Raw genomic sequence first — 121,896 nt, 5'->3', positions numbered from 1 at the left:
GTTAAAGCTGTGACTAATTACCCTGCAGGTGCTAGAGGTTCTGTAAACAGAACAGCCTGTTGCAAGGGGTTAGAGGAAGGAAGACTCAATCTCTTCCTCCACTGCGGCCTTTTGTCTTAGTTGTGGCCAAAACAACTTTAAGCTTTAAATTCCTCACTCCTCAGCAGTCCCAGTATCTGAGCCCCCAGTTCGCCTAACAGGATGAGAGAAGTTGCTACTGTTCTCTTTAATATGAATGTATCAGACAGATCATTCTGCACCAGGTCAGCTCTTTTTGTAATGGTTTTAGCACTGTGGAAACTTGGCTGGCTAGCAGGAATGTCTTACCCACTGATCAGAGGAAGTAGAAGCAGGGTTGCTGGAGAATACTGGCAATGCTGTAACTTTCTCCTGCAGAGAGAATCCATTTAATTTTTCAACTGGAACACTAACACAGTATTTCTGTATGTCACACTGTATGATTTATGAACATTAACTCTTAATTTCAAACATTTTAAAATAAAAGTCTTATCGGCATTGTTTAGCTTCTTAATAAGCAGGGGAGTTTAAATAGATACTATAGTGATGGGCTCTATGAATACTTAGCTAAGGACTGTGATGAGTGCAGCTTTGAGCTGCACAGCCGTGTGTCCTGTTTCTTATCACAACTATGGTAAATAAATGAGGCAATGTCTCCCATATGCATGCAGCAAAAGGAAATATACATTTAATTGGTAGAGCGGTTTGGTTTACTTCCCTTCACAAAGTTAGAGATCATGTACGTTAGGTGTATGTCCTCTCTGACATCAAAAGCACATAATCAAAGATTGACCAGCCAGCCACCCCATTCTACCACTGAGCATGAACAACCATTCAGAGGTTTTAGACTTGTTACATATCCAAAGCAGTGCGAATGTCCTCCACACGGGTGATGTAGCTCTGCAGACAATGTCTCCCTTCTAGCAGCACTTTGGTGAGAGCGTTGATCTGCACCTCCAACTACAAGAGAAAATGAAGGGAAGAGGAACAGGCTAAATGATTAGTAAAGTCAGGAACGATTCATTCCAGCAAGTTGAGTCTGTAAGCGTTCTGACGCTGTTTGGTTGAACAGCTTTCACACTACCCCACTTGAATAGGAAAGTATCAAGTGACAGGACTGGGTTACTCCTTGGGCAGCTGTGGTGTGGTGAGAAAAATGTGAATAGCTTAATCGAATGTGTTCATTATCCCCGTTGGTAGCTAATTCTACTCTTTGTGCCCTGTTTCTCACTAGCCCCTTTGCTTGGAACAGTTTACCCATCCTGCTGTTACTAATCTCCCACAACTGCCTCCTCGTGCCTTCAGCCTTTGTTTCACAATCATCCAAATTAGACTAAATGCATTCAGGACAGGTTCCATGTCTCTTGGCGGTACCATATGTCATAATTTTTACTCAGTAACTGTGTGGAACTGGCCATCACACCACTACTTGTCCACATACCTGATCCAGCTCTTCTTTAACTTGCTGCGCAACATCTTGCTCCACTGCCCCAGTGCCCACGGTACTCATTTCTAGCCACTTGTGCAGAATGCGCGCCTGCCGCCGGCATGACCTGAGGGAACAGGTTAAATGGTGCCTGTTCTGAATGGGATCACAGCAAGCTAGGGTGAGACAAGGAAGGCTTATTGTGCATTTAACTCATTTGCATCAATAGTTGTAGATGTCCAGGACACTCACTACCAGCAAACATTGATGGGAAGGAGTTCAGTGTGTCTGCTCTTTCTAGATTTTTCTAAAGGAGATTGCGTTTACAGTGCCTTTTAGCAGTAACCATGCAATGCCTGGCTGAAACCCAAGCCACAGCATATTAGCTGGAAGCTGGGTTGTAAGAGCCAGTTTTAGAATAGTCCTGAAACTTATTTTAACATTAGGCACCATCAGACCCACCATAGGAAAAACTGGCTTCACCACTGCCATATAAAGGGACCCATTTTCCAGTCTTTGGGCTCTGGATGTTAGCAGGAAAATGGTGAGAAAGGGTCCCTGGAGAATACAAGAAAGGTTGGGTGTTCCACTGCTGCTGCTTTCCATACCAGTAGGTTCCCCCTTAAAGTCTTGTTCCACTCTGAAATGTGACTACAATCCCACTTAGGGTTACAGGTTTGTGTCTAACTACTCACATCAACGTTTTTCTAACTGCCTATTCTACAAAATCAGGCTGGGATCTGAGAGCCAAGCTGGGGTCTTTACTATGAGTCTGAATTTATGAGGAGGAGAGTCTGAAGACGACATTCTGACTCGGTTATACCAATTCAACTCACTGATTTCAGATTATGCCTTCAGTGACACCAGTATGGCTACACTTCCTTCAGTGGTTGCCACAGATAACAGTAAACAATTGCCAAGGATGCACAAAAAGGTAACTCCCTCCAAGCTGTATTGGCAGTACAGGTCTAATAGGAGTAAACAAAAAACCCACAACTCTTATTCTCTTAGGTCAGCAGATGTAACTGAACAGGCCTAGGAGACAGATCTACTGAATAAGGATGTTACTTTTCAGAGCAGAACTGCACTTCCATATAGAAATGCAACACTGGATTAAGAGCACTCAATGAGGCTGGCTAAAGGGGACTTCACTACGTACTTGAGCTCCTGCTTGCTATCGTGGTAATGCTGCATTTGCTGTCGGATGTGTTGGAGCTCTGCTTCCAGCTGTTTCTGCAGCTCTGTTCCCTCTGTGGAATAGCCTTGCCTCCTTTCAACTGAAACCAAGCACACACATGATGATGCGGTTGAGGTTCTGTCTATTTCCTGCTGCTTCCTCTCTGGGAAACAGACCGGCTTGTAGGCAAAAACTTACCACTGTGCCGTGCCTGTGGGTCCTCACTGCTATCATGTGATGTGCTGCCTCTGTTGTAATAACTGGGGCCTGAAAGACCTACCCCACTTGTGTGCTTAAAAATGGATAAAAGTTTATAAAATGATCCAATCACCTCTAACAGTAAGTGTTGACGGGAAAAGATAATGAAAGTCCAACTCAGCCTGTTACATAAAATTGCTTAAAAGAGTCAGCAAAAATTAAGACAGATGAATTAGTCGCTGATTTATAGCAGAAGGCCTTTTTGTTTGGACGATGTTGTTATGTCTGGTAAACAAAAAAGTGTAGGACTGGAAGTCAAACAGACAAACTTGTGTCAGAAATTAGGCCTAATTGGTGAGCAGAACAATGAAGATGGGCTAATTCGCTCATTTCTTGACTTTTGAGGTCCTTTAAAAAAAAAAAAAAAAGACTGGGGGAGGATTGAGATGGGTGAACTAAAGGGAGGGAACAAGCTTCATATCATGGCTTCCACTCGCTTCATCTCCCGGGACCTCAGGATCCTTCGGGACACCACTGGCCCTTCAATGTCCTGATTTTGAGATGAACACAGATGACATCACCACATCCACTAGCTTTGGCTAAATCCCAAATACCACCTGAGGTGTAAAACTTTGGTTCTGGCTTTCACCTATTCTCTCATGCATCGTTTTCCTCCCACACCTTATTTCTTCTGTTTCCTTTTGCTAAGAGTCTTTCTTAGCCTGCCAAGACTGCCACTTTTGCAACAGTGCTGTGAGCCTGCCACCAGAGAGGCAGCTAAAAGCAAAGCCTGATGCTGGTACAAGTTTGCCAGGCCTCGGAGTGGTGTGCCACGTAGTGGGCCTGTGTTTCTCCAGCAGCAGGGCTGTAAGTAAAATTCAGCACTAGAGACAGAAGCTGCATTTTCTCTCTGTACTGTTCTTTTCTCTCCCTTTTAGTGTGTATCTGTCTTGTTTGCAAGGAAACAGGATCAGACTTTAAAACTAACTGTAGCTCCAGCCCTTCTCAACTAATTTTCTCTATTCCCCCCAAAAGGACAAGTTATTACCATCTTTAAAACCATCTAAAAGACGGTCAAAAATGGGGGTGGGCAGAGTCCTTAGACAAACACTCTACAGCCAAAGGGAAAGAGTACAATGGATATTGTTAAAATGAAAGGCTTAATATATTACATACATTTCAAATTCTTTAACTGTTTTGACTTTTTCTGTATCTTTAATAAAAGGTTAAAAAGATTTTTAATGGTGTATTTGGCCTGGTACTAGGCAGGCTGAGGTCTCTGTATTAAAAATGCTGAGCCTAGTTTGACTGTTTAGTGTTGCACAGTGACAGGGTCAAGTAAATGCCTTTGACTCTCTGAGCCTATTTATTCTATCAAAATAGACACCCCACCACCTCTAGCCTCTCTTCCCGGGCTAACAGCAGAGCTGGAACATGACCCACAAGAGGTTAAAGGAGCATGGGCCAAGATTTCCAACATACAGTACCCTACAGAGCCTGTACTAGTTACTGTTGATTTGACTCCCTCCAAATTCAGCTTGCGTATGCATGAGTTGTGGGGTCCTTCAGCGTCTGGCTTAGCAACACTAAGGATCTGTGGTTTTGGACCTGTTATGCTTTAGACCAGGAAGAACAAGCAGCAGATACACATTGTACAATTTACATTAGGAGGAAGCACCTCATCCCAATCCTATGGAACATTTAGAACCTGCACTTCATGCTTCTAATTAAAGGAAGGCCCTGTCCGTAGTGCAGACAACCACTTTGAACTGCAGGCTGCTGTGTTCAGATCCTTCCTGCTCACTATGGTTCACGTAAAATTGGGCATTCAATCAAGCACTGCTGTGATGAGTGCTAGAATGTGTCACTTGCTCCCTTGACTATCCCTCTCCCTCCAGTGGGTTCTCTCCTTAAAACCCAAAGCTGTGGTTTTAGCTGCACACTTGACCTCTTTTCCCTAGCCTTACCCTTTTCGGAGCCCTCAGAGTGTTCTTAATGCCTTTGATGGTAAGCAGTACTCCAGAAACTGCTTGTATCAGTGAAATTGTTCCTTGCGTTATGGGACATCTTCTCTAGCAAGTTCTACCATTCTATGAGGCAGGGAGGAGTATGTATTTGGGTTATGCTGTATGAACTCCCCGGCATTAAAATAAGCTCTGCTCTTGGTCTCTCTGGCCAGGCTGGGCCCTAGAGGTTCCCACCCTTCACTTCTGGAGAACCTGTCTCTCTCCTCTGAACACCCTGGAGCACAGAAAATTGTATCACTTGTATCTTCCCTTTCAAAAAACAAATGGCTGACTTCTTCCTCCAACACACAGTCAGCCCCCACACACCGGCTCAATGAGCAGGTAGCTTTGCCTCTTCCCCAACCCAATCTTGCTCACCTTGGGGGAGGCTTTCAGTGCTGCCAGGTCAGGGATGGCTGCTGTAATTTAGAGCGGAGAACATACCTGCAGTTTTTGGCCTGCTCTCTTTTCCTGTGACAACTTCGGGCAGCAGCAGATGTGCCTGTGAGTTTGGCTGCTTCCTCTCCTTCCCCACAGTGGCCTGTTGAGGGTCTTGGAGAAAAGGTTCCAGGTGACCCTTCAGGGGCTGACCTTCATTCTACAAAGCCAGGTGTACAATAAGGTGATACAAATACAGCCATCTCACCTCTTAAATAGGATTCGGGTGAGCAGGGCCACAAAGGGCTTTAAAACAGGACTCTGTACATGGCCTAACATACTAAGCCCTCCTTCCACTGAGGGGGACCCTGCAGTTACTTGGTGCCTGCAGTCAGCCTTGCTCCTTACATGATATTTCATGAAGTCAGAGCTTTCCCATCTCTTCTGGAAGGGTAAACAACTCCTCCCCTCTGCAATAGAGCAGAGGAATTTAAATGCTGTTCAAATGTTTGCAGATTCCCATTCCTCCCTTCCCCTCCCTTTGTTTGCTAAAGAAACCTGCAGGCATAAGAGCTGCTGCTGAATTTAGTCAGTCTCAACTAGATTTCATCTGGCTGTAGCTACTCTGAACCCTTGGATAGAGCAGCACTCTCAGATGTCAGCAGCTAGTAATGACACCTTGCTGAGAAGGGGACAGGACCAGGAAAGACGTGAACTCTAGTGCAATACCACACACGAATTGGCCAAAAAGCAAATTGTTGCTTCAGATTGTCACTATAGTGACTGGGCAAGTGGAGGAGAAAGGCTCCAAATGCACATCAATCCTATCTAACTTGATCTATTAAAAAGGCAGGACCAGGTGTAAGGGGAGGCACAGGCCAGCTCAGGCAAGAAGGGGTGGGAGCCCTGGAAGAAAATCGGATAGTAAAGCTGCATCAGCCAACTCCAGTTGTCCGGTATTCTAGTTACTTCTGCATGAAACTCACCTTTTCTGATTCACATCTCAAACGTGACATGAAGGACGAGGGAGGCAACAGCACTGGCTTTGGACTAGTCTGAGCAGGATGGCATGTGCCTTGCGTCCAAGATGGTACACAGGTTAGAGGGGTAGGCACAGTAAGGGGGCATGAGGAGTAACTAGTGCTATCCATCTGGAACAGCTGATTACAGCCGCTTTGCTCTGTTTGAGTTGAGGCAAGTAAGGCCCCAGCCTGAGCAGGATGTTTGTTCATGGATGTTTGCGGCAAAGGCACCTCTGGTCCCTCCAGTCTAGAAGGGGAAGGAAAGGGAGAAGGGTTTGTTACTTTCCAGCCAGCCCCATATTCTTCTTTATATTCAATCCAGAATAGCCAGAGGGGGAACACATAGTTATAACCATTCACCCTAGTGGAGGTTAATCCACTGTAAAGAGTCAGACAGCCCGGTAAGCCACTGAAAAATACCATATACGTTGCTTAGCAACATTGTCTTCAATCTGTGGCACAGGATCATAAGAAACTGTGCTGCTCCTGCTATGAAAAGCACTGTTGCTAAGGGACAATAGCAACCTGGTTAGGACCCATGTTAAGTTCTTTAACAGGCAACAAGCCTGGAAGAACCAACACAATCACTAAAGATCAAAAAAGCCTCAGATAAGAGATGATGCCTGGCAGTATTTCCTTTAATTTTTTACGTCTGTGTGTGGAATGAATTTTGTTATGTGCACCAATATGGAGGTGATGTGTGACACATCACCTTCATATTGGTGCAAATAACAAAAGTCATGTGCAGGGGTGGGGCCGAGGGGCTCAGGGTGCAGGAGGGGACTCAGGACTGGGGCAGAGGGTTGAGTGCAGAGGGTGAGAGCTCCGGCTAGGGGTGAAGGCTCTGGGGTGGGGGCTCAGGGCTGGGGCAGAGGCTTGGGGTATGTGGGGGGGGGCCTCTGGGGTGGGGGCGGGGATAAGGGGTTTTGGGTGCGGGCTGTCCCAGGACTGCAGTGGGGAGAGAGGACTCCCTCCAGCCCGCTCTCGCTGCAGCAGCTCGGGGCCAGAGGAGAGGTGCCTCCTCCCCGGCTGCAGCAGCTCCGGTGGGGCTGGGCTGGGCCGAGGAAGGGGTTCCTCTCCCCGGCCGCGGCAAGTCCGGGGCAGGTCCATGCTGGGGCTGGCGGGGAGGGCCACCTCTTCCCGCTGCGGCAGGTCCATGCTGGGGGAGAGGCATCTCTCCCCGCCACAGCCCTGAGCCCCTGTGCGGGGCTTAATACTGGAAGCTGCACGGCCATGCAGCTTAGAGGGATCTTAGGGGCCTGGTATCTCCCCTCCTAGAGCATTTTAACCTGAACCTGTTGACAGCATCTTTAAAAAAAAAAAAAAGGTAAGTGGTAAAAAAAGGTAAGCTACATCATTTTGGTCCCAGCAGTGGGGACCTGATCCAGGTTTAGACAACACAGAGAATGGAGAGAGAGAGACTTCTCTGAACTGCAGTATCTTCCCTCTCTCTGAAGCTGTACCACTAGCTATAAAGGTGGGGTTTCTAAAGAGAGCGTGGAAAAGAGCCTACTAAATACTTTCAATAAGGTTTTCCTGTTGAAAAACTTTTGCTTCTACAGCCGGTGCAGCTTCAACCCATTCATTTCTGAGAGAAGGGATCTCATAGCTGGAACTAGCACGGATAGCGTCACAGGCAGCTCTTCGAGCATCCTCAGCACTGTGAATCACACGCAGAAGAGGGGCTGCAAAAATGGTAACTCCTTGCTCAGCAGCTCTGCAGCCTGTGGGGACTCAGGGTCAGCTCTGGTTTGTTTATTGACGAGCAAATACGTCTTACTCCTCTTAGCCCCGCAGAGCAAATTCAGCCAAGACCGGGGAGCAGGAGTCTATTCTAGCTCACACCTCATTAACAAAATTAGTAATGAGGTTCCAATGGCAATGCCAAAATTCAGTTCCAGGTTGTCTGGTGTCTCGGTGCAAATGAGGGCAGGGCTTAGGATCCATGAGCCAGAAAGTCACCAGTGGGACACTCAGATTCCATGTTAAGCTGCAGGGCAGGCAGTTAGAAAAAACACCTTTTGCTTGTAAATTGAGCCCACACATTCTGGAAATCATTGAGGCTCTAAATACAGACAGCTCCAAAGCCATTTTGCACAGACTCTTTGCAGAGAAGAACTTGCGCCTCTGTTTGGGGGCACACTATGTTTTAGATGAATTCAGTCTTTCCCTCAAATGTATGTACTGGTGAAACTAAGCCCTTAGCACATGGTAGGTTAACCCCTCTGACTGCTCTGTTATTCTTTTCCATTGTGTAAGCAATCTGAAGCTCTTCGGGTCACTGTGCTGCCCTTCATATTGCACAGAAGAGATGTCTATGCAAAGTAAGCTCTCAGCAGAACTTAATACATTTCACAGCTCACAAGGTGGTACATTCAGTTAGCGTGGCAGGAGCACAGCAAGAGGGTCATCGCAATCACCACTCCAGTTAGATTCTCCTCCCCTACTTTTAAAGATCAAGTGTTCTTACTCATTGAAAGGTATCCCCAACAAGCCCTCTCTCTCCAGAGACTGCAGCAGGAAGTCAGGTCTACGGGGCTGTAGTCTTGCCTGGCGGACTGCGTTTCTGGGGAAACAACAACAAAATCAGGCAATTGCTAAGATCCCAGGGACTCCTGTCCTTGTCTGAGGCAGCCTCCCCAGTCATCCCCCTGCCCACACAAAATGCACTCTCAGCATGAGATCACCAGCAAGGCTGGCAAGAGATTTTTAGGAAACAGCTTTCAGAAAGCACATAGTTCCCCTTTCCCATAAAGCCGGGGAGAGGACTGACCGATTTCAGCACAACTAAGACCTAGCACTGTGTGGCTTAGTGGCAGCTCTGGGACCTCACTGTGGTCAGATGAGTTTCGTGATGGTAATATTTCTATCCCTGCACCACTTTGCAGGCATTCCTGTGTGAGCTCCCACTTAGAGATCACCAGGACCCCAGTAATCCATTGCCATACAGTGAGGAAGTTCCATTGGGAAGTCATTAAGCTTGACTGGGCTAGTAATGGGCTGCCAAGGAAGAGTCACGAGTCCTTCCATTATTCATGGGCAGCTATATACATTATGCAGCAGTTCTATTATAACTCAGCATTAACAGACATACCGTGCAGCAGCAGGAGGGAAGGGGAAGTTGTGTGGAAAGTCACAGCAGGGATTTAAGAAATGAACTCAGAAATGCAATGCGAGCGTAATGCAGGATGTGCTGAAACTTTACACTCACAGCTCACTAAGAACCGAATCCCCAGCAGCAAGGAGGAACGGCAAATCGTCGCTCTTCATGGGCTGCGGCACAGAGCACAGAGTCACTGCCTTTGCTGCGTCTCCTCCTGCCCCAGGGTTGGCATCAGGTATGGGCATCTTAAATGTCACCCTCTTCTTCAGAGAAGGCAGAGAGGAGTGAGGCTTGTCCAGGTTCCTGCAGAGAGCCTTTCGTTTCCACAGCATGGCACAACGATACACTGTCTGGTGAAGGCTGTAGGCTGCCTGCCAAGCAGAAAGAGCAGCAGGTCGTTTGATGGATGAGAGTAGGGGGAAGCAGCAGCATGCCACCCAGGAAGGGATGTCCTTGGGAAGTAGCAATGGATAACAGGATGGTGTCTGGCTGCTGGGTTTGCCCACAAGCTCTGGGTCTAACTGATCGCCATATTTGGGGTCAGAAAGGAATTTTCCCCCAGGTCAGATTGGCAGAGACTCGGGGGGGGTTTCACTTTCCTCTGCAGCATGGGACACGGGTCACTTGCAGGTTTAAACTAGTGCCCATGGTGGATTCTCGTAACTTGAAGTCTTTAAATCATGATTTGAGGACTTGCGTAACTCAGCAAGAGGTTATGGATCTAATACCAGAGTGGGTGGGTGAGGGTCTGTGGCCTGCAATGTGCAAGAGGTCAGACTAGATCAGGGATGGCCAAGCTTACTGACCCTCCGTGCCACATATGACAATCTTCAGAAGTTCGAGAGCTGATGCGCATCTGCTGAGGCTCAGAGCTTCTGCCCCACGGGAGGCACCTGCCAGGGTTCGGGGCTTCTGCCCCACTCCTGCTGAAGCCCCAAGCCCGGGCAGGTGTGCCCTGCAGGGCTGAAGCCCCTAAACCCCTCTTCCCACTGGGCAGAAGCCCCTACCCCACCATCCCTCTGCAAGGCAGAGATCCTGAGCTTCCCCCCAAAGTCTGGTAGGTGGAGAATGGGGGGGGGGCTCCAAGAGCCACACTTCAACTGTAAAAGAGCTGCATGCAGCTCGCGAGCCAAGATTTGGCCACCCCTGGACTAGGTGATCATGAGGAGATCTTCTGGCCATACTGGGTCAGACCAAAGGTCCATCTAGCCTAGTATCCTGTCTTCTGACAGTGGCTAATGCCAGGTGCCCCAGAGGGAATGAACAGAACAGGTAATCATCAAATGATCCATCCCACCGCCCAGTCCCAGCTTCTGGCAAACAGAGGCTAAGGACACCATCCCTGCCCATCCTGACTAATAGCCATTGATGGACCTATCCTACATGAACTTATGTAGTTCTTTTTTGAACCCTGTTATAGTCTTGGCCTTCACATCCTCTGGCAAGGAGTTCCACAGGTTGACTGCGCGTTGTGTGAAAAAATACAACCTTTTGTTTGTTTTAAACCTGCTGCCTATTATTTTCATTTGGTGACCCTTAGTTCTTGTGTTATGAGAAGGACTAAATAGATTCATAGATTCCAAGGTCAGAAGGGACCACTGTGATCATCTAGTCTGACCTCCTGTATAACACAGGCCATAGAACTTCCTCAAAATAATTCCTAGAGTGTTTTGTTTTTTTTCCAGGAAAAACAAAAAAAAACAAAAAAAACAACCACGCCACCACCTAATCTTGAGTTCAAAATTGTCAGTGATGGAGAATTCATCATGACCCTTTGTAAATTATTCTAAGGGTTGATTATCCTTACTGTCAAAAATTTACACTTTATTTCCAGTCTGAATTTGTCTAGGTTGTGTTTCCAGCCTTGGATCGTGTTATATCTGTCTCTGCTACACTGAAGAGCTCATTATTAAATATTTGTTCCCTATGTAGCTAGCACTTCCTTATTTACTTTCTCCACACCAGTTATGATTTTATCTATCATATCCCTCCTTAGTCATCTCTTTTCCAAGCTGAAAAGTCCCCGTCTTATTAATCTCTCTTCATACGGAAGCTGTTCCATACCCCTAATCATTTTTGTTGCCCTTTTCTGAATCTTTTCCAATTCCAATATCTCTTTTTTGAGATGGGGCAACCACCTCTGCATGCAGTATTCAAGATGTGGGCGTACCACGGATTTATATAGAAGCAATAAGATATTTTCTGTCTTATTATCTATCCCTTTCTTAATGATGCCCAACATTCTGTTCGCTTTTTTGACTGCTGCTGCACACGGAGTGGATGTTTTCAGAGAACTATCCACAATGACTCTAAGATCTCTTTCTTGAGTGGTAACAGCTAGTTTATACCCCATCATTTTATATGTATAGTTGGGATTACGTTTTCCAGTGTGTACTACTTTGCATTTATCAGCATTGACTTTCATCTGCCATTTTGTTGCCCAGTCACCCAGTTTTGTGAAATCCTTTTGTAGCTCTTCGCAGTCTGCCTGGGACTTAACTATCTTCAGTAATTTTGTATCATCTGCAAATTTTGCCACCTCACTGTTTACCCCTTTTTCCAGATCATTTATGAATATGTTGAATAGGACTGGTCCCAGTACAGACCACTGGGGGACACCACCATTTACCTCTCTCTATTCTGAAAACTGACCATTTATTCCTACCCTTTGTTTCCTATCTTTTAACCAGTTCCCAATCCATGAGAGGACTTTCCCTCTTATCCCATGACAGCTTACTTTGCTTAAGAGCCTTTGGTGAGGGACCTTGTCAAAGGCTTTCTGAAAATCTAAGTACACTATATCCACTGGATATCCTTTGTCCACATGCTTGTTGAGCCCCTCAAAGAATTTTAGTAGATTGGTGAGGCATGATTTTCCTTTACAAAAACCATGTTGACTATTTCCCAACAAATTATGTTCATCTATGTGTCTGACAATTTTGTTGTTTACTATAGTTTCAACCAGTTTGCCTGGTATTGAAATCAGGCTTACCGTCCTGTAATTGCCGGGATCACCTCTGGAGTCCTTTTTAAAAAATTGGCATCACATTAGCTATCCTCCAGTCATCTGGTACAGAAGCTGATGTAAATGATAGGTTACAAGCTACAGTTAGTAGTTCTGCAATTTCACATTTGAGTTCCTTCAGAACTCTTGGGTGAATGCCATCTGGTCCTGATAACTTATTACTGCTTAATTTATCAGTTTGTTCCAAAACCTCCTCTAATGACACCTCAATCTGGGACAGTTCCTCAGATTTATCACCTAAAAAGAATGGCTCAGGTCTGGGAATCTCCCTCACATCCTCAGCCATGAAGACGGATGCAAATACATCTCTACCTCGATATAACGCGACCCGATATAACACGAATTCGGATATAACACGGTAAAGCAGTGCTCCAGGGGGTGGGGCTGTGCGCTCCGGCGGATCAAAGCAAGTTCGATATAACACTGTAAGATTTTTTGGCTCCCGAGGGCAGCGTTATATCAGGGTAGAAGTGTAATTCATTTAGTTTCTCTGCAATGGCCTTTTCGTCCTTGAGTGCTCCTTTAGCATCTCGATTGTCCAGTAGCCCCACAGGTTGGTTAGCAGGCTTCCTGCTTCTGATGTACTTAAAAAAAATGTTGCTATTACTTTGAGTCTTTGGCTAGCTGTTCTTCAAATTCTTTTTTGACCTTCCTAATTATATTTTTCACTTTGTTTGCCAGAGTTTATGCTCCTTTCTATTTTCCTCAATAGGATTTAACTTCCACTTTTTAAAGGATACCTTTTTGTCTCTCACTGCTTCTTTTACTTTGTTCGTTAGCCAAAGTGGCACTTTTTTGGTTCTCTATGTTTTTTAATTTGGGGTATGCATTTAAGTTGAGCCTCTATTATGGTGTCAATTTGCAAGGATTTCACTTTTGGCGTTGTACCTTTTAATTTCTGCTTAACTAATTTCCTCATTTTTGTATAGTCCCCCTTTCTGAAATTAAATGCTACAGTGTTGGGCTGCTGTGGTGTTTTCCCCAACACAGGGATGATAAATTTAATTATATTATAGTTGCTATTACCAAGCGGTCCAGCTATATTCACCTCTTGGACCAGATCCTGTGCTCCACTTAGGACTAAATTAAGAATTGCCTCTCCTCTTGTGGATTCCAAGACTAGCTGCTCCACGAAGTAGTCATTTAAGGTGTCAAGAAACTTTCTCTCTGCATCCCGTCGAGAGGTGACATGTACCCAGTCAATATGGGGATAGTTGAAATCCCCCATTATTATTGATTTTATTTTTATAGCCTCTCTAATCTCCCTGAGCATTTCACAGTCACTATCACCATCCTGGTCGGGTGGTCGGTAATATAGCCCTACTGCTATATTCTTATTATTAGAGCATGGAATTACTATCCATAGAGATTCTATGGTACAGTTTGGTTCATTTAAGATTTTTACTTCATTTGATTCTATGCTTTCTTTCACATATAGTGCCACTCCCCTGCCAACATGACCTGTTCTGTCCTTCCAATATATTTTGTATCCTGGTATTACTGAGTCCCACTGATTATCCTCATTCCACCAAGTTTCTGTGATGCCTATTATATCAATATCCTCATTTAATATGAGGCACTCTAGTTCACTCATCTTGTTATTTAGACTTTAGTATTTGTGTATAAGCACTTTAATAACTAGTCACTTTTTAGCTGTAATTGAATGGAACTCTTTTTCGTTTGACTTTTTCTCATCAGATCCTACCCGTATTTTATCATCTTCAATCCTCTACTCCTTACAGGACACAGAGAATCTCCATTGATAGATCCTCCTGCAAGGAATGTCTCTGTCCAAACCACATGCTCCTACGCACCTGCCAGCTTTCCCCCAGCCCTTAGTTTAAAAACTGCTCTATGACCTTTTTAATTTTAAGGGCCAGCAATCTGGTTCCATTTTGGTGTAGGTGGAGCCCATCCTTTCTGTATATGCTCCCCCTTTCCCAAAAGTTTCCCCAGTTCCTAATAAATCTAAATCCCTCCTCCCTACACCATTGTCTCATCCACACATTGAGACCCAGTAGTTCTGCCTAAGGGACCCTGCGCGTGGAACTGGAAGCATTTCAGAGAATGCTACCATAGAGGCCCTGGACTTCAATCTCCTACCTAGCAGCACCTGTCTGAAGTGTTACAGACCCCGCTGAGCAAAGGGACAATGAGGTCTGCTGGGAGATGAGGACAGAGTGGTATCTCCATATCAGAGAAGCAATTAACATAAAACCTGAAATCCCACCTCGCTTCAGGGCAGGTGTAGTGCCCAGGACAGAACAGTGATGTGAGTCTTGATTACCTTCAGCTGGTGCTGGGCTTGAAGCTGCCCCCGGAACTGTTTCATGCCAGCCATATACGTCAGGATCTGGGTCACACCCTCCTTCAACAGGGCAGCACGGTAAACCGCTACAGCTTTTTCAATGCGACCTTTCTTCCGCTGCCGCTCCCGGGCAAACCCCAGCCAGGCATCAAACACCTGCAGTAAAAAGAAGGAGCAGCAAGCTGCAAGAGCATTGCTACAAGAGTTACTGCCTCTCAGAGGAGACAGACCTAGGCACCAAAAACTCCCCCTGCAGACCATGAGTCCCTCCACAGGACAGTAACATCCAGAGATGTATCATGGCTAGTTTCTGTCCTAAAGGGGTGGGGGACAGGGTGAGGAAATCAGCTGGAGTTAGACAGAGGAGTCCCAGGCCAATGGTTTTTATCAGAGGAGAGTCAGGGACCAAAGATACCCAGCACCTCAGAGCAGCACAGGGAGCTCTGAAGATGAAACAAAGAGGAGAAGGTGCTCCCTGGCCCATCTGCCCAGGGGAGCTGACCCCACATGCATACACAGTGCAGACCCAAAGTGCACCATATGCACACCTTACCTTCCCCTGCAGCGAGAGTGACCAATGCCACAGTGCCCGCACTGTCTCCTGCCGTTCCCATTGCTTCTGCGCCAGCTGTTAGCAAAACAAATCACACAGCACCTGGTTCAGTGGTTAGGCATGTATGTGCTATACCCCAGAGATCCCAGCAGAAGATGAAGTGATGTGATTTACAGAGGTGATGGAGATTGCAGTGGGAGAATGCATCAGCTCCCTGTGCCTTCAACTCCTTCGTAAGGGTCACACACACTGCATATAAGCTCCGGGAAAGGCCCCGCCTATGGAGCGGCTGAAAGGCATTAACCTTTCAGTTTTGAAAGCAAAAGGATTAACTCTTTAGCCTGCAGGGCTGCCTCCCGTCACCCATGGGACATTTCCACTGGCCACAAGAAAGAGCTGCTGAATATCATTCATTGGGGGTGGCTTTTTCTTTAAACACTGCCAACCCTTGCACACTGCAGCCTGACACCGACACCCAGTGCAAGTGGGTGATGGGGATTTCAGTGAACTCCTCTTTTCTTCAGACTGAGAGGGTTACCCTAAGGCCACAGGGATGGGTGTACCTCATGCTAATGGAGCCACCAGCCCAGAAGATATTTGGACACAAGCTTCCTTACACTCCCCCCATATCTCTGTATTTCAGTGCCGCAGATGGAGTCTGAAGGAGAAAGTTGGACAGGACCAGCAGGAGGCTCAGTGCCTGTCTCTGTGGGATAGCGCCTCACCTGTCTCTTCCAGCAGGAAAAGCAGGCAGAGCAGAGTCTCTGAGCCATCAGCTGGTCTCCCCGTCTCTGCAGGAGCTGTCAGGGAATCAGCACAATAAGTCATACTGACAGACACACACCACGTATCTGGGCCAGCTGGCAGGAAAGCAGAACAGGGACCCACCCATAGTAACCTTTCATTAGCATTAATGACAGCCAGAGAACATCAGTATGACATCGCTCGACAGTCCATCCTTTGGCAAATATGCCTGAGCCCAGCATGGGTTTCCCTCACCAACAGCCCACACAGGGCAATCCCAGCCCTTCCCAATCTCCCCTCCCAAATGAGAATGCTCTCCACCCCCTTCTCCCGAGGGCTTTATGCTGTGACAGGTGATGCCAACTCCTCCATGTTGCACAAGGCTCCCACTGCTCTCCAGCTTAGACTGTGGAAATGAACTCTGTCTGTAAAAGTGCCCCTCTAAAGGGGCATGTGCTGTGGAAGGGCTTTCTCCCTCAGACTAGAGCTTTCACCTCCCACGATCCCTGCTCCTTCTTACCATCTTCCCTATGCACTGCAGATGATACTGCTTCCACTTTGCCAGGCACTCTCGCAGCAGTTGCCTCTGGTGGTGCTGAGCTGCAGTGTCTAGCTGGACTCTCAGCACCAAGGACCTCGTGGTGAATTCCTTCCAGTGAAGAAACGTGGCCCTTAAATGCACTGTTACAAGAAGAACACATGAATCAAGGAATCAGCAGGATGCCCATTTCTATCTCAGTCAGGAGCACCCAAGAAACCTGTTCTTTAATCTCCAGTTTTGTTTGACAATATTTCTCAGTTCCTACGATAGTATTTCCCCTGGAAGGAAGGATGGTCTTGTGGTTAAGGCATAGGATAGGGAGTCAGGAGACCTGCAATGTCTTTCCAGCTCTGCCAACAACTTTAGTTGTGACCTTAGACAAGTAACTTGACTTCTGTGCCTCAGTTTCCTCACCTGGAAAATGGGGATAATACCACCTCCTACCTGTAAGTGGGGGGGGCAGTAACATTAAGTCAAAAATGTATGAAGTATTTTGAGAGTCTTGGATGGAAAGCATTATTAATCCTAGTTACTTTTAATTAGGGCTGTCGCGCGTTTAATCGCACTGTTAAACAATAATAGAATACCATTTATTTACATATTTTTGGATGTTTTCTTCATTTTCAAATATACTGATTTCAATTACAACACAGAATACGAAGTGTACAGTGCTCACTTTATATTATTATTTTGATTACAAATATTTGTGCTATAAAAAACGAAAGAAACAGTGTTTTTCAATTCACCTTATACAAGGTTTGCCTGAACCTCTTGGTATTTGTTTGGCCCTCATCACTGTACTATTTGAGCTTCTCACAACCATTAATGGATTTTATCTTGACAACACCCCTGCGAGGAGGAAGTGTTATTCCTATTTTATAGATGAGGAACTGAGGCTCAGGGTAGATTTAGTGACTGGCCCAAGGTCACACAAGAAGCCTGTGGCAAATTGCTTGAATCCTGGGCCAATGTCCTATCCAGTAGACCATCCCTCGTACCCTAGGAACGATCTCTTAATTTGTACACAGCTAGTCAACCCATGAACACCCATTACATTGCAGGAAACCCTGTAGAACAATGTCACTACCACACAGTCATCATGACAGACCCAGTTCATCTCATCTATGCAGAGCAAATACATGGTTGCCTTACAGAGATGTGTGCTTCTCGGATTCACACACCAACAAATGAGTGTCAGAATTCATGCAACAGCCACACGCTGCTCTAACACAGTGACCAGGTCCTTTGGAGAGTGCTTTACATTCCTCGTCCCCGAGGCTCACCCATATCCAAACACCTCCTGGCCTGCCTCAGAGCTGCTGCCTCCTGCTGACGGCAGTACACCCGCAGACAGGTAGTGTCCCTCCACTGGAGTAGCACCTAGGGAGTTAGAGCAGAGGGACAGGATACAAACTAATACCGCAGTACTCTTTGGAGGTTAGAATTGAAGTCAAGTGCCCCACATCACCTGTACCACAAACACACCCTGTCACCCCATCGCTCAAGTGAACTGCAGCAGGTGTGGGAAAACCCTCCACTAATGGAAATTCTATGCCCCCAGAGCAGGGTTCCTAAGAGCAGCCATTCGACCCATATCCCCTTTGCATTTCTTGAAGGGGTTTTCCTCCACACACCCAAAGCTGCCATGCTATTCCCTTCCAGGAAATGGGATAGTGAAAAGCTGTGGACCCCCTCACAGCCAGTGCCGGCAAAGACTCCTGCTGAGATAGGCTGGGACTCAGAGCAGCAAGTTCCCCAGCTTCTGCATCCTTCTTTGTAGTGGCTCCTATGTGAAGCTGTAAGCTTCCCCCGACTAAGTACTACTGTACTATTCCCTGAAGTGACTCCTGTTGGACTAGCTCTACTTCCTGGCTAAAATGGCCTACAAGCTCCCTACGCAGATCCCACCTTTGAGAGAGTTGATCTCCTGTAGTGCAGTTCTGCCTGTACAGCTTTCTTAGCTTCACCCACAAGGGCAACAGTATTTTCTCTCCAGATACTCAGCACCTGTCTAAGGACAAAGTGGGAAACAGAAACCTAGAGATCAACAGTGATTTTCACCACATACTTTTCCCCCTCCTCTTGGAAGCTGGCTCGACCTTTGGCACCTTTCCATTCATGGAGAGGAACCCAAAAAATTGCTGTATCCACAAACCCACCTTTATTTCTAGTGTCTTAAACATAGCCAAGCACCTGACATCATGCCTGCAAGTGCAGCCAGGCACTGAAAAAACAGCAGCAAAACACAGTTCCCAGTTGATAAAAAAACCTAAAGTGACTGCAGATAATGCAGGGTGACCAATGCCCTTCCTGGTCCTGCCACCTGTAAGAAACAAGACAAACTATATCTGCTCCAAGTGCACCATCACTAAGATCATAGCAGAGTCCATCCACTGCAAGGACAGGATGTAGTTTACTAGCCAATATGTTTATCGGGGTCTGATCCTACATTTGTTCTGAGTTGTGGCTCCAGCAGGCACCACAAGAAAAGTTATGCCACAAGGAGAAGGCTTTGAAACGGGACAAAAAATGCTTTAAGAGACTGGTGCGTAATGGGCAAAGTCACCCAGGGATTTCTTGATGCCAACTGGCACAAAGAGGGATCTGCTGGGATATATGCACAATAGCTCACCAAATGGTAGCATGTGAAGTCTCTCCTGAGAGCCACTAGCACTCTGGTCGTCATCATTGCAAAATGCATGTAAGGATAATATTTAAGGAGTTATGTATCTCTACTGAAAATTATGTTCTTAAGGTCTTGGAGTTAAGGCAGGTCACCAGGAAGTGACATACGTCAGAGATGTTCCTTTCAGGCAGGAGGCAGCAGACACTTATCTCTCTGTCTGGTCATTTGTATACTGTATGCCTCACACTCTATGCCTACTTGCATACTGAGCCACAGGCAAAAGAAGAGATTATGAAATCTACAAGAAAGGAAATCTACAAGATGAAACAAACAGTGGGGGGAAGAGGGGGCCCTGTTTATGAATAAAGACAAAGGATGAGACTGGTATGTGTTTGGGGGTGGGGGGAATATACTGGGGCCTTCCCTAGGAGGCAAGTTGACAGTGTGTGTCATGAACTGAGGGTCACTGCCAATCTGGCTGTGAAGCACTGCAAGGATGAGCGTTCCTCTACAAGACTTGAGAGCATCTAGTTAATTAACTCTAAGATCTAGAATATGTTATGATTTTATTTCATACATAACCAAATGTTTCCAATACTTCTACTTCTATTATTTCAATCTCTATGCTTTGTTAAATAAACGTATACTTGATTTTACTATAAACATATCTAAGTGCTAGTGTGTTCAGAGGAGCGGTGATCTGAGGTGGAACTGATAAACTGAGGTTTACTGTTTCGTTGGAAGCAGCAAATCTGTGAATACTGTGAGTGTCCAGTGCACCAGGGGCTGGACACACCAGGGAGATACTTGGAGGGCTCGAGGGTTGGCGTGTGCCCATTGCTAGCCTGTAGAGAGACAGAGGGGCTGGTGAGGCCTAGAAGGGAGTGCTCATGTTGCCCGTGGAGCTGGGGAGCTGACCACTGAGAGGCACAGGCAAGGCTTACGCATGCTAAAAGCAGGTGGTAGCGAGGTGCCTCACAACCCTACGTATCCACAAGAAGGTCACAGCCAGCATCGAGTCCCATGAGAACGTTACCATTCCTTTTAATTTGGCTGAGATGCAGAAAAACAGTGAAGCAGGGGAGAGTTAGTTCTCAGTGTCAAAAGCTCAGGGATTAGTGAATGTGCCAGTCAAGGAGGTCTAGGGCAAGCTGCTTCTTTCGAGAGTTGCCTGGGGAGGGGCAGGCTTACCGCAACAGCGCCCTATTATGCTCCTCATCCTTTTCATCGACTTGGCGTAGAATGCACTGTATGTTCTGCTGGTAACTCTGCAAGGAAAGCAGTGTTGAAGTGAGACTTCCCCTAGCTGTTAGGAACACTATGGTGAGGAGTTCTCTGGGGAACTCTCAGCAGCAGCTGTCCAGGAGCAGATGCAGAAGCTGCAGCCACCAGAGTTTAGCACTCCTCTTGTTACTCTCAATAGCAATTATGCATTAGCAACATGGGATTTGCCATCCTGAGTGACTGGCAGCTATCTACATATCACATATATACAGCCACACAAGCCAGGAGAGACCTCAGAGCTCTGTACTCCAAAACCACAAGGCTCCACCAATGGAGCTCAAGGGAGACTCTCCGGTAGCGGTAGTAGCATTAGGCCTCATACTCTTTGTGTGGACCCTAAAGTCAAACACATACGCAGATCAGGCACTCCCTCCTCAGAGTGGCAGGTGCAGACACAGCAAGCTTCAGCAATGAAACAAACATAATCCTCCTACCTTCCAGGCAGCCAAAACCCTGGCCAGCAGTGAGTGATGATAATACATGTCTGCTCGCACCAACGTCTTCCACTTCTTAGACCGATGTCCCACATACTACAAGCAAAAAAGAAAATCAGACTGTGTGGGAAGAGAAAGAGAAGAGGAGTTACCCGCCTATGATCCCCAACCTCCAAGGAAGCATCACTCCCATAGAGCAGTGTAACAGGGTCTTACCTGAACTGGCACCAGACCTTGCTGCTGCCTCAGTTTCCCCCTTCAGGTTCTCAAACTGCCCCCTAGGCTCTTGTGCAAGTTAAACACCCCCCCCTTCTTGGGGGCTCATCTATTAAAACAGTTCCAATGTCACCTTAAACCAGAACCACTCTGTCCCCCATTCCACAGTTTCTTCAGCCCTTTGCTGGGCTCAACTGCTCATTCCAAAACCCAGGTTCTGCTGCATGGTATAGCCTCAAGTGTCTTCTTCTCAAGGCTGTTGTTCCCCTTACAGCTTCTGCTCCCACCTGTCACTGCAGGTCACTTCAGTCAGGCCTTTCCCTATGGCTGGTATGGAAAGTCCTTCCCCTGCTCCTCTTTGACCCTGGTCCCCTCTAGATCTGCTGAGAGCACTTCCCTGATGGTCTGTCTCCCAGGTACCCTTGTATTGTGGCTTCAGGCCCCAGTTAACTCTCAGCTCTCTCTGAGCAGGAGAGCTCTTCCAGGCCTACTCCAGACTCTGCTCATCTCTGGAGAAACTTCCCCATGGCCTTTCCTAGCCCCGACCTTCCTCTCTCTGACGGAGAAGGCTCTCTCTCACAGGAGGCCGCAGGCTACTGTCACATGATTCCTGGTCTCATCACCCAACCACCAAACCAAGCCTAAATCTAATACCTGGGATCTGATGACAAGTCATATATAGGGCAGAGCCCAAATAAATTAAAGGTCCAGTGCTCCCCCCATGGCTCATGAGATACACCTCACTAGCAGTAACAATGGAGCTGGAGAATACTCAGATGCCAGGATTTATTTAATAATATAAGGGTAATTTAGGGAAAAGGGACCCTGCAATCAGATTGTTCAAAAAAAGGGAAGTGCAGTGCTGACTTTGTTCCCCTCACATGAAGAGGACACAGATCTCGGATTTCCTTATGGCTTACTTTGGTGCCAGTTAACAAGACAACAGAAACCCCACTCCCGCCTATGACCCCCAGCAACACAGGTCTGACAGCCCTGCTTCTCCAACCACTAGATCAGCAAACCTTTATATTCTGGGAAAAGGCTATCATCCCTGAAGCTGATATGCCAAACAGCATATGACCCTCCTTGTGAAACGTGGGCCCCAAGAAAGGCTGAAGAACACAAGAGACTGAAATTTTCAATTCTTGCTGTCTCTGTCAGCTGCTCCATATCAAGTGGAGGGACAAGATCAGAAACTAGGATATTCAGTGCCGAACCCAGCAGCCACCTTCATCAGCACTGGTTTGGTTTTGGTGGCTTTCTTGCTTTGAACATATTATAGGAATGAAAAAGCAACAAATTTTGTAGTGTGTGTACCAAGGAATGTCGCTACAACGCCGACAATCATGTGGCACCAAAAGCTTTGGTGGCACTACATGATTGCTAGTGATGGACATAAATTGAATACGCAATCAGACCACCTTAAGCACCTGATCAGAGATTGATCCAGGTGGCACTCAATTTGCAAGGAGGCCATGAGCCTTTGGGATTTGCCATGGGGATGATGATATGACCCTTCTCCCACTCAAAGTATCTGGAGCATGCTAGCTGGGCTGCCACTTCCAGCCAGCAGTGTGTATTGTCCTAGAATGGTTGTAGCAGTGAAAGAGCACTAGGCTCCCATAAAGGGTGCACCAGGGTGCCCTTGGAGTAACAGTCTTTATTGAAGTCAGGCTGGTTGAAACAGCAGCGGACGTGCTTTTTGCGAATATCCCATTCACAAGAGACGGGAAGAACTGTTACAATCAGAAGATTGCCACAAGGTTCTATGAACTGGAGATAATGTTTCATGCAGGTACCAATCATCACAGAGCTAGAGATTGGTGTAATATTTAACTATCATCTTTCTCAAAAGGGTTATTTAATAAAAACCTTCCTGAGAACAGAAAGCACTGTGTGGTATTTCCCAGGAGTTCCCCTCAGGGACTGGAGCTCTTAAGTGATGCTCTGGGAAGTACAGAGTGCGCTAATGGTTGGGGAAGCCTTCACACGCAAATTCATATAATAGTCCCAAAAACACTGTCTGGGTAACACCACTGAGCCACAGCCCTGCCCTCCCTGCCTCTGCGAGCAGGGGAGCAATGCAGGACAAACAAAGAACTCCCTCTCATCTTCCCACACTATTCCTACTCCTCCCTTATTGCAGTGTTTTACCCCTCCTTGGAGAGAGCAGCCTTTGGTTAGGGTAGCCCAAGATTAACTAGTATTATGACTATACAATGCCTTTGATATGGTGTCTGTTAAGCAGCTAAATGATGAGCACAGGTAATCTATAAATAGAGGAGGATTCAGAACTCTCTACCTGCTCGAATTCTCACCTTTCTCCACTTGCTCCAAGACCACTGCAGGCACTTTGAATAGTGAAACCTAATAGCTTTCACCTCCTTGATCCTCCTAAAGGAAAAACAGACCAGACAGTTCTCTTACTGACCCAGACCTATTGTGCTTCTCTAGCACCAAGCCTGAATCCACATTTGCTATTGTGCTGGGAAAGTACATTTATTAAATATGTAAACATTTAGGATGTGCTAACAGCTTCTAAAACATGTGAGGGGTCAGTGTTGGTGTGAATCAGAAACTCCTTTGTGAAAAGTATCAGAGGGGTAGCCGTGTTAGTCTGAATCTGTAAAAAGCAACAGAGGGTCCTGTGGCACCTTTAAGACTAACAGAAGTATTGGGAGCATAAGCTTTCGTGGGTAAGAACCTCACTTCTTCAGATGCAAGACTTGCATCTGAAGAAGTGAGGTTCTTACCCACGAAAGCTTATGCTCCCAATACTTCTGTTAGTCTTAAAGGTGCCACAGGACCCTCTGTTCCTTTGTGAAAGGGGCCAATTTTGAGACTGAATCAGGATCAGTCTCCCTCTTACTCTGATTTGATCTCCTGAACGTTCTTCTTCCAGAAATGGAAAGTCTTCCGCAGCAACAGGTGGCAGTAATGATCATGGGCAAGAGCCGTGCTCTCTCGCTCCTCCAAACACACCGCTGTTCTCCTGCGCCAGGAGCACCAGAAACGAACCAACACCTGCTGCTTAGAGTGAAGAATGGCCTGCAACAGACAGGAGAAAATTGGTGAATTCATGATATAGGCTGTAATGAGCAGCAGGGCAAGCTTCCTCAGAGGTGGTGATGGACACAGGAAATCGTCTCATGTGGAATAGCAATGGGTGCAAGCCTATCTTGTGCTGCTCATGTTCACAGGAGGTGATCAGGAAACTGTTCCATCTATCCCCTTGGTGAAGTCCAAGGGAAAGTGCTGCATTTACCATTCTCTCTCTCGTATGGTTCTCTCGATGCTGACATGCACTCAGCCACCACGTGTCAAATACCTGTCTCATCAACAATTCCCTGCAAGCAAAAATGAAGAATGTCAGTGGAACCAATGAATCCTGTTCTAACATCTAAGGGACTTGCCTTATGGGCTCTGATGACAATGCCAGTCTGTCCAAATTGAAACCATTTGTTATGCAGTTGCTTTGATTTTATAGCATCAGGCAAGACTGTTTTAGAAGTCAATTACACCTCTTTATTCCATGGATTTTTAAAAAATAATTACATGCACACACAAGTATACAGTCCATTCCACTGCTCCTTGAAATCCCACTTAGACTACTGAATGTTAAGAAAACATTTATTGTTCTGCTGAATTTGCTAGAATTTCCTATTTCCACCCAGATTATTCTAATTTCCAGTTCCCTCATTGACAATATATCTGAAAGCAAATGATATAATATAACCTTGTGCTTCTTCTTCAAAAGCTATGAACGCAGCCCTGCTACCTCCACACACTGACAGACCTTAATCTATGATTTGTCATGTTTAAAGACAGGCACAACAACTTCTTTTTCTTTTCTTTTCTTTTTTTTTCTTTAAGTGACAGTGGTTTGAGTTACAAATTTAGCAAATGTTGTAAAATGGACTTGCAGAAAAATATCTTGACAAAAACGTATAGGAGGCAGAGTGGTCTAAGCACTGGACCAAATGGCCTCCTGTGTTCTATTCACTTCTCTGCCAATGCCTCACTGCGTAACCTTAGGCAAATCATTTAATCTTGCAGCCTCAGTTTCCTCCTCTATAAAATGGGATAATAGACTTGCCTGCCTGCCTGCCTTCCTACCTCCCTCGCAAGGGTATATGGGGATATGTTTGTAAAGTGTTTCAAAACGTAAAGGAGTGATTTCCAAATAGTGGGTCCTGACCCACTAGAGGATTGGGTTATCTGTACCCTAGAGATGTGCCCCCACCCCAGCACTCTCACTTCCCCTGGGCAGCAGGCAGCAGTGTGGGGAGCAGGATCCGGACAGCAGCAGCAATGCAGAGGAAGTCAACAGAGCCAGCAAGCGGACAGTCAGCAGCCTGTCCCAGCTCCGCGCGTGCCCTGGAAGTGCTTCCACCTGACCCCCACTCTCACTTAACATAGGCAGCAGCCTTGAGAACGGGGTCTTGGCAGCAGCATAGAGAAAGCATCCCAGGGCACACACAGGTTGAGGACTGGCTGAGGACTGTCCACTTGCTGGCTCCAGTCTCTTCCTCCACTCTGCTGCTGCCACCCAGACCCTGCTCTCACTTCCCCTGGACAGCAGGCAGCAATGTGGAGAGCGGAATATGGGCAGCAGCAGCGCAGAGGAAGTGGCTGGACCAAGCAAGTAGAAAGTCATCAGCATGATAATAATTGTGGCCTGGCTGCAGGGAGAGAGGGGCCAGCTGGGGTTGCGGGAGCAGGATGAGCTGAGCAGGGGACTTGGGGGCAGGATGGGACCTGGCCAGGCCAGGCCAGGGATGGGGGAGCAGGGATGCTCTCCTCACCTTGATACAAGGGAAGACTGGGATTGCGTGGCCCCCTTGCTGGGAGAGGAATCTGTTTTTTTGGAGTCTGTTTCAGTAAAGCCCCCAGATATGAGAGGATCTTGGAGAGGCTAATTGCTACCCAGCACAGAGACAGCCTGGAAGGCTCTTTTGTGTTTTCTATTGTAGCCTGTCTTCCACTCTTACTTGAAGGAGTAATGGGGTGTACCAGGAGCCCTATTAGAGTTCTCTAGCCACAAGAGGGGGACAGGGCTGGGAAAGTAAGAGCAAGGGGCTGGGGAGGTGATTTTGTTTTTCTTTTGTGTTTCAATTAATAAAAGATTTAAAAATAGTAAACAGTAACACACACGCACAGACACACACACACACACACCATTCGTAATGGTGGGTACCCAGAAACGACAAAATGCAGTTGGTGGATCCCCTTACTAAAAAGTTTGGGAACCACTGACGTAAAGCACAATATATATATATATGGAGGAGAGATCTAGGGAAGGGGTAATAACACTATACATTACACACACACGTTGCCCAACTGCTGTGAAAATTTACCAGCCCAGAAGCGTAGGCCACAGCCCAACTGGAACAGCACCAATCTCAGACTGCAGCAGCAGTTCCAAGGAGGAGCTGTTTCCAAAACTCTTTAACCTGGATATATTTCCTAACCTGCCAACAGGTCCCAGCCCTTCCCTAGCCTCAACACAACTGGAAGATGACTCAGGGCTGACCAGGTAACTTCTGAGCAGGAAGCTACTGCAGTTTATTAGATGTTTTCAAAGGTACAAACAGCAATTTAACAGGTTGAAAATCAATAGGGTTTAGGCGTGTTGTGATGGAGGGTGTTGGTGGCTGCCAGCAAGCGTGTTTGATTTAGAGGCAATCACAGACCTTGTTGAAGCTGATGGTCATGCTACCCATCTTTCATTCAGACTAAATGAAAGTAGTAATTAAGATCTTTAAGGAGTAAACAACAACAGAAGGTGCCACCCAAGGCCCTGGACAGCACGGGAACGCCACAGCAATAACTAACTCAGGGAGAATAAGACGGTATCCATAGACTGATTGCAAATGCAGGGGCTGGGGCACTGAGTGGTGGAGCTATGTGTGTCAGAAGGAGACAGGATCAGAAAGCGAGATAAGTACTGGTGAGTGTGGCCCTAGGAGGAAGCCAAGAGAGAGAACTTATTCTGCACACAGAACTGTTTGAAAAGCAGGCTTGGATTTTTGGATACGGAAACTGCCTCTTGTTTGTTCCTTGTTCCCTGCGTTCAGGGCAATGAGACTGTGTGTACTTTCTTTGTAAATAAACATAACTGCATCAAACAAATACCTGACTCAATAATTTTCTCCTCCTAACTCAAACAAATCAGGCAAGGCCCCAAATATTGGCTAACCATTCAGCTTAAGAGGCAACATTCACCTAACAGTAATTTGTGCCTTTAAAAATCTTTCCCCATTCCCTCATATGTTCAACCCCTTTTCTGGCTGAGGAGACACAAGCTACATAGCAGCAGCCAATTTTCCTTTAATCACCTCATTAAGCCTCCTGAGCTAGAAAAATATGGGCTTTGGGCCTGCTCTTTATTCTGATCTCCAGTGTGCCACAGCTGCACTCCGACTTAGCCAAAACAAACTCCTCTAATTGCTTTCAGAAGAGCAGCTGTCCTCATTACTCAAGCCACCCTCCAAACCTACATGTGTGTCTCCTAGAAAGCAAGGTATCTTCTAAAACAGTACCAAGGCGCTCTGTGGCTTGTTTTTAAGCTGTGCAGCCTGGCTTTTGATGGCAGAAATTCATCAGGACGTAATCATTTCTAGCCCATAAAAATAACTTAAAAGCCATCTGGGTAAAGGGCCCAGGCATGCTGAGAAGGAGGAGAGTCAGTGTTAAAAAAAATGTTTTTCTTCTGACTTAAAAGGAAAAATGCTTCCCAGGAGGGAGTCCATTGTAGGAATCTAGGTCTGGACACAGCCCCTCTTTAGAGAAGCTGTGCTTCGTCATGTGCTTTCTAATCAGAAAACTGAAGCGATGCTTAAGTTTAGTTGCATCACACCCCTGCCAGCTCAGAGTCAGGATTGAATTCATGCAAACAATAAGAGCCCACAAAAGTTCTTTTAAAATCTCTAAAGAGTAGTATTTTTCTCATTTCCCCCCCCATCATTACAGAAGTGAAAAGAAGATAACAATGTACTGAATAAATATAGCATTTTATATCCTCAACCCACTGTACAAACCATTAACTAACCACCACAACATCCCAGTGAAGTAGGCTAGTAATTTCATTATCCCTACTTTACAGGTGGGGAAACTGAGGGACAGGTTAGTGGCCTAACTTTCAGAGGTGATAAGCACCCCCGGCGTCTGTTTATTTCAGTGTGAGAGGGGGGTGCTGAGCTCCTCTGGAGAAGGAAAGCCATTAGTGACGTGCCAAGGCAACAATGCAAGGACTTATATATACAGAAACTGGAAGCAGAATAACTACATTGGTTGGAGGTTAGTTATTTTAGTGCAAGTCTGCAGCTGGATACTCATTTCACTGTGACCAACATTGATTTTTACTCACTTAAGTTATACATTTGGGGCTTGTCTATACACAGAAGTTGCTCCGGTTTAACTAAAGCTGTGATGTTGTGATTTAGTTAAAATGAGTACAAATTTGCATGGACACTGCACTAGTTTAAAGTTGGCTTATAGCAGTTTAGCTTGCTCATGGTAAATATTGTCACTGGTAAATAACAGGAGCCAACTGAAATGATGTAAACTAGCTTTAAACCAATGCAGAGTGCCCATGCACAAAGTTACATCAAAGTAAACAAAGGTGTGAATTGCAAACAATGTGATTCCAGTTGCAGCGGTTCCAGTTTATGTGCAGACAAGCTCCAAGTCAGTGTCAGAGCCAAAATGAGACATCACGGGTTCCTGCCTCTGTCTCATCTCAATTCACTAGACCACACTGCCTCTCAACAGCCCGATTCTTTCTGTTCTCCAAAGTAACATTACTATTTCTTCAAACCCTCTGAGCATTCCCACCTGTGAGATTCTGTAACCCTTGGTGTCAAGATGTAAGGGAACAACACGTGGGAAGGCGCAGGGGCAACTACGGAAGAACGACAGGTTCCAGTAAGTCACCTTTTCTTTTCATGGGGTGACCTAAGTGGATTGTACAACACATTTTAGTCTTAGTTACACATGTCACTGGTTGCTGCAGCCCAATGCACATACTCTTTAAAGTCAGTCCATAAGAACAATCCACTGTACCTATGAAAGCATGATGCGGTTTCCTTCATCTCTCTCCACCAGCGTTGATAGTTCTTAACCCTCTTCCAGGCCTGGAAGGTGACAGGCAAGATCACTCTTCCATAGTGACTGTCAGCTTTGGCATATTGCATCTAAAAAGCAAATGACAGGCTTGGTTTCATTTCAGAACAGTGCTCCCTTCCTAAGGGACTACCACAACAAGGCCATCTGAACTAAACTATCCTACTTAACATATAAGTGTTATGTGTACCTAGCTTTGGGGGTTTGTTTCTAGTCTTTATAAAACTCTACTCCACACTTCTCACAGGGAAGGAGGTGGAAAAGCAATTCCACCCAACTAGCTCAACAGTTCCAGCTGATTCTGGAGGCTGCACTCAGAACAAAGTAATATTTCAAAACAATATTTCACCGGGACCAGAGGGCATTCACCCAAGAGTTCTGAAAGAACTCAAATGTGAAGTTGCGGAACTGTTAACTAAGGTTTGTAACCTGTCCTTTAAATCGGCTTCTGTACCCAATGACTGGAAGTTAGCTAATGTAACGCCAATATTTAAAAAGGGCTCTAGAGGTGATCCCGGCAATTACAGACCGGTAAGTCTAACGTCTGTACCGGGCAAATTAGTCGAAACAATAGTTAAGAATAAAATTGTCCGACACATAGAAAAACATAAACTGTTGAGCAATAGTCAACATGGTTTCTGTAAAGGGAAATCGTGTCTTACTAATCTATTAGAATTCTTTGAAGGGGTCAACAAACATGTGGACAAGGGGGATCCAGTGGACATAGTGTACTTAGATTTCCAGAAAGCCTTTGACAAGGTCCCTCACCAAAGGCTCTTATGTAAATTAAGCTGCCATGGGATAAAAGGGAAGGTCCTTTCATGGATTGAGAACTGGTTAAAAGACAGGGAACAAAGGGTAGGAATTAATGGTAAATTCTCAGAACGGAAAGGGGTAACTAGTGGTGTTCCCCAAGGGTCAGTCCTCGGACCGATCCTATTCAACTTATTCATAAATGATCTGGAGAAAGGGGTAAACAGTGAGGTGGCAAAGTTTGCAGATGATACTAAACTGCTCAAGACAGTTAAGTCCAAAGCAGACTGTGAAGAACTTCAAAAAGATCTCACAAAACTAAGTGATTGGGCAACAAAATGGCAAATGAAATTTAATGTGGATAAATGTAAAGTAATGCACATTGGAAAAAATAACCCCAACTATACATACAATATGATGGGGGCTAATTTAGCTACAACGAGTCAGGAAAAAGATCTTGGAGTCATCGTGGATAGTTCTCTGAAAATGTCCACGCAGTGTGCAGAGGCGGTCAAAAAAGCAAACAGGATGTTAGGAATCATTAAAAAGGGGATAGAGAATAAGACTGAGAATATATTATTGCCCTTATATAAATCGATGGTACGCCCTCATCTCGAATACTGTGTACAGATGTGGTCTCCTCATCTCAAAAAAGATATACTGGCACTAGAAAAGGTTCAGAAAAGGGCAACTAAAATGATTAAGGGTTTGGAATGGGTCCCATATGAGGAGAGATTAAAGAGGCTAGGACTCTTCAGCTTGGAAAAGAGGAGACTAAGGGGGGATATGATAGAGGTATATAAAATCATGAGTGATGTGGAGAAAGTGGATAAGGAAAAGTTATTTACTTATTCCCATAATACAAGAACTAGGGGTCATCAAATGAAATTAATAGGCAGCAGGTTTAAAACAAATAAAAGGAAGTTCTTCTTCACGCAGCGCACAGTCAACTTGTGGAACTCCTTACCTGAGAAGGTTGTGAAGGCTAGGACTATAACAGAGTTTAAAAGAGAACTGGATAAATTCATGGTGGTTAAATCCATTAATGGCTATTAGCCAGGATGGGTAAGGAATGGTGTCCCTAGCCTCTGTCTGTCAGAGGGTGGAGATGGATGGCAGGAGAGAGATCACTTGATCATTGCCTGTTAGGTTCACTCCCTCTGGGGCACCTGGCATTGGCCACCGTCGGTAGACAGGATACTGGGCTAGATGGACCTTTGGTCTGACCCAGTACGGCCTTTCTTATGTTCTTAACAAGGCTTACAGTGTGGGCACTACTGGAAACTAAACAATAATAGTAATAATGATCATAAATCAACTTCCTGTCATAAATCAAGGCTTTCTGTTCTTCCTAGAAACTCCAACAACCAACATTAGCATGCTTTGATTCCCAGAGAAGTGCTCTGACTGGATGATGTACAATTCTTTCAACAAACTATTGATCAGAGAGGACATCATTTTATCCTATGAACCTGCTGCACCACAGAAATGACTGGCACATTCACCCATCCTTCATCCTCCCGCTTTTAGAATCATTTGGGTTGAATCTCGTGTAAGAGCTACTTAAACATGACAAATACTCCATACCTGCCTGTGTTTCCTCCACTTGGCATTCCTTAACCACAACCTGACAGACTTGTGCAGAAGCGTTACCCTGAAATAAAAAAACAAAACCCAACTATTCAGCAAACAGCCTCCCTCTATTTGAAAGAGCAGCTCGGGACCTGGACAGCTCCATATAACTTAAGTGTCCTGAAAAGTCAGTCTCAATCAGGAAATAATTGTGTTACCTTAAAGTGCTTTAAGTATGCCATATAGATTCGTCCCACCCCACCAAAAGAAAGGCAACAAAAGCAGAAGTTACATATTTATTTAAAAACACAATCTAGGCAGGTACAGTTCATAGAATCATAGAATATCAGGGTTGGAAGGGACCTCAGGAGGTCATCTAGTCCAACCCCCTGCTCAAAGCAGGACCAATTCCCAACTAAATCATCCCAGCCAGGGCTTTGTCAAGCCGGGCCTTAAAAACCTCCAAGGAAGGAGATTCCACCACCTCCCTAGGTAAAACAGTTGCAAAAGTTTCTTCTACTGCTTCATAATTATGCACTCAACCCTGGAATAAGTATCTTCACTGGGATGAAAGAGGAATTTAGCCTCTATGGTAGTTAACAACACCTACCCAAAAAATGATCTCTCCCACTCTAGGTTCCTATGGTGATAGCACTCATGTAGACAGGGAAGATGTTTTACCACCCTGTTTTCTAACCCTGCTCAGTGCAGGTCTATGCAACCTGGTGGCAAAACCGCCTATGCCGTGTCTACACTAGTACTCCACACACTGATGGGAGATTTTTTTTTTTTTTAAATAAGTGAACCTAGACAAGGCTTATGGCTTACCAATGTCAATTTCCCTCCCATGTTTCTCAAATGAGGTATGGTTCAGAACTAGACCACTCTTCATAATGTGCCAGGATGATCTCACGCATCAAAGTATTACCAGATTTAAAATCAGAACCAAGAGCTGATGAGTTCCAGCTCTTTAGTTGCATCTGAAAATATAGTTCCCTGAAGTACCTGTAGTGGTTGCGAGCTGCTAGTGTCAGGGACCGCTGACGCTCTTCCTCCTCCTGTTCTAACCGACACTTCCAGCGATTCCAGAAGCTCTGCAACAACTGGAGCAAAACAGCAGAGATAGAAAAACTCAGGTAACAAGAGCGGGAGAATCCAAAAGAATGACGATGCAGATGTTCTGCTAATACAGCATTCTGGAGGGAGAGTTCCTTAAAGAACACTGTGCTGCTATACAAAACAAAGAGGTCTAAAAAGCCTGATACAATTCTGTTTTCTTCCAGCTGCTCTGAATGTCTTTAATGCAGACCTGGAGTCCTCAAACAATTGAAAATAGAAATGTTGTACATCCAGGTGCTGCTATAATGCGAACTCTGCTGAGCTTAGTTGAACCACTTCTTGTCACAGGGTTACAGCCAATTGTTCCCTGCATACAGAGAGAGGCTATAAATCTTCTTGGCTACGAAGAGGTTCACAATGAGGCTGTATAACAACACATAACTAGGCCAACATGTCTGTGACTGACCCTAGACTTACACAGGAGATATTTTCTGAAACTGCTGGTAGCAAGGGACCAATGCAAGTGACTAGAGAACACTTTGTAGGAACAGGTGTGAGAAGGTGGGAAGGTTCAGGGAAAGGTCTCATATAAATACAGCATAACACAAATTAAACCCACCATTACTTGATGCTGCCGATGAGCCAAATTTCTTCTCATTTGCTGGAGACGAGCATTTATAATGTTCTTCCGCAAGGCATTAAACCCAAAGTGCTGAGAAAACAATCAGCAGAATTTTACTTACCATTCACTGTGTAGCCTGAATAACCAAGCAGCCAAGAGCCAATTTCCTTGGGACCAACTGCTCCTTACAGATAGCCAAAGCTGGGCATGTAGAATCCAGCTTTGTTGCTACTTGTAATGGTCAGTCTTACTGCCGTGTCATGGATACATAGCCGAGCCTCAGGCTCCCTCCCCCTGGTTGGAGAGTTTAGCTCTCCAGCTAAATTAAAAACCTCTCCCTTCCTCGGGTTTCTTCTCGAGTCATCCAGCTCTCTCCCTTGCTCTGTCAGCAATCACTGCCCAGGCCCCTTCCCACACCCTCTCTCAATGGAGAGATCAATAGGTCCTGCCCTTTCCCTGTCTGACTGGAGACCCACAACTTGCTCCTACCCTGAAGCAGGGGAGACTCACAACCTATCCCTTCCCAAGATCTCTCTGTACTGGGAAAGGGGATCTTAAATACTGCTCTCCCCTCTCCCAGCTCTTTACTGACCTCTAACTCTTATGGTCTCACTGAACTACAAATCCCAGAATGCCTCAATACTGGGCTGAACTGGGAAGAATTATGTGCCGAGAATGTACCCTGCCTTAAAAGGCCAGCACTTCCTGTTACACTACTACTGCTATTTCCAAAATATAATCTCACTGGCTTTAGGGTCATTTTTTTGATGATCAAAACTGCCTCACACTACAGAATAATATCTGCTCCAACAAGCCAGAGGTCCTATGAATACCAGAGATAAGGAATTTATTTATGTTGGGAAGTGGGGGTGCTTTTAAGGATAAAGGGGAAAAAAAGACTAACTCCTATCCCTCCCCAAGCAGAAGAGACATTTATAGGCTCTCACACAGGTGGCTGGTACATGATGGCATTATCACAGAGGGAAGATTTTCAATCTTCAAGAGGGGAGTACAGGAAGTACAGACATTGACTCCTGTAGCACAGCAGTGTAAACAGGAACAAAGCCATTTATCCTCATGGCACTGGGGCAGTAATCCTCCTGCATAAGTAGCAAAGGTGAGAAAAATCACTAGAATAAAAAGGGGAAGATGCTATTCCAGAATGAAGGGGTCAGGGTGCGCATGAGAGACCAACTGGTCTGAGTTAATTTGCTTCTTGATTGGAACAATAACTTGATTTGCTCTTGATTGGAAAGATATGTCTCAGATGAGATTTCCTATCAAGATATGAGTGTCAGTGCTCTATCTTATTAAAGTTAAGCGCCAATGTGGACACAAGAACAAATGGATATTACTGGCCATCAAGTTTAGGTTTGAAATTAGATCAAGGTTTCTAACCATCAGAGGAGTGATGTTCTGGAAAAGCCTTCCAAGGGAAGCAGTGGTGGCAAAAAACCTAACTGCCTTCAAGACTGAGCTTGATATGTTTATAGAAGGCATGGTATGATGAGACTGCCTACAATGGTATGTAGCCAATCTGCAACTGCTAGCAAAATATCTCTGATGGGAAGTGATGGGACACTAGATGGGGAGGGTTCGGAGTTACTACAGAGAATTATTTCCCAGGTGTCTGGCTGGTGGGCCTTGCCCATAAGCTCAGGGTCTCACTGATCACCATATTTGGGGTCGGGAAGGAATTTTCCCCTGGATCAGACTGGCAGAGACCCTGGGGGGTTTCGCCATCCTCTGCAGCATGGGACATGGGTCACTTTCAGGTGTAAACTAATGTAAGTGGGTGGATTCTCTGTTACTTGAAGTCTTTAAATTATGATCTGAGGACTTCAGTAAGTCAGCCAGAGGTTATGGGTCTATTACAGGAATGGGTGGTGAGGTCCTGTGGCCTGTGATGTGCAGGAGGTCAGACTAGATGATCATGATGGTCCCTTTCTGGCCTTAAAGTCTATGAATCTATCTTCTCTACACACAACACCCTGAGGTACAGAGAGTTTGGTGGATTCCATGACAGTTTGAATCTGTGCACCTAGTATCTGAGCTGAACATTTCATGGAAGGAAATGCTATACATAGCACCTAAAGCATGACACACTCACCATTGACATGAACACACATGTGGCTAGGTGCGGCTCTGGGAAATCATTCCAAATAGCCTAGATTCCCTCTCACCTGAGATATTACAAAGCTCTTACCAACAGATGGTGCCGGTGATGCTTTTCTGCAAGCTTGTGCTTCCAGGTCTCTTCCATGCACAGTACAACATCTGTCATCAAGTTAAAAATAAAGTATCTTTTATAGACACACACAACACACCCTCTTCTTCAGGGACAGGCACTAAATTCCAGCCCACAATTGCTTTAGCGTTGGGTTTTCTGCACTGGTATGCACACAGAGACATTTTGGTTGCAGCAAAGCTGTTAGAGGCTTCACTGGTTTAAAAAGACGCATCTCTTGTCTACTGTCAGCGATTCCCTGCTGCCATATCCTAGTCCCTACAGGTTTTTACTTAATGTGTTCCAAGTGCTAGTCTTGCTCCCTTCCAATGCCCATTCACTATGGACTATCCTGCACCTTTCTAATGAACAAGTGCTTCTCAGTCCAACCATGCCTGACCCAAATGCTGCTTCTTACATTATTGCTCATCTGCCCCGTCCACCTGCAGGAATATCTTGAACCTGGCACCTCTATGGCAGCATACACAAAGGATACAATGCTTCCAGTGTGTGAAGACTCTCCGTAAGGTAACCCTTGCTGCTAGCTCACCAATGCACTCCTGGTGGATTTGCATGCTTCTCCTGTGCTCCCAGGCCTGCCGCCAGCCAGAGAAAGACTGTTGGAGCACACAGACTTGGTGATGTTCCTGAGCCAGCTCTAGAAAAACAGACACGAATTACACATGACCAGCTTTCTCTGCTCCTGCATCATTTGTGTCAGGACAAGGCAATGACATGCAAACTCTAGGCTCTCAAGTGACAGAATCTCCAGTACCAGCAAGGGATGATGGGAATTTGACCAAGAATTTTACCACCACCTATTAGCTGACATTGTTCTGGTTATTCAGGATACCCTTGCAGGAACTGATACTAGTTCTGAAGTTGGCTTCATACTTCTTCCTGTCAGGTACCCCAATCAGAGTACACGCTACAATGTGTAAGCTTTGGTCAATACAGCAATTTCCTTTCTAAGACCATATCCATCCTCTTATCCATCCATCCACAATAAGGCAACAGCATTCTGGATGCATCTGTAGACAAACCACACAATCCTTGCTAGCCCAGGCCACAGCTCTTCAGCTGCTGAACCACCAAACAGAAGCATCTGTTGGGTCTCCTAAAAGGGAAAATATATCAACTTCTCCTATCGGTGGCAATGAGTTGTTTAGATAGTGAAGCCCTATTCTGTCCCATCTCTCCATTCAAATATAGTATCTATCTATAAAAAGTGGAATAAGGACAAGCCAGGGAATTATAGACCAGTCATCTTAACTTTAGTACCCAGAATGATAATGGAGCAAATAATCAAACAATCAAATTGTAAGCTCCTAGAAGAAAATAAGGTAATAAGTAACAGTCAACCTGGATTTGTCAAGAACAAATCACCAAGCTACTATCCTTCTTTGACAGGGTAACAAGCTTTGTGGATCACAGGGAAGCAGTAGATGTCATATATTTCGACTTTAGTAAGGCTTTTGATACTGTCTCACATGACCTTCTCATAAACAAACTAGGGAAATATAGGCTAGATGAATCTACTACAGGGTGGGTGGACAACTGGCTCATAAACCATACTCAGCGTAGTTATCAATGGCTCACAATTGAGCTGGAAGGGCATATTGAGTGGAGTCCTGAAGGGATCTGTCGTGGGTCTGGTTCTATTCAAATACACCTCTACCTCGATATAATGCTGCCCTCGGGAGCCAAAAAATCTTACCGCATTATAGGTGAAACCGCGTTATATCGAACTTGCTTTGATCCACCGGAGTGCGCAGCCCCACCCCCCTGGAGCACTGCTTTACCACGTTATATCCGAATTCGTGTTATATAGGGTCGCGTTATATCGGGGTAGAGGTGTATCTTCATAAATGATTTGGACTATGGAATAGAGAATACACTTGTAAAGTTTGCAGAAGATACCAAGCTGGGAGGGTTGCAAGCACTTTGGAGGACAGGATTAAAATTCAAAATGATCTTGACAAACTTGAGAAATGGTCTGAATTAAATAGAATGAAATTCAATAAGGACAAATGCAAAGTACTCCCCTTACTGAGGAATAATTGTACAAATACAAAATGGGAAATGACTGCCTAGGAAAGAGAACTGTAGAAACGGATCTGGGGGTGATAATGGCTCACAAACTAAATATGGGTCAACAATGTAATACTGTTTCAAAAAAAGTGAACATCATTCTGGAATGTACAGCAGGACTGTTGTAAGCAAGACACAAGAGGTAATTCTTCCACTCTATTCAGCACTGATAAGGCCTCAGCTAGAGTACTGTGTCCAGTTCTGGGCACCACAATTCAGGAAAGGTGTGGACAAACTGGAGAAAGTCCAGAGGAGAGCAACAAATGATTAAAGGTCTAGAAAAGACTGCCTACGAAGAAAGATTGAAAAAACTGGGCTTGTTTAGTCTGGAGAAGAGAAGACTTGGCAGGGGACACGATAACAGTCTTCAAGTACATAAAAGGTTGTTACAAGAAGGAGGGTGATAAACTGTTCTCCTTAACCATCAAGGACCGGAAAAGAAGTAATGGGTTTAAATTGCAACAAGGAAGATTTAGGTTAGACATTAGGAAAAACTTCCTAACCGTAAGGTTAAGCACTGAAACAAATTACCTAGGGATGTTGTGGAATCTCCGTCATTGGAGGTTTTTAAGAACAGGTTAGACAAACATCTGTCAGGGCTGGTCTAGATAATATTTAGTCCTGCTTCAGTGCAGCAGACTGGACTAGATAACCTATCTAGGTCCCTTCCAGTCTTATATTTCTATGATTCTCACTCACTGTCCTGATGCTTCTTTTCTCTTTGAAGCTGCAGGTGCCCCAGCCAGGCCTTCATGCATCTCCTCAGCTCCCAGTGCTGATGATGATTCACTGCCCGGGCCTCCTTCTGCTTGTCATGCTGGATGTGCAAATACAGCTCCATCCACTGTAGCCAGGCCTGACAATACGAATTAGAAAAAATGAGGAGGAGGGTCAGCCAAGAATAAGCAGAGGAGAGCAAGGGAACATTGAGGGAATGGGCAAGAGCAGAAGAAGGGGAAAAGGAAGCACAAAGGCAATGGAGAGGGAGAGCATATCAAATAGAGACCAGGAGACAGAAATAAAGGAGCTATGGGGAATGAGATTTTCATGAAGCAATAATGTATGTTCAATTCTGCTGGTCATTTCCAATCTATTTAGGCCTGGACTTTCATTAACCTCCTCCTCCTTCCCTCTCATTCCCACCCTGGCTTTCCCTACATGTACAACCAAACTCCTCTCACCTTGTCAACAACACTGAGCTGTTTCTATACCCAAATCATACTGCAGAGTGGAAGGTGAGAAGAAATAGGGAATTCCAGGGTCAGTCTTACAACAGCCTGAGAAATTTTAAGTTACACTACCATTTCTTCCTTTTAAAGGGCAGAATGCTACTTTCTGGGAATTAATAATGGGCTCCCAAGTACAATCTTTTCATATAAAAGAGATGAAGGAAGCTGGTATCTAAAGTCCTAACAGTGTTTCCCAAGTCATGGGACCAGCCTCCCTGGCAAAGTGCTGATCCCATGCAGGGTTGCCATCTGTCAGTCAGGCTAGAAGCAAAGACCACACCCTACCCAAGTGGGAAGAGAGCAAGTGCCTTGTTCTAAACCCATGACAGCAACCGCCACCCTTCCAGGGAAAGGCTGAACAATTCCAGGGCGCAGGAAATAAAATATATCGTCTTGACAAATTATTTTCACTTTGGATTTCACAAAAGATTAACTGTCCATTGAACAGTGAGTGTCCTACAGTCACTTCGCATCTGCTGGGTCGTGAGTGTAAATGACCCAGTGAGGAAGATAAGATGATTGACTCCTTTTGGCCGTTTGAAACATAATAAAAATCATTTTCCTCCACCTCTTATTTATCAATTTGTTTTAAAGTGGGGAGCACTTTGGGACAGAGACCACGTCTTGTCTTTTTAAATTACTCTATAAAGCAACTGCTATCTTCCTGGGCATGGTGTAAAGAATCATAATAATTCCCTTTGGCCACGCAGCTCCTTAGAAATACACTGAAATCTAGAAAAGCCTGGATTTTGCTTTTATACCTGCATTGTAGAGAAGAAGGGTGTTTGAGGACCCCATGTGGAGAGAACCCGGGGATGGTTCTATTTTACTTGCACCACTGAGAAGCAGTTCACAGGTAAGATCTTGCCTGGGGAACTCACACCTGCATGCACATCTGGAGGGGTAAGGCCAAACCTATACCTCGCATCACTCACTCTGTACATCCTTTCATTAGAGGTACCTCAGTGTACAAAGGATTATTGAGGGTGGAGAATTCTTTATTCATTTGCTAGCTATTACTCACAGCCATGTGTGATCTCAGGTATAAAGGGTTGGGGTTTGAAGGACTTACCCGAAACTGCAGGCTCTGGGCCCAGTGCTGCAGGGCCAGAGTATTCATCTCACGTCCAGTACACTTCTGGCGCAGTCGTCTTGTCCACACTCTCCATGACATGCTGCCAAAAGCATTTAAGACACATTAATTCTGCAGTCTGGGGTGAGGAACTAACCTCCTCTCATCAGGAAAGGCAGGGCTCTACATACACGTTACTGATGCACTGCCTTCTAGATGGAGTCATGTGGTCCTTTGAGGGGTAGGGGAGAAGGCAGTTGAGACAAAATCATAACTATGAACCAGGAACATTTAGTGTGGGAGCAGATCATGGGATAGAGAAGGTGTTTGTGGTTTCTCACCGCAGAGTGCTGGTTTCCCTGAACGCCAAAGCCTCGGATCGCATCCTATGCTTGGTCCTGCGAACATCAATGTAGATCAGCCAATGCTGCCATGTCCAGCGCAGCTTCTGCTTCTCCGCTGTGCACAGCAATGGTTATAACATTTTTTTTAAATGACATACAAGGATTTGGTATTTTAAAAATCATTATCAGCCTTACATTGCCACCTACTGGGAAAGGCTAAAACTGCAGCCATTCCAAGAGCTGGGGTTAGAGAGAGAGAGGCACAGATAAGCCTTGTCTGCACAAGGAAATTGTCCAGAATAGCTACTCCTCAATAGCTCCCTGCATGGACACTCTTATTCAGGAACAAGAGTGTCCACATGAAGACTTACTGCGAAATAGCTATTGCACTTTAAATTCATACACTTTAATTCCAGAATAATTTATGTAGACAAGCCCCTTAGAGGCTGGCAGAGCAATGGAGATGGGTTTAAGATAAGATCTGAAATATCAATAGCTTCACATAACCCGCAAGGTATAAATAAAACACTGTTGAATGACTTTGTTCAGGCTGCACGATTCCTGTGGGCACATACTGCAGCTTCAGATACAGTTACTGAGAATGCTGAGGAAATATTATTTGTATAGCAGTAGCTGCCTAGCTGCCCATCACTGACCCATTGTGCTGGACTCTGTACAAACATAGCACAAACCTGGGCTTGGCATCTTTTTAAATCTTCCAGATCTCCTAAGGGTATGAAATACTCAGCATACCTGGCTTATTGGACAAGATTAAAATATAATATCTAGCTCTTTATATAGCGCTTCATCGGTAGTTCTCAAAGCACTTTACAAGGGAGTATTATCCCCATTTTAATGGGGACATTGAAGCACAGAGAGGTGAGGATAAGAGCTTGCCCAAGTTCAGCAGCATAGCCAGGAACACAACATAGGTTTCCTAAATCACAGTCCAGTGGTCTATCCATTAGGACAAACTGCCTCTCTCTCAATCTCTTAGAACAAACCCATAGCCCAAGACTGATGGTGTTGATTTGGACTATTATTAATGAGAAATGACCCAAAGTGTATCTTCCCCCAAACACAAGCTGGTTAATTTTATGCTATTTAATATTTAAAATCAAATAGAAAACTTATATCTTTCTATGGCAACGTCCTCCAAAATCTAGTGAGCCAAGATCTAACATATCTTAAAAGGGATTACTTCTTTTTCACTTTTTTACTAATTAATGGGAGGTTTATTATTTTTCTTTAAAAAGAACAGGAGTACTTGTGGCACCTTAGAGACTAACAAATTTATTAGAGCATAAGCTTTCGTGGGCTACAGCCCACTTCTTCAGACTAACACGGCTGCTACTCTGAAACCTGTCATTATTTTTCTTTGTAAGCCAAATAATTTGTGTTAATTTGATATATGGTATTAACATTTAAAAGCATTGCTCAGAGCTACTGGCATAAGTATTTTCTCCTCTTCAATGTTGTAAATTCTAAGGTTTTATAATCAACACCTCGAGATGCAATTTGACTCCTTGTGAAAATGGGAGTAGGGCTGCATGTTAATGCCTGGCCTCCTTACTTGGAGACGGGAAAACAATAAATATTTTACAGGTATATTATTTCCCTCCATCCTGAAATATCCCCAAGTGCTTTACAAACTACAGCCAGGTCCTAGTCCCTGTACCTGACCAAATAAACTGGCTTGGAGTAGGCGCATCTGCAGCAGTCGGGAGGACAGAATCCTTCCTCACCCCTGCCCTCACTTTACAGTTGCCACTTGGCCTAAGGGACACATTTACTTCCACAACTGCTGGGACCTCCCTCCACAAGAAGGTGGATGAGTCTCTTTTGAGTTTACTATACCCGACATTAGGTGCCAGTCTGTAAATTTCCAGGGTTGCACACATATACAAACACCACAGTTGTCAGCTAACCTCACACTGGACATGCAGTATGGGACAGAAATCTTGACTTCAGCTTTAAAATTACAGTCATTTACCACTTGATCTCAAAGGAATCACTCTATCTTTGTCTGTAGTCACTGGAAGTTGAGACCATTACAGGCAAGTGAGTCAGTGGGACAGGCATTTGCAAAGAAAACTTTCTTTCTCCTCCAGTGCATCTAGAATATGTATCCCCTTTGCATGTGCGATTCCCCAGCTGGGTTTCATAGCCACGGTAGACCAGAGAACATGTGCACTAAAGCAGGGTGCACTTAGGAGCTACAGAATCTAGGACTCAACATAGCTCAAGTCAGAACTCTATTTCACTGTGAAAATGTTATGCGCTTCATTTCACTCGTAACATGTGTTCTGAAAAGAGAGGGGACTCAGGATAAGGTGGGTAAAAACCAACATATGCACAGAGAGGAAGCCAGAGCTGACTCCTACATCAGCTGAGGGGCTGGGGAACTCCACCAATAATTTGTTCTAGTGAAAATATCCATTCAAATACATACCATACCAATGATCAGACCCACACTGAAGTGCAGGTAGAGAGTCTGAAGAGCAGATAGAGAGTCCCTTAAGCTTTTTCACTGGCATCCCTAACTATCTGTATAGCTGCACAGTACAATGCATCAAGAGCAATCTCCCCTGCTAGCCTTAGGTAGACAACCATCTGCACATAAGATTCAGAGATTCCAAGGCCATTGTGATCATCTAGTCTGATCTCTTGTATTACACAGGCCACAGAACTTCCCCAAATAATTCCCAGAGTGTAACACCCAAGTTTGATTTAAAAATTACCAGTGATGGAGAACACATCACAAGCCTTGGTAAATTACACTTGCACACAGGAGTTGGGGAGGTAAATACACAAACACATGCAGGGAATAGAGATTTGTCCACACACATCCCTTGAAAAACTGACATCAATGTTTAAGAAAGCTGCTCCCCCTTCCCCTCTCACCATGAGCCTCTGCGACACGATACTTGCTCCTCTTTTCTCGCTGCTGGCATATAAAAGTCTTCCAGGCTTGGAATATCAGGTTGTATAGGAAATATCTGAATAACAGAAAAGATATTAGAATTGGATAAGATACAGAGAAGGGCAACAAAAATGATTCAAAGAAATTAAGGAGAGATTAAAAAGGCTGCCAGTGTTCATTTTAGAAAAGAGACTAAGGGAGGATATGATAGTCTATAAAATCATGAATGGTGTGGAGAAAGTGAATAAGAAAGTGTTATTTACCCCTTCACAGAAGACAAGAACCAGGGCTCACACAATTAAATTAATAGACATTATGTTTAAAACAAACATAAGGAAGTACTTCTTCACACAATACACAGTCAACCTTGGGAACTCATTGCCAGGAGATGTTGTGAAGGCCAAAAGAATAACTAGATTAAAAAAAGAATTAGATAAATTCATGGAGGATAGGTCCATCAAGGGTATTAGCCAAGATGGCCAGGTTGCAACCTGGGTGTCCCTAAACTCTGACTGGACTGGATGACAGAGAATGGATCACTTGATAAGTTGCCCTGTTCCATTCATTCCCTCTGAAGCATCTGGCGCTGGCACTGTCAGAAGACAGGATACTGAGCTAGATGGACCATTGAGCTGACCCACTATGGCCATTCTTATGTTCACATGTTAAAAACAAAACAAAAAAATGCATCATAAGCCTTGATCCAATCTAGCCAGTTCCTGTACAGCAGACCTGGTCTCAGTTGCTCTGGAATGGGCAGGAGAAATTCCTATCACACAGAGCAGCTTCTAGTGAGACTTTATAGTCAGATTCTGAAAGCGAACTGTCTTGCAGCACAGAATCTGGACTTTTTCTTCTGCCATTCAATGGAAAAGTCATGGTGGCACAAGGAAAGTGAGGCTTCCTAACATCCAAGGGGAAAAAGTTTTGGATCAACCTTTGGATAACCCATTCTGCAAAGGCAACATCTTCACAGAGATATTTTTAGTGAGTGTGTATGGCCTAGCCTCTCAATCACTCATCCATCTATGTTTCAGTCTACCTCTAAATAATTACACTGCCCCATACTGAGACATTAACGAGAGGATTCTGAAAGCTTTCTCAAACTGAAAAGGACTGCACAGAGAGAGCATGTAAAAAAGGGGACAGAACTCTTAGGGTATCCATTAACTCCTCACTCTCTGAGACAAGGTGAATAAAGAAGAAACCCCTTTGTTCCTATGAATAATAGCCAAAAAAGCCTTGTGAGAAAGAGAGAAGAGTACAAGAGGCTTTGATGTTACAGTAAGAGGTTGAGAGGAAGGTATAAAGGGATTATGAGGTTACTCAAGATATATAAAAGCCTCTTGAAAAGGAAACTTAATTTGTCCCATCATACAGCAATATAAGCAGAAGAGGATCTAGAATGCCTGTTTCACTGCTAATGGGCTCAGAGTTTGTGCCAACATGGAAGATAATCTGGGAGCAAGACAGAAATCAAGTTCCCAAATCTTAGTCAACATGTGAGCAGTAGACAAGCGGCATGGCAACTACTCTGCATTTTGACACAATAAAAAAAGAATACAAAAGACAAGTGTCCAGCTGCTCATTTGCTCCTTCCTTCAAGTCAAATAACAGCATACCTCAAGAGAACTTGGCCACTTAGAAGACGAGAGGAATATCAATATGAACATGTTCAGAGTGATCTAAATTAATTATTGATTCATGGAAATCAGGAAATTTGATTCATACAAGGTGAACAGTACTCCGAAGACACCTGAGCTGTGACATCTGATTTCATCTTAGGACAAAGAAAGAAAAATGTACTGTTTGTTGGATGAAGGGGGGCCATAAGGAAGGAAGAAAAAGTTGTACATAATAAGTGAGGAAAGCATTAATATTGGCCTTTCCTCACCTAACAGTGCTGCTGGGGTAGTTTGTTTACTGACATACACACCATCCTCCAAGACCCAGGGAGGATGTCTCACACAGCTGTGAACAACAATACAAGGTCATTTCACAGACCTGTAATGGCAGTCAGCTCTGACGCTAAGCTTCCACTCTCTGCAGACAATCCACCATTCCTCCTTCCACTCGCCAAAGGTTTTTTGCAGAATCTTCCGATCATAATGACATCTATACAGTTGAAAGATTTTGAGGATGGGAAGATTTGTAAAAATATCTTAGTCAATAGCAAATACATTTTAAAGGAGACTGAACCTCTCCTTTTTCCAGTATTAGCTGCTTAACCCAACCGTATCTAACTACATAACAAAACTTTGCCCTTCTATACCACATTTAATCTGAGAATCTAAGGGTAGGTCTATACTTACCTCCGGGTCCGGCAGTAAGCAATCGATCTTCTGGGATCGATCCCGGAAGTGCTCACCGTCGACGCCAGTACTCCAGCTCGGCGAGAGGAGTACGCGGCATCGACGGGGGAGCCTCCCTGCCGCGTCTGGACCCGCAGTAAGTTCGAACTAAGGTACTTCGACTTCAGCTATGTTATTAAGTTGCGTACCTTAGTTCGAAGTGGGGGGTTAGTGTGGACCAGGCCTAAAAGTGCTTTAAGATACAATTAACTGAGCCTCACACAACCCTTGTAAATAATTACCCCTCTTTTAAAATTGAGAAACAAAATACAGAGAGGTTAAGTGACTTGCCCAAGATCACAGTCAGTTGGTGGCAGATCTGGGAATAGAACTCCTCTCTTGAGCTATGCTTGAGCCTCGAACCATTAGACAACACTCTGCTACATTTACATCTCTAGTCAGTCTTGTTTGGTATTGGTTTGTGTGAATGTTTTTTCCAAAAGCTAACTTTTGTTTTAATTTTTAAAAGTATATTTGTAACTAATTTGGATTACAGGTTTATATTTCTCCAAAATATACCCACTGTGCTCCGTGAAACAAATTATTCTGAATTTAAAATTCCAAAAAGGGATGATTAAGAACCTTAGATAACATTCTTTCTACATGCACCATGTGCTATCAGTATGGCTGCTTGTCCGCCTTTAGTTGCCATGTATAAAGGTTTATGAATGAGCCACTGCCTCTAAGTTTATTAACCTAGTCCTTTAGCACAAGCCATAAAGGTCTTTGCTTTTAGATCCAGAGATCCTGGGTTCAATTCCCACAGATGACCAGGCCAGCGGATGGTGTTACATGAACATTCACGTTAATGTTAAACTAATAAAAACTCAGATGGGATGAGGTTTTGAACTAAGGAACTGGGACTCAGATGAGGGATTTCAAAGAATAAGATTCTCTATCATTAGAAATAACAATGACCAGTATATCTATTGTTCCTATCTGAGAAACCTCAATTCTGATTTCACTTAAACATTACTCCGAGGAAATGATCATTGGTCAAAATGACATCGCTAATATTCTGAAAAATTTAAAGTCACACTAGGTGCAAATGTGAATAATTTCCTCATGTTTCTCATCTACGTATATTTTTCATAGAGATTAGGAAAACGGAAGGATCAACCAAAGAATAGGCAACAAACAGAGAGAGATAAGCAAACAATGGGCCCAGTCTTGCAGCCCTTGTTCACGGGAAGAATCTCACCGAGTTAATGGGGCTGTTCAAATGTGTAAGGTCTGCAGGATCAGGCTCAAAATGACCACTCCCCCCGCCCCGCCCCCCAAAAAACCCACCCAAAAAACATATATTACAATTCAAAGCTACCTACCCTATCAAACCAAGCTGCTAAGCCATTCCAAGCACTCAAGCAGGAAAAAACGAAAGAGGCATAGGTTATTCTTTCAGATTGACTGAATTGTTAAAACAACAGGAGGGTGGTGAACCAGGGCAATGTGGGATTTGGGCAGACCTGGCACTATCAGTGGGGCAAAAGGGACATTTTGTTTCCCCAAATGATCTTCAAGGGGCCCCAAATTATTGTCAGAAAGGCCAAAATATGTACAGTATGTACAGCCTTCATCCTTTATTTAAATTATAAATCATAGCAAAATACTGACACAGTAGCCAAATTTCACTTTTTTAAACTCTTAAAATCCAAGACTTTCCAGGGATCTAACTACCTCCTTGGAAGGTTGTGCACTTTTAAAATAACATTCAAAGGCCCAAAAATACCCACTTGCCTCCCCCAATAATGTGACCCTAGATCTGGTCTTGGATCTGGGAACAATATTTTTAAATTTAAAATAAAGTTATTTTGGTTTAATTTAGCTGGCTGAGCTCTAGATTTCAAAAAGGGCATTTTCACTCATTCACCAGACTTCTTATACTGGATTTGCACATTGCCAAACCAAGTAATGCACACCCAATATGTGGGAGGAAGAGGGGAAGAGTTCTATTATGGCTCTCAGGACAATTCAGGTTCACCAGCTAATACAGTCTTGATAAGAATTTATATTCCTCATAGTGGAATGAAATGGGATGACTTAGGGCCTGATCTAACTCGTACTGAAGTCAATGCAGGTCTTACACTATCTTCAACAGGAACTGGATTATGCCCGTAGAGCAAGGACAAGCAAGAGTTGACACACAAATTAAAGCAAAATAGGAAGAAATTCCAAAGAGAGTGTTGCTTTTTCAGTAGTGATTTAAAACCAAATTGTAGAAGCTCTATTGCTGTAGCAGTTCAAAGATCAAATATGCAAAGCATTTGTGAATACACATTAAGAATAGCCTTGTATACTGCAGGATGAAGTGAACTAAATGATCTATTGGATCTTTCCCACCTTTACTGTCTATAATATTCTAATTTAAAAAAACGTATACAATGAAAATGAAAGGCCAAATTCTACTCTCAGTTTCATTGGTGTAAATCCCGCAAATCTGCACTGAAACCAGTGCAATTTCTCTGGATTTACAGTTAAAGTAAAATTTGGCCACAATTATTTAAGAATAATATTCAGAGACAGATCTCAAATAATTTCAAAAGGCATCTGCAAATATTTTCCTGCAAAGCAGGTATCCCTTTGCTTAACTATACAAATGCTCAGCCACGTCAAAGTAGAATCTTACTACTTGGAGCTTCAATTACCTGGCTTTGGAAGGAAGAACTTGTCCAAATGTCTTTTTCACCCACAAATAGAGGAACTTCCTGGCCAGATGCCTGGAAGACAAACACAGGTTAGTTGCCTTTCTGCATTTTTATACTCAATCTCTTCATTCCAGGCAATGTTTTTTGAGACTCAGAAGCTTGATACATAATAACTACAATACACAACACTAAGGTCCCAATCCTGCACAGACATAAACACACATTTAACTTTAACCATCTGAGTTGTCCCATTAACTTAGGCATGTGTACCATTGCAAGACCAGTGGCCTAATCAGGACACACTTAGCTGGGAAATCCATGTAGACAAGATGTCTCCTCTGGAACCTATTTATACCTAATGATACTAAATAACAATGATGGTTGCTTAATTGGGATGCTGTCAGGTGATTTAATGGAGCTTAGGCCCTTCTGTGTTTCATTTGCATGGTGACTATCTGATCCCATAACAGAATGGCTTTTTCTAAACAATTTGTAGAGTGGGTCTTAGATCACAGAACTAAGAGCTAAAATGCCTGGCTAGATTCCTATAATTATATTCTATTCATATGCATCTTGTTCACTACTAGTTATTTACATTTTCCTACAGGAGGAATAGCAAAAGATCTCAAACTCCTCATAAAGCAAACCATTCAAAATACAGAATCAGCCACAGTGAGAAGGACACTCATAGTACTACTTTGTATTTAGCGAGCACCTTTCCCCTGGAAATCAAAAACAGTGGGTATTATTAGTCCTGTTTAACAGATGGAGAAACTGAGCCACAAAAAGGATAAATGACTTTCTCAAGGTCACTTAGCAAATCAATAGCAAATATGAGAGTAAAACCCAGGTCTCATGACTTCCAGTCCCGTTCTAACCACTAGAAAATGCTGCCTTCCTTAGTAGGATTAAAAAAACAAAACATACAGAGCACAGCTTTCACTATCACCTGATACGGAGTTCTTTTAACCTCCCACCTCGGTTCCAGGTGTATGTGACCCGATACGGAACCAGATGACTCCCATTCCAACACTGATTCCCACCAGGCCGGGGAGTAACAGATCGTCCAAATGCACGGACTTTTGGAGTATGTAATTTCTGGGCTGCATCTGTCTTGAAAGATCTTAAACTTAAAAGGATAGAGAAAAAGAAATATCACTTGTAAGGTCAGATTCACAGTTAGCAGATGTTAGTGTCTATGTGACCTCATCCATACAAAAGTATCACACTAAAATCACATATTAAGTTAACACCTGCAGACAGTATTTTTAAAAGTTTCATTTGATTAATTTTCATGCTCAGTAAACTGTCTCCTGAAATTTCTCAGTCATTCCCCAAAAGTTACCGTAAAACATGGTGATGGGAGCACAGTGCTCCAAGTGCAATTATCCCATTAATATTTCCTCTTTGTTTTAAAGGTGACATGGAAAAGAAAGAACGTTGGTTTGTGTTCTCTTTCACTTCGTTAATATTTATAAAGACCTGAAACTTTTGTGCAGGTGGGTTTGAACTTGTTGTTCTGCTTATTTTTTACCTTCTGAATAAAATAATATTACCACCTAGTACTTTCTTACCTATTTTTGCTGAAAGATTCACTAGAGTACTGCAGTGGGAGCTTTCTCAACCTTCAGTTAAAGGGCAAGAAGCATTTAATCTTTCACATAAAGATCCTTTCTCCTAGCTGTGCGCAGACAAGTGAGCTAAATACGTTTTTCTTAAATAAATACTTCTACTACTACTAATAGTTTTAAGAAATCTGACTAAAAATCCCTTCCTGTCTCTTAGTACTTGTGATGTCACAGTCCTATTAATTCTCTAGTGTTCCATATAGTCTTACAGGAAAGATGGGGCAGATGAGACCTGAATTTCTGAATTGAAAAACAAGCAGGAAAAAAATGAACTTTTCTGGAAAAAAAAAAATTTTCAGACCTTTATTCATCATAAAGAAGCCAAACTAGGCAAAACATTTTTCCCCTTTGCGGGTCATCTTTAAACAGTCTGTCTTAGTCAAAGTGCAATTCCATGCTGAAAAGTGACTTTAAAAATGGTGTTATGGGATTCCATGTTTAACATTCCTGATTGAGTTTATGGTAACAACCACAATTTAAGACCAGCTACAACTTGTTGAACCAGTTGCATCCAATTTTCCTTCCCAGAAGCAAACACCGCCACCACCCTCCAGATTAGAACCATAAACACATTCCTGAGCTCCTCAATAGGCAACAGAGGCTTCATCTATACAAATAAAGTGGAACAACTTTTGAACAGATGTCTATAAAACATTGTTAATAGCATCTTCTGAGTGAAATACACAGGTAACAACTTTATTTAGATCCAATGGACTTGGATTGATAGAAAAACAAAATAATATAACTGCATCCTTTAACATGGGAGTGCCTATCCACCATTCCTCACCTGCCCTTGGATTTTTTCTCCATCTTTCCTCCAATCTTGGGTCCTCTATAATCAAATCCACTAATCTTTCTGCACTGGAATCTCATGTGTTAGCAGTCAAACACCTTTGGACAATATATAAGAATTATTTTGAGTTATTTTTGGTGAATCAGTGGTGCTCATATGACACATACATTTTGTATAATCTCTCAGGTGCACTCCAACCACTTCTCACGCAAACTCACCTGAATAAAATAGTAAACAAAACTTCTAGATGTTCAGTCAGTCAGAATGATGGCCTGCTGAACATTCACAACCCTCTGATTTTATAAAGTTGATCTCAGTGGGTCTATTCAGTGAATAAATGTCCAAATATCATGATGAGGTCCTATATATGCATTTCTAATGTGCCCATCTCCAGGACATCTATGTGCTCAACAGACTGGTTTAGTCAAATAATGCAATTGGACTGCTCAGAATTTTTAGTGACACCTGGTCCATATGTATCAATATCACAAACAATCTGATGTTTTTTGTTGATTGCCCCATATACAAAGGAACTGAAAAATATGAAGCATGAAAGAACTTGACAGCTGGATATAAACAGAGCAATCTGATTGGCTGATAGGGATGTCACACCATATTGATAATGCCCAGTAAGTACACAAGTCTAATTTGTTTTCCTTATAATAATAAGCTGCATTTCTTAAGACAGTGAATTTACAGAGGATTACTCTGTTTCTCAGAGTTATTAAAGTCAAGGAGCCTTTGGATTTGTGCTTTAAAGAACCATCAAATCATGCCAGACACATCATACTTACTGTGACTTATTGCACTTTAAAAAAACAACTTTCTTAAAGCTGAGCAAATTATCTTTGTTGTAGACTATTAGCTTGGAAAATGTAGCTTTTTTTTTTTTTTTTTTTTTTTTTTTGGCATCCTTAGAATGGGCTCTTTGTTTGCTGTTGCTTTTTTGCAATACAAATTTCAAGGCTAATTTTGTCCAGTTTTAACAGAAAAATACCTCCCAGATTGTGACCTTTTATTTCAAATTTTAACTCACAAGGAATAGTGCATGCTAAGTTTATAAACCCCATGGCAATCAACTGTTATGATGAAACACTGAGACACCCTAATGATAACATCAGTCAAGATTACTTAACTCTTGAGACAACAAGGGATGTCTAAATAGAACTGCTGCTGTATAACCAAATCCTGGTATTTATATGAACCTAGGTCCCAGTATCTAGACATACTAGTTATGAGCCAAGATACGAGAAAACAGATAACAGGTGAAACTGCCTCAAACACAAATGAAGAAAATGGAATACCAAATACAACCCCTGATCCTGTAATGAATTCTGTGCAAGTGGACCCCAGCACAGAGTCTGACTAAAATTAATTCGGCTCTGAAGATGCAGGGGTCTGTCTCCACAGAACATACTGTAGGATTAGGGTCTAAAAGAAAAGTTTCTCTGAGCAAGGCATGAAAGATTGGAATGAAAGGGACATTAAGGCCTCAATTCTGCAAAGTGATATGAGTGAAGTTGGACCCCTGTGCCAATGGAGAGAGTCACTGAAGTCAATGGGGCTCTACCCACAGTGAACTCCTTGTGGGATCAGGGCTGAAGAATCCAAATATACTCATTTTCAATCAAACTTTAATATTTTTTATATATATATATATATATATATATATATATATATATATATATATATATATATATATATATATATATATATAAACACACACATACTACAGAACTACACAGCGATGCTCCAAACCCTTGCAATAAACACAATGAAGATGTTATGTCTGGGGTCCTGGCTGTAACGTAATAATAGTAACCTATCTACTACAAAGATATTTGTATTGTACTGGTCTCTGTGGTGTTTGTACTTTCCCTATTTAAAGGGCTGTAAAACATTAATAACAAAACTAGTCTAATGCTTTATATTGATCAGACAGTTCTTGGGAAGGGCAACTTCTCACTTTGAATTCCAATCCCATTCCATTTGTGAGAGTTCACAAATCCCCTGGAATCTCTATTTCCCCTGGCACTACAGGGAAGTGTCATAGATTCAGAACAATCCTGTTAATATGGCAGACAGTCCCTGGGAGTCCGGGTTCCTCTGGCCCAGAGTCCAGCATCAGAACCCCCTCACTCTCATGTGCCTTTCTCTTTTCATACCCAGAAAAGGATCTGAAAGGTGGGAGAAGGGAAGGTTGTGGCTTCACAGCCCAAGCTCAGCCTTACTGTATTCCCTCAGCTGCTTTTATGAGTGACCAGGATTACTTGTGGGACCCCTACATTTTACAGGAGGCTGTGTGCAGACTCAGCAGTTCACAGGATGGCTAGACTCCCCAGTCACATGGCAGGAACAGGGAGGCAGAGTACAACTCACAGTCCCATGACCCACTCCTCCAGCAGCAGGACCAAGATTACCTTGACAGGGAACCAACTCACTGCTCAATCCACCAGTCTTCCAGCAGGAGACTGAGGTTGACTCACTGTCCTAGACCCACCCCCCACAACTGTGGGACGATGGGACGGGGGGGGGGAAGAAGAGGGGGGAACTCACTGCCCTAGAACCACACACAGCTGTAGGACCTGGGGGGGCAACTCACTGCCCTAGAGCCACACACACACACACCCCACACACACAACTGTAGGACGTGGGGGGACAACTCACTGCCCTAGAGCCACCCCCCCACACATACACAGCTGTAGGACCGGGGGGGGGGGGACTCACTGCCCTAGAGCCACCCCCCCCACACCCACACACAGCTGTAGGAGCTGGGGGGGGTGGGACAACTCACTGCCCTAGAGCCACCCCCACACACACAGCTGTAGGACCTGGGGGGGCAACTCACTGCCCTAGATCCACCCACACACACAGCTGTAGGACCTGGAGGGGGGGGCAACTCACTGCCCTAGAGCCCCCCTCAAAAAACTATGGGACTGGGAGGGGGTCAAACCACTGCCCTAGAGCTCCCCCCCCAGCTCTGTAACCAGGGGACAATTCACGGCCGAACCCCACACCCCCCACCAGTGGGACAACTCATATCTCTCACAGCAGATGCCGTGCGGAACCGGGACCAACCCGTGTCCTAGCGGCTCCTCCCGCGGAGTCCCCAGCGCAGCCTCCAGGCCCGCCCGCCCGCCCGGCGCACCGCCTCTATCACCATGGAGACGAGCAGCAGCAGGACCCCAGCCCGTATCTCTGAGCGATACGGTCCTGCAGCGGCCTCTAGCGCCTGGGAGGGGAATGGGGGAGAAGGAAACGCAGCCAAGGCCCATCATGTCCTCTTTGCCTCCTCAGTGCATGCCAGCTCCCACATGGCTATTTGGTATTGTGAATGATAAGGCCCAGCAGCCACGGGGCGAAGGACATGATCTTAAACACCCACGTCCTGCTCTGAGTAACCTCAAACAATCCCATGGCACATTCTCTGGGAGCACCACTCAGAGCATGTCCCCACTCCAGCAGCAGGTTAGGGGTGCTATATGTTAGGGTTACCATACGTCTGGGTTTCCCGGACATGTCCGGCTTTTGGGTCTTTAAATAGCCGTCAGGGGGAATTTGTCAAAAGCTAAAGATGTCGGGGATTTCCCCCTGACGGCTATTTAAAGACCCAAAAGCGCTGACAGGGCAGCCGCGCCGGCTGAAAGCGGTACTGGGAGCAGCATGGAGCAGCCGTGAGAGGCGGGTGCGGGCGGGGGGGTGGCTTGCGCCCCTCTGCTTCCTCCGCGGGGCAGGCAGCCCCAGGGGGTTGAGGCCGTGCCACCCCTTCCCCAGCTTCCCCCTCCAGCAGCCCCCGCACCGCCCTGCCGGGCCTGTTCAGCCCTCTGCCCCACCGGGTCCTGCCCTGCCTCATGCAACCCACCCCTATCGTGCGGCGGCCCGGCCCGGGGGGACTGGGGGAGCCGCAGCAAAGCCCCTCCCGGAGCTGGTGCAGGAGACGAGTCTGGCTCTCAGCCCAGGCTCCGGCATCAGCCTGCAGCGGGGAACGGAGCCACCCCCCCCCCCCCCGGCTCGGCTTGGCTCGGCTCAGCCCAGCCCAGCCCCGCTCTTAAAGGGACAGGGACCACACCATGGCTCAGCCCGGCCTGGGGCACGTGGGGGTGTCACCTCTTCCCCCACCTGGGGGGCCCAGCGAGGGGGGTGCTCGGCCCCATAGCAGCGCAGAGGGGAGGCCAGCGATGCACCTTACGCTCTCCTGCACTGCCAGCCACGGTCTTGCCTCCTTTCCCCAGCTCTGTGAGGCACTGTACACCTCAGAGCAGCAAATGGTAGCAGATTCTGCTGTCTCCAAGCAGAGTCTAGCCCTGAGTGTTTATTTCCACAGCAGTGAGTTTTCGGTTTGGTGCATTCACTCCTGATCTCCCTGGTAAAGTGTAACAAAAGCCCTTGGCATTCATTTTCTCAGTGTTTCTGGGAATACCTTTTTCAGTTTCATAGATTGATCTGGGGGATCTTTCTTTTGCTGTTTCCGGGGAGAACTGTTGACAGCAGGGAGATACGTCCCTGACTAGAGGGCAGGAAGCAAATTTGACTAGATCAGTTGTGACTTCCTTTTTATTTGTTACTATAAAATGTATTACACACAAATAGATTGCTAATGAACTTCCATCTTTGGGTTTCTGGAAAACAACTCACTCTAATACTTGGAAGATGCAGGGACCTTTGGTCTTAAAAAATGAAACATCAGACTCATTAATTTGGGGGAAGTGCAGTGGTCCATTTATGAAATTTCTTAAAAACATGATTCAAAAAATCCTTCTGAGACTGTATTTTAATGCTGAGATCCCAATAGCCTTACTATAGAAATAGAAAGTAAAACAAAGACATTCTTGATCCAGGTCAATTAGAACAGTGGTTGTCAATGCTTCCAGACTACTGTACCTCCTTCAGGAGGCTGATTTGTCTTGAGTACCCCTCACTTAAAAAACTACTTGCTTACAAAATCAGACATAAAAATACAAGTATCACAGCACAGTATTACTGAAAAATTGCTTATTTTCTCATTTTTACCATATAAATTATCAAATAAATCACGACTCCCAGATTGAGAAACACTGGTATAGTATATAGAGCAGTATAAACAAGTCACTGTCTACGATGATGGTTGCATATGCTTCGATAATTAGTTTGGCAAGGCCTTCTATATCAAAGTTACACACATTTTTACACAATATCAGGCAAACCAGCTTGGATCTCTCACTATTCATGTCTCTGTACTAATTGTGCTCTGCATCATTTCACAAAAAAGTTATTTAACTGAGCTTGAAATTTGTCATTATACTGAGATTTCTAAAAATACCCTTCTAGAAAAACTTCCATTTGGTTTCCCAGTAAAGAAAATGACTTTATATAGCTTGTTTGTTTGAACTTCAAGGCCCATACAGTCCCTCAAATGACACTGCCTTGGTTAGTGTTGTGCCCCATTTCTCACAGTACTCATGATGGGTTGGATTGTCACAGCCCAGCTCAGCCACACAAGGGAGTAAATATTATCTTTTCCAAGTAGACCCCGCTGATATGGGGATGCCCCTTTAAAGGAAGGCCCCGGGACAGGTATGGACAGGGGAGTCCCTCCAGTGGAGGGAGAGGTGAGTGTCAGAGGTAGGGTTACCATACGTCCGGATTTTCCCAGACATGTCCGGCTTTTTGGTCCTCAAATCCCCGTCCGGGAGGAATTTCCAAAAAGCCGAACATGTCCGGGAAAATAGGGAGGCATGGTAAGGGGACCGCCTCCTCCCCGGGCTCCAACTTTTCCGGCTCCCGCCGCTCTCCACCGCGTCAGGGGCCGAAGCAACTTCCCCAGCGCAGCAGCAGCCGGGGGGGCGGGAGGGAGGAGGGGGAATGTGGGGTGCTCAGGGGAGGTGGTGGAGTTGGGGTGGGGAAGGGGCGGAGTTGGGGCGGGGCCGGGGGCGGGGAAGGGGCAGAGTTGGGGCAGGGGCGGGGTCCCGTGGAGTGTCCTCTTTTTGCACTATTGAAATATGGTAACCCTACTATTTGGTATTGTGAATGATAAGGCCCAGCAGCCATGGGGCGAAGGACATGATCTTAAACACCCACGTCCTGCTCTGAGTAACCTCAAACAATCCCATGGCACATTCTCTGGGAGCACCACTCAGAGCATGTCCCCACTCCAGCAGCAGGTTAGGGGTGCTATATGTAGCCAGCTAATAGCACTTAGAACTCTTCACCTTCAGCACTAGATGAACTGATCCTTACAACACATCTGCAGACCTAACCATTATCCCTCTTTACCTCAGGTACAGAGAGACAAGATCATACAATCAGCCAATGGCAGAGTTGGGAAGAGAGCACACGTGACTAAGATGCTCTAGAGACTTTGGGGATGAAAACTGCTATACTAATGTAAGTAAGTTATATTATTATTTAGTTATTAGTTATTATTGGTTTTGAGGGGACAGGTAATTTTGAATGGCTTTCCTTGCTAATAATCTACTTCTTGTGACCAGTGTCTATTCTTCTAAGCTTGACAATGTCCCTCTCAGACCATTTGCTAAGCTTGATCCCCAAAATGTCAAGCTCGTTCATGAACCCAGAGATCTCCTGTACTTCAATACAGGCAAAATTCCCCAGGGTTTCTGCCAAGAGAGAAGCCATCTGTCAGTGTCCAAATAAAGAATTTTGTGGCCCTGTGCACAATGGCAATTGAGGGAACCCAACCTTCCCTGCCACCAGGTGGATGGGAGGACCCGGGAGGGTGTTGGAGAGCAAGCCTCCCCACACTCACCCTGCAGTGACTTCTGTCCTTTAGTGCTGGCACAGCTCCCCACTCCTGTTTTTTTGGCTCTCTCCACAGTACGTAGGTAGGGCCCTCCCCTGCCCCCTCATCCCCTTCCTGCCCCACTGTGTGTGTGAGAGAGAGAAAGTGCATGTGTGTGGTTTGTTTTGGTTTTCTGCCAGTGATCACAGGCCCTCCTGAGGTGGGGGCCCTGTGCAAGTGCACTGAGTGCCTTTGGTTAATCTGGGCTCACCTTCTATAGCCATCTTCATGACATTGCTTTGAAACTTGCTTTTTAAGCACAAGGCATATTAAAGAATGCAGTCCTTATGTAGACAAAATTCCCATTGAAATAAATTTATCTGCATGAGAACTGCAAAATCAAGTCTAAAATCAGCCTAAAAGGGAGTAGTGTATCTTGACACAGTATTGCATTGGATTAGTCATCTTTTGCCATAGCTGTAGAAAGAGGAAAATATAGTCCTTCTTATATATTGCTGCTTTATGAAGTGTGTGGCTATCTCCTGTTTTCTAAGGTGTTATAAGAAGTTACAAAATAGCATTTTAGCTTAGGATGCAGGGATATTTACAAAAGCTACAGTTAAACTAATCAAGTTTGCAATCATTTCAAAGTGTGTATCTAAAATATTTTACAAATACAAAGTAAAAAAAAATCCATGGATACCTGTTAGTTAGCTATTCTAATAGTGTATTTGTTCCAGTCCTTCTTCCTCCATTACACATTTTTTCTTACAGAAAGCTGACTTTAATAGAATTTCTGCTAAGAAATTCAGCAGGACTCCAGTTCCTGAATACATTGTACATTCACCATTATTTAAAAAAATCTATATGCATAATAATAAATAAATCTTTGTACATAGACAGTCATTAAAGAAAACCCTAGTTAAACTGTTCTTTTTAGATTAAATGCTTAGTTACTTTAGAGTTCACAAAAGGTGCCAGTCTATTTGACAGCCCTGGAGAATTGTATCAGACATAATATACCTGATGCAAACAGCTATAGTAGCAATAATGGCAAGTACCCTGATTATCCTGCCCTAATTTGTAAAATCTATCATGTCTCCCTTCTAACAAATATCCCTGATCGACTCAGTTTCAAACTTTCCTAACCCTACAAGTGCTATGTGGTTCCAGATATCTGCCTCAAACCTCACATGTATTAGGCTCTGATCCTGAACTGAGAACTGCACAGCAGGTGGACCCTGACAACTGAGTGGAATCCCACGAAAGACAATGGGTCTCTGTGCAGACACAGGGTCTACCTACATAGTTTCTCAAAAAGGCCTTATAGTGGGCCCTTCAAAACACTATACCCTATAGAGCTCTTGCTTAACCCTCAAGTATGACAGTTGGAGCAGTGCTGAAGAGGTCTTCATCCTGCAATAAACTAATTAAGGTGGACAAAGAGTGGATCAGCCTGACAAACTTGCTGTACCTGGAAGGTATCAAGTGAGGCCATTTTTAAATGTTTGTTTAAAGATATCACTGACTTGTAATGTAAGAAATCTTCATATAATATTGTTTCATTCTACAATAAAGGTTGATGTGAATGTATTATCTAATATAGAACTTCTGTTTAATTGGAAAATAGTTGAAGATAGTGACTTTTGCCCCAATCCTGCAAGTTGCTCCACATAGTCAGATCCCTGTACTTACGTAGAGTTGACTCAACAGGGCTCCTGTTGTGAAATTTTCACAACTGGGACCCTAAATGAAGTTCTGTGAACATAGGGGGTCCACTTACCTGGACCTCAATGCAAGATCAAGGCCTCAGATGCTGTTAATTGAATATAGTCTTAAAAAGTTCTATAAACAGGTGTTGGAAATATATTCTCTATTTCTTGCTAATAGCATAGGTGTACCAGGAGACTGAGAATAAGAAAGATTAAGTAATACAATTCCCTGTTCTTATTTTTCTTCTGTTATTATGTAGACATATCAAGTTTAACTGATTTGAGAAGGGAAATGCCTCATTTTGGATTGATTTAAAGGGTAGTTTTTAAAACATGTCTTTGATGAAGAATGATTTTGCAGTGTGTATATGGGTCCCTGGCAGGTGAGTATAGTGCACATGACCCTTTTCCCCCCAAAAAAAACACCCCACATACAAACAATAAAAATAACGCTGTGCGAGAACTAAGCATTCGCCCGGCCTAATAAGTCTCTATCAGCTTGTGTGCACATGGCCCTTAAACCATACCCCCTCCCCCGCAGCATGGGCTACATGGGCACCAGCTTCCATCGCAGGGCTGGCTGGTGATAGTGCCTGAGGAGTCCTCGCAATTCGTCAAACCATTCGTCTCCTATGGGTATGTCTATAAAAAAAATCGGTACTAGGCTGTGATTCACTTTTGAAGTTCGATATACGGAGGCGAGAAGTCGTCATACAGCGGGAGGCTGTGCTTTTCAGTCAGGCATTACAGCCGAGAGCCCCCGGGCCGGGCAAGCAGGCCGCGCCTGCGCGGTGGCTATTAAAGGGGTAAGGGGTGGGCTCTAGAAAGCCCCGGTTACGGCGGCTGAGAGGAGACAGAGTGCGAGAGTCGGGCAAATCGGGAGAGGGCGCGCGAGCGAACGAGCGAGCTGGAGAAGGGAACGGAGGGGTGGGGGAGTAGCGGCGGCGCGAGCCGGGGGCGGGCAAGCGGCCGGGTGGGGAGGGAGCTGTGTGTGTGGAGAGCGCGGCGCGGGGCGCTGCTGGGAGGGGGGGGGGAGAAGCCGGTCACTAGGGCTAAGTAACGCCGCGGGCGGCGGCAAGGCCTTGCGAGGAGCTGAGCGCTCTGGAGGGGACCGCGTCTTCCGCACAGTGAGTATCCTCTTTACCCGGGGCCGGGGACCCGCACTGCCAGGTGAGATGTTACCTGCGCCGGTGCCTCGGCGTCCCCGCTCGCCACCGGTGTGTTGGTGTCTGGGCCCAGTAAGATAGGGCGGCCCTGGGTCATCTTCTCCCCATCCCGGACGAGGGCCTCCACACAAGTCGCAAACCTATCGCTGTGTGCGTCAGGTCACCAATGTGGGGGGTGGCCTGTCTGGTCTTGCCAGCCATGAGGCTGGGGGCGCCTCTGCCTTGTCAGCTGTCTAGGCTTGCCAGCAGTCCCTTACTATGAGGGACAGCCCCTATTTTTTCCTCTCTGTACAAAAAGAGTGCTGCAGGAAATACCCCCGGTGAATATAAGTGCTGTTGTTAACAACGATATTGATTATGATAATATCAGGAAGAGCGGTGGGGCAGCGGTGCTAAGAAAAGTTCCTTATTTTTGAAATAGTGTTGGCAACCATACAGAAACAGTGGCACTGGCTCGCTGTGTAGGACTCCGTTTGCTCTGCAAGCCATGGCTTGGAGGCCCAGGCCCCTCCATGGTATTCATGTGGGTCCACTGTCCTGCATGCCCCAAAATGGGGTGCAAGTGGCTGTCATGGCAACTAGGTTGCATAGGCATCTAGGACTTCCCAGCCTGAGGGAGGGGGCTTTCTATCCAGTCTTTCTCTTTCATTTCATGAACTTCCCTTCTGTATTCTGTTTCTGTCCCTGTGATCATCTCTGTTGTGCTAAAGTTGCTTAAGAGCTGGGTCTCTGAACTACAAAGGTGTCTAGGCTCCTATGATTAATTAAAATATTTGTTCTAGAGCTGTTAATTAAGATATTTTACTGCCAGTTGTAGTTTGTGTGCACAAAACAGCCAACACATCAAACAGTAAAAATATATTTTGTGAAATGTACTTTCTTATGTTAAATGTAAGTTGATGACAGTTCCATGGGCAGTAAGGAAGGTGTACACCATAAAGCCTTCCGCTGTGTTGTGTATTTTATTAACATAATTCTTTTTTTTTTTTTTTTAAATCAGGTCCATAGTCAAAGGCTTTCAAATAGCCATGGATAAGAGAGGGGCTATAGCAGAAATTGAAAATGGTGACACTTTCCTTGACTTGAACAGAATAACAGTAAAATCTCATCGTTACACAAAAGTAAGCTAACTTTTTTTCTTTAAAAATAGTATGAATTCAGTGTTTATGAAACACTTAGATTGAAACTGAACAATTTTGGGGGGGGGGGGGGAAGTCCTACGTTCCTCCTAGGCCTTGTCTAGAGTAGGATTTGAAGGTGTGATATAGCTATATATTAGCTAGCATCTTTTAAAGGTCTAGTGTAAACAAGGAATGCTGTCTTAAATAGATACTACAGTGAGGTGATGGTGTCCATGTGCCTCACAACATGTGCTAAACTGATCAAGTTGAAGCCTATGCTTGCCCTCCACTATGCTTTAAAATGTGTTGGCAAACATGTGATGGCTAACACATGTGATAGATAAGGTCTTAAATTCTAGTCTGGTCAAGGTCCAAATGGACATCATACCAAACATGGAGGAGAGAGTCCTTCTAGGAGGAAGGCTAGTGTCTCCTTGGAATGTTTAGTTCTCATGTGTATAGCTGTATCAAATATGGCTTGTAAATACAAACTATACTCAGATGCCTTGTGCAGTGAATACAGTTTCAGAACTTATGAAGTAAGTTCAGCTGAGAAGCAGGGGAAAGCTGAGGCCATACATAAGACACTAACAGATATTTAAAGTTGGAAGAAACTTGTAAGTATTGACATCGTCTTAGTTATGATGGCTTAAGCTTTATAGTTCTCACCATACTCTTATTGGTTCATGCACTTGCAAACTATCCAATTCTTGTATATTAGAGAGAAACTGGTAGCCCACTTCTGTTAATGTTGGTATTCTGCATTGGCAGCACTGCTGAAACTGTTTGTTTTGCTGTGGGAAGACATGAGAAAACTATTTTGTTTGCTATGGTGATTAGGATTTAACTATGTTGGGTGTTGTGCAAACAAATTAAGAAGATGTTTCCTGCCCTGGAGAGCTTACAATCTGAATATAAAACAAATCCCAACAAGTGGGTTTAATAAATAAAAGGATGCAGTTACAGGAGAAAGGTCAAGGGTAACAGATAAGAATGCAGTTATATAGGCTAGGTAGTATATGATGTGAGTTGATTCCATTACTCTCTCTTGAAAGTATTTCTCAGTTTTAAGACAGACTTTTATTAATCTCTTCAAGGTTTTTGCTAAGTTTACTTATCTCCGTTAAGTGAAAGACTAGCTTCTTTCAGCATGCCTTCTAACACTGACTCAAAACATATTTTTATAGATACATATATTTAAAAAAAAAAAAAAGAGCAAGATGTGTACAAAGATCCTTGCTTTTTGTTAGACCTGGGCTCCTTTTACCCTCTAGCTCCATTGGTTTTACTTGTCTGCAGATCACTATGCTCAGTTATGTATAAAATGCTGTCATTTTTTGTAATGGGAAAGAACTTCAAGTGAGGGACTGAAATGTTGGGATTAGGCAGGGTTATTGGTTGTTTTACATCAGTAATGACTCATCAACTGCCAAAACAATTTTTTTTGAGCAGGGAGGTGCAATTAAGCTGCTTAAATCTTGTGCATGTCTTCCCCCTCAATCTTTAGTTCTGCCAGTGTGCCCAGTCCCCTTTGCTGTTCCCTTTCTCAGTAGTTTGAGATGGCCTGTATGGGGAGGAGGAGTGCAAAGTATAGCAGTTTTCTCTAAAACTGAGTACTGTATGTAGCTTCCTTCAGATTCTGGTAGATGCATATCATTTGTTGGGCCTGAGGTGGCTGATAGTTAACAAGGTACATCTTGTCCAGCAGCTAAACGGGTGCCTCTGCCTTGCTCCCAGTTCCTACTGGCATAGGAAACAAAGATCCAAGCTTGGTCTTGAATCCTGATGTGTGGGACCTAGACTGCTAATGCCCTGGAGTTTCACTCCTCTGCCCCAGGAGTGTGCTGCCATTGCTTCTGTGTTCCCAGCACCGAAAATAGTAACAATGCAATATTAATTTCTCTGGCATTTCTGTGTCCCTCATTTTGATCAGGATGCAGTTGTTAAACTAATGGCAGGATACTTCTAGTCTCATTCAATTGATATTGCCGTTTTAGTGGCAATTGACTTCTGTCCTCGCAAAGTGAGGAAACGGTAAATTACAAGAGATATTAACCCCTTTAAAAATCTTAAGTTATCTGTTCTCCTAAGTAAAAGGATTTATTCTGTGGTTTAGCTAATTACCAGAGCACCTTAAATCCATGTGAAAAGCATAATGATTAAAGTCACCAGATTCCAAACTAGTCTGAACCACTGATGGTCCAGAACACTTAGTGGTGGTTTGTGGAGAATGGCTATTTATTCTCCTTGTTTCTAGCTGCTAGGAGCATAGTTTAATGTGATTTAATATCTGCCATGTAAACAGTCACTGCAGGCCCATTACATAATTACAAATGGAAGGGCCACATGGTGACGAGTGGGAGGGCAGTTGGTCCACACATCATGAAAGCTTGCAAACCCTTTGATCTAATTTTTTTCAAAAGGTGACCAGTGTAAGTTTTTTATAACTAAAATGTAGCTTTTTAGCAATACTTACAATTTGTGTTCCAAGTGCTGTGCAGATACTAATCCACACCACCACTAACAGAAGTATAAGTATTATTCCCACTTTATAAATAAGGGAACTGAGGCAGAGATGAAATTGCATCTCAAAGGCTGCATAGTCAGTCACTGAAAGAGCCTGGTCTAGAACACATAGGCTCCTGACTATCAACCCAAAGCTCATTATTATAGCTTGTGGTATCTCATGTTTTGTCTAAACCAGTAAACTAAGTAGCTGCTTTTGACCTTTGCATTCATAGAGAACTTGGCAAACTTGTACTGTTCAGGCCTGGTTTACACTTAAAATTGAATTGTGGATTTTTTTGCACCCCTGAGCAACATAACTATGTTGACCTAGAGGTTAGGCAGCAAAGTTGACTGAAGAATGCTTCCATTGACCTAGCTACTGTCGCTCGGGGAAGTGGTGTTCCTGCACTCATGGAAAAACCCCTTCTGTTGGTGTAGGCTGCATCTACACTACAGGATTACGCTAGCATCGCTGTGGTTCTATATAGTTGTACATTGCTATGGATGTTACCCGGTAGGCTAGACAGTCTTTGGTTGATACCTGCTTTAGATATCAAGTTGTATATTTTGGATGATCTTGCTGCGCTCAAATCTTCCTTTGTAGGTGAAATAAGGTGCTGGCTTTTCAGCCCCAGGTGTTTTTTGGTATTTCTAATTTGCTTAAACTTAATATTTGCTGTCAGATGGCTCAATGCTTCATTGTCCACGCAGACTGCAAATCTTTTTTTTTTTTTTTTTTTTTTTAATCCACTCATCACAAGCCTCAAGCATATAAAAACATAAGAATGGCCATATTGGGTCAGACCAGTGGTCTGTCTAGTATCCAGTCTTCCGTCAGTGGCCAGTGGCACGTGCTTCATAGGGAATGAACCGAATAGGTCAATTATCAAGTGATCCATCCCCTGTTGTCCAAGCCCAGCTTCTGGCAGTCAGAGGTTTAGGGACACCAGGGTGTGCAGTTGCATCCCTAACCCTCTTGGCTAATAGCTATTTATGGAGCTATGCTACATGATCTTATCAAATTATTTTTTTGAACCTAGTTACACGGTGGCCTTAACAACATCTCCTGCAATAAGTTCCCTAGGTTGACTGACTGGATTGTGTGAAGAAGCACTGAATCATTAGATTCTAGGGAGAAGTTGCCTTTTCAGGCTAGCTTGGTGCTGCATGTCCTGGCTACTGCTAGGATCCCTTTATTCTTCTGGCTCCTTCCTGCTCGGCACTATCAGTTTGTCTCCCTGATTCCTGAACTAAAATAACCCTACTCCTTTCCAAGTTGATCAGAAACCAACACCCTCAGTGCCACAGTGATGTAAATTGCTGTCCAACGAACTGATGCTGCTCCTTTGTGCTTTAAATGGAGCAAATCAGAAAGAGATGATGGCTGGTCTTCTAGTTTATCTTAAAGGTAACTTCAGAAAGTATGCTGTAGTAGACTGTGGTGTGTGGTGGTGGTTTTTTTTTTTAATTATTATTTATTTTTTATTTGAAGCCTAATAGTAAAGGGGGAAGACTTAAATGTGTGGCATATATTCATTCTACCCAATGCTGACTTATGAATTACTGTATAATATTCACTTATAATATAAACAATATATCTAGAGAGGATTCGGTGCTGTTTAGAGGAATGACCAGGTTTAGAGTTAAGATCTTCCAATTTTAATCCCAGCTCTGCTTCCATTTAATCATTAAAATTGGGATAAAGCTTGTCTGCTTCACAAGAGTAATTGTTTAGTAAATCTTATCACAGCACTTTGAACATAAAATTATAACTGTAAACTTAGCATGAAAATTACTTTCTTGCCTTTTTACAATCACTGATGATACAAAAAAAAAAATATATTGATATACCTATCTCATAGAACTGGAAGGGACCTCAAAAGGTCATCGAGTCCAGCCCCCTGCCTTCACTAGCAGGACCAAGTACTGATTTTTGCCCCAGATCCCTAAGTGGGCCCCCTCAAGGATTGAACTCACAACCCTGGGTTTAGAAGCACTCTTCTGTCAATTAGCTTCATCTATGCTGGGGGTTTTGCCAGCGTAGGTATGCTGCTCATGGGTATGGGTGTTTTCCCACACATTTGACATAACTTACACCAGCACAACAGAAAGTGTAGACCTAGCCTCAGCGCCTATGTCAAGAAAAAGGCCAGTCTTGTGCATTACTTTATTTTTAATGTAGACTTACGATATTAAAGTCCTTGATCAAACAGTCTGTTCATACTTATTTGAAAAGTCTATTTGATTTTCTGTGGAGTACCAGAAACATACTTTAAATAGATGAAATCCTGTGACCATTCTGGCCATTCAGTTGACCTAGGATCCTTGTTCTGGCCCAAATATTGGGTTGATCAAGACAATGGGAGGTGTGATCATATGCATTCATGAATGGGTTAGTTTTATGCAAATTCTGTGCAACTTCAGTGGCCTGTTTTTGCTAGTACCTATTTTTCAATTAACTTGGTCCACAGAGTAAATTCAGATTTCTGTCCTCTTCTCCCTCTGCTTATCTTTTGATTATAATTAGTTGATCTATCTCCACTAAAGGGAATTTTTGGAATACTCCTAGTAGATAATGGACTTAAACCTTTAGTACAAACTTTAAAATTTGCTCTGTCTCTTGCTTCTAGCATTCTTGTGTAATCTGGGCTGTAAAAATTAATTTTGGAGGATTTACTTGCAAAATGCAGACTAAAATCAATTAAAGTAGATTCAGTACAATTTGGGGGGGGCACGAACTGACACGCATAAGTATTTGTGTAAGCTAAAACCCGAATATCGAAGTAAACCTAAAAAAACCCCCAATCCCATCAAACACAGATGAGCTGCCCAAGAGTAACTAATGCAGTTAGGAGCTATCAAGCCGCCTTAGCTAATATGTTAAAGGTATCCTTGCTAACAACAAGAACAGGGTGGATTTGATTTAAATCACTAATCAGGAAGACTCCATTTAATCATGAATTTCTATATAAAAGCGCATTCTTGTTGGTTGTTACCAACCTGAAGCTCCTGCATGTTCAGACATGTTCCTTTCATCTTCAACGCAGCTTCTTCCTGAGAAGGAACATTTCTCATGATGTTTCATTTGGGCAACCAGGCCTTGCATTTCTTTGTTGCACTGTTTGCATTTTGCACACATGCCTGTCTTACCCACAGGTAGAGGAACTTCATTAAAATATTCCCAAACTGGGTCTCTTTTACGGCCTGCTGTCATTATAGGTTTTCCCCTCTAGTGAGAGAATGGTATGGTAGATCTCCAATCAATGAAGGCTACACTCAGAAAGACCTCAAGACTTCTGGAATATGCTGCTCAAACAGTTTTGCTCTTGTTTCTACTGCCTGTCCCTCCCTTCTCACATTATCTCCAGACTTCTTTTCCTTGTCCAGATCTATTCCGCCCCCAACAATCTTCTATTCGTTGAACTTCTTGAAACGTTTAGAGAGAAGTAAGGGATTGACTCTGTGTACACAATTTTGCAGAGGGACAATAGGGTTGAGGTCTGTTGTTTCTTACCTCTATATATTTATTTATTTAAAAATTTTCACTGTTAACAAGTATGTTATCTCTGGAGACACAAATCCACAGTTTGAGAACTGCAAAACTAAGCATCTCTGATGGTATCTTCTAGACTGAGCACGGAGTCCCATTGGGGAGATAGAAAGATTAACCTAAATAATCTATACAGGAGCCCCTGGAACTCCATAAGATTGGGTCCCTAATCCATGAACTATTGGAACTCATTTACAAAACTTTTCTTAAACATTGCATGAATATATTGTCTCATACTACAGAATTAGAATTTATAATCTGTATTCCATGATGAGATATCTTTGAGCTATAGTGATAGGCTTTTTCCTCAAGCATTTTATCAAAAAATGTTTGGTTTAAATAAAAAAAATCCATTTTTTTTTATTTTTATTGAAAAAAATCATTGATTTTTATCCACCCTGAACAAGAATGTTTTGTCCCTCTTTCTCCCCTCCCCACAAAAATACAGAACACTGAAACTCTTCCAGTATTTTTGATCTCGACTAAGAATTTAGAAAAAACAAATTTGAGACAGTTCTATCAGTCCAGGATATTTGTACCATTAAAAAAAATCCTTTTAATGTGCTTCAGCAGAGGGATATAACTAGCCTCAAGTTATTCAAGGATTTGTATCTCCCAAATATGTTTCTAGTCCACTTAAAATTAAATGTTTTAGCATTTCCTGCAATTAATGAAGTTTCAACACCACTGCTTCTGTCTTCGTTAACTTTGAATCCATATGTCCCAAACTCTAATTGTTTTGCTTTATCACGGGATGTGAATTATTTGCTCCTAGCATCAATAGCACATAATCTGTTTTAAATAGCTCTGAATCCTCTGCTTCAACTCATGTTAAAATCAGTTCTCTGAACAAATTGTTCAGTCAGAATCCTAATGGTCAGAAAGGCATGGTCCCGCAAAGGATAAACAAGTTGAAAGAGTTCCCATTGGATTGGCTTGTGGCAACATTGTACCACCTAATGCTTTTCTGACCATCACTTTCAACAATCTCATTTCACTCAAGCCCTCCCCAGCATCTAGACAAAGCAGCTTGTTGTTGCTCTTGACCAAACTGAATCTGTCACCAAACCTGATGTTATCCTTTGTTTGGGAATGCCATCTGTTAGATATCGGTCTCATGTTGCTTTTCCGGAATACTAAGCTGTCACTTGTGTCAATAGGCAGAGAACCCTTAAATTCCACTGAAACTCCTAATACAGATATGCATTGATTCTTTATGTATAAAGTGTAACTTAAATAAAGGTTTATGTGAAGAACACAGCAATTGCTATGTTTCTACTTTCAATTCTCTCAAATTGACATTAATAGTGAATCCTACAAATACCCAAAATAGCTAGTATTTTAACCTTTTATCAAAATTCTAATCTATTGGCAATCCAGCAAAAGAATGAAGGAATACATGGTTTCTACGTGCACTGTATTGCTTCAGCTGGGGGGCTTTCATTGAACTGAAGTCTAATTTTTCTTGTTTCAAAACTCAAAATTGCAATTTTGGTTTGAACTGTGACATCAGTCAAACTTTTTTTAAATGTTACTAAAAATTTTATTTCTATATAAGGAGTTAAGATCTAATCTTAAATTAATCCCTCTATAGTTGAAAGGATCTTATGGCTGTGCAAAAGCCCATATAGATATAGTTTGTGTTGGAAGGATGACAGCACTGTTGCAGCTGAAATAAAAAATGGACCTCTTGGTAGAATCTTTCAAGTATTGCAGTAATGGTAGTTGAATTGTACTTTGAACAAAAAATCAGATCAATATTTTGGGAAAACATTCAGATTAGTTAATGTCATCTATGATATTTAAACAAACCTGTATGCTCTGGAACAAGTTTTGCTTTCTGTTTATATCCTACCCAGGTGGGAGTCGGAACTAACTTAAATCTTTTCTTTTCCTTTCCAGGAAGAACTCTTGGATATTAAAGAGCGTCCCCACTCTAAACAGAGGCCTTCATGTCTTTCTGAAAAATATGACAGGTATTTTCTGGTCTTAAAATAAACTTGACTGTTTGTGTTTAACTGGATAATAGATCTTTTTTTAAAATTCCACAAGAAAAACCCTTAGCTTCAAAAGTACTTTGTTTATCTTAATGCATTTACGTCCCCCACCAAGGCTTGTTTTAAGCTAATGCCTTTCAGAAAATAGACATAGGGTGGGGTAGTCTGAGCAAAGTATCTTTAGCTCTATAGCTGGTATCTATAATACTCCTGTGTATAAATTGTAGCATGAGAGAAATGCACCAGAGGATAACTGTACATAGTATAGCTATTACAAGCTTACAAAAACTAGACTTTAGGCAGGGAAACCCTTTTCTTTCACTTAATATTGCCTGTCTCCCTGGTCCCTCAGTAGCTGCAAAAGGACTTCTCTAAGAATTGAGAATTGTCTAGAGGCAAAGTTGCGTGTACCCAAGTTTAATATAGCTGTCCTAATACATCTGGGTTGAAACCTGAAACATAGCACTACTTGCCACAAGGTTTTTGTCAAACTACTTCTGTGCCATATTGTGGTACTTCTGTGAGCCAGATAAGCATCTAGGTAGAATGAGATATATATTTAAATCCAGCTGTTGATGGTTGGTTTGATGCACTTGTCACTACAATCATTGGTGGACATTATTCAATATTGCCTTTCCTCAGCTGCAAAGACTCCTTTGTATAAATTCCTTATACTGACCTTCTATTGTTCGATACTCCTCAAAAAGGCTTAGTTAGTACTTTCACTTATTGCAACATCTAAGGTGTAAAATAGAATTAGATTAAACTTAGAAAGAACAAGGCAAACTGAAGCTGTGAACTCCTAATTTAAGAGTAGATAAATTTGAAGATAAGATAGTGGTGCATCAAAAAGGAGAATTATTGGGCTTTGAAATTGTTTGCAGTTTGAACCAACAACACTTTTTACTGACTTTTCTTGGCAACATATAGCAATGATAAGTTGTTATGGCAACTTTGATTTCTCATTTCATTCACTTTAAGGTTGAAGGCACATGCATTTCTGGCTTGTACTATGAATGATTTGCTCAAGAGGGGATCTGTATAGTGGTAAGATTAGTGTCTTAACCTGTCTCCTAGGCAAATGACAGAGTTGTAATTGGTGTGAAAGGAAGCCCTGTTAACACATAACATTAGAAGAGAACAAATCTTATTCTTGGAAGATAAATTGGGGATGGAACCTTCAAGTATGAACTTGGTTTCATACTACTTTGCATATTTAGCATGCATCCCTGTGCTATCTTTATACTGATATTTGACACAATTCTTCCACATTTTCCTACCTTCATAAAGATATCTGGAATACCATGTAAATGGGCCAGTTTGAGGTAGGAAACTGGATGCAGCCTTGAGTTGAAAAGTCAGAAGCACTGATCACTAGTCAGAGTGCAGCGCTTCTAGCTTAAGTATTACTATAATGGATTAGTGGCTTAAAGTACATCTTGTCTTTAATAAAGTGAACACTTTTTTAAAGGGTTTTGTAATTTTATTTGCATAGTGATGGAGTTTGGGACCCTGAGAAATGGCATGCATCTCTGTACCCAAGTTCAGGGCGAACCTCACCAGTGGAAGGGTTCAAAAAAGACTTGGATTCAGACCGGACTTCTCTCATGCGCAGGATAGTTGGTGAGTGCACCATTTTTACAATATGAGGTGCTCAATAAGAACCTAGGGTAGTGGCAAAATTATTCCCTCATGGTTTACAGTGGTGGTATAAAACTGAGTGAGGGAAGTGTTAGATATAATCTGAAGGAAAGAGGTCTACAACTACAACTTTAGCAAAATCTCAGTTGCTTTAGCAACAGTGGGAGTGCTAGTGCAGACTGGCCTCTAGTCATCTTACCACTGTGTAATCACCTTCAAAGGAGGTTCAGACTACCTTGTTCTGTTCTCCCCTCCCTCCCCCCACCCCCAAAAAAGCACCAGCTGCTAGTCTATCCTAGTGCTCTTACTAGTGGAAATACACTATTGGATTTTCCCTGTAACTGTTTGAAGTTAAGGCCACAATAAACTTGTTTGTTCTCCATGAGACACTTGGCTAGGGCATTAAAGGCAATAATTCCTCAATGTCTATCTGTAAATAAATAAAACCCCTCCATGTTCTAGTTTTGTGTTGATCTTTTTGGATATCATTCCATCAATATGATAAATTATAATGCTTCACTTCTCATCACACTTTTTGTGGCAGTACTTTGAGGTTAGAAGATTCAAGCAAGGAATTACTTGGAAATGATGATGGCTTTATAGACAAACTATTTTAACTTAAATGCTTGTATTTGTGTGGGGAAATATCTGTTTTCAAGTATCAGAGGGGTAGCTGTGTTAGTCTGAATCTGTAAAAAGCAACAGAGGGTCCTGTGGCACCTTTGAGACTAACAGAAGTATTGGGAGCATAAGCTTTCGTGGGTAAGAACCTCACTTCTTCAGATGCAAGTTGCATCTGAAGAAGTGAGGTTCTCACCCACGAAAGCTTATGCTCCCAATACTTCTGTTAGTCTCAAAGGTGCCACAGGACCCTCTGTATCTGTTTTCAAGTACTTGTAGCTAAAATTTTGAGTATATTCCAGTGTTTTACAAATGGGCTCTGTAATTCCACTGGCTACTTGTCAAACTTTTCAAGTTAATCTGTTCTCAAAGTACAGATAGCTTCTCTAGAACACTGCTTTTCCAATCTGCAGATCCTAGGGAGCGGGTGAAAGAAGATGATTTGGATGTAGTCCTAAGTCCCCAAAGGCGGAGCTTTGGAGGAGGCTGCCATGTGACTGCAGCTGTCAGTTCACGTCGAGCAGGGAGCCCTTTGGAAAAGGAAAATGATGGTGTTCGTGTTATTGGTGGACGTAGGATTGGAAGTGGGAGAATCATCTCTGCCCGCAACTTTGATAAAGACCACCGGGGTGGTGAAAAGGACATGCGTGATTCTAGAGATGCAAGGGACAGAGATCGTGAGAGGGACTACAAAGACAAGCGTTTCAGGGTTTGTTCTCATGACAGTGTTTTCATAGTAAATTTGATGGGGTGGTGGGGTCTCTGCCTATTCAATTCCTGGTCTTTCAAATGATATCAACTGTGGTGGCTTCTGGTGTTGGATTATCTATCTACTAGATGAGTTTGAGATTTTAAACTTCCTTGTTACAGATGTCAGATGGTGGTAACGTTATGGCAATAACCAGTGAGTGAAACAGATGACTAAGGAATTTTTGGTGGTTTTGGTACCCCAAAAGTTTGATAGTTCTTGCTCCATCAGAGTAGAACCCTGCCTAGTATATAGTGTTATGTGGCTTGAACATAATCTTTAGTCTTCTGTAGAAGGTGACATGCTCTCGTGCCACAGTTCTTTAAGAAATCCATTTCATAACTTAACTGGAAACTGTTTCTTACCCACCATTAGGAAGTGACTTGTGCCCTGAAATATGAGCATGTATATATCTTCCAAAACTTGGTTTTAATCCTTAGAGCAACTGTCCAGTCCTGTTAAGATACCATGGAGGTAAAGATCTTATGACCATGAGTTCCATAGGCTAACTGTTCATTGTGTGAAAAAGCATATTCTTTTAGCTGTTAAATTTGCTGCCTTTCAGCTTCACTAAGTGTCCTTGTGTGTCTGATAGACTGTATTCTCTTAAGTAGGATAAAAGATTACAATTCCATGTAGTTAAGTATCACAGGACTCTAGATTAGGTCTAGTGTTAACATTAAACATTCTCTCAAGTCATTAATGATTCTGCAATACTAAATTGGGTAGCATTGCAAATACAGCTGACAAAAGTATGAGTCATGGAAAAATGGGCAGAAAAAATTCTCCTTGAAGGTGGGGAATACAAACTAACCTATCTGGGGAACAAGTTTGCATTGTAATATGGCAACAAACAGGGGGGATTAAAAAACCAAACTAAATCATTAGGTGTCATTATTAAATCTAGTTAATTGAAAATGGTAAATTTAAACCTTAAGTTAAATTGCTTATATATTGCAATCATTTAAGTTAAACAAAAAATAAGCATGGTTGCTGCCAAGCTTTAAAGAAAGTCAAAATGCTGGACTGGTGAAACTTGCTGGGTAAGCATTTGGAACCAGAGTTTGTTGAAGTGCCAAACCAGCTTTTGACAGCAGGAGCTTATGAAGATTCAGCGAACACTTTGAGTTCATTCAGGTAGTTCAGTTGAATGACTAGTTGATTCCAAGTTATGAGTTGAAAAAGCAGGAAAGTTTGTTTTTCCTCTTCCAATCTATGAATAAAAACTGGGTATCAGAGGATGAGATTTACTAGTTAGAAAATGTTGAAGGAGATTGAACCGATGGTGATGGGGGGAAAAAAAATTTGCTAACTAAAGATCATATTTCCATTGTTTAATAAATCAGTTTTAAACGCAAAACACATTTTGATAAAGCTCAAGTGTGCTGATACATAAGAAGTTTATTTAATAAATTAAATAAAGCATAAAACCAACATTTTAATTTCCATCCAAATACAGCTTAATACAAATAACCAGTAAAATTCTTTATCTAATAAACAAATGTTAATGTTCCCTTTTCTAATGTAATAAATGTAAGTTATATAATTGTTTAGATGTATATAGATACCAAATTTAGTACATAAGCTATACTTAGTTGCAAATCAGCATTTTTTTAATGGTTACCAACCAATGAGAATCAATCTTTCTTTCATAAAGAAACTAATCATGTTTTCTGTTTGTACTTTAAAATTGATTTAAATCCAGGTTTCCTGCTTGCTGATTTAAATGGTTGACTTAAATCACTTTTTGATTCAAATCTAGCAAAAAAGGCACACAATTTTAAGGAGTACAAAAGTATATTAGTGCAGAGTGAATAGTTTGTCTGGCCCTAGTAGTGGGACTATAGCTCATCTAAGTACCTCCTTAACAGAAGTATATTGACAAAAGAGCAACAAATGATTAGGGGATGGAGAATAAGAACTAAATGTATAACTTGTCAAAACATACTAGGGGAATGTTACTGTATATTCTTTGAACATCTGTATAAATACCATGGGGTACGGGTGGGGGGAGGAGAAAACTACTTACACTTATTTAGGTTGTTAGAGTTCTAAGTGAGACTTAAAAGTTCTATTAGTTTGTCAACTGTATACAATTGATCTTGCTTTTAAGTAGCAGAAGCTCCCTGATCTATTTAAAATTAGATAGAATGCTAAAAAGCATATTGAGCCCATTGGCAGGGAGATGCATTAAAAGACATAATAGAATGAACCTATCTACAATTTCTCTGGTCTGAAAACATTTAAAATAGAACTATTGCTTGTGAACCAATAGGAAGAAAACTGAAACTCCTGAGAAACATTCACACTAACTTTTTTCTAACTTCCTTCTCCATGCTATAACTACCAAATTCAGAGGGAATTTGGGGATAGTAAACGTGTCTTTGGGGAACGTAGAAGAAATGATTCCTACACTGAGGAAGAGCCAGAGTGGTTCTCTGCTGGACCCACAAGTCAGTCTGAAACCATTGAGCTCACTGGCTTTGATGATAAAATATTAGAGGAAGATCATAAAGGACGAAAACGAACAAGACGACGCACAACCTCTCTGAAGGAAGGTATGTAACAGCCAAATTGGAATGGCAAGAGCGGTTCTCTTGGACTTAAAGTTGGAAGGCAAACTTTGTGTGGTAATACTAATATGAAAGGCTACAATTTTGTCATGACTATTTTTAGTAAGTCATGGACAGGTCTCGAAGTCAGATTCCATGACGTAATTGTCGCCTTGCTAATGGGTATATAGATGGGGGGGGGGGGGGGGGAGGAAACTAGATCAAATGTAGCAATCTTAGATTTTTAACTTAACAGCATTGAGGATTGCAATTGTATTATGCTTTCCCAAAAACCTCAGTTCTCCATTGAGTAACGATAAACTATATTGGGTTGGAAAATGTGCATCCTATGACTTGGCTTCTGATCATTCTGGAGCACGGAACTTAAGGCAAGTTTTAACAATCTTTTTGCTGTGAAAATAACAGTATCCTCTGGCAAATCTGGAAGTGTCATAATATGGTGGTGGTCATGAGGTAAACCATGTACAACCTCTCAAGGGGGAGAAGATTGTAAGATTCTTACAGTAATACCTTTGCCTGATTCTTTGGGATAGCATGCAAGCTACCACCTGGACTACATCTGTCTTTGCCATCTAGTCATTAGATATTGCTTTGGTTGAAGAAGCAACCTTGGAAGCTTCACACGACTCTGAGAAGGCTGCAATGGTTGTGGGATTGGAACAGCAGTATTCATTATCCTTTCCTAGTAGGAGCACTGGGCATGCTGCTTTAATAAAATGTACTTCATAGCAAAATGCCAGGCCTGCAGCGGTGGCCTTGTAGAGACCTGAGGACTTCTTAAACATGCCTGAAGTGAATAATAAACTCCCTATGACTCTGTGCTAACTTCTCTAGCAAATCACATAGCCATAATTCACTACTAGGAGAACTAAACTGTAGACATGACTGAAGGGTGGGGAGGAAATCATGTCTTCTAACCTTCCATAGAGTAGGATTATTGCTGCTCTGTAAGGGACACGGTCAACTTTAATGATCCAGAAGAGATTTTCTAATTACTATAAACTATACAATACTCATGCATTTGACAGCACTGCAGTCACTTTACTGCTTCTTCAGAGCACTCCTGTAAGAAAGGTAAGTCTCAGATGTTGTACAATAGACTATAAACCAATAACTTTTTTGTTTGGTGGTGGACTGTCTGAGAGATCACAAATAAAAACACAATATTTGAGTTTCTTGGTTGCTACAACAATGATGGGACCATAAGTACCTAAATAGAATATTTATAATCCATGGCAGATGCCAGTTCAGAGGATGCTTGCCCTTACAGGAATGGTCCTCCCCAGAGGGAGGAAAGTAGCAGGAGCCTATCCTCCCCCACAAACACCCCACCTCAGACAAGAGAGTGGCAGTTGCCAGCAGTGGGCGAAGAGGCCAGACAACTTGTGGACGCTTTCATTAACAAACGTCTGGCTGGCTGTTTTTTTGGCTTTTGTCCATTTTTGTGGAGTGGGCAGGGTGAAGCAGTAGATACTAGAGCAGCAATGATGCAGCAGGCTTGTGGGGACACCTGAGAAGACCGCTTGTGGTAATTCAGTAAAGCTGTTTAAAAATAGGATTTGTACCTCATTTGTATAGTGATTGAAGTAGATGAAACAGTCTAAGATCTTAATGCCAGGGATTCTTTTATCTGTACAGAGCTTACTTAGCACAATGAGTCCCAATTCCTATTTGTGCTCTTTGCATGCTGCTTGCAACATAAATTGGGTTAAATTCATGCAGTTAGCCAGATCAAAGTCTGGAACAAAAGCCATGTCTGAACCCCAATCCTATGGATTAACCAGTAAATAATTCTCCTCTGGAAGTGACTCTGGTCTCCTAATCAGAAGCAATGAACTACATTTTTTTATTCTCAAAGGACTAGAATGCAATGGTGGAGTGGCAGAAGAGGATGAAGTGCAGTCTGTCCTTGCCCATGAAACTGCAGCAGATCAAGAAGTTCCCAGGGAATCTGTTCTACAAGAACCAGCTCCAGGAGAGTTTGACTTCAATGAATTCTTTAACCTGGATAAGAGTGTTCCTGGTTTGGCTTCGGTGAGTGACGTTTTAGGTCAGGTATGTACGTGTGGCAGAAGCACCATCTTTAGCTACTACTGTCTTTTTAGTTCAGAAAAAAAAAAAAAAATACTTTTTGTTATGGAAAAGTTTCTTGGACTCTTTTTAATGTGAATACTCAAGATTTGGGGAAACTTTCTCATCCTGATTTGTCAAATGAAGTACATATTATAGCCCATTTAATAAAAGATGTTGCTTCTAAAATCAGTTTTCCTTCTTGGATTACTATTTCAATCTCTGGGTTTAAAAGAAGCACTTAATATGTGGCACAACTTAATTCCTTACTTTTTCTCACTCTTTTGGTAAAGGTTGCATGAGTTAATATTATGGATCTCTTTTCTAGGAGTTCCAGAACACCATATTTGCAGGGAATGGTTATGGTGGAGCTAAAGATTTCCGATCAACTTTTTTGGTTGGATTTCCTTCAGACACTGTACTTAGGTTCAAAATATAATTTCACTGTCTTGTTTTTCTAGTCTATTGGAATATATCTCTTAGTCATGGATTCTCAAACACTTCAGAATAAGAGGCAGACAACCTCTGAAAACTTGTACAGTAGAAGAAGAGCCTGTTCTTCAAAGACTGATTTTTAACATGATTGATTCAAGTTGAATCCAGTTAATGGATCATATAGCTATATAGCAGATGCTGTAGTAGTATTATGGATAAACTGACATGGGAGTATGTCTCCTACTTAATTGACAGGGCTTATGGGCCAACATGACTTCACCTTGAAGGAATGTCCAGAGGCACTGTTCCATATAAAATGCAACTAACCAAGCCCCTATGGGAGGTAGAAGGATGGATACCAAAAGTAATAAGTGTCAGATTATAGGTTGAAGGAGTATGAAGCTGTACCAATAGCATTAGCCTGCCTTGTGGTTCTAGAAAATCTTCACTTAACTAGAACTAGATTCCTTTCAATAAGAAAATCTGGAGTAGTTACTGTGTCTTGATAATGGACTGACAACACAAGTACAGAGATGTTTGATTAAATGTGCTATTCACATATAGATGCTATGTTGCTGAGGGCCATAAACTATAGTTGGTCACTAAGTAAGTTAATTTTGGAAGACAAAACTTGTGGTGCAAATGGAAATCAACTGTTAACACTTTCAATACTGAATCACTTAGAACATAAGAATGGCCATACTGGGTCGGATCAAAGGTCCATCTAGCCCAGTATCCGGTCTTCTGACAGTGGCCAATGCAAGAACAGAACAGGTAATCATCAAGTGATCCATTCCCTGTTGCTCACTCCCAGTTTCTGGCAGACAGGCTAGGGACACCATCCCTGCCCATCCTGGCTAATAGCCATTGGTGGACCTATCCTCCATGAACTTATCTAGTTTATTTTTTTAATCCTGTTAGTCTTGGCCTTCACCATCCTCTGGCAAAGGGTTCCACAGGTTGACTGCATTGTCCGAAGAAATACTTCCTTTTGTTGTTTGTTTTTTAAACCTGCTGCCTATGAATTTCATTTGGTGGCCCCCTAGTTCTTGTGTACGGATACATTTTATTTTGGCTTTTGACAGAGGCTGCAGTGACAAGTCTTGGCCTGCAAATCATGGACCAATATCTTGTCCATAGACTAGGAAAATCCTCTTCCATAACTGTCTCTCTAAAAGGTCATAAACTGCAACTGGCCCATTTCATTATGAGTTGCCTTTCCCTCGTGTCACCGTAAACCAACTAGTTCTTGTGACTTAAGAACAAAATAAGTAATAGGCTGAAATGCTACTTCATAAGAGGCTAGCAATAGTAGAAATTACACATCCATATTTATCTCTGCCCCTCCCAGCATTGAGCCAACTAAACTGCTAGGGATGAGGAACAATCTTTTTTTGTTGTTTGTTTTTATCCCAATTCACTGGTCAGAATTAGATCAGGTAATGTTGCAGAAGGATTTGAAAGGGATAGTGAGATGATGGTGGTTTTCACGGGTGGTGTTGAAATTTTGTTTCCTTGGAAGTGGAAGTATTGAAACAAATTATCCTAAATAATAAGGAAGGGAGTGATTAGGCTGCTAAATGCAAGCACTGGGGTTTGAAAATTGAGTCCTGGCTTAATGTTTTGTGTGATAGGAACCAACTTTATTGCTATAATTCAAGATACCTGCAGCATATACTTACCTACTTTATAATAAAGGTAACTTCCTAGTATAATTTAGGGGAAGGCCTTCAAATAAATGTTCTTAAATGGTGCATCAAACTTAACAGAGGGCAGGAATATTAAGTCTCTAGAGGTGGTGACAAACCAGATTCTGTCTGGTCTGTGAGCTTTCAGGATGATGCCTGTTTTTGTTCAAAAGCAGAAACTTCAGTGACTACATAGTAGGAAAACTAGTATTCCAGTTTTCCAACTGCCTAAAAATTTAAAGCGTCTCATGCGCAATGTTGTGCTCTAAAAGCTATTCCAACTATTAGCAGCTGTCCTGTCCTTTCCATAGGCATTTTTGTGAAGATTACTTTCCCAGTTGTACCATATATATGTATATGAAATGGATAAAGATATAGAACGGTTAGACTGTTCAGGTTCTTCCAGCTCAATTTTTATCAACTTTACATGTATGATCAAATGGCATCAAGATGCCAACCACAAGTAAGTGGTTTCATGCTTGGCTCATCTGACAAAGAATTGAGTTTCTTCTCATCTTGGACTGAATGAAACACCAAGGAAACTAAATAAACAAAGCATTGTCTACACAGTGAATGAGGTCCCACACTGTGGGACAGCTAAGGTTGCTTGGGATAAACTTGACTCTGGCAGAGATTTCTTGAAAAATTAATTTATACGTCACAAAACATGCATTAGTGAAAACCAGCTTGCAAAACGGAAGTGCTTTAGCTTAAATCATTTTAAATGGTTTCTTGCCACATATCACTGCTTCTGAACTACTTGTAGCGACCAGTGTAGAACTGACAAGGTGGCTTACGCTGACAATAGTGTTAGAATTGTATTTAGCTGTTCGGGTTCTAAAAAGCTTCAGTTGTTAAACCGACAGTCACTAATCTCCAAGAATGAATGAACTCTCTACTGTTCTCTATTCATTAGAGTAAGATAGTTCCTGTTTGCTACTTCTGCAAACAATATTTGAAAGAACTGAAGGTGATTGGATAACCAACATGGTATAGCACAGGTGGTAGTATAGGGTTCCATAGAGGGTCTTGTCAATATGCCTTTCCCTCTCCCAAAGAACCACTTCTAAGTGTTAGAGTATCTTTCTTCACTTGGGCTTACCTCCTCTGTTTCTGCAGAAGATACAGTATTTTTATGTGGGCCCCTCTTCACATGAACTCCTATAACCTGAGTGCTGCTCATAGGTCATTGAATCATGGAGTCAAGTGTTAACTACTCTCACGTGGGCTAATTTTTGGACCAATGACTGAAGATTCTGGAAATTGAATATTCATCTGTCAGCTGTTCTGGTGCAGTGGAATTTGCAATAATAGCTTAATCAGACAGTTGCAGAATATAAAATATGGAACAGACTTCATTTTGTACAGATAGAAAATGCACACTGGTTACACAGAAATATGTTGCAACTTCGGGGGGGGAGGGAAGGGGGAAACAAATGGTAGCTTAAAACCTACTCCAAATTAAATATTCTGGGAGTGTAACTTCAGGTCAGCAGCAGCAAAGGAATTTTACATGTTATACAGTAAGTGTCTCTTTTGTATATCAAACCCTCCCATTCTTTCTCCTGTTAAGACTGTGTTGTCTAAAACTTTCTTTTTTTCCCCACAATATAGATGATAGAGGATGTGCTGGGGGAAGGTTCGATGTCTTCTAGCAGGTTCAGTAGGTGGTTCTCTAATCCTAGTCGTTCTGGAAGTCACTCTAGCAGCCTGAGATCGACACCACATGAAGAACTGGAGAGGCTAGCAGGTAAAATTGTCTAACTTTTGTAGTGTCCTTTAATCTCTGTACTCATGTCTTCACATTTTTCCCTGTCCATTCTTTCAGTGAGAACATGGTAGATAAGGATATAAGGTAATTAACTTTTCCACAGTTTAATCATTCAAAAAATGTCCTTTTGGAAGTAGCTGGAGTATACAGCTTCTTAGTCTTGTCTGCAAAAGGTCTCATCACTTCTCTCTATTTTCCAGCTGATCTCAGGCAGGGGGTGTGAGTCATGGTTTTCAGTGAAGTATTAAGCTTAGTAGCCAGTATGTAGTCATCTTGAGACATTTAGTTGGTAAACTGATGTGGCAGTGCTCCTGGTTTTGCTGTTTCAGGTCTAGAGCAAGCCATTCTCTCCCCTGGCCAGAACCCTGGAAACTACTTTGCTCCCATTCCACTGGAAGACCATTCTGAAAACAAAGTGGACATCCTTGAGATGCTACAGAAAGCCAAAGTGGACTTAAAACCTCTCCTCTCAAGTCTTTCAGCCAACAAGGAAAAGCTTAGAGAGAGCAGTAAGTGCCTCTTCAGATATTGTGGAGTTCCTGTGGTGGCATTCTGGAAAACCTTTTGCCTTGATCTGGCAAGCCTTGATAACTGAGGTTCAGAAGTAGGAAGTACTACAAGTTTACTTACACTTCAGAAAACCCTCTGGCCCACAAATCTGTTACGTTGATACCATCACTGACTCTTTCCATCCTAATCATAGGATGACATCAGCAGGATTTTCATCATGAACATGCTCATTAGCCTGTGCTACTTTAATACATCAAGATTGTGCAAATCTTGGTGTGTAAATGAGTTTCCAGCTTTACTGTTCCTGGCATCTAGACTGGTCTTCACATTAGAGACGGTGGTAAAATGTCAGCAGTCCTAAATTTACTTGACACTTAAATTCCTATTATGCAGCTCTTCCTAAAACTTGCACCATGAGTTATTTTTGCCAACTACCTGTATGCTGGATCACAAAGAGATCCTGGAAGTCTCAGTATCTAAAATGGGATCAATGAAAGGTTTGCATGCTTTAAGGTGTATGAGGGCCCAGAGCAGCTTTTTCAGGTATATCTGGTAAAATTTCCCATAAACCATTTCAGGAAACTGTACCCAACACTTCTGGCACAATAGTCTAAAGGTTCACTTAACTCTTCAAAGAATTGTGGCTCATAAACATGTTTTCAGTAGCAGCTTTACTAGTGAAAAGTAACTCCAGTAGTGTAGGAATGCAACACAGGATTGGAACTGACTTTTATTAATTTCTGTATCAGATGTTAAACCAATATCTAATTAAGAAGGGAATTGATTCCTTCCATAGTGCTTCTATTCTACTGAAGTCAGATGTAACCTTTTCAATGTTAATTCTAGTAAATAGTCAGTGCCAGTTTTAACTAGGCACAGGTTTAAGTGCATGCACACATTGCCAATTTGCATGCTCATTGGGCCTGTTGCATGTGCATATGCAAACTGAACATAAGTGCACATACTGTTGTGAAACTTGAGGTTTAATTTCCAAATCTTTCAGTCTTATTGGCAAGCAGCATGTATTGCCATGTAAACTTTAAATTGCTGTGCTGAGCAAAGCTTGAAAGGCTGCCTGATTTGAGTGATGGAAATATGGAGGAACAGGAATTCATCCAACAAAAGTATTGCAAACACTTCTGACCAGCATCCCAGTTTGGGGAGCAGGAAGTGCCTGGTGAACATTGGAGGAAAGCTCTCCCCAATTTGGCTTACAAATATTGAACTAAGTCTGAATGTTGAATTCTGCTCAGACTTCTACCTTTACCACAACAGCCTTCTAATTGTTACGTATTCATCACAGAACAAGGATAGACATACAAATTACGGAGCAGACTTCTGTTCACTCATGTCAAAGTACCTGACATGGGGGTCCCCAATGATAAAATACTAATCAAGCACTTGAGAAATTATTGGTGTTTTTTCTCTATTGGTTAGTCTGTCCTCCAGCATTCAGCTCTTTTCCTCATGCCCTGTAGTGCATGTCAGAATAGTGTGATGTGCTGTGCTGTCCCTCTCCTGCCTCATGGCCATATTTCCAGTAAGTCTACTTGTTTCCAGATCAGCATCTCTTACAGAAACTCATTGGACATTCCTATCTTTTCCTTCCTTATTCTTCAAGGTACCCATATGTTGCCATCTGTTCACATCAGTGCATAACCAAAGGATGTCAGGCACTGGTATACGGAGAAAATAAGCAGTACTTACTGATGCTTGTTCCTTATTTTGTTGGTGTTTCTAGAAATCTTTCCCATGATCCATAATGGCTTTAGTTTTCTTTGGGAAACTTAAGCCCAGTTGAAAATGTATGCAGCTCAAATTCTAATCATGTGATTGTCTAAAGTATGTAGATTTCCAGGTATGTATTTTCTCTTCAAACAATAGCCATCACTTATATGGCTGTAAAAGTCTGGTTTCCTGAAGTATAAGACAAATTATAATCTATGCATACTTGTAACACAATAGCAAATGACTTTATTTAAATCTACAAGAATCTATATTTTAAAAAAAAAAATTCTCACTAATACATTTGCTGACTGTACTTCCTGCTAAGAATCCACTGTCAAAACTGCAGAATGAAATGTCTTCCCTTCCTAAACTTCCAAGTCCCAAGAGAAAGGAGAGCTAAAAACTTCAGCTAAAATTAAAGATGCTTGTAAAGACTTTTGTGCTTATAATTGTTCATGGCTCAGGTTATTTTTAATTTGAATGAGAATATTGTAATGTAGCTCAAACAGTGGTTTGAAACAAAAGTGACAGCCAGAACTAGCTTCACATATTCATGGCACATGACCAGATTCCCCCCCCACCCCTTCTATGCACTGGTGCATATGCTTGTAAAGTGAGCACCTAGTTTAACTGTCTTCCCCTTCCACTTCTCAGCACATTCAGGAGTTGTACTTTCAGTGGAAGAAGTAGAAGCTGGGCTAAAAGGCCTGAAAATGGACCAGGAGGGGAAAATTGCTACTCCATTCATGGCACAGCAGATGGAGGAAGCACTGAATGTGGCTGGCTCCAGACAGCTCAAGAAAGATGGAGATATGTCTGCATTTAATAAACTAGTCAGCAGCATGAAGGCAAGTGGGACTCTACCATCACAGCCCAAGGTCAATGTAAGTAACAAATTCCTGACGTTACTAAAATATAAATGGATTCGTGACAAGATGCAGGAAATGAACTGGAAGCGCCTCAGCATGACTCTCTTCTGATTTCATATTAACCATTGGTTGGATACGATGGGGTGATGGTAAATATACTGGTTTTGAGAATGCAATTGGTAATAAGTGAGATTATTTCTTGGGAGATGTTGGCAACTGGACCACTTCCATTTAGGGGATCACTGACCAGAAGAGGTATGTGCATGTTTTCCAGTTTAGTCCATAGCCAAACACCTCCTAAGAGCGTCTGGTAGTTAAAATTTAATAGTCGTGAAGTCTAGCACCTGATTAGACACAAGTGGACCTCTATTGAAGATTTACAAAGACTGCTCAGTCTGACCCACAAGCTAAAAGGCAGAGTTCTAGATCTTGCTTGATAAAAGATCACATCTTATGCTACAAAAGAATTGGCCATTTTGGTTAGGGGAGAAGGTTTATCTCTGCACTTAGTCTTAACCCTTCAAGTTATAACTTTTTGGGCAACTTGCATCTTTCTGTTGAAGATTTATTTCTGTTGCACATTGCACAAAGCACATGTGTTAATGACTTCATAGAGAACTCTAGCTAATACTGCTTTGTTTCCTCTTTTTGTATTAGTGGAAGTGTTTGGGGAAGTTTCCCCAGTAGAAAAACTGAGATCAATTTGGCTTCCTGCAATACTTCAGATGACAGCAGTAATACTTGTAATAGTCAGGTGCTCTGAAACCTCTTGGCTTCAATGAGCATTTGTACAATTGTGATAATACAGATACAGTCTACAAGACTAAGACTTGTGCTATTTTAAAATTTAACATACATATTTTACTTTAATGGAGTAAATCATGACCATCTCCAACATGAGGTAGACTGAGAATTGTACTAGAAACTTAATCTTTCAGAAAACAAATGTGATCTCTGTATCCAGTAGGAAGTATTGATGCATTATTGTGACTTCAGACTAGAAATGCACTTTAAACCAATGGATCTTTAGTTTTTGTAAACATGGTGGCAAAGTTTAATATGGAGTTTTATGTATTTCTATTTAACTTAAGATCAAGTGTCAGTTGATAGGTGGCTTTTTTTTTTTTTTTTTTTTAAATTTCCAGCCTTGCAAACAACCTGGAATTTGAAAGTCAACTTCATCATTTTTCTTAGCCTGTGAAGTCTTACTAGTGATTAACTTATGCCCTTCACTATACTTGTCCAACTTCTAACTTTCAATGCAGAAGCATATATGAAGGCAAAATTAAGAAAGTGGGGTTTCAGAAGTGTAACTTGAAGTATGAATTTGGCCTGTAGAATTATTGCTGTGAGCCTAGTTTTATAGTCAGGTTTATTTTGCTAAAATGGCAAAACATGTGGTGGAAACTGAGCATAGTTAATCCTGAAGGCACGCGCGCGCACACACACACAACTCACGGTTACTGTCTTTAGACACTTCTCAAAAGAACCACATTATTGTGCTTTAACAAAATTAATCTGTCTCATCTAGTCCAGTGCAGTCTCTCTCCAATCTGCAAACATGCATAAACTGGTGTACCTGGAAGGTTTGGGGTTTGTGACTTGTAGGTCTCTAAAGACTCTTCGAACAAGAAACTTTCCATGCAAGTGCAATAGAGGTTTCCCTACACTATAAATGCCCTCATTCAGTAATGGTCTCTCTGCTGGAATTGGAAGTTTCTCTGAGATAATGGATTGGACAAATTAAGAACTTGAGTGTGTGCATGATAGTTGTAGGAAAAAGGAGGGCTTTTCCATGTCCCAGTATTAAACCCTTTGATTTCCCAAATGTTGACAATTATCAAGGAATATAGTCTTGTATAGTTACAGACTTTGTAACCTATATCTTAAATGAAAATTGCTTATCTGTTAAACTAATGTTGTACCAAAATTAAACTCTTTCAACATAATTGTCACTCCCACATATTGGAAAGAGGGATGAGAGGGCAAGGTTATTTTGCTATTTTGTATTTTTGTTTTGCTGGACTACTCATTCAAGCTTCAACATTGTATTTGATCAGAAGCAAACTGGGTAAGTAGGAAGATTTATAGCAAGGAATGTCGGGCATCTTAATTTATTTTATCACTTGGTTAATTTTTATATCCCTATAGATTATCATGCAAGCATCAAAATAATCAATTTTGTGCATCAGAAATGGACTCAGCGTTCTAGATCAGATCTTGCCTCTCTTCATATGGTGGACTGACTCCCCTGTCACCCACAATTTCCTATCCTCCTTATGGCAACTATAGCATTAACTTACAAAGTTCAATAAAGTATTTCACAAATTTAGCTATAGTATCTTAATCAATTTAGTAGATAGAGGCTAGTAAAGCCTGCACTGTGAGAGCACTCAATGACACTGTTTAGAAAATCTGTTGGACCTCAGTCAGACTTACAATCAGCAATTTTAACTTGGACCCATCTGAGCTGGTTAGCTAGCAGTGCTTATCAGAAGACTTACATTATGAAATTATAATTATCAGTGGGATAAGGTGGTTTGACTCTTAATGAAGTATGTACTAGGATCTTTATCACTACAGCTTGTGGTGGATGTCTCCTAGGTTATGGAATGGTGTGGGTTCTGAGCCTCTATTGTTGTAATCAAATCTTTACACAAACAAACTACCTGCAGATGTGAGCAACTATTTTGTTTTGTTTCTTAATTCTTAGCAAAACCTTGAAAGCCACTTGCTGTCTCCTCCTGAGATCCCAGGCCAACCTCTCCCAAAGAACATTTTGCAGGTATTTCTTTTTGAGACTGTCACCTTGAAATGCTCCTTTACTCTTTTCTGTATGAGAAGCAGAAGATCATTCCAAAATGGGATTTTTACACCGGTTTTGTGGATTGCAATGGGGATATTCAATAGTCAGATTAATTCCCACCAGACAGAAGTGTGTGTGCGTGTGGGGGGGGGAAATGTATAGGAGAGATGACGTGCTAAATCACTGACAAGATTGAGAACTAGCCATTCAAAAATAGCTGCAGACAATTGTCCAGAGTATTGGAACAAAACTTCACCCTTTCCATGCAACAGAACTCTCAGATCACTTTAATTTTACTGTTTTTAATAGAACAAACATATGAGGAAAGAGAGGCTAGATGGGCCATCAAACTTAAGTGTGTACAGTGAGTCTCTGTCAAGCTATTTAGTATGTGTATAGCTGTCACTGTGGTGCAAGTACTACTGTCTGCAGATTGTATGAAGACTATAGTCAATATTTATGACAGCTATTCATTACTTTTCCTCCAAGGAGCTTCTTGGTCCACCCATTGCCAGACCTGCTTCATCCAATGTTCTTAGTGGCTTGATAGGTGGCTTGGAACCTGCAGCATCTTTGCTGAGCCAAAGAGCACCTTCCCCTCCAATTTCACAGGTGTTTCCAACTCGGGCTGCTTCTGCAGACTACCTCCGTCATAGGATCCCCTCACCAATTGGTAAGCAAGACTGCTTCTAGCACGCAGAACTTCTTATAGGGAAGAGGAGACAGATTTCTTTTGACATTTCAATTTTTAAAGCTGAATTCAGAGAATCACTTTGGACAGCATCTAACACTTAATGGGTGACCACCTTAAGGGCCATCTGTCTCCTCTGCCTCTTTAAAGAATTCCATCTGCTGATGATGCAAAATTCTGAAAAATCAAACGGACTGGGTTGGACCTTGATAGTACTGCAAATTAAAGACTAATTTTACTTTATACTGGAGACCACAGTGCTATGAACAAGAAAATACTTTTTCAGGCACTGGCTGGCACTCTGTAGTGCAAAAAGCATAGTTTGTTTCCTGGGGCAGCTGAGGCAAATACCTTGATGCTTTGTACAGATCTGTAAGTAAGCTGGAGTGGTATTGAGGCGCTTCAAAAGCAATCCCATCTAGCCACCTTTTAAATCAAGGAAGGTAACTGGGGAGGGGGCTGGAGTCAACAGAAGATTAATGATGTCTGTTCTAAAACTTGTAGATAAAATTGCTGTCATTCTGTAGGTTTTGGACCAAGTTCTCAGCAATTGCTCAGTGATCCATTTCAGGGGATGCGGAAGTCAATGAGCCCAGTTGCTGCACAGGTTAGATTCAGTGATTTCTGAAACTTAAATATTTATTAAGCACCTTTTTACCCATTTCTTGCAGGACCTAGTGGGAACGTAGGGGGTTTGAATGATGGAATGCTAATTCTTTCATATTGGCAGTTACATGAAGATGCTACTTTAGTTGAATCAATCCTTAGCTTTGATGAAACATGATATTCAGCACTTCACTCTTACACTCCTGGGGGAGATGTGCTTCAGCCTTGGATCCTGAGAATGCACTTGCCATCATTTCCAGTCTGATAACACGAACACTGATGTGCCCAGTGGGCCCATTCTAAAATGCCTTTAGAACTATGTGTAGTTTGTTTTTTTTTTAAAGTTTTGCAATAGTGTATTGAGATGAATTAGAGACAGTAACTCAGTGGTGCAAGTTTAACTCTCAGAGGAACTTATTAAAATGTCTGCCACTCCTGTTGACTGTGTAGTTGTGAATACTCTCAACTATTTCAAACCTTTGTATTTCCCTTTATGGAATAGTGCAAGATCTGGGATAAAAAATAAATAGGCTTCACTGAGATTCTAATGCCTCCTCCTCCTTGACTTCAGATGAGTCCACTGGAGATGCAGCAAGCTGCCTTAGAGGGACTAGCTCTACCACATGATTTAGCCATGCAGGCAGCAAATTTCTACCAACCAGGTTTTGGCAAACCACAAATGGACAAAAGCAGAGATGGCTTCAGGAACAGGTGAGATTCTAAAAACTTGCTTGACTGGAAAACGCTTAATTATGATAGTGTGCGCCTTTCACCTTTTCTGTGCCCCATTCCTTTTCAGTGGAGCCAATAGCTCATTACCCTTCCTCTATAATGGATGCACTTTGTACTTTGGTTTCAAGGCACCTATTCTAGCCTTATTGCCAGGAAGTTATATTGGCTTATGGTGTGATGTAAAGGGGATTAATGTGCCAGACTAGAAAATAGGATTTCAGAATTTATGTCGTGGAAGATAAAGAAACAGTCCTACTAAACATCATATGAAAAACCTGAACTTGTAATTGCAGCTGACGTGGCTCAGTGGCTGGGCAAGTGTATGCATTGCCATAGGCCAAAGTAATAGAATCATAGAATATCAGGGTTAGAAGGGACCTCAGGAGGTCATCTAATACAACCCTCTGCTCAAAGCAGGACCAACTCCCAACTAAATCATCCCAGCCAGGGCTTTGTCAAGCCTGATCTTAAAAACTCCTAAGGAAGGAGATTCCACCACCTCCCTAGGTAACCCATTGCAGTGCTTCACCACCCTTCTAGTGAAAGTTTTTCCTAATATCCAACCTAAACCTCCCCCACTGCAACTTGAGACCATTACTCCTTGTTCTAAATAAAGCTGATCTTGGAATTTGCTTTCTAAGCAATAGAGCTCAGGCATAGCATGAAATATGTATCTTTGTGGGTAAACAGGCCATCCACTTTACTCTATAACCTCTTAGCAGGTGACTTATGTAGTCATAGCAATGTCCACCTTGAAGGCTGATTGTCTAGCATCTTGGCTGGCTTTCATGGACCGAGGTATATTGTTAAACACCCTTTACAGCAAAGCACCCATCTTGAGAGCCTACTTTTAATGTAATTAGAACTTGTAGAATAAGAAGCCAAAAAAACTAGAACTACCGGAAGATGCATGACATTTTATAGCCATTAGCTTCTGAATAAACTTAAAGATCAGAACTATAGTGAAGACTGTGTGAATCTTATTTTAAACACCAAAACTACTTGATAGAAAATTGAATCTACAGTCTTCCTTTACCCACAAAAGTGAAAATAGTGATAGGAAAAATCAGCTGTACAGGCTTTGCTTTTCTTGAACAGCACAATGACTAGTTAATTCATTGTTTTGACGCAGGAAACGATTACTGGCATTTAAATGGCAGTGTGATCTATAAAGGGTGAACTTCGGAAATACTGCATTGATACCTGGGCAGTCACTAACTTTGGTATATCCTAAATTGTACCTATTTTTAGCATCAAAAAGGTGAAAAGCAGGATTACCAAGACACTATAATGCTGCCTTGGCCTCTTAACGTTCATGTCTGTTCATAGGCAACAGCGAATGACTAAGTCTCCGGCACCAGGCCACAGAGGGAATGCATCTTCTCCAGCCCCTGCTGCATCCATCACTAGCATGGTCAGTACTTGCATCAATGTTAATTTTTCCTTAATATGGCGAGGAAGAGGGTTAAAGCTGCATACTAATAGCCATTCTTGAAATACCTTGTAGTTGTAAATAACTTACGGTTGGATTAATGAAGTTTGAGAATAACTATTTGTGGCTGGGATGAGTTAATCTCTATTGGCATGTCAGATGGCCATATACAATATAGTTATCCAAGGGTTAGTCATTCTACTTCCTTAACCTCATTTGGATTACCGCTTAGATTTGGAACAATGTCCTCAGCCTCTCATATTGATTTAATATGAAAACATAATTTTAAGGATTAACATGAGTGCCTGAATTTTCATGACTAGTGATTTTAGGTGCTTTAATGTTTGAGTTCCCAACTTGGGGGTGTGACCCCCTTCTCTCTTCCCCCCCCCCCCCCCCCCCCCCAAGAAAATACTAAGCACTTGCGCTCTATCACAGAGGTGGGCAAACTACAGCCTGTGGGCCACATCTGGTCCACGGGACTGTCCTGCCCAGTCCTTGAGCTTCTGGCCTGGGAGGCTAGCCCCCGGCCCCTCCCCTACTGTCTTCCCTCCCCTACAGCCTCAGCTCACCGTACTGCCAGCACTCTGGGCGGTGGGGCTGCGAGTTCCTGCCGGGCAGCATGACTGCATGGCTGGCTCCGGCTGGGCAGCACAGCTGCCAGTCCTGGGGCTCTGAGCAGCATGGTAAGGGGGTGGGGAGCAGGAGGGTTTGGATAAGAGGCAGTCAGGGGACAGGGAGCAGGGGGGGTTAGATAGGGGGTGGGGCCCAGGGGGGACAGTTAGGGTTAGGGGCAGGGGAGTCCTGGGAGGGGGAAGTTGGGACAAGGAGATTGGGGGTCAGGGATTCTGAGGGGGGCAGTTGGGGTGGGAAGTGGGAATGAGCGGAGAGGGGGCAGAGGCCAGGCTGTCTGGGGAGGCACAGCCTTCCCTACCCAGCCCTCCATACAGTTTCAGAACTCTGATGTGGCCCTCAGGTCAAAATGTTTGCCCACCACGGTCTATCAGATCGTGAGTTAAGAACCTAGAATTGTAACTACTCTTGAATTTGGGCCTTCAGTAGAAACAATTAGTGGCAAGTTTCAGAGTAGCAGCCGTGTTAGTCTGTATCCGCAAAAATAACAGGAGTACTTGTGGCACCTTAGAGACTAACAAATTTATTAGAGCATAAGCTTTCGTGGGCTACAACCCACTTTCCGAAGAAGTGGGTTGTAGCCCACGAAAGCTTATGCTCTAATAAATTTGTTAGTCTCTAAGGTGCCACAAGTACTCCTGTTATAATTAGTGGCAATTAATTCAACTGAATTTATGTAGGACTTGAGTCTATGAAAGTAGTTTTGTGATCAGTTAATCCACAATTGAACAAAAATAAAGATTTTGACATTTAAGAATTTAAGTAAAATATGCACTACAGTATAGAAAAGTCCCCATCCTTGATACAAGGACAGTAGTTCCCCAGCTGGTCTGCAGAGCACTTGCTGGTGGCCCATGGCAAGAACTCTGGCCACCACATTCTGGTTCTTTCAAGCTGCTGCATCAAACAGCTAAAAATACACCTTCCTAATAACTGGTTCCATGTAAGCAATTGTTATAGTTTCCACAAAGATGTGTAATTTGGAAGGGGAAGTGCCTTTCATGAGAATCTAAGGGCCTGTCTACACTGGGAGTTAGTCACTGAAGGTGGATTAGAGCTAAACCAGAATAAGGCCCTCTTGTCACTACATGGAGTTATTCAGTAATAGCTACTGTGCTTTAAATTCATATCCTCTCTTAATCTGAATTGCCTTTCAAGTGCAGACCAATCCTTAAGTATAAACAATGAGAACCTTTGTTCTAATAATCTCTGGGTTCTTCTGGTACAAAGTAAACTCATGTACTTCTGCAAACCTTGGGTAAAATGAGATTTATAAGAAAAAGTGGAAAATAAACCCGGAATAGTGAAGACAAGCAAAAAATCTTGGGATTGGGGGCTCAACTACATTAGACATGACAGGAAACTTTGACTTTAGGTGGGGAATGTTTATTTGAAGGGAAAATATGATTACTGGGATACATGTGACCTTGTGCAGGGTTGCAAAAAAAGATTCTGCATTTGCACACTTAACAGATATAATGCCTAATACCTTATACTAACTGTTCTGGGTATCATTTGCTCACAATCAGTTATTCTTTTCACAGCTCTCTCCTTCCTTCACACCTACCTCAGTGATTCGTAAGATGTATGAAAGCAAAGAAAAAAATAAGGAGGAGCCAGTTTCTGGGAAAATGAAAGCCAATGATAGTAAAGATGAAGGTCAAAGGACACACGAAGGTACTGTAATGGCTCTGTTCTTGAAGGCAGATTCACCAATACACAAGGCTAGAATCAAAGCTGTGAATTCCTGCTCCTTAAATTCAAGTCTGGTCCTCTAAAGTAGTGTTAAGACATTCCCAACCTCAGGACAGTGTGTTTATGAAGGTGTACTTCAAACTTCCTGTACCTCTTACTAGGAAGCTAGATTGCCTCTCCCTGAGCAAAATTCCACCACTGTGGGCTTTGATAAACTCTTCCTTAAGGTCAGATCCTCTTGGATACAGTTGCACAGTGGTGTCTAAAAGGATGACCTGAAAATCTAAATGCTGATGGCTTAGACTTGCAAACAGGGTTTTTTGGCCTCTGCCTATTAGAAAAGGGTACGTTGGTTCAGTAGGAATTGTGTATTTTACCATGTTAGACACACTTCCATCTCTTCCTTATTTGAGAAGAGTTCTTGGGGATCAGGTGCAATCTAGAACTCTTAAGACTGCCCTTAAATGACTGCTCTGCCAGTTGAGATTTTATTGTGCAGATTCTTGTCACCTTGCTTAAAGGATGTCCAGAGAAGTTAAGAAGAAATGGTCAACCAATTGCTATTTTGAGCAATAAAAATAGCATGGTAGAAGGGTAAACTGGAACTGAGAAACTTATATTGTGAAGATTCTGCAACTGCCTCTGACCTGTCACTAATGAAATAATGGCCCTTTTCTCTACTCCCTTTGACAGTCATTTCAGCTGACTAAATATAGCATGGTAAAAGATGGCTTTCTAACTCCCACAGTGATCCAGTAGCAGCTTTTTTTATACCTCAGCTGCACCTTGTAGGATTTATATGGAAGATTGCAGCAGTGAAGGGGGTTATAATGGCATCAAGAGCCAGACAAGATTTCTTTAAGATGAATACCTGGGTAAAACATCTACCCCTCACACACCATATTTTAGAAATTAATGTGGCAAGATGTAAATAGCCTGACAGCACCTCTTACTCAGATGTTTCTATCTCGTATGGTTAGATTCCATCCACTGATTAACTTTGTAACTTGACTATAAAATTGAGCTGGGGTCTGAAGTAATTGTTAAACCACTAACCTTAAAACTGGCATGAGTATAGACTGATGGAGGACTGGGCTTAGAGGTTGCTGCAATGGAGGAGTGTACTATGTGAAGAGAGGAGAGACCTCGTAAGATCTGAAAAGCTGCAGCTTGGGTCTCTCCACCTTCACTAAACATTAGTGGACATGGCATCCTCAGTTAACACTGCCCTTGGTTACCAGGATATGCAGGAATTTCCTCCTGTGTAACTATTATTCCTCAACACACTTGTTGACCCTTCTTCATTTCTACTTTCTAGCAGTTAAATTTTTATGGAAGTTGGCTTACTAGATGAGAAGCTTGTCTTGCCTGTAAATTTTTCATCTTTGGGAAAACTGATAATCCTGTGCATTCTTTTGTGGTGGTTTTTGTTGTTGGCTTTTCTCACCCCCCCCCCCCCCCCCCCAAGTAAGGACTGCCTCCAATTTGCATGTGATTAATTCCAGTAGTTATAAGACTGAATGTCTATCCCCAAGAATACAAACTTAATTCTTGCAAGTATCACTTTGTCAAATCTAGCTGTATTTCTATATTATAACCTGTCAACTGGGGGAGGGATAGCTCAGTGGTTTGAGCATTGGCCTGCTAAACCCAGGGTTGTGAGTTCAATCCTTGAAGGAGCCATTTAGGGATCGGGGCAAAGATCTGTCTGGGGATTGATCCTGCTTTGAGCAGGGGGTTGGACTAGATGACCTCCTGAGGTCCCTTCCAACCCTGATAATCAATTTTAAAAAAAAACATAGATTTCCAGGCATGCTCCTCTAGCAGTAAAGACTGCATCCAATCCTGGAGCTATAAGGGCATTGTTAGTATGCTCATATAGCTAATCTGAAGAACCTGGGTTTGAGGGATATCACTACTGAACTAGGTTTTTAGACCTAGCTTGTTAGTGTTTCAGCATGAATTTAATAAAGCTGAGACACTGACAAGAGTGGATTTTTTTTTTTTAACTCAAATACTGACTCCTTTCTCATCATTGCCTCCTCAACTTTCCTTTGATTTCTGAAGGAATCCAGGAAAGATGAGGGAAGTGGTAGGAAGACATTTGACTAAGCTCAGACTCTTGTATATCTTCCAGACTTGTAATTGATAGTCTAGCAAATACCATACCTAGCTTAAGACATTTCTGCCTTTTGTACATTGCACAACTAGAAATCAGATTTAAAGTCATATTTTAATTTGACTACAGATAACTTACTATCAGCTAGCTTGGTGGAGAATGCAGACCAAGATACTTCACCTGCTATAAGTTCCAAACTAGCTGCATTGCAACGCTCTGCATGTTCTACACCGCTTTCTCAGCCAAACCGTTGCACCAAAGAACAAGACTACAGGCCTAAATCAACTGGCAGAAAGACTCATACAACAGCCTCCCCTGTACCAGGGTCTCCCTTCCTTCGTCCTGTTCACCAGGTACCCCTTGTTCCCCATGTACCAATTGTACGACCTACTCATCAACTGCATCCAGGATTGGTCCAGAGGATGCTGGCACAGGGGATGCATCCACAACATCTTCCTCTGCTGCAAGCAGGTAATCCTCTTACTTGTACCACTTAATTGCTAGGGTGAAACTTCAATATAAACTTGTCCTTGGCCTCTTAAGAAGCACTGACACCCTTACATAATGCTAGACTAAGATGTGTGGTGATTGCCACAAATAGGCTATTTTCCCTATTACAACAAACTCCTTTCATAAGACTGACAGTACTCTCACAAACCAGCAATTGCTAAACAAGTGTGCCTTTCAAATGAAGCTCCTTTGTTTATATTTCTGACATTTTAATAAAGTAATGGGCCTCCCCCCAACCTTGTCTAATCAATAGGTATGATTCCTCCAGGGGTGGACTTGTCTCACATACAGGGGATATCTACTCCCATCCTGGGCCAGCCTTTTTATCCATTACCAACAGCTGGCCATCACCTCTTAAACCCACGCTCTGGGACACCTCTACAGCTGGCAATGATGCAACAGCAACTACAGCGATCAGGTAGGTTAAACAAGAGAACCAAGATAATTATGGCCTTCTAGACCTGACTAATCTGCACCCTAGGAACTTCTTTGTACTGTCCCATGTTCAATTAATGAACTTAGCTAACTGAAGGTACCTGGTGTCGGTATGCTACAGTTAAAACTTTCAAAGCTATTTAGGAAACTGTCATCCATGATAACTAGGCTTCAGGGGAGAATGTAAATTCCCAAGATAGCTTTGAAAGTCTGAACCTTCCTTTCCACTTAACTGTAGCATGACTACACTCTCTCTGGATCATGGGGTGACACTTTTTTTGCCTTCAGCTGATGGAGTGGGTTTTTAGCCTCCTGTGGCACAATTAGTTCTTCTACCAACCACAGAGGCTGAGCAGCCTCTTCTCTACCTTTTTCCCCCTTATTTTGGGGGCCTCAGATAACCCAACTCTTATTACTCCTTTAATCTTTGAGATTAACACTCATGCTGATAGTCTTTCAGCTGAGATCTGGATGTGGTTCTCTCTAGTCAACAATGTACTAATTGGAGTTGACAAATGCTACTGCACAGTAGCATCAATATGATCAACCTGCAGTTATTAGCCTAGGAAAATACTGAACCCCATAGTACAGGGGTAGGCAACCTATGGCACGCGTGCCGAAGGCAGCACGCGAGCTGATTTTTCAGTGGCACTCACGCTGCCCAGATCCTGGCCACCGGGTCCAGGGGGGCTCTGCATTTTAATTTTAAATGAAGCATCTTAAACATTTTAAAAACCTTATTTACTTTACATACAATAGTTCAGTTATATATTCTAGACTTATAGAAAGACCTTCTAAAAACATTAAAATGTATTACTGGCATGCAAAACCTTAAATTGGAGTGAATAAATGAAGACTCGGCACACCACTTCTGAAAGGTTGCCGACCCCTGCCATAGTAGCTCACATTTGCCCTGTCCAGTTTCCATATTAGCTGTTCATTCACAATTCCTCTTAAGACCAAAAAAGGGTTTCCTGGCCTTAACTCTGCTCTTTTCCTACCTCTAATAGTTCTCCATTCTCCAGCCTCTGGAGCACAGGGATCTGCTGTTGGTGTGCAAACCACCCCTCAGAATGTGCCATCTCGGACTGGACTGCCTCATGTACACTCACAGCTTGACCATCGCACCAGCCAGAGGAGTGGTTCTCCTATTGGCCTTGCAAAATGGTTTGGTTCAGATGTTTTGCAGCAGCCCCTCCCTTCCATGCCATCCAAAGTCATCAGTGTAGATGAACTGGAATATCGGCAGTGAGCAGTGACCTCTACGAGGATGGGTAGCTGTTTCTTTAGACTGGAAAAAGAGTCCTGATAGTATACATTGTGCTTCACCGGTTTGTTTTGGGGCTTTTATTTTTAGCACTCTGTGCAGAACTTCTTTTCAAGAGACTAAAGCACATGGCACCTGTCCTGGTCTCCATGTCTGGGTCAAGACTGAAGGATCCATATGGCTTGAACCATGAAGCCTGAAGACATTTAGATGCAATACAAAGCCAGTTTAATCCTGGAAATGTCTATATTTTTTTTGTTTTTGTAAAATATGTGAATGAAGTGCTGATATCCTCTGGTGTAGAGGGAGCAGCTAAGGGTTCCTCCTGCAGGAAAATTAAATGTATAGACCCTTGTGTACAAACTTGTGTATAAACCATCTTTTGTATATATACCTAGGATAGCTTTTTTGAACCTATACAGCTGTACATAAGAGTAGCTGATAAGTTGAGCTTTAGTTGTGCCTATGGTTTGGATCGCTCCATTGTACATGTGGAACTTATTTGTTTAAGATTAAAGTTGCAAATGCCAAGTGTGTGAGTGAACAAGATAAAGCTGATTTCTCTTCTCGCTGTTTCTCACGTCTCCCTCTCAGAGCACATTTCTCCTTGTCTTATGTAATGTGCAGATTCAGTGTAGTTAAAGTAAAAGCCCACAACTTGCTCCTTGTCAACAAATGTCTGATTCCTTGTGGTTTTTCCATCAAAGGCAGGAATAGTTTAGTTTCTTGAAACTGCTTCAAAGTTGAGACCTGGTGCAGTGATCCAAAAGGGTCAGTCCTTTAGTCTGCAGTCCAAGACTTTGCACACAGTTCCATATTTAGTCAAGGTAAATGCATCCTGTATTGGTTGTCATAGTGCTCACAGCAGGGTTGGCTCTGGTCCTCTTGTTTAGCTGCATTATTTTAATATGGATCTTCCAAAGTTAAAGGTCAACAACTTGAGCCTTTAACATTCTTACCCATCCTCAAACCCAATTCTTTACATTAACCATAGCATAGAACAAGTTACTGTAGCTGTCTCCAGTTCTACTTGTAGAGGGGAGTCCCAGCACCCTGTCCCAATCTAGTATGCATCTATTGATGCAGTTACTGTGAAATCTGGCTTTGCTTTTTTTTTCCTTGTGTTTTGAGGGGTGAGGCTGTTCTGTGAGCCTATTGTGTATATTTGTTTTTAAAAAGGGTTTTTTAAAGCCTGTGCTTCATTTTTTCTGAACAGCTAGTGTGTGTATTCCTTCTACTGCATGGTTCCTGCATTCACTTTCTCACTGGGAGTCTAGTACTATTGTCTTACCTGCTTATCAGACGTTGTACCCTTTATTTTAAAGATGAAAGCAAACTCCAAATTATCACCAGGATTTGCTCTTCTCTGACTGTGTAAAACCAGCAGCAGAAAATCACTTGATTGTACTATAAACAGCCAGCAAGCTGTAGGAAGTTTCAGATAAGTAGAGACTTTTGTGCAGAAAGAACAGGTGGGCATCTTTAATCTGGAATCCATTGAGATCACCAATATTTAGTATAAAGTCTCTCACTGCTTGTTACTCAGACTCACTCAAGGTCAGTGATATAAAATATACAATCACAGCCCATCTTTGTAAAACTTCTCATAAATTTTTAACTTGACACTTCCCAATAGCATTCTGTAAATAAAGTCAATTCTACCAGTTTTCTGTCTCAACTGCTCTTTAACACAACTGTCCCTTCAAGTGATAGCTACCCTGTTGCTGTGACTTGCTTCTTGCCATGCTATTCCATGGGTATTTAAGCAAAAATATTTTCTAAAGTGAGTAACTCTGTAGGTAATGGCTGTAAACCAGTGCCCTAACTTAAGAGTTCCAACTGCAGTAACTAGTTCCTTTCTATCCTGAATTTGACTGCCTTGTGATTATGCTGTAAAAGTAAGTTCTGTGAAGATGTCCTCTTGTAATAGGATTATATTCTTTGTTCTGATCTGAATAATGCAATGGTAAAGGGACAGATATAAAAGTGGGCTTACTTCAAGCTATGATGGTAGCTTCAGGAAGTGAAGTGGCTGTAGGAAGTCTTCCTTGGTTAACTAGCTCCAGCAAAAAAACCACCTACTTCAGCCTTTCTATCTGCCAAGGCTGTGCTAGCAGATGCTTACTGTTAATATTATTTTTCTGAAGCTGAACTGTTGCAAATCCTCTATAAAAGAGGAAAAAGCTAGCTTGAGCTACTGCATCTCCTGTAGCATGGGGCCCCTGGCAGTTGCCCTGATTGCTACAGCCTAATGTTGGCCCTGGCATTTATATGCAGAAAAACAGTTGTGGGACAGGTGGGGTGTGGAGTTCTTATAGCATGTAGGGGGAGGGGGACTCAAAGGAAAGGTTGAGAACCTCTAGTATAGAACACAGAAGGCTACTGAATCCTGCAAAGTACCTTTTCATCTGACAAATAGTTGAACTGGTGCCATAGTACAGGGTAGTTTCACCAGGCCACCTACACTTTCTTGGAGGGGGAGGGGGGGGAGAGAGAGAAGAATCAGGGGCAATAAAACCTTCACCACTGTCCTGCTTTGCAAGCCTTAGCCTAGTGTTAAAGTATAAGGAAAGGATTGTAGGTTCTACAACCCTTCTCCAGAGCAGTACAGTAAATTAATTCAAGCAAGTACCGTTTTTACATTGTACAAATGGGCTATCAGGAACTCTCTCCCACTTCCTTTCTGTGCACTTTCAAGGAGGCTTTAGTGTTGTGAGGGGTGGTCATTCACTGCACACAACCTAAGTGCAATGGCACACTTATACCTGGAGATGGGTATAAGAATATTTACTACTGTTGTATGTAATTCAGCTATAGACTATGAATATTGAAGAGCCTAATAAACTAGTAAAGTCTCACAAATTGCATATGGCATGCTACTAGTCCCTCTCTTAGCCAGGAAGAGAGGCTACTGTACTGTCCTTCCATCTCATAGGTCTTTATGGTGAGGGGAACTTGTCTAACTCTCTGGCAAGTTATTAGGGAAAGTGGTTATCCCAAATGACTCATCTAGAGGGCTGTCACTGAGGGATTCTACTACCTTCACCACAACCATTAGCTTGCTTTTAGGTACAAAAGAAAGGCTAAAGCTTCCCCCAGCATTCATTATCTATCTCCTGATTAACATATCTAAACTCAATGCTGAGTGCTCCTTGGTTATAAAGCTATAGCCAAGAGATGCAACACCACTGGTCACTCTTCAACCAGATTAAGTTTGTTTAGCATTAGGTAAATGCCAGGGTGCTTTTGCTCTTAGAAAGGTAGCAGGAGCAGGCACAGTAGACAAGGTGAGTGCTATATTTCTACATTGCAAATGGATGATGAAACAGACAAATAGTTATACTTTTGTAGAAGGAAAACTCCCATGAACTTATTGCATTAGAGGACAGACAAGTATCCCAGTAACTAAAGCCACTTTTTTTACACTAAACTACATAACCTAGTGATTTTCTTCTAACATTTAATCTTAGTAGCAAGTTGTAGATCTCCCTAATGTAACATGAAACTAGTCATGCTTTACCTCTGAAAGGAAAATGGACTTTCAGAAGACTCTCTCCTGTAATGTCAAATAGCAGAATTTAGCTAAATGAAGAAACATTACAGGAGTATCCCTGTAATCCACAATTATCCATTCAATGCCCCCCAGCAACCCTAGACATAAAGCCCATTCTGTTACTACCCAAGCAGAACTTACGTGATGACTAAAGAGCACCAACATAAACTCTTAAATAGACAACAGAAAGTGAAATGTGGGTCAGTGGCCCTACCACGTAGCATAATTAAATATTTAATGAGATGATAGTATTGGGTAACATTCCTCCTATCTGGCCGTAGCTCAGTGATACAGAAGGCTGAGGGATCAGCTATTAACCAGAGCTGCAAGGCATAAAGCCTTAAATATTTCAACAAACACCTTTTGTGAAGGCTAGTAGAATCAGGGCTTCCTACTCTGAAAGGAGGGCTTATGAGTTCCCCATTGGTAAAGAATCAAACATACCTATGTCCTTGGCATTCTATCACTATAAAGTAAGCAACCATTCAAGTAATCTTCCCCCTCCACTTAACTCCTCAACAAGGTCTGGTCTTCAGCACTCAAAGCTGAGCTTAAGGGAAGAAAGTGACATTGACTAAGTCAGCCACCATGGCAAGTTAGCAGGAACAATTTTATTTCTTCACAATCTGAATGACATCCTCATCCTCAAGTGTGTGATCTTTGCCAACTTTCTGCGGATTGTGTTTAACAGATGAACCCCAGACCAGTGCACTGAAGGGAAGAGAGAAAAATTAATAACTTACAAGGCATGGAAGTGCCACATAATACCCTGCTTACTGTGACAGGCAGGTGCTATTCTGTATATACAGAAGGTAGCTTTATAAAAAGATATCTTTTGCCCATATACAAGTACCTGCTCAAATGATCTTTGTCTCAACTCCAACTGAAGAATAGAATCAGCCACAGCTACTATTAAGCATGCAAAGCAAAACAGCTCCTTGTACAGATAGGTCAAGTACCTATCATGCTGTGGATTACAGTTATTTTCATGCTTTTAAACATATATAGTCCCAGAAGAGTATTTCACAAGCAAGCCAGAGACAGAATAGCAAAGAAACATTGCTTCCAACACTATGATTCTATGGTTAGATTTAGTGTTCCCTCTAATTTTTCCCACACGTGTGCAGAATGAATTGTTAAGTGCACCAATATAGAGGTGATGTGACATTCATCACCTTCATATTGGTACAAATAAAATTCATGGGGTGGGGTCTCAGGACTAGGGCAGAGGGTTGGGGAAGTGAGGGAACCAGCTCACTGCAGGGTGCAGGCTCTGGGGTGGGTCCAGGGATGAGGGGCTTGGGGTGCAGAAGAGTGCTCCAGGGCTACAGCAGGGGGAGAGAACTCCCCCACCTCTCTCTCTCCCCGCTGCAGCATCTTGGCTGTGGGGGAGAGGTGCCTCTCCCTGCCACAGCAGCTCTGGAGGTGGGGCTGCGGGATAGGCACCCTCCCCCCCTCCACAGCAGGTCCAGGTCAGGGCTGAGTTGGGGCAGGGGAAGGGTCACCCACAGAGAAAAGTTAGCAAGTGCTGCTCAGCAGCACCCACTGGCAGCCAAGCTCCTTCCGCCTCCCCTGTGCCTCTCACCTGCCAGCAGCCCCACTGACCAACTCTTCCCTCTCCCTCCCACCCACTGCGAACAGCTGTTTTGTGGCATGTAGGAAGCTGGGGGGGGAGGCAGGGAAGATACAGGGTAGGGCCTGGATGGGAGGGGAAAAATAATCAAGCACGTCCCAGCTAGAGGGGAAGTTGGCACCAGGTTCCAGCTGGGTGGGTTCCCTGAGTGCCTGCATGGCAGGGTGGGGGGGAAAAGAAAAGAGGGTTACTGCGTTTCTGGCATATGGTAACCGTCTTTTGCAGACAATACTTACTACTTAAATTCTTTAATGAGATTTTTGTGAATCTTCATACAAAAATCCTCCACTGTGGTCCTGGAGTCAGGAAGCACCACAGGAGAAGTGTAGTCTGGTAACTGTCCTTTAGGTTTGGTGTAGCTGCAGTACAGAATGAGCAATCAGCCAATAACAAGCACTACCTCCCTCCCATCTTTCTTTTAACACAGCAGGGTCTCGTTTCCACACCACCCTAAAACACATCTTCAACAATTATTCTTGAGACTGTAGTGGGAGTCCTGTTTTTTTGTTTTGCTTTGTTTTAAGTTATCCTTTCACAGCAACTCTTTTATCCTCCTACTAGGAAGTAAGGCAGGGGTGGGCAAACTTTTTGGCCTGAGGGCCACATCGGGATTGCGCAACTGGATGGAGGGCTGGGTAGGGAAGGCTGTGCCTCCCCAAACAGCCTGGCCCCTGCCCCCATCCATCCCCTCTCACTTCCCACCTCCTGACTGCCCCCCTCAGAACCCCGAACCCATCCAACCCCCCCTTGCTCCTTGGCCCGACTGCCCCTTCCCAGGACCCCCGTCCCCTATCCAACCCCCCTGTCCCCTGACTGCCCCAACCCCTATCCACACCCCCATCCAACCTCCCCTGCTCCCTGTCCCCTGACTGCCCTCCCGACCCCTATCCATATCCCCACTCCCTGACAGGCCCCCCGGGACTCCCACTCCCAACCCTCCATTCCCCATCCCGACCGTCCCCCCAGAACCCACTGCCCCTCAGGGCCCCCCACTCCCTTACCTGACCCCCCTGCTCCCCACCCCCTTACCAGCAGCAGGAGCTCGCAGCCACAACACCTGGCCAGAGCCAACTGCGCTCCCCACGCTGCCCAGCGGGAGCGGCGGGCCAGAGTGTGGCCTGCCCGGCGGCATGGCTGTGGGGGACAGGGGACAGCGGGGGAGGGGACGGGGACTAGGCTCCCCAGCCAGGAGCTCAGGGGCCAGGCAGGACGGTCCTGCAGGCCGCCGTAGTTTGCCCACGTCTGAAGTAAGGCAACACAGATCCCAACGCTGAGGAAACAGTTCTCTTGTCTGTTATCCCAATCGTACAGCAGACAAACTGCATGGCCTCTGATTTACATATCGAATAAAACAGATTTTTGATGACAACGTTCTGTACCTGCTTGCAAGAAACCATTATATCTAGAATGGATGAATGAGGACTCCCAGCTAATCCTCTACCTAACTATGCAGAAAATCAGCAGTCATTAGAACTCACATTCGCACCAGCCTCAGGTAGTCCCAGATTCTCTCCAACAGATCATCAAAATTCCAGCGGTGGTGAGCAGAGATTGGTACACAGTGTGGCACCTTGTAAATGATATCCAGTTCTTCAATGGATATCTGGTCAATTTTATTCAGCACATAAATACATGGGATATAAACTCTACAAAGAGAAAAACAGGGTGATATGAGGATGTCAGCAACACCCAAAATTACTTCCTTCTACTCTCATAAGAAAAACCATCTGAGAGTGGGTATGAAACAAGGACTAGTGAAACTGCATCAATATCTTGGCTTATATTGGAAATAGACTTTGTAGGATAGCATTTAAATGTAGGCATGCTAATCACACAGCAGGATTTCCATGCCCTGACACAGTACCTGTTTCCTTCAACAACGTCGATTAGGTCATCAGCAGTAGCATCGCTGCGCAGCGTGACATCAGCATTGTGAATTTTGTACTCTGCTAAGATGCTCTTCACTGTTTCAGCATCTAGCTCACTCTGGGGGCACTGTATAAATAGACACAATGTTAGATAGGGAATGGAGGAGTTTACATTCAATCAGCTATTACAATTACTGATGCTAGCACCTAGCACAAACTGCATTCTGACCAGAAATAATTAATAGATTGCACATCACTGGAGTGGATGCTTTTGGCATAGATGGCTTGGGGACAGTGCAGAGGAACCTCAATTCATGGCATTATCTTATTGATCCCACTTGTCCCACTAATGGCTGTAGTAAGAAGTTTTCAGAAGCAGCACTTCCATCCACTTAGTTATGACAAGTACTGCCTCCAGGTCACTGCTGCAAGAACCAGCACCCCAGATGCAGAAGGAAGACCCTTTCCTAATCACAGAACCACTGCTTCCAGATTCTCCGTTCATGGCAAAAGCATCTTCCTAGAATCAAGCAGCTTTCTGAATCCCTCATCATAACGGCCTGTTGCAATTTCCATACTTACAGTAGCTGTGAGGTTGATGCCACCTTTATCTTTCTTCTTATAACCAATGTTGGGGGGCTTGCTGTTCAGCCGTATTCCAAAGCCCTCCAGTTCATTCTCAATTATCTTTTTGTGTCCCAGTGGTTTCAATACATCCAGAACAATCAGAATTAGGTTACAGGTTCGAGCAACTGAGGATCAGAAAATAAAGTTCCTCAAATGGTAAATTCACACACGCTTTCAAAAGCACAATACTGCTAGAAAAACAAAAAAAATCCATCAAAGTTGGTGACAAGATGAGATACCATCAGTGGGCTGAACCCTACCTATGTTGGTAGCAACTGCAATTTAGTTACCATCTGAATTTTGTTCAGAGGTCTACAAGAGCTAAATTTCTGGTCTCAGTCTATTTCCTGATGTTTACATCACATAAAATGTCAAAATCTCTGAACTATAAGGTTAAGGTCAAAAGGGACCACTAGATCATCTAGTCCGAACTTAAACCTACCTAGTTAATACCCTGGATAGCAGACAGAGGCCAATGATTGAATGGCCCTGGAGAATTAAATTATCTTTTTACCTCTAGAAGTAATAATTGAAGTCAGTTGGGGAAGCAATGTGGGGAGCATTTACTCCCACTATCCGAGCTATACTTCTAGTTTAACAGAGGACTTCAATCTTCAGTGTCACTAAACTTACATGATAGGTGAGCAATAAGTTATTTCATGGCTGAAATTAAGATGAGGCATGTGTCATCTGATGAAGTCAGTAAAACCCATGGGAACCAATAAGGAAGAAGTCATGTCACATTTTTAAAGCATCACTATATTTTCTCGGCCTATAATCTATTTGGTTTTTCGCTACCAGTTTAAGTGTTGGTCAAATAATGTCACCTAATGCAGACGTTAGATTCTTTAGGTCAGAGTCTAAGTGGCTGAAATAATCCTGATGTCTATGTTTTGATACCACAATAATAGACATAGGAAACAAGTGTGTGAGAGAAATTAAAAACAGCTTTGTTTAATGTGAAATTGTGTCTGCCTCTGAAACATTAGTGTACTTCAGGGCAGAAGCCATAATGACACAAAGAACATCTCAGCACTAGGAATAGCCCAAGCTTCAGGCAATCTAGTCATGCAAGTGGAAAATAGCTACACCTCCACTGTCTACAAATTAAATAACTCCATCACAAAAGAAACCAATGCTTCCACGGCATTAGAAATACTGACAGCACATATCAGGATTTCCAGGGTCCAGAAAGCAATCTCAGACCCATACAACAACCACTCTGAAACCTGGCCTTTCCACCAGCACGAAAGATAATGGCTAAATTGGCAATTGACTGCTTCCTTCAGCCCTGCAACACTCACCTGCAATGACCTGCCGGCCTCTGCCTTTCCCATCTTTAGCTCCCTCAATAATTCCTGGGAGATCAAGAAGCTGTGTGTTTAGAAGAGAGGAAGGAAATCCATTATATACAGAATGCCTCTCTTCCCACAAAGGAACAAAGACCTCCTCCCACTTCTAATATTTACTGAATCTATTGGCGATCTGAATAAATGATGATAGACAATTATTTCCCCTTTGACTACTACACATAGCTTTCATAGATTCCAAGGCCAAAAGAAACTATTGAGATCACCTAGTCTGACCTCCTGTGTAACACAAGCCCCATAATAATCCCTAGAGCATAGCTTTTAGAAAAAACATCCAGTCTTGATTTAAAAATTGTCAGTGATGGAGAATCCACCACAACCCTTGGTAAACTGTTCCAATGGTTAATTACTCTCACTGTTAAAAATTTACACCTTATTTCCAGTCTGAATTTGTCTAGCTTCAACTTCCAGCCATTGGATCGTGTTATGTCTTTCTCTGATAGAATAAAGAGCCCATTATCAAAAATTTGTTCCCCAAGTAGATACTTATACACTGTCACCCCTTAACCTTCTCTTTGCTAAACTACATAGATTGAGCTCCTTGAGTCTATCACTACACAGAATGTTTTTTAATCCTTTATTCATTCTCGTAGCTCTTCTCTGAGCCCTCTACAATTTATCAACATCTTTGTTGAATTGTGGACACCAGAAATGGATGCAATGTTGTAGCAGCAGTCGCACCAGGGCCAAACAAAGAGGTAAAAGAACCTCTATACTCCTACTTGAGATTTCCCATTTGTTCATCCAAGGATCACATTAGCCCTTTTGGCCACAGCATCGCAATGGGAGCTTGTATTCAGCTGATTATCCACGACAACACCCAAAACTTTTATTCCCTTTCTGTATTGGTGGAATGAAACATGGTGATTTGTGTTATATGAAATGAAGAAGAACTCCCCTGCTGTAGGACTTTCCCTCCAAAGCACAGTGAGAAGTATTGACAATGGTTTAAAGTTAAAACTCAATACAAGGTTTTTAGACGGGTCTTCTCAAAACATTCCCACATACTACTTTACCTCTAACTTATTAACAGCAGACTAGATGGCTCAGCTACAGCCAGGGCCAAGCTATATATCCCTCCTTGTGAGCAAAATGTTCTCACCTGTATCTTTGCTCCTTTGTATCTAATGACTCCAGGCACAGTAGTCAGTGTGGTGAACTCATATGCTGCCACTTCAGAATACACACCAGCAAGGTTACTCAGCAGAGTAGATTTCCCCACTGAGGGGAAACCCACAAACCCAATTCGGGCATCACCAGTCTTTGCAACATCAAAACCTACGATATAAAAAAAATTAACAAGAAAGTTCAAAGGTCCTCTGATTTTGGAGAGGAGGCCCATTAGTATAACATATACTTTCCAACGAGAGGAAGTGTAATCCATGTAGCTTTACTATGGAGGCACAGCCTACAGGCTACTCAGGCGAATATGGAGTATTGATTATGAGAGATGTACCTAACATGGACTACACTTTCACATTTAAAAATTAAGGCTACTGCAAGGTGCTCCATTAATAGCCACTCTCAGGTTTCTGCTAATGCACCCATTTCACTAAATCCTAAATAAATCTACATACCAAATACCTAGAGATTAAAGCAATTTCTTTCTGAGGCTCTGTATCTAACAAAGGGGAAAAAAAGCGTGGTTCCTCACTGTAGCTGTCACCACTATTCTGTATGTATAAATATCTTCTTTCTGTGTGTTCCATTCTATGCATCCGATGAAGTGGGCTGTAGCCCACGAAAGCTTATGCTCAAATAAATTTGTTAGTCTCTAAATTGCCACAAGTACTCCTGTTCTTTTTGCAGATACAGACTAACACGGCTGCTACTCTGAAACCTGTATTCTGAGACTATCCCCTCCCCCCACACACACACTTTGCAGCAGCACCACACTACAATTTTAGTAGCTAGCTAGAGTGGATCCAGTGAGTCTCTCCACCAGCAATGGGGAGAGCCCTCCCAATTGCTGTGTAGACATACCCTAGTAGGACAGGGGTCGGCAACCTTTCAGCAGTGGTGTGCCGAGTCTTCATTTATTCACTCTGATTTAAGGTTTCGCGTGCTAGTAATACATTTTAACGTTTTTAGAAGGTCTCTTTCTATAAGTCTGTAATAGAAAACTAAACTATTGTTGTATGTAAAGTAAATAAGATTTTTAAAATGTTTAAGCAGCTTTATTTAAAATTAAATTAAAATGCAGAGCCCCCTGGACCGGTGGCCAGGACCCGGGCAGTGTGAGTGCCACTGAAAATCAGCTTGCGTGCCATAGGTTGCCTACCCCTGCCCTAGGAGAAAGTTAGGGCATCCAAAGGTCAACAGACACCCCTTTCCTTCAGCTACCGCCACACACTGCCCCTGGAAACGGGAAGTGACATCTCTGGCGAGGGGCACTAGTGCAGTGCTCCCGAGGGGCTACCCACCTTCTCCGGGGCCACCGCCGCCGCCTCCTTTCGGGGTGATGAGCTCCCGTCGCAGCTTGGCCAGGCGAGCCTTCAGCAGCCCCAGGTGGTGCGCCGTTGCCTTGTTCTTCTGCGTCCGGGCCATCTGCAGAAGGTCACAGCGCAACGCTACTGACCCACCCACGCAAGGGCTCGGGTGTCCCGGCCGCGCGGCACCTTCTGCCCGGGGAGCCCCCAGGCGCCCCAGTAGGCCGGAGAACCCAGGAGTCCTGATCCCCCATCAGCAGCCTGCGGGGCCGTCACCCCGGCGCGGAGCCTGGCCGCGCAGGGAGCGCCACGGCCGCCACACAGCCGCCTAGGGCCGGGAAGGGGCAGCAGCCGGGCGCAGCGCCCCGCAGGCCGGGGGACCCCCAGCTGGCCTGGCCAGCAGCCTCCAGCCGCCCCCCTCCGAGCCGGCAGCTCGGCTCTCCCGCCCAGCCCTCCCGGGGGATCGGGGTACCTCAGCCTCTATCTCCGCGATCTTGGCCAATGTCCCGCTCATGTTGGCGACGATCCCCGCCCGCTCGGCGACCAGCTACACCGACCCCGCTCCTCAGACCCAGCACTGCGCAGCCGCAAAGCTTCGCGGGAGTCTGGCAGCACTCGCGAGATTCTACCGGCTTCCCACTACATGCCAAAGAGCCGGCCACCTCCTCAAGATAGCCCCGCCCACTCACGAGCCAAGGGCACGCCCAAAGACCCACCCACTCTGGCACGTAACTCCGCCTCTCCCCAAAGCCACCACCTCCAGAAGAGAGCCCCGCCCGCACATGAAACTGCGTCCTAACCCCGCCCCCTCAGAAAACTCCGCCTCTCCAACCCGAGGACAAGCCTCGATGTCACAGAGCTAGTGGATCTGCGGCCTGAGCGCCATAGCGCCCCCTAGGAGCCAGCACCGCCCTCTGCGCCGCGCAGCCTCCCCAGTCCCGAGGCCTCACCTAACCCTCAAGGCATAGGACGTGGGTAGCCTGGCACGCTGCAGCGTGATCAGAGTGGGCCACACCGGAGATTCCCCACCTGTTCCCGCCTTGGCTCAGTCCCCAACCTCCTACTAGGTGCCTTTGCTTGGCAACCTGCACGGGGAGGGGGGAATGGAAACAAGCCAGGCAAAGAGCAGCTCTAGTTGCTTCAGAGATATTAAGAGAAAATAAAACATGTTCAAGGGTTTCCTCTTCCCTACCAACTAGGTATGGCTGGAAAGAGGCTGGGGAATCGCGGTTGCCCATTGCAAGGCAGCTGATGCACCAGGGACTTACCAGTGTAACTAAAAGCATAGGCCACTACAGCTTGAGCTAAAACTCTAGCTGATGAGACTGTAACAACTGCAGATTACAGGCCCAGTGGGTTACACAACATTCAATCAGGAGTCAAGTGCCAGAAAATTATGAGTCGGTGGGAAAACATACTCCTATTTCTATTATGGCTGTTGTTTGTATTACCAGAGTACCTAGGGACCCTAGTCGTAGACCGGGACCCCACTCTTCGTTCTTCCTCCAGCTGCAATTCCAAGGCAGTAAAACTGTGACAATTTGTATGAGGGAGATTTCAAGGATGGATGAGAGAGATTTTAAATGTCTCACTGAAGCACACAGCAAAATCTTTCTTCATAAAAAGATAATGGTTTTAAAACTACAAAAGGAAGACATCTCCCTCCATATGAGTGACATGGTGGATCTGTAAATCTTACCAGTAAACAAAAAGGTGGAGCAGTGCAGGCTCTCTGGGCCCTAAAAAAAGGCCTTCTTGGCTGTATAAACCTCCCCAGTTTGCCAAATAAAGCAAAGCAAATTCTCCATGGAGAAAGGGAGCTTGGATCCTGAGAAATCCCCTTCAGAGTTCAAGGTAAGAGGGCAGGGCAGCTGTAGCTAATATGTATATAAAACAGATCAGGTTGGGTAAATAGTGGCTGCTTGGTGGAAGGAAAAGTTACTAGCCCTTGAAAGGGAAGCTCCTAACTATAGATACTTGTTTAATTTATTGTGTATTGAAAAATTAGTTTCTTAAGCAGTCCAAGGAACTGAGGGCTTTACAGAGAGGGGTTATACTAGCTCTTAAAATAAATCTAAAGTACTACCTAAAAGAGGATTCCCACCCACCTCTTGCCTAATAAGTATGTTCTGTGGTTCTTGTGGAGAGGCCTGTGGGTCTCTGATATACCACGAGGACTTAGTGCTACACAAAAACACAATCCAAACCTTGGGGTGTCTCCCCACAACTCTGATCACATGATACTTCCTGTCCTGTTTAAAAAAAAAAAAAAGTCAATAACCATCCTGAAAACATAATTACGGAGACTAACATAACAACCAACCCTCAGGAACAAAGAATTCCTAGTTCCATTATTGGTGTAAAACATACATGCGTAGGTGCTTGTCCAGTTGGTTCTAAACTGAAGTGCACATATTGTATCTGGCTAAAAACTCACCCCTTCCTAGGTTTTGGTTTAATTAACAAAGATTCTAACACTAACAATAGATCTCTGTTTAAGCTTGTTCCTCAGGCTTAGTTGCTCCTAGGGTTCCTACCTCAAAACTGCTTAGTCCAGATCCTCAGAAAGTCTCTCATCTCTCTTATGTCCAGGGGAAATAAGGAGCTACCTGCCTCTGAGCTGGCAGAACCCTCCTAAGCCTTTCCCAACAAGATCAACATCTCCTAACAGTAACAGAGCATGGTGTTTCAGGCAAGCACCACCAACCTACAACTTAATCTTTTACAGTGTAGCAAGGCTTATTCAAAGCCTGACTGAAAATGGGTTATACATGGAGTAATATTTTTTCTCTTTAGTGTGAAGCCCCCCTAACAGGAAATATATTTGAATAATTAAATCCAAAGAAGTTACTGGAAGACTGTGTGACATGTGGAAATGGACAGGTGTAAGAATGGCAGTTATATGATGGGACATCTCAGAAAGTGATTGCTTGAGAAGTAAATAGTTGGGAATGGACAACTGGAGGCACAGTTGGTATTAGGCCCTTGAGCATGATTGCTAGAACTGGCCAACTGGAACAGAGCAGTCAAAAATTCAGAGAATATTATTAGAGCACAGAGACAACAGAAGGGGGCTTTCGAAAAGGTGAGAGACTGGGAACAGGCAGGATGGAATGTTAACAGAAAGCTGGATATAGTATCAGGAGCACAATATTATGGGTGTGAGGAAAGAAAAAGGGAGAGAAGAAACCAATAGAACCTGGGAGAAAATGAGGAAAGAAAGCGTCAGAGAAAGACTGAAAAATCCACCTGAAAGTCTGACTGAGCTCCATATTATCTCCCTGCACTGAGGATGTGAGTTGCTGCTTTACCTGCCTCTCTTCTTCTTCTTTTTTTTTTTAAACAGAAAAACAAAAAGATTTTTAACTGAGAAAATTCTGTTCCCTAAGCCAGTTAGTTTTGATTAATGTAAATGGGTTCAGGGTGATATCCCCACTACTGAGGTAATTATGTAACATGATCAACCTCAACTCACCCAGTGCCTAAACATGGGACACAATTAGGGATGAAGACCCAAAATGGGAGACAAAACATAAACAAGTATCTTTAAGATGAGTAGAAATCAGACAGTGTAAATAAACTGTCCAAAACTGTTGTTTGCAGTGTTTTTGTAGCGCTGTTGGTCCCAGGATACGAAAGAGACAAGATGAGGGATAACTTTTACTGGACCAGCTTCAGTTGGTGTAAGGGAAAGCTTTTGAGCTCCACAGAGTTGTTCTTCAGCTATAGAGAGGTAACCAGAGTTCAAAACTAAATACAAGGTGGGACAGATTGAACCCATTATGCTTAACAATGTCTCTTCCACACACAGAAGTTGGTCCAATAAAATATATTACCTCGCCAACCTTGTCTCTCTCGTTGTGTAAAATCTCAACTTATCTAATCAAACTTTATCAATAACACTGGTCTACAATTTTTGAGAAGTCGTCTGCTTCAGAGATAAAATGTGCTATTTATTATGTATTTTGATGTGCTGAATTCAGATATGACAATTAAAACAACTGATTGGCTACTGTTTCTAAGATATTTAAGTTTTTACATTTTATGTCTATGTATATTGTGTAGATAGAGTTTTAACCATAAATTGTAAACCTAGGTCTTTTCATGTGTTTATGGTTGCTTTACATGATAATATTTCACCTGTCCTGTTTATGTAACACTTTAAAAATCAGCAAAAGGGTTATATAAATAAAATTTATTATGAAACAAAAGGCAAAAAACTATTATGTACATAGTTTAGTCCTATTCAGTGTCTATTCGGCGCTTCTTGGCTTGTCTCTTGTATTCATTAAATGGAGCATCTCTTGTCACTGTCCAGCAATAGTCTGCAAGCATTGATGGGCTCCATTTGCCCTGATAGCGTTTCTCCATTGTTGCAATGTCCTGGTGAAATCGCTCGCCGTGCTCGTCGCTCACTGCTCCGCAGTTCAGTGGAAAAAAATCTAGATGAGAGTGCAAAAAATGTATTTTTAGTGACATGTTGCAACCAAGGCTTTTGTATGCCTTGAGGAGGTTTTCCACCAACAACCTGTAGTTGTCTGCCTTGTTGTTTCCGAGAAAATTTATTGCCACTAACTGGAAGGCTTTCCATGCCGTCTTTTCCTTGCCATGCAGTGCATGGTCAAATGCATCATCTGGAAGAAGTTCACGAATCTGAGGACCAACAAAGACACCTTCCTTTATCTTAGCTTCACTTAACCTTGGAAATTTTCCACGGAGGTACTTGAAAGCTGCTTGTGTTTTGTCAATGGCCTTGACAAAGTTCTTCATCAGACCCAGCTTGATGTGTAAGGGTGGTAACAAAATCTTCCTTGATTCAACAAGTGGTGGATGCTGAACACTTTTCCTCCCAGGCTCCAATGACTGTTGGAGTGACCAATCTATCTTGAGGTAGTGGGAATCTCTTGCACGACTATCCCATTCGCAGAGAAAACAGCAGTACTTTGTGTATCCAGTCTGCAGACCAAGCAAGAGAGCAACAACCTTCAAATCGCCACAAAGCTGCCACTGATGTTGGTCATAGTTGATGCATCTCAAAAGTTGTTTCATGTTGTCATAGGTTTCCTTCATATGGACTGCATGACCAACTGGAATTGATGGCAAAACATTGCCATTATGCAGTAAAACAGCTTTAAGACTCGTCTTCGATGAATCAATGAACAGTCTCCACTCATCTGGATCGTGAACGATGTTGAGGGCTGCCATCACACCATCGATGTTGTTGCAGGCTACAAGATCACCTTCCATGAAGAAGAATGGGACAAGATCCTTTTGACGGTCACGGAACATGGAAACCCTAACATCACCTGCCAGGAGATTCCACTGCTGTAGTCTGGAGCCCAACAGCTCTGCCTTACTCTTGGGTAGTTCCAAATCCCTGACAAGGTCATTCAGTTCACCTTGTGTTATGAGGTGTGGTTCAGAGGAGGAGGATGGGAGAAAATGTGGGTCCTGTGACATGGATGGTTCAGGACCAGAAGTTTCATCCTCTTCCTCGTCTGACTCAAGTGAGAATGATTCTGGTGCATCAGGAACCGGCAGTCCTTCTCCGTGGGGTACTGGGCGTATAGCTGATGGAATGTTTGGATAATGCACAGTCCACTTTTTCTTCTTTGACACACCTTTCCCAACTGGAGGCACCATGCAGAAGTAACAATTGCTGGTATGATCTGTTGGCTCTCTCCAAATCATTGGCACTGCAAAAGGCATAGATTTCCTTTTCCTGTTCAACCACTGGCGAAGATTTGTTGCACAAGTGTTGCAGCATATGTGTGGGGCCCACCTCTTGTCCTGATCTCCAATTTTGCAGCCCAAATAAAGGTGATAGGCTTTCTTAACCATAGTGCTTATACTGCGCTTTTGTGATGCAAAAGTCACTTCACCACAAACATAGCAGAAGTTATCTGCACTGTTCACACAAGTACGAGGCATCTCTGCTCACTTTGGCTAAACAGAAATGTGTCCCTTTGCAAAATCAAACACTGACAAATAAGAGAGCACGACACTGTATGATTTCTAGAGCTGATATAGGGCAATTTGTTCAGCAGAGTGATGTAAGCTTCGTTATGACTGCATCATCCATGACTTCTAAGAATAACATGATGCAATTCATATCATGTATGACGCAATACCAGCTTCAGATTGCATCATTCATTGTTTTGCCTAAAAAGCAAGTACTGTCCAAACCCAGTCATAGATTTATTCATAGATCCAGTCAAAGATGTATTTTAGTCATTTCTGGTTTAAATTGAGATCCCTTCCCTTTATAACTCACTTATCCTCCGCCATTCCCAAGTCAAGGGTCGTATATACTGACCCAATAGCATATCTTGAAAACTAGAGCCAATCAACAATTTTAAGCATCATTTTCGTTCTCAGTGACCCAGAATTAGTAAAGTTTGACTACATTTATTTCAGAAGCATTTTGGCTGTAGAGCAGTGATAATATAAGATAATGAAAGCAAGATATCACAAGATGGTGTAGGTGGGGAGCAAATTTGTATCTGAAATAACAGATGTCCCTCTATCAAACAGCTGACAGGTATTACATGGTGTGGTTTCAGTCATGACTGCTAGAATAAGGAACTGTGAGACATATAACCACATGATCAGGCACACAACCACAGCCTGTTAGGGTCATGAAAGAAAAAAAATCAGAGCTGGAATTTAGCTGGAATCTGTTTTCTCTTCTCAACTCTACCATTCACTCTCTGTGTGATTTTTGGGCAAGTCACTTCCCCTGTCTGTGCCTCAGTTTCACTTGCTGTACAACAAGAATAATGCTTACTTGCCCTACAGCAGTATTGAGACTTAATTCATGAATGCCTGTATGGGACTTTAGATCCTCAGATGTAAGATATTCAGATACCACAGCAATGAATAAGATAGCACAGATAGGTGATATGTATTATATGCACACAAGTTTTACCAAATCTCCTATTCTAAACAATCTTATTCTTAATAGGCCAGAGCCCAAGGTCATTACTCAGGTAAAACTTTTACAGAAGCCAACTGAAATTTTTGAGTAAATTAAGTAAGGATCTTAGGATTTGGGGTGACTGGTGTAAAATGCAATGACGATTGTATGATTATAAAAGTAATAATCATGTCAATGTCTGTAGTCTCTGCCTTATTTATAGTCAATGCAAAGTTATTTTTAAAGGAGCATTTTTTGTTAACTAATTTCTTCAGGTATATGACTGTTTTCTATAACCGTAAAGGCAAACGCTTAATGAAAAAGTAGTTTATTCACAGTGCTGAAAAATACTCCCTTTAACACAAGGACCACTCTGGAAGCTCACAATGCAGTGTTACAGGGTTCTGTAGTGAACCTAACAACTTAAGTAAGTCCTGAGGCACAAGGCCAAAAGTTGTCAGCCTGCTCAGCACCATAAGAAATGAAGGTGTGCCACTGTAGTTACACACACTGTCACATCTCTTATTGAGTCTAATCCTTCATGCCAATTACACTCAGTTAATTATTGATACATTTTCCTACTCAGAAGAGCAGATAATCTTCATGTCTTGACTAGTTAATCTGTAAATGTCAGACATTAAGCACTGTTGCCTACTTAAATTACTATCTAACACATTTTATGAAATGGAGAAGATCTATCTAGAGGCAGCTTGGCTGCCCAGGGATGCCCAATTCTTGGTGTGTTCAGCAGTTAGACACTGGATTTGTTTTTGACTGGAACACCCAGTCGAAAAGGGATCCCGGTGACCAGGCCGTTGACTGTCCGGTTGGCGGCATCGTGTAAAGGAGCTGGCAGGCTCTCTGATAGCCTCCGCGCCGCATAGTTCCCAGGATGCAGCCAGCATGTCCCCCCTCCGGATCCTATGCATAGGGGCAGCCAGTGGGCTCCGCACGCTACCTCCCGCCCCAAGCGCTGCACTCACAGCTCCTATTGGCCAGGAACTGCAGCCAGTGGGGGCTGCATGGGCAGTGCCTGCAGAGGGGGCAGCACGCAGAGCCACCTGGCCACACAGGAGCCGAAGTGGGGACATGCTGCTGCTTCCGGGAGCTGCTTGAGGTAAGTGCCGCCCGCAGCCTGCTCCCCTCCCGGGCCCCCACCCCAACCCTGATCCCCTTCCCACCCTCTGAACCCCTCAGCCCCAGCCCCACCCCAGAGACTGCACCCCCAGCCGGAGCTCTCAAACCCTGCCTGCATCCCAACCTCTCAGCCCCAGCCCAGAGCCCCCTCCCGCCCTCTGAACCCCTCGATCTCAGCCCAGAGCACCCTCCTGCATCCCAAAGTCCTCGTCCCCAGCCCCACCCTAGAGCCTGAACCCCCAGCCGGAGCCTTCACTCCCCCAGCAGGCCCCAGCCCTGATTCCCCTCCTACCCTCCGAACCCCTCAGTCCCAGCCCGGAGCACCCTCCTACACTCCAAACCCCTCATCTCCAGCCCCACCCCAGTCTGCACCCACAGCCAGAGCCCTCACACCCCCCCATGCCCCAAACCCCAGCCCAGAGCCCCCTCCTGCATCCCAAATCCCTCATCCCCTGCCCCACATCAGAGCTCGTACCCCCAGCTGGAGCCCTCACCCCCTCCACACCCCAACCCCCTGCCCCAGCCCGGAGCCCCCTCCCGCACTCTGAACCTAGGGTGACCAGATGTCCCAATTTTATAGGGACAGTCCCGATATTCAGGGCTCTTTCTTATATAGGCATCTATTACCCCCCATCCCATCCCAATTTTTCACACTTGCTATCTGGTCACTCTACCTGAACCCCTCATTTCTGGCCCCACCCCGGAACCCACACCCGCAGCCCAGAGTCTGTACCTCCTCCCACACCTCAACCCCCTGCCTCTTCCTGGAGTCCCCTCCCATACTCCGGCTCCACCTGCCAGCCCTCAGCCCCCTCCTGTACCCCAAACCCCTCATCCCTGGCCCCACCCCAAAGCCCACACCCCCAGCCCTCACCCCCTCTCGCATCCCAACCCACTGCCTCAGCCTGAAGCCCCCTCCCACACTCTGAACTCCTCATTTCTGGTCCCACCCTGGAGCCCACACCCCCAGCCACAGCCCTCACCTCCTCCTGCACCCCAGCCCCCGAGCCATCCCAGTGAAAATGAGCAAATGAGTGAAGGTGGGGAGAGTGAGCGATGGGGTGGGGGTGGAGATGGAGTGAGCAGGGGCGAGGCCTCGGAGGAGGGGCAGAGCAGGGCAAGGGTGTTCGGTTTTGTGGGAGTAGAAAGTTGGCAACCCTATTATATTCCCATCTCTGCTACAGGTTTCCTGTTTTTAAATCTGGTCACTCTTGGACTGAATGGAGTGATCAGATTTAAAAACTGGTTCCTTCCACAGGTAACTGGAAATAGAGCCTTTCCGCTCTAGACTGTTTGGAAACACAGCAAGGAGGGATAAAGTGAGGAAAGAAAGGAGGATGGAACACAGGGAGAAAGAAAGGGTTTGTATTTAAGATAGCCACTCATGGCCATGTTGGATCAACTTTTTGGGCATTTGAGAGTAAAAAGGTTTTGCAATCAATGCTCTAGCGCAGCAGTTCTCAAACTTTAGCAACCCGAGGGCCTCCATTTTGATTTAAAATTTTTCGGGAACCCCAACCCCCGCCCCCAGCATAGCCCTTGCCCCACCCTCTTCTCTGAGGCCCCGCCCTGCCCCACCTCCTTCCCTGAGGGCCACCCCCCTGCTCACTCCATCCCCACACCCTCATTCACTTTCTCCAGGCTGGGGCAGGGGGTTGGGGGGCAGGAGGGGGTGTGGGCTCAGGGCTGGGAGTTTGGGTGCAGGAGGGGGTGCAGGCTCTGGGAGGGAGTTTGGGTGCGGGAGGGGGCTCGGGCGGGGGTGAGGTGCAGGAGGGGGTGCAAACTCTGGGAGGGAGTTTGAGTGCGGGAGGGAGTGGGGTGTGGGCTCTGGGCTGGGAGTTTGGGTGCGAGAGGGGGCTCAGGGCTGGGGCAGAGGGGTGGAGTGCAGGAGGGGATTAGGGGTGCGGGAAGGAATTTGGATGCGGGCTCTGGGTTGGGGTATGGAAGGAGGTGAGGGGTGCAGTGCTTGCCTTGGGCGGCTCCTAAAAGCAACTGCCACATCCCTCTGGCAGCGGCTCCTAGGTGGGGGGCCAGGGGGTCTCCGCACGCTGCCCCTGCCCGCAGGCACCTTGGCCAATGGGAGCTGCAAAGTCAGCACTCGGGCTGGGGACTGTGCGCGGAGACCCCCTGCTCCCCTCAGCCCCGTGATGGGACGTGCTGGCCGCTTCTGGGAGCGGTGCAGACCCAGGGTCCCGGCTCCTCCCCAGCAGTGCCTCCCCAGCGTGAAGAAGGTGCTGGGAGAGAGGGGGAGGAGTTGATCAGTGGGGCCCGCGGACCCCCTGGAGTACCCTCGGGGACCCCCAGGGGTCCGCGGACCCCAGTTTGAGAAACACTGCTATAAGAAACGTCTATAAGCACCAACATGACTATACATCACTAAAACACATGTCCCCAGCAATCTACCTGTCACACATTCACATTAATTTCTGGATACAAAATAAGTAAAATTAAGATTGACAATAAGAAGACACCCACCATTAAGAATACAGGACTCCAGTAAAACAAAGTTCTAGGAATAATCATGTACATCCAAATACCCTCTTTTCAACAAAAGTATCAAGTTTTTCAAACTTCTTTAAGAAAGACCTAATCAGACAATTATTCCTTCCCTTTACCTTAGGAAGCATAATAGGCTGATAAAAATAAGAATGGAAAACATTAATTTTATTCCATATAGTCCAAATTATCTGGAATCCAGATAATGTATATCTAGTGATTAGAACCAATTTTTCTGTATTACAGTAGCATCTAGAGACCCAACCAAGAAGCAGGGAAGGAAGGAACCAAATTGCAGAGAAGTGTATAGAGATTAAGGAGGAGAATAAAATTAGCCAGCTAAGAAACATGTGCAGTGAAAGCAAGGGCAGGGGATAAATGGAAGATATGGGAAAGAGCAAAAGTAGACAAGCAATTAACATTTTTCAAAAGAACTTTTACCACATTAAAGACAACTAAAATACCTACATATACTCCCAGTTACTTTTCCATAATAATGGCCATACTGGGTCAGACCAAAGGTCCATCTAGCCCAGTATCACATCTTCCAACAGTGGCCAATACCAGGTGCTTTAGAGGGAATGAACAGAACAGATAATCCATGTAAGCAATTGCTAAAGTTGTCTCAGAAATGTTATGCCCTCTTGAATGGGAAGAGCTGTTCACATGCTTGTGAATAGGAGGGCTGGTGTACCACCAACCACCATTAAGATGTGATCCATAGAAGAACCATAGAATATCAGGGTTGGAAGGGACCTCAGGAGATCATCTAGTCCAACCCCCTGCTCAAAGCAGGACCAATCCCCAGACAGATTTTTACCCCAGTTCCCTAAATGGCCCCCTCAAGGATTGAATTCACAACCCTGGGTTTAGTAGGCCAATACTCAAACCACTGAGCTATCCCTCCCCACATACCACAGAATTTGAGAACCCTTGCTCTTTGGATCAGCATTCCCATGGGATGCCTCCCTGTCAAAAAATAATGAACTCAGGGTAACTTGTAAAACTAAGCTGTTAGGGGCCAAGGATTCTCTTAGTTCTGTTTGTACAGTTCCTAGCAGTGGGGTCCTGGTGCCACAGTAATACAAATAAAGTGACAATCAGCCTAATAAGTAGGGCCCTACCAAATTCATGGGCCATTTTGGTCAATTTCATGGTCAGAGGATTTAAAAAAATCGTAAATTTCATGATTTCACCTATTTAAATCTGAAATTTCACAGTGTTGTAATTGTAGGGGTCCTGACCCAAAAAGGAGTTGTGGAAGGGAGGCAAAGTTATTGTAGGTGGGGTTGCAGTACTGCTACCCTTACTTCTGCGCTGCTGCTGACGGCTGTGCTGTCTTCAGAGCTGGGGAGCTGGAGCAGAGCCACCGCCAGCAGCAGCGCAGAAGTAAGCATGGCATGGCATGGCATGGTATGGCCACACTTACTTCTGTGCTGTTGCTGGTGGGGCGCTGCCTTCAGAGCTGGGCATCCGGCCAACAGCCGCCGCTCTCTGGCTGCCCAGCTCTGACGGCAGCGCAGAAGTAAGGGTGGCCATACTGCAACCCCCCTAAAATAACCTTGCGACCCCCTTGCATCTCCCTTTTGGGTCAGGACCCCCAATTTGAGAAACACTGGTCTCCCCCATTAAATCTGTATAGTAGAGGGTAAAAGCACACAAAAGACCAGATTTCATGGGGGGAGAACAGACTTCACAGTCTGTGATGTGTTTTTCATGGCCCTGAATTTGGTAGGGCCCTACTAATAAGTAATGAATGCTGAATTCATTGCCCATTACAACAGTGGTATTTGACAGGAGTTACATTTCACTGAAAACTCAGGAAAGTTATTATTAGTTCCTAAAACTGAAAATATGTCACCATATAGTATATTAAATATTTACTATATAGTTCTGTGAAACAGAATTAAAAAGTAAACAAGTCATATGACTACTCATTATTATACATTACTCAATTGTCTGTGAGGGATTACTTCGCTAACATGTTGTAATCCATGTGGAACAATGTCCAACTAACTAGTTTAAAGGTTATCATAACTGAACCAACCCCACAAGGTGCAGAGCATCCTCAAAAGCCATGAGAGTTGAGGATGCTCAACTCTTTGAGAGGATTAAGCCCTTAGTTACCCAGCAGGACGCAATTCTACTCACCTTATTTAAATTAGTGGGTCCCATTGATTTTAAGGGGTATACCTGTGTGAGTAAAGTGACCAGGAACTGGGCCATTGTGACATGTGCTGTGTATTGTACATCCATGTACTAAGACTATGTTTATTATTAAAAAGCTAATAAAACTCCTCTGTGCTACTATTCAAATAGAGGATATAGTGCTTGAGTGGGGACCAGGCACCTGAAGAGAAAAAATCATCAAAAAAGATGTGGGGAGTGGGGACAACACAGGAGCAGGAAGAGAGCAACAGAGAAAAGTTGGATAAAGTGGATGAGAAGAATTTTTTCTGCTGACAAAAAGATATTGAACACAAATAAATAACATAATTGAGAGAGAGATATTTAGAGAGAACATGACAGAGAAAGAAAATGGACTGAGAGATCAACCTGGAAAAGCAAGTGAACTCCCTGCACTGAAGGTGGGTGTGAACCCTTTAAATATAAAACTAGTTATTTGTACTCCAGTTAGTACATTATCACCAAGCCAGTAATTTGATGGTTCTGATTAGGGTAAACAAGTTACAGGGTAATAATACTTCTAATAAGGTACTTACACGATGTGGTGTGGGGAGGTAGATTGCAGCCACCACTTAAAGAATAAAGAACTCAGTCTTCCAAGTCTCAGGCCAATCGTGCACAACTTGTCTTAAATATAAATTTTAATAAATTGAGTTAAATCTATCAAACATGCCTTATTCAACAGCTAATTTGATACCCAGCAATCTAATAGTACATATCACAGCTTAAATGAGGTAGCCTGAAATATATTTAACCTTCCAATGTTGATACTATAAATCTGTCATGTCCAGACACTGTAGTCTCACATTAACTCTTATAAATATTAAACATATATA

At 43.4% G+C, this 121,896-nt stretch overlaps 3 protein-coding genes across 3 annotated transcripts; 1 reads left to right on the top strand and 2 right to left on the bottom strand.

The window, feature by feature from the left end:
- Positions 1 to 680: 680 nt before the first annotated feature.
- On the bottom strand, positions 681 to 50,509 carry SFI1 (SFI1 centrin binding protein). The gene is made up of 32 exons (XM_065417929.1): positions 50,487 to 50,509; positions 49,021 to 49,200; positions 48,072 to 48,143; positions 45,080 to 45,190; positions 43,057 to 43,151; positions 40,150 to 40,267; positions 39,809 to 39,911; positions 38,207 to 38,363; positions 35,913 to 36,074; positions 35,396 to 35,466; positions 33,187 to 33,279; positions 32,514 to 32,611; positions 31,524 to 31,590; positions 29,124 to 29,254; positions 24,325 to 24,406; positions 23,929 to 24,107; positions 23,378 to 23,453; positions 20,844 to 20,939; positions 20,317 to 20,393; positions 18,408 to 18,510; positions 17,783 to 17,879; positions 16,479 to 16,639; positions 15,940 to 16,014; positions 15,215 to 15,289; positions 14,641 to 14,817; positions 9,437 to 9,699; positions 8,696 to 8,791; positions 6,190 to 6,472; positions 5,270 to 5,423; positions 2,604 to 2,721; positions 1,460 to 1,571; positions 681 to 978 (listed from the first exon to the last, which is right to left on the bottom strand). The coding sequence occupies exons 1-32, from the start codon at positions 50,507 to 50,509 to the stop codon at positions 871 to 873; spliced, it is 3,813 nt and encodes a 1,270-aa protein (XP_065274001.1). The 3' UTR covers positions 681 to 870.
- Positions 50,510 to 59,971: 9,462 nt separating this feature from the next.
- EIF4ENIF1 (eukaryotic translation initiation factor 4E nuclear import factor 1) lies at positions 59,972 to 97,394 on the top strand. Its single transcript, XM_065417568.1, has 19 exons — positions 59,972 to 60,049; positions 61,089 to 61,209; positions 69,170 to 69,243; positions 70,760 to 70,887; positions 71,940 to 72,235; positions 74,631 to 74,832; positions 76,706 to 76,881; positions 80,655 to 80,790; positions 81,141 to 81,320; positions 83,704 to 83,933; positions 86,632 to 86,703; positions 87,214 to 87,397; positions 87,943 to 88,022; positions 88,593 to 88,732; positions 90,083 to 90,167; positions 92,363 to 92,495; positions 94,762 to 95,103; positions 95,396 to 95,560; positions 96,588 to 97,394. The coding sequence occupies exons 2-19, from the start codon at positions 61,117 to 61,119 to the stop codon at positions 96,827 to 96,829; spliced, it is 2,958 nt and encodes a 985-aa protein (XP_065273640.1). The 5' UTR covers positions 59,972 to 60,049; positions 61,089 to 61,116; the 3' UTR covers positions 96,830 to 97,394.
- A 3,594-nt stretch (positions 97,395 to 100,988) lies between these two features.
- Positions 100,989 to 108,925, bottom strand: DRG1 (developmentally regulated GTP binding protein 1). The gene is made up of 9 exons (XM_065417629.1): positions 108,797 to 108,925; positions 108,319 to 108,442; positions 106,998 to 107,173; positions 105,830 to 105,899; positions 104,481 to 104,650; positions 103,895 to 104,025; positions 103,509 to 103,676; positions 102,267 to 102,389; positions 100,989 to 101,108 (listed from the first exon to the last, which is right to left on the bottom strand). Exons 1-9 carry the CDS (start codon positions 108,836 to 108,838, stop codon positions 101,009 to 101,011), a joined length of 1,104 nt encoding a protein of 367 aa, XP_065273701.1. The 5' UTR covers positions 108,839 to 108,925; the 3' UTR covers positions 100,989 to 101,008.
- Positions 108,926 to 121,896: the final 12,971 nt, after the last annotated feature.

Source organism: Emys orbicularis, chromosome 16 (assembly GCF_028017835.1).
Source record: "Emys orbicularis isolate rEmyOrb1 chromosome 16, rEmyOrb1.hap1, whole genome shotgun sequence".
In the NCBI taxonomy this organism is placed as follows: domain Eukaryota; kingdom Metazoa; phylum Chordata; order Testudines; family Emydidae; genus Emys; species Emys orbicularis.
The sequence above is the reverse complement of the archived record's forward strand: the minus strand, read 5'-3'. Positions and strand labels throughout refer to the sequence as shown.

What these genes read in the sequence shown, in the direction of transcription:
- SFI1 (XM_065417929.1), bottom strand. Translation starts at nt 50,509, where the DNA reads ATGGAGAAAAAATCCAAGGGCAG. An exon ending in GTTCTTCCTTCCAAAGCCAG is followed by an intron (nt 45,191 to 48,071) that starts GTAATTGAAGCT and finishes TCAACTGTATAG; the next exon opens with ATGTCATTATGATCGGAAGA. An exon ending in ATCGGCAGCATCAAGTAATG is followed by an intron (nt 32,612 to 33,186) that starts GTGGGTTTAATT and finishes GTTTTGCTCCAG; the next exon opens with TTGTTGCAGAGCTTCTGGAA.
- EIF4ENIF1 (XM_065417568.1), top strand. Translation starts at nt 61,117, where the DNA reads ATGGATAAGAGAGGGGCTATAGCAGAAATTGAAAATGGTGACACTTTC. An exon ending in TCTCATGCGCAGGATAGTTG is followed by an intron (nt 70,888 to 71,939) that starts GTGAGTGCACCA and finishes TCCAATCTGCAG; the next exon opens with ATCCTAGGGAGCGGGTGAAA. An exon ending in CACAACCTCTCTGAAGGAAG is followed by an intron (nt 74,833 to 76,705) that starts GTATGTAACAGC and finishes TTATTCTCAAAG; the next exon opens with GACTAGAATGCAATGGTGGA.
- DRG1 (XM_065417629.1), bottom strand. Translation starts at nt 108,838, where the DNA reads ATGAGCGGGACATTGGCCAAGATCGCGGAGATAGAGGCTGAG. An exon ending in AGGCCGGCAGGTCATTGCAG is followed by an intron (nt 104,651 to 105,829) that starts GTGAGTGTTGCA and finishes TCTGATCCTCAG; the next exon opens with TTGCTCGAACCTGTAACCTA. An exon ending in CTCATTAAAGAATTTAAGTA is followed by an intron (nt 101,109 to 102,266) that starts GTAAGTATTGTC and finishes TCTTCCCTTCAG; the next exon opens with TGCACTGGTCTGGGGTTCAT.